Source organism: Tribolium castaneum, chromosome 7, assembly GCF_031307605.1.
Source record: "Tribolium castaneum strain GA2 chromosome 7, icTriCast1.1, whole genome shotgun sequence".
In the NCBI taxonomy this organism is placed as follows: domain Eukaryota; kingdom Metazoa; phylum Arthropoda; class Insecta; order Coleoptera; family Tenebrionidae; genus Tribolium; species Tribolium castaneum.
Window position 1 is genome coordinate 9,004,939 of NC_087400.1, and position 144,179 is coordinate 9,149,117.

The following is a 144,179-nucleotide window of genomic DNA, read 5'->3' on the forward strand; positions in this document are numbered from 1 at the left end:
AAAACCCATTTGTAAACATAACCTAAAACTTTAAAACCCCATTTAACTCCTTTAGGGGGTATTTAACCACATAGGACTGCATTGTCACGCAGATTACGTAAGTATGCAAAATTTCAATTCATTGGGACAACGGGAACCCTTTCAAATTTGGCTCCAAAAATATAAAACAGACAGACAGACAACAAAGCAAGTTAAATAAAAGTTTTTAAATAGAAAAAAAATTAGGTTTAAATTACATGAAAAAAATATGGTAACTTTCTGAGGACCTTAACAAGAATATACATAAATTTGAAAAAAAAGTTAGTGTCATTTAAAAATAAAATTTAAAAAAATATTTTTTAGTCATTCCAAAATTGGAATTTTAAAATCTAAAATTCAAGGAAAACTATAGACACGAGTAAATCTCTCTTTGGTTCAGTCAAAGATTCATAACACGAAAAATAAGTTCAACTCCTGGGCCCAAGCATTGCCAAAATTTGTCAAAATACATAGTAACTCAAAAATCGTTAAAACCATTGCCAGTGGCAAGTTGTCACTCCCATCGTCTCCGCGAAACCCCTCCGTCTAATTAGCCTAATTTCGTAAGATGTTCTCCACATTTCGGTGTAGACCCTGACACCGGTTACTCTATCATCGAGCCATGGAGGGGTAAAAATTCTCTCTCCTCCTTAGTGCCAAAGCTTTGGTTCTCGGCACCAGCTGGTTTAATAAGTGACAGTGTATACGATTGACCGACCGTACTAACCCACATCCGTGCTCTTCTCGTGAAAGAAGTATTGTACAACGCGCGGGTGGAGTGCACTGTGCAGTGCTGCAAACTGTTTTTTTTTCTTTCTTTTTCAAGTGTGCCATAGGAACTTAATAATGATTTTTAACAGGTAGGTGCCTTTACAATTTTTTTGTCTTCTTAAAATTCTGACTTGACTGAATTAATGTGGAGATACCTCGCGATTGGCGAAGGTTAACAGATGGTTTGTAGACATTTTTGCGAAGGACGGCACCTGGGGTTATTGGCCAGAGGCTGGTGGACCGTTAAAACGGTCGCAAAATATCAAATTTATTCTTAAAATTTGCAAAAATGTTAATTATGAGTAATTTTCTGACGACTCTCTTACCACTGGGAGGAAGGTATCGAGGGTCTTTGAGAAAAATATGTGTTAGTTGTTTTTTCTTTTCGAAAACTTTAATTTCTAAGTTTCTTTCAAAATGCTCCTCCCTTGCATTTACCCTTAAAACTAGTTAGATTTCAGAAAAGCAAATATTTTATAGCAATTTTTGCAAAAATATGTGAAAAATGAAAAATAAATATTTTGTGGATTTGAGAATCCAAAACAATTTTGGGAGTTTTTTCTAAGTACTAATTTTATTCCAAGTCCATACATACACGTACTATCTCGAGGGAAAATTCACTCTAAAAAATTTTTACAGCGCCTATTTGAGTATAAATACAAAGGCTTTATTAGTAATTTTAAGTACATATAATTGCGGTATCTAAAAATGATACTATACTGCTATTTATTAAATAATTTGTAATATTTCGAGCATTAAGGTTCGAAATCTCGATATTCAATATTTTACCTAATTTGCGTTTATGGTCCCAAGAGAGAGAGAGATACCATGGCTTAACTCCCACATAGTGTTTTTTGTCTGTATTTCAGGACAATTGCGATTTATTTTTTTGTTTCTTCTGTAAAATAATATTCAGTGAACTTTTTGGTTTTGCTTCTGAACTATCGATTTGTAGACATTAACCAATTGCCCTCCCTATTTACTTTGATTTTAACAAATTTGACTGTAGGTATTTAATATAATTTAACTGCTATTTATATTAGCCAATTAATATAACTAATAATCTAATATTTTTAACGTCGAAAGAAAGTTGCAGAGTAACGTTGATATTTTTTTCTGATAATATTTATTAATTATTATTATAGGTACTAATTGTTTTCATAACACCAAAAAAGTTTAATACAAAAAGGCTGCTCAATTTTATTTTTATAAATGACTTTTTATAACTAACTAAACCAACAATTTTTTTACTGTTTTTTTTACTGTTTTACTTTCTGATAGATCTAAAAATAAATAAAACAATTATAAAATAAAATAAGTTGACCACAGCTTTTATAGTTTTCGTTTCTTGATTTATTTTATAAGAACTGATTAGTTCATATATTTTCCTAAAACTAGTGATTAGCATGACACGTAAGAAACTTTAAACACAAGAAATAATGAAAAACAATCACCCCCAATAAAATAAGAAGTGTAAACTTTGATAACATTTTCTTCTTCTTATAATATAATATTATATATTTTAATACACAGGCTGATTCAAAAGTGGCGGACAATCTATCGTATGGTGATAAAATACCTTCAGTTAAAGACAAAAGTCAGATTTTTTTCAAGCTACTTTTTTATATATTTTTTATTTTATTTGCCTTAGCAACGGTATCGATTGTTGCTCTTTTGTTTCCTAGAATGTCGAATTTGATTTATTGTTGAATTTGCAAGTTTTTTAATTGTTTTGTAGATCATAAGACATTATGTCTTATTATGTCCTTTATCAGCACCCGAGAGATTGTACGGCATTTTTGAATCACCCTGCATTTTAATAACGTCAAAAAAATTTAATCAAAAGAGGCTACTAGTATCAATGCCAAAAAATTTTGCTTATTATATTTTCCTATTGTTTTATAATTTTTTTAATGGTGTGTTAAGATCCCAAGTCTGAATATTTTTTGTTTAAATTTTAATAGTTTTGTAACAGATTAATTGATTTTGTTATAAATACTACATCTTGACACTATTCCAAAATTTATGTCGTCAGTTTTAATTTTTTTAAATGCTAAAATGCTGCTAAATATAAAAATAAATAAAACAATTATAAAATAAAATAAAATAATGTGACCATAGCTTTAAGTTTTCATTTCTTCCCTCATTTTATAAAAAATAATTATTTAATATATTTTCTTAATACCAATAATTAGCATGACACGTAACATAAAATTTAAACACAAAGAAATAATGAAAAATAATCACCTCTTATAAAATAAGAAGTGTAAACTTCGATAACATTTGTATTTTTTACTTTATTTTTATATTTGTTGTAAATACACCGGGTCGCTAAAAAATTAAGGCTACAGCTAAATATTTTCAAAATAGTTTAACATAGCACTTTAAAATTTATTCGAAAATACAACTTGATTTTTAATGGCACAAAATGGGCAGGCTTAGTAATTTTTCAAACAGCATTTTTTTCCGATTTCTTCTGAATTCGAATTAAATTCTAAAAATGTAATAGATTTTTAGAAAAGTAAAATTAAGTTAGGTTTGAAAATACTGTTTTAACGGATCTGTCACTTGTATATTAGCCAAAAATTAAACTTGTGTGCAATAATTAGTTTTACATGTTTTTTTGGGCAAAGTTCAAGCGGCAAAGTACTAACAATAGATAAAGACAACATTTCCAAGACTTTACATTTTGCAAAATTTTAATAATTCAATTTTTTTATTTTGATGAAAATAAGGTCTGCATGTGTTAACACCATAGAACTCATAAAAAACGGTAAAAAATTAAGTTAGCCTTGTATCCTAAGAACAAAAGAACATAGAAATTTGATAAACATATGAAACGATAGAACTTATATACTCTTAAGCACATACCAAAATTCAATAAGTTTTGATAAATAGTTTTTATAATATTTAACTGTATCCATACTTTTAATCCAGCCTGTATAATAATTAAAGAAACGCTCCTAATGTGATCAAATAAAAGCAATATAAAAATGTTAGTTGTTATTAAAAAAGAATTGGTAACTGATAATAAAATCACGTTATTACTCAAAAACCAATAACAGTATGAATTTTTGAATATTGTGCATGATGTAGATTTTTTGAAAAATGAGGAGAATGTGATTTTTCTGTGTCTCTTTAAACACGCTCTGTATAGGAACTACGATTTTTCTTTTTGTTTTTATTAAATATGACGGTAAGTGAGCAAATTATATACAGGGTGATTGCTTGTAACATTTGAAATTAGTTTACTGTTACTGTAATACATTCGTTTTTATCTAAATGAGACCATAAAATAAATCATAGTGATAAGCGTATTTCACAGCTGTTAACTTTTATCCAAGTGTCACTTTTGATCCCATCGAAAGTGTGTAATACGTCTAGGTATCAGAATTGCCGACAGGTCCTGATTGATGACATTTAATAACACTCACTACTTTCGCCAGAGGCTCTCTTCGACATCACAATCTGATATTTTTGTCATCACCTCCTGGCAAAATACAGACTCCTTGAGCAATAACTCAATAAAATTACTAGTTTAATTACTCTTTTGAAATAGATCTAATTGATCAGAAACATTCACTGGATTCCTTTTATGGTTCCAAAGAGATCATCACCGTTTGATTAAGATCAAGATCTCGACATTGCTTGGTCTAATTATCTCTTGCCCAATCGTCGACCCAGTGACACTTCTTTTGTACGCTCTGAATGTCAAAGTGTCAGCTTTACACTCTTGTGCTCACGAACAATTTGAGGAGTTTTAACTGTTAGGTGCATCTCTTCTATTGTTAGGCAGTTCCTGCGCTTCTTTCACCGATCATTTGAACAATTCACCTTTCGATTTGATTATGCATTTTACGGCGAAAGTCAGCGGAATTCAATCATTTGAAGGAGGTTTCGAGTTTGTGAAAAACTCATACTTTAGGCCCATAAATAACTAAGCACTGTCACAAGGCCCAATTAAAGACAGTCTTATTTATACTTTAATTAATATTCAAGACAAATCACCGATAATAGGTGTTTTCCAATAGATTAAGCCTCATAATTGGCACTTGTGCATATGTATACATACATCTAATTTTGTAATTTATCACTGCATGCGAAAACAATATGGGAGTAGTAAACCAGAGTTAAAATGTTTGCTTAATTTTGCTCTTTTTGTTGGCAATTATGAACAGTTTGCATATGTAGAAGCAGATTTATTCCCCGATAGTATAATAATAATGGTTATGTAAGGCAAATAAATTTACATTTTCTATAATTTAGAGTAATATTGTAGTCGTTTTTATGTTTTTAATTTATTTAATGAAAGTAGAACTAAGATAAAAGTTGCGCTTTTATTTGAATTTTATTACGAACTGGATGGATTGACCTTTATGGCGCTTTGAAGATGCCGACCACTAAGGCACTTGACTCTAGTAGGTATTTTATCCCGTGGTTCCATTTTATTGCTAATATTTTTTATTTATACAGCGTGTCTCAAAATTGGCGTTGTAGTGAATAGTGAATCGCTTTACTGGTCCAAATATAGAAACAAAAAAAAATTCGGGACTTCTCAAAAAATATACATTGGTTGGAAGATGCACTTTGAACTGCGTTTTCTTCAAATGCGAGCAAAAAATATTGTGTAGATGATGGTGGAAAATAATACTGTAAAAGAATTTCTCAAAAAATGAGCTTTATTTTGAAGTAATTTTTTTTGAAACTGTCGTAATTTCTTAAAAATCAGTCGGAAGTAATCAAAATTTAAAATTAACAAGATTTAAGATCTACACTATAAATCACAATAAACTGTGAAACTTTTAGCTTGCATTTGAAGAAAACACAATTCAAAGTTTGATCTTTAAATCAGTGTATCTTTGTGGGGAAGCCCCTAATCTTAATTTTTTTTTCTAAATTTTTTCTACTGAAGTGATTCTCTATAATGCTCAAACTCGCCAAGTTTGAGACACCCTGTATAGTTATAAAACTTAGTTATTTGGAATGATATTTAACCAAAATTTATAATTTTGTATCTTTTTATAATGTCGTTATTAATGGATTTAGTTTTCGTAAAACATTGTTAAAAATTGTTTTGTAAAACAGAAAAAAAAAGGCAGAATATTTGCAAGCACTACTGATGGAAACTCAAAAATGAAAATAAAGAGAAGTATATTCTGAAAATTTCATAGTTAATTACTGCATCAATATTCGTAATAATAAAAAAATCCTTTCTGGAAAGGAAAAACTACAAAGCTTTTTTAATTCTATTATTTATTATTATAATTACTGATGTCACAAAAAGGTTGCTACGTGTAGAAGATGAGTCAAATAACTATATCGAAAATGTAGTTAAATTTGCAAAAAAAATCTTTTCGTTTAAATATTAAGCCCCGACATTAACATTAACATTCCTAAATTTTTAGGTAGCGTTGCAAAATTATACTTAATTTTTCTAACCATTTCTGAGAACTGTGAAGATTAAACTTTTTTAAAACACAATTTATAGTTTGACAATCTTATTATTTCGTTTTTCTATTTAATTTATAAAATTTAGTTTTTTTGTAAAACAATTAAGACTATGAAAATCACTTCTCGACAAAGGTTCCCAATTAGTTTACTACTTTTTGTAACTTTACCATTTTTTTCAATTATAAAACTTTTGGAATGACTGATTCGCACTCAACTGAATTAAATTAAAGAAAAATAATATTTATTTCTATTTTATGGTAAAGATTTTTATTATTTTATTAAAATTAAGAATATACATCTTGATTATGTCCTGTATTGCCTCAGAGAACAAAGAATAAACTCCATACTTGTCAGAAAAAAAAAGCAACTTCAGTACAGTCATGATCAAAAACAATGACACCCCTAGGTCTTTTTCATGTGATGTATACGTTTGGCTAGTTTATAAACCAGCTTGATATCATGTAAACTACTAGGATAGTTTGTTGAATTTATGACTTAATCTGCTATCCAGACCGTTTGGTAAAGGTGTCATGCTTTTTGATCGTGACTGTACCTTATTAGTACAATATAACTCGAGAATTTTTAAAGATTAGACAATCGAAATTAATTTGCTAAGTGTTCTTATTTTACTTATTTTATATTTTAATAATTATTTTTGCTGTTTGTCTGCTTTTTTTAGTGTTACATTTACACAAAAGGTGTCTCTTTTTTAAACTATTGTTCACACAAAAATCAGTGTTTCCCTAATACCCATAGTCATAATCTTTCGTAGTTTCGATTAATTAATATTTTTATTTTATGTATTTATATTATCTAAGTAAATATTATTATTATTATAACAAGCAAATGTAGAAAAAAATCTGTGATTATTAATTTTTTAAATATCTATAGTTAAAATAATTTTTTACAGAACTTCTTTTCACAGGATGTCGGTTATGTGGTTATTACTAAGATGCATGTTCATAATTCTCGGGTGATTTGAGTTTTTGTGTGGTCTCTAAGAATTTTTCAAAAATAAACCACATTTTTTTCTCTTTTTTAAATTTTGTCTTGATTTATAAAAATTTCATTTTGCAATTTAAAACAAGTCAAAAGACATTAATGGCATGTAAAAATATTCTTTTTGTACTTCTGGGACTAAAATAGATACTTTAGTCTACATTAGACCCACTTTAATGCCTGTAGACAGAAACTAAAGTATCTATTTTTATCTTAAAAATGCAAAAAATAAATACTTTGGAAGTGAAAAAATAGCGTATATACTCCGGAATCAAATTGCCTAAATTCCTTGAGTGGTTACTGCCCTCAAATTTTGTCTTCGAGGCAACAAACTCCATTCATGGGATTAAATGCTGCACTTTAAATTCTCTATATACAGACTGTCCGTTTTTTTGAGCCCCACCATAGGGATCTCGGTTATTATAAGAGATTCGAGGTCGGTTAAATTAGGGCAAAGTTGCGCATGTTTATGCTGAAAAATTATTTAAAAGAAAATTTTATGTGTCATTTTTAGTTTTTGAATTAATGAATTGTAATTTTCGTTTTTATTTTTTTAAGCGAAAACCAAAAGAACTAGACTTTTTTAAGTTGGCACTTTTTGGAAGATATCTAAATCTGTCATCGCTTTTTCCAAGGCGTTCTTGATGTTAGAGTTGCAACACTCAACTTTGGTTTTTCCTATGGACACCATGTTCGAAACTTGTATTTTTGAAAAGTCTTTTTGTTCCTGATTACAGTGATGTTATCACATTATATGATTGAATCTTACATGCTGATTAAAATAAAAAAAACGTTTTTGCAAAGTGTGTTTTAGAAAAAACGTCAAAAATATTGTTTAAGAAACGAAATTTTGATAGTTCTGTTAAATATGCAAGCATAATTTTTATAACTTTGTCTTGTCTTGTTTTGTGAAAAATAAAATTCCAGCTTATTATGTATTATGTCGTTTACTTGTTAAATTAGTGACCCTTCAAGATCCAAATTCAATTAAACCTCTTTAATCTAGTTTGTTGAAAAACAAAATTGTTGACGCTTTTTCCAAAGCACTCTTCGCAGAAATGCTTTTTTCTTCATTTTGATCAGCATGTAAAATTCGATCATATAATGTAATATATCGTTGTAATCAGGAATAAAAACAGATTTCAAAAATACAAAAAGAAAGAACGGCTTCCATAAGAAAAACCAAAGTTGAGTGTTGTAACTTTGACATCACGAACGCCTTGGAAAATATAATGACAGATTTAGATTCCTTGTAAAAAAAACTTGAAGAACGTCTTAGCTAAAAACTTCTAGTTCTTTTAATTTTCGCTTAAAAATATACAAATAGCGGCTTTTTTCCATAATTTTTGCATTGATTATTTCTTCAACATTTTTTTACTATAGCAATTTTGTACATGCTTTTTTATTTTTTTCTTATTACCCTTTTAGGCTTCTGACATTTTAATCACCCAAATCCAGTTACACTTTCAGCGTATAGCATTCGCATTCCTAATCGTTATGACACGCGTGACTCCCATACACCCAAAGGGGTCAATAATATGGCACAAAATCCATTAGGTATTCTGTATACAGTTTTAATTTGACCGACGAAAACAAACTATTAATTTGCTTTCACATTTTTATTATAACGGACGGACAGACGGAAAAATACTTTCACACAAATGTGTGTACGTCAATGCTTGACTTATGGTCTTTAGGAAAAAAAATAATTTCTGTGACAGTCTTGCAACTTTCTGTCTCCGGTCGAGTTCTTCTTCGCACGCCCACAGTAAGCCATGACACGGTCAGTTTATTACAAAATTCATAAATCCGCAGTCGGTCAAAGAAACACAGCAGATGAGTCCCCCGGAGTGAAAGTCTTCCTTTCGCTCTTCTATCGGTCAACGGGCTGGGCAATCAGCTAGTATCTAATAAATATTTATGTTTCTGCGGAAATGTCCACTGCCATCATGCTCTAACCTTGCAATGATGCAAAAAAGACTCGCAAATGAGCTAAATGTCACTTAAGTGTAATTATGCGTAAGATTCCGGAAGATTTTATCGTTTTAATTCTAGACTCTACATTCTTCAATTATTTTTATTTATGTGTTTATTTTCACCTGATCGTATCGTAGCTTTGTTGTCATGACAGGTAAAAGATTTTATTTTTGGCACTTGAAAGGAGAAAGATAACATGATTGATATTGTTCGAAATGTCAAAATAGAAGTGATCGGTCATCGGAATGTCGAAAATGCTTCCCGTTGACATTTTTCTTTTGGGTCATTTCCTGTTCACCTCATTTTTTTTCACTCGTAGTGTAGTGCGTTTTTTAACACACTTTTGTTAAAATTATAACGTTATAAATTCATTTATTTCACGGACAGGTGTTTGGGAATTATTTAGCATACTATTCGGACTAAGGTTGTAATTAATGTATCATTTTTAGTTTTTGAATTATTGGAAAAAAAAACGAAAATTTGTAATTTTTATGTTTATATTTTTTCAAGCGAAAACCAAAAGAACTAGACGTTTTAACTAGGACATTTTTCGCACTTTTTACAAGAAATCTAAATCTGTCATCGGTTTTTCCAAAGCGTTCTTGACATCAGAGTTACAACACTTAACTTTGTTTTTTCTCATGGACGCCATATTTGACATTTGTATTTTTGAAAAGTGTTTTTCTTCCTTATTACAACGATGTATCTCATGATATGATCGAATTTTAAATGCTGATCAAAATGAAGAAAAAAGCACTATTGCGAAGAGTGCTTTGAAAAAACGCCAACTATTTTGTTTTAAAACAAACTAGACTTTAGAGGTTTAATTGAATATGGATTTAGTATATTTAGTAGAACTGTCAAACTTTAATTGGTTAAATTACATTTTTGACGTTTTTTCCAAAGCACTCTTTGCAAAAACGCTTTTTTTTAATTTTGTTCAGCACGTTAGATTCGATTATATCATGTGATATATCGTTCTAATTAGGAACAAAAAGACTTTTCAAAAATATAAATGCCACATATGGCGTCTGTAAGAAAAAACAAAGTTAAGTGTTGTAACTCTGACATCAAGAACGCTTTGGAAAAGGCGATGACAGATTTAGATTTCTTGGAAAAAAGTGCGTGAAAAATGCCCTTGTTAAAAGCGTCTAGTTCTTTTAGTTTTCCCTTAAAAAATAAAAACAAAAGTAACAGTTTTTTAATTTTTCTCAATAATTCAAAAACTAAAAATGACACATCAAATTTTTTGCAGATAATTTTTCAGCATAAAATTGCACAACTTTGTCTTAATTTAACCGACCGCGTATCTCTTAAATAACTGAGATCCCCCAAGGTGGAGCTCGAAAAACAGACACTTTGTGTCTGTCTTAAAAAATTGATAATTTTTCTAAAATTACCATCGTTACGTAACTAGTTTGAAACTTCAAATGAAACACATCTCAGAAATAAATTCAAAAAATTTGTGAAAAAATCATGACAATAAGCTGGCGTTGGAGAAAATTGCAAGTAGCGCGTTTGACACTTCAACAGAATAAAAGGATAATCTGTCAAAGACAATAAAAATCTGTCAATCTAGATTCCACAGCAAGCGTTGATCTAAAGACTTTTTGAACGCACCGTACTTACCTATTGGATGCTATTTTGTTTAAAAATTATCTAAATTTAAGGCTAGATAATGATTACCTATCTGCTTACATAAAAACTAAAACTTAAGTTCAATACAAATTTTGATGAGGTTTCTAATTAATTTGCCAGTGATTTAATGCATTTTTACTGTAAAAACGAAAACGAAAATCGTTTTCTGAGAGAGTCGGCCCTAAATCGGTTTAATAATGTCTCATTTATCGCTGAAATAAGTAATTTGACCAATAAAAATTACCTTCTATCTTACTTATCTAGCGCACGAAAATTTTTAATGTGTTTGTCATTGAATTTCCAACTGTAAAACCAACCAATTACAAGTCGTTTTAAAAATTTTCCAACAAAAATTTAAAAATTTCTGTTACAGTTACAAAGCTTAGAAAACATGTAAAGATATAAATTGTAAATTGATTTGTTATTAATAAAGATTTATTCACGCAATTAATTTATGTTCCAACTCACCTTTCCTACTTTTTATGATGCACTTTCAGCACGTTAATCAACAAGATTCTCCACAAAAAGTCGAAAAACTGCAAAAATAAAACAAAAATTTGGAGTCACTCGAATTTTTGAACACAATTTTTTGCGTGATTTTGTTAAAAGTAGATCGAAAAACCTACACATGACGTCAAAAATTTCACGATTGTTTCATATTTAACAAAATCTGAAACTCGATACTTGTAGTATGTTGTGTTTGAGTTTTTGGGCTTTCAAGGTTATTTTCATAGTTGTACAATTTTTTTTAAGAAATGGGCGTTTTTAGTCTTTATTAGAAGTTTATTGAAATAAGTGATGCCTTAGCTCTGTAATTTTGAAAGTCAAAAAAATGACGTGAAAACAATTTTTAACAATAATTAAAGGAGGTTTTTTGATTTGCGATTATTAATTATCTCGAAATCGACCAAAAAAAGTTTAAAGTAAAAAATGTCAGTTTTTGTAGTGTAAAGTTTAATAAATCTAAAAAAGAAAATAAATTATTTGATTTCTAGGCACGGTTTAAGTGTTTGGAATTAAAAAAACACTATTTTCATTTTATTTAATATATTTTCTGGACTCTGGCTATTTTTTGATAAAATTTTACAAAATAATAACGCACCTATGTTTCGGAAAAACGTATTTAAATAACACTTAAATTAGTATGCTGATTTTGACAGAAATTGTAGTTAGCTTTCAGACTGTAACACTTGATAAAGGCAAACATTTCTACCCTTTTTCCAAAATTTCGCAAAATAATTTCATTACTAAATGAACATTTTGATTTTGTAACCTTTGTATGTACTTATTTTTGTTAACGTTTTTGTTTGTGTATGAGAATGGTAATAATAAAAAAGGCAAAAATTAGACCATTGTTAATACAACTAAAAAAGTGGAACATTTTCAACTAATGTGTTCAAAAATGGTTGCTGATCAAGTTGACTATGGAATTCAAAATCAATTAGTACAAATGACTATCGCAATTTTTCTGTCAACTTTTTGAATTAGCTTTTTACTCAGTTTTTGGTAAAGTTTTTTCAATTATAGTATTTGTTTTAATTTGTGTTTTATATTTCTATGATTTTTGTGGTGTATATTTTTGTTATTGAATTCGAAGCATTTTTGCATTATTTTGACAGATCAGTCACTTAATTTAAATTAAGCGGCACATTACGTTCAAAATGCAAAGGTGACTTGATGAACAACCATTTTTGAACACATTATATTATTTACTTAAAGAGACATAAGTATTTATTTGCGAAGAAATATAAAATGTAAAGTATATTTTTTCTAAGTAATTCAAAATTGTGAATTTTTTGCATTTTTTTTATTTTTCATGTAATAAGTTAGTGTTATTTTATCTTTGTTAATACACACGCCAAAAATAATTTTGCTACGTTAAAACAAAATTGTGGAGATTCTAAAACATGTGATAAATTAAAAGAAGAAAAAATGAGAAACTCCAGCTAAGCAAAATCTTGTTTATTTAGTCATAGCCCAATTTTTGCTCACAAACTGTGGTATTTGTTCTTCTAATTGAAAGAGAAACTATAGGAAAATTGCCTCATTTTGCCTAAAATGATGAAATTAGAAGACAACCGATTTTCAGTGTCAATTTTTCCAATATTTTATCATCTTTATTAACACTACAATTGTTTTTTTCGTGTATTCCCATTTATTTCTTAGTCTTTCAAGCATAGCATCAACATTACCTAAACCATTCTGTTATTCTTTTTGATAAGTGATACTAAATTTGAAAATGTTTTTATGTAAATTACATAATTCTTTTTCCCATTTTACATTGTATTCTTATTTAATGTGGGTTAAATACACAATTATGTTATAATAAAGAGTAAAAGTAAAAGTCTACAATTTATTATTTATTTATTATTACAAAAATATCGCACAAAAAACAATAATTACTAGAGAATGACTACAACACTTGTATCCCCCAGTTCAACAATTTGAATTTTTGTAAATAACACTGTTATCCTCTCACATCCGCGAACTCGAAACTATTCGCAAGAAATCAAAGTTCCTGAAAAGATAAGCGACGTACTTTCAACTCTCCTCAAGACTTGATACACTTTTGTCAGAAAAGGTGAGCAATTTCGATTTCATCTAGACATTTGCGATGAATCTATTACAGTTAAAAATGCTTAGCCCACTTACACATGTTAGTGCTACCGTAATGGTACCGTTTCCGGCCGGTGTTTACCGACCTTGGCACGCCTCCTGTAACTGTAAAATAATTTCAGCGCCTGCTAACATGCTCCTTTTTCCCTAATCAGAAATCAAGGACGGTCGCTGATTAATTGCTATCTAAATGGAACGTAAATATAACTGGACTGTGCTAATTATAGAACTGTAGAAGAGGGAGTGACATAATAATAATTACATTACATGGTGGTACTGCAGGAATATTTGCTTCGCTGCTCCGAACGAGATCGCGTAAGGTTATAGGTTGTATAAAATTACCTATTATGGTGAAATGCCTTCTACTTTCTGTCTAGTCATGTGAGATGCCTCGGAAAAATCTGGTGAGGCCTTGGCGGAAGTAATAGGAGGATTACCACAGATGTAGTCACGGGATGCGGGATTACGTAAAAACAATTACAAGTGGCGAATTGTATAAGAGAAAGATGCTCTATGAGAAATGAAGCAACCAAGGCGCTGTAAAGTTTACCTGCATCGGAGCGAACTTTTACTTTCATATTATGCTAATTAGTGTGGATACAGACCGATATTTTTTAATTGATTTGTTTATTACCTCTATTTAAAAAACAAACAATAAATTAACGCAAGAATTTGAAAGGTGATCTCGGAAAAAATCATTCAAGATCAAAGTTGGTGTGCAATGTGTTACGACACACCAGGTACATCAAGTTCCTTGTTTGCCAAAAAATAGGCACTTAAGTGTTTCCTAATTATTCATTTAGCACAATAAGAGGAGTCGTCATGTGAGAGAAAGTTGATGGAATCTCACGTGGTTAGTCATTTTTAGAAAAATTGCATGAATATTAACACTGATTCTTAGCATGTTGGCTATCGGAATTCATTATTTTGGTGTTTGCTAATGCATTGAGGATGTGGCATGATTAAGAAACAAGTTAATTTTATTCTAATAATGTAAAAATGGAAAAAGCTGTTTCAAACACATTTTAAGGTACTGACAGCAGTACTAGTTGGTTCACTTTGTATTTACTGTTAATGGTATCCTAAAAATTTTGTCTTTTCTTGTCAGTTAGTTTGGTTACCTGAAATTTAATTTTTTATGTTCAATAAAATATTGCAATATGAGATCGAAAATGTACTGAATTAAAATAAGCGTTGAAAAAGATGTGTAACTTTAGACACATTTTTTTTCAAACATCGTGTTGCAAGAGACAGTAGAGTAGAAGATGTTCAGAAATACTGTTTCAATGTTAGCAAATAACTGCTTAAAAAAATTCTTAGAGATTTTTTTACCGAAATTGGTAAACAGCATTTTGGAATAATTTAAATTAAACAAGGAATCAGTTTTTGAAAAATCCTGATTTGTCAATTTTTGACATGTGGCTAAAATTTTGCAAGCACAGCCTGCTCTAATTCAAATCATTTTCGATCGCATGTTACTTTTACTGCCATTCAAGAAGATTTCAAAAAGTACTTTTTAATTCTATTTTTTTATTCTGTAAAAGCATGCAAGGTGCAAAAAACAACAAAAACTTTGGTTCCCGGAACATTTATCGGGCAATAACTCCGGAACCATTAGACGTAACCCTGTCAAGTTTATGCTACGGATGTCTAAAGGTTAGGATAGGAAACGAGGTATATGTACGTTCCCGTCTTCGATAGTTCCGTTAATGTTGCCAGAGGGTGCAGTTCCATTACCGTCTACGTTTTCAGAGCAATGAATTTAAAAAAAATTGTAGTGGTATAATAGTTTATACAAAGCAAATAAAAAATACAGGCACGTGGAGCATTAAAAACTCAATAGTAAAACATAAACATAATGCAAAAATTTTATCGTAAACTATACAGGCTGAGTCATTGATATTGAGGCATTTCATTTGCGTTCAAATGAGCAAAGCTTTTAACTACAAATGGAAACAGAATTAAGATTTTTCACAAAAAATATCGATTAAACTTCTGAATTCCTGTATGTTTCTTGGTTCGAAGCAGTAAACATCAAGAGGGTCTAAACTTGTAAACAATTTGGGCATTTATCAATTGTGATTTTTTCGGTCACAAATAATGAGAAGGTTTTATTTATACAAACTTTTTTACATTTGAAGGAAGCATTTATACAAGGTGTTCCAGCGAGTTGACCATTAAATTACTGACCATTCATTAACAATGTTTATACCAAAACTAAGAAAAATAAAAAATGTCAACTTAAAAGAAAAAACTACAAGTAATTAGCTTAAGCGCTTTATCATTTTTTTTAGAACTTAAAGTTGTTAAATAAAACGCCCTATTTTCTATTTCTACAGCTAAAATACTTTTAAATTGTCACTCTAAAGAATTAATATTTAAATATGTCTTATTGGTTGTTTAAAAGATATTTAATTTATAAACACTATATCAAACAAAAATTAAAATATTTATGTGTATTGTTATTCATGTTAGTATAGTAAGTCAAATCTTTTTTAATTGATAAAATTACTTTAGAAAAACTAATTACTAATTTTTGAAAAACACAACAAAAATTAGGGATTTCCATTTGTTTCTTGTAGTTATAAAATATTTTCACACGGATTCTCAATCTGGCAGTGTAAATTATTGAAATTTTGAAATCCAAATAGAAAACTAGAAAACGTAGCAGCTTTCTAAAAAAAGAAATTAAAAGCTTACGAAAGTCATACTGTAACAAAATTTTTATTTTTGTATATTTACTTCATTTCTTGGCCACTAGGAACTAAAAAATTTATAACAAGAGAAGCAAAGATAAGACGAAAAATAAAGAAGCAACAAAAAGAACGAAAAATTCAAAACGAATAACAAAGACTGGAAGTTCCTCAATACAAAACAATAATTTAGAAAAAATATAACAGCTTTCCAAAAAAGTATTAGAAACTTCTGAGAGATACTGATGTGTAAAAAGTCTTAATTTTATTTATGTTTTTACTGTACTTTCCAGCCGGTGTGAACTAAGAAAGACAAAAAAGCGGCAAATCAAGTAAACGAGAAGAAAAAATAAAAACAATAATAGCGAAGGCAAGACAAAAGAAAGGCAGTTACAACAGATAAGAAAGATACTAACTTTTCATTAAAAAAATATTAGAAATGAAGCTTTTGAGGGGTACTGCATAAAATTTCATGATTGTTTTTATACAGTGAGGTTTTCATTAACATCTTTTGAACTATATAGAGTGTTCCATTTTTACAGTGCAGCCTTTAACATACTTTTTAAAATGGCACTTTCTGTATATTTGTACATTTTTAGGCTTTATAAAGAAGTTTTGTTTTTGCAATTTACTTTAACCGTTCAAAAGTTATCTAATTTTTTCTAAAATTTTATCCGTCTGCAGACACATTATTAAAAAATCGCAGTGTCTTTGTTTTTCGGGATATCAATTTAGGACTTTACCTGTGTGTAAAGAACTATCTGAGGTATCTTTTGGTGACAAAATGCATTGTAGCACACTGCGATTTTATTAGAAAAAATAAATAATGTTTGAATGATTAAATTAAATTGCATAATTTATTTGATTTATAAAGCAAAAAAGTGCAAATTTAAATATGTACAAACATACCTACGATGCCATTTAAAAAAACTATGTTAAAGGTTGCACTGCGAAAGTGGAACACCCTGTATAGGGTAAAACAATTTTAGAACGTGCACTTTGACTTCCATTTACTATACCATTTGATATATAAATAAATAAAAATAGGTGTAACAAAAAATTATAATTAAAAATATATTAGAAAATTTGTAATTAGCTCGACGTAATTTTTCACCAAACTAATTTCATTTTTCAAATAGTTTTGCAGTAATTGAGAAAGTAAAAAAAACGATAAAAAAAAATTCAAGACTATTTTTTGTTAGGTATTATTATTAAGTTATTTTATTTAACTCTTCTTTATCAATGATTTGTTGTATTCATTGTTTACTACTGTTAATGTTTAAGGTCGACCACTATTTATTTTTAATTAAATTATCATTAGCTCAAATTTTCATTGAGGAATTGTCTCGTTTACTACACCCGTACTATAAAAGCAGTTATTTAAATTTTATTGTTGCTTTTACCTTGTTTGTACGATAAATAAATAAATAAATTACAAACAGTGTAAAATATGACGAAACAGTATTAATAATAGAGCGATAATAATTTATCACAAATTGGTCCAAAAACAAAGCCATTTTCTTCTTGAATCTTAATTTGAAAAGCGTGTAATTTTCGATTACGTCCATTCTGGGCGTGTAAGTGTGTCCATTATCCCACTTTCCTAATAATAACGTCATTTTGAAGATAATACAACTTGTCATAAATGCCTCCGAGCGATTCCAACTTTAAACGTTTCAATTAGCAATTATTACATGATTGATTTTTGCAACAAACAGGAACGACAAGATAAATTATGATATTTAAACAAATGCAAAAAATCCTAATTTGATTGATTATGCAATTTAGAAAAAACGAAGATTTTTAATGAACCATTAATTAAAAAATAATTAGTTTTAGAAAAATGTAATACAGGGTGACCCAGGGGTGCGTAATCGGTCTATAACTTTTTTATTATTTGAAATATTGCTATGCCGTTTTTACTGTCCGATAGAACGACTTAAAGTCCACAAACTAAAAATATTTTTATTGTATACAGGGTGCTATATATAGGCTGGTGAACCAAAGTTACATTTTTTAAATGGAACACTCTATATATTTTTCTATAATTAGATTCTACGCAAAAGAATACTGTAACTTTATATAAACTATTATAGGTCTATCTCTTTTCGTTTCGGAATTATTCAACTTTTTGTTATAAAAAAAACAATTTTGGAAAAATCACTGCGAAGTCGCCTATAAATATTTTCCGAAAAATTTGCAACAGACAAGCTCAGAATATCCCGTAGTTTTAGGTATTGCCGACTTTTACTTGAAACACGCAAATAATACACAGAGTGTGCCAAAACGCAAAAAGTTGAATAACTCATTTTTCTTAATCGAACACCATGTATTTCTTTACATGCGTCGATAGCATTTTTCATAAGCTTTCTATTGATATACGGTTTTTATAGCAAATTTACAATATTTCTTAAAGTGTTCAAAAAATAAAAAATATATTTTTTATTTATTTTATTAATAATTCTTGATGAGTGAAATTCATTTATGTATCAGATAATAATTAGATTACTTGTGTAATTAGTCACATTAGTACATATCAAAAAATTAATTACCAGTTGACTATCATATTTTAGGGTAACATATTGACTTGTAATAAAATATATTTTTTTGAAAAATCTCGAAAAATATTTTAAATTTGCTGTGGAAATTCCATACCTTTAGAAAGCCTATCAAAAATGTTTTCGATACATTTAATAAAATACAGGGTGTTCCATTTGAAAAAAATGAGTTATTCAACTTTTTGCGTTTTGGTACACCCTGTATATTATCTGCGTGTTTTAACTAAAAGTCAACTATTAACTAAAACTACAAAGTATTCTAAGTTTTTCTGTTGCAAATTTTTCGGAAAATATTCATAGGTGACTTTGCAGTGATTTTTCAAAAATAGGGTTTTTTTATAACGGAAAGTTGAATAATTCCAAAACGAAAAAAGATAGACCCATAATAGTTTTTATAAAGTTACATTATTTTTTTGCGTACAATCTAATTATGCAAAAATATATTGAGTGTTCCATTTAAAAAAATATAACTTTGATGCACCACCCTGTATACAACACCCTGTGCATAATAAAAACATTTTTAGTTTGTGGGCTTTAAGTCGATCGATCGCATAATAAAAACAGAATGGTAATATTTCAAATAGTAGAAAAGTTATAGACCGATTACACACCCCTGGGTCACCCTGTATATAAAATATATAAAAATAGTGTTCTATTAAAAAAATAAAACTTTGGTTCACCACCCTGTATACAACACCCTGGCTCACCCTGTATTGATTTCACGGTCCATTGGTCACACCTGTCGTAATAATTATGACAAAATTTAAGTCTTGTTATTTAACCAATTCAGGCCGAAAAAAGTGGGCGTCTTAATATTGGCAATAGTATCGTAAAACTATTTAAAAAGGAATTAATCTCAATTTGCCTCATAAATCTTGTTTCTTCACATTTCTTATAAACCGTTTCATAGTCTACTGGGTGGTCAATTGAGCGTTTCTGGAGCGGTTTAGCTAGACTATGATTTAATTTTAGATGATTGGAGAGTAAAAGAAAAGTATTTCAAAGTATAGCTTAATAACAGTAATAAGAAACGTTATGTAATAGCGATACACTTTTATTACTTCAATTGATCTCAGCTTATATAATCGCACTTGTGAAGAAATTAGAGCATTTTTCTCCCATTTGATGATGATTAAAAATTAATAACCAACTTTCATCAATAATTAATTACCAATAATGAGATTACTTTACTCAACAAGTGACTCAGCTAAAACTATCTTACTCTTATCCTTTATCTTAGCTGCACCATTAACTTTTCAGTCATAAAAGTTTTTCCAATAAAAAAAAATGATATGAGCAAGAAAAAGATTTAATAATAAAATAACTCACATAGGTAAAGCTTGCTGAATAATTATAATAATCACGTCCATAACAGGCAAGTCCTTGACCGCCGCTGAAGTTAAGCGCAAATGCAATTAATTAATTTTTTTCCATTCCAACTATTTAGGGCAAGAATTGGCATAAATCAAACTTTTCAAGTAAAAAATTTATAACGATCGGTTTATTTATGGACTTGGCACTAATCCTTTCGTGAAAAAATCCAAAACATAAATCTCTGCCTTTCCGAAAAATGATAAATTCCCATTTGGAGAATTGCGTATTTTTCCTCCAACAGCAAGTCGAAAAGTAAAAGGAGTGTCTACGGCATTGCCCCATTTACTTACCATACGTGTAAGAGTATTGTGTAATTCCTGCAGCATACCAATATGTCGAGCCGGTTTGCAGAAATTGCAGCTCTTGTTGTTGTATTCGCGCCGATTGACTCGGATCTCGACGTGATAATAGTTATTGCAAAAGTTTGATTATTTAACGCTGAGGCTTGTTGACACAAATCGCGATTGAGTGGCGGTTTCTTCCGCTGATTGCGGATTGAAGTAGGTACAGTCAACCAAAATGAAAATGACGCATCCATAACGCCTAACCTACGATCATCTACTGAAATGTTTGAGATTTTTTTTTAACTGGTTGGTTGGGACAAATGACAAATGCAATTAAATATATAATAAACAAACACAGTAAAAATAATAAAAACAATAATAATAATAATAATAATAATAATAATAATAATAATAAGAAGAAGAAGAAGAAGAAGAAGAAGAAGAAAAAGAAGAAGAAGAAGAAGAAGAATAGTGTTTTTTCTTGAGTTTTAGTTTTTGTGGTTTTTCAGCTCGGTTTTCTTAGGTAATAAATTCAAAAACGTGTTTAAAAGCCCAGAAAAAGTATAAATAACTCTTTTTTCGACTGAATTTTGACATTAAATTTCGCCCAGAAACAAACGAAATCGTTAAAACACCACTAATTTTGACTTATCTTGAAGATTTTATATGTTTTTGATCAAATCTTGTAAAATAAATGAGTACCTGATTTAAAAATGCACGATAGGCGTTTGTTTATAGACGCGTCATTTTCATTATGGGTGACTGTATAATTTTTCAACAAGTAAATCAAATAGAAGAACGAATTATTAAAACAATCCAGATTTTTAAATCTGGTTTATGATTGAAAACTGAAAAATGCTTCGAAACACTAATGCATAAGTTTTGTTTTTCGTTTAAAAATATATTTTTTTGTTATATCTTCTATCTCAAATTGCTGTTGACATAGTAATGTTACTATTAAAACTTTTCGGAAGAATTCATTTAAATCGTCATTACACAATGTGACTGACTGTAACCCGCCGTATTTTAAGCTTTAAGATTATATAAAATTTATTGAAAAAAAAACACATCTTCATTCTGTTATATGTAAAACCAAAATGCAAATGAAGAAACAGAGTGAGAGTTTACTAACAAGTTTGTAAATATTTTTATATATAGTATTTGAATATTAAATTATTAATATTTAAAAATTCATACGGTTTTATTTGAGGGCTGATTGATTTCAACAAATTTTCAATAATGTTATGCTTTTTTTTGTTAAACATTCCAAAAACAGTCTTCCCAGGTTTCTCTTTCAACAGGTTTTTCAAAACTTTTTGTTTCGTGCTTTTTTCAGGATTAATTTTTATGTCCATCAGTTCACGATAAAGTCCGTAACATTTTTTGTCATTCATTTCAGGTTTTTTGATTTCGACATGTTTGTCAAAACGTTAGGTAATAAATAAATAAATAGTAAAAAATGTAAAACTGATTTTAATGTACATTTATAATTTATTTTTTGACATTTTCAGAATTTTTTCTCAATGTCTTTTTTCAAGATTTACTTTTTTGCTTTTTTTTTGTTATTCTTACCTACATTTTGTGGTTTTATTCAAACTAAATCAATCGTCACTGCCACCTAAAATAAATAGTATTTTGTTTTTTAGAAAATTTGTTCTAGTTTTTTTGACAGGTTAAATTAGAATAAATGAGAAAAAATGTTAGACAGATATTTTAAACATAATATTGGGACTTTATTTTTTTTTGACTCACTCTCTCCATACTTGTGAAAATTCACATAAAAATCATTTTTCTTTGTTCTGAAATTAAGTTAAAAAAAACATTTTTACTGTGAACCGCGAAACGTTTCGTGATTTGGAACACATTCTATGTACATTAAGCTTTTTCATTATCATGGCTTTAGAATTTTTTCTTTTACTTCATTTTAATAAAATTTGAAATTTGTTAGAAAATTTGTTAAGCATGTAAAAAGCGTCTAGCTAGAAATGAATGACATCGTAGTGTGTCTTGAGTACGGATATGGAAAGGTTAGGATATGAAACGACGTACAAATAAAATGTTCTTGTCTTCGATAGTTACGTTAAGGTCGCCAGAGAGCGCGGTTTCATTACCATCTAAATTTTCAAAGCAATGAATTTGAAAAAAATGGTTGTATTTGTTAACACATAGCAAACAAAAAATTACAAGCAGATGAGCATTAAATTCCTAATAGTAGGAAGACATAAACAAAATGCAAAAATAAAATAGGCATACACTGTTTTATGACGTAGGTACATACGTACTCTACGGTGTTACTAAGCAAAGAAATGACACAAAGTGAGTGACATGACAATGTTAAAAATAGCGCCACATTTGCGCCATAGGGTCTGATTTCAAGTTTGGTCGCAAAGTTGCGTCGGTCGCAGTTGCATAGCAGCAACCAATAACATTGCTAGATTTGCGCCGTTGCTATAACAAAACCGACTTGCGTCGGTTGTAACTCAACATGAAATCAGCAATTATAGCAACGGCGCAAATCTAGCAATGTCATTCGTTGCTGCAATGCAACTGCGATTCGCGCAACTTTGCGACTAAACTTGAAATCAGGCCCTAATAGGCTGATTTCAAGTTTCCTTACGACCGACGATGCAAACTGGTATTGTTTTAAAAACGACGCAAATCTAGCAATATTATTTGTTGCTGCTATGCAACTGCGACCCACGCAACTTTGCGACCAAATTTGAAATCAAGGAGCTGATTTCAAGTTTGGTCGCAAAGTTGCGCGGGTCGCTGTTGCATAGTAGCAACGTATGGCATTGCTAGATTTGCGCCGTTGCTATAACAATACCGATTTGCGCCGGTCGTAAGTCATAAGCCACATTTGCGCCGCAGGCAAAACACCGAGTCGCATGCGGCACATTTGCGCCGCGGGCAAAATACCAAACGCGGGCGCCACATATGCGCCATAGCTAGCCATAGATGTAGGTATATAGGTGCTCTACGGTGTTGCTAAACAACGAAATGATACCAACGAAGTAAGCGACACGAGCCCTTAGGCACTTTCGCAATTTAGATTAAACAACCAACTTGATAATTTTTAATACCTAAAAATTTAGCAAGTTCCGAAAAATACTGTTAAAAAAATCATGGCCCCCGCAAATTTGGTAGGATTAGTAGTAGTATAGTAGCACTAGTACTATACCTAATATAGAATTTATAACGTCTTAGGTTTGCAAAAGTTTATCGTAAACTATACAGGGTGACCCATTGATATGGGCGTGCTTGATTGCACCTGCATTGTCAAAAATATCGAAATGAACCAAATGGCATTGCAAATGGCAGGTCAAGATGTTCCTTTTCACAATGCAGATTTTAACACAGTTTTTTTTAAATAGGACCCCCTGTGTATTTATACATATTTAAATTTGCACTTTATTAAGCTTTATAATCAGTTTACTTTTTGCAATGTACATTCACCGTTCAGAAGTTAATTATTTTTTTCTAGTGCGTCTACAGGCACATATTAAAAAAATGCCGTTGTTTGGTTTTTGGGATATCAAGTTGAGACTTGATAAAGTCACACATTTGAAACAAAGACATTAAAGGCACTTTTCTACACAGAATTTAATAATGTTCTCTGCAATTTTTTATCTTTTCGTTTAGCTGTAATAACATAAAGTTGTATTTTTTTAAATAGAAATCATAGTTGTATATGACATTTTCGAAAAGCTTGTTTTTTCATAAGCTGAAAACAATATAAATACAGTTTGATGTTTTTATATACTTTTGATAAAAAATATATTTAAAATATTTGAAAGTAGTTGGCCATGGAAAAATTATTGTTTTTATTCTTCATTTTGAATTTTTTTACCGCAGATGGGTTTTGATTTTGGTGTTTGGATTGACATTTTTTTGTAAAATAAAATTTTATTAACATTATACAATTAATAAGATTGTACTTTTTACATTTCATATTTAATTATAAAATAGAATGACAATGTAAGCTTGCCATTTTAAATCTAAAAACAAATAATTATTATTAATCGCAAAAATTTGATGCAATAATAATTTGTTATGCTGGTTTTGAATTAATTAGTATTTAAAAAATCATTAAATTATAAATACTTCTTGGGTAATACATTTTTCATAGTTTTAATTGAAAATCCAAAATTTTTTCATGGCCTGCTATAAAGAAAAAGCGAAATGTTTTTTTAATATTTAAAAATAATGTTTTACGCAAACAGACATATCAATTCAGAAAAAATTAAGATTTTCAAAAATATACAGCTGCCTATGATTCTTATGTAAAAAAATAAATCTTTACGTTATTACAGCTAAACGCATGATTAAAAAAATTGCTGATAGCATTATTAAATTCTCTGTAAAAAAGTGCCTTTACAATGTTTTTGTTTCAAATGTGTATCTTTTATAATAAGGAAGATATGAATTTTTTAAGAGTTCGCTAAAATGTCAACTTTTGTTTATAAATTGAAAACAAAAGACAAAAGCGGGAAGCGGTTTTGATCAAAATTATTTTCTCAAAAAATGAACCTGCGAATATGTCACTCGTCTTTCTCTAAACCTCTTAGTTTCGGAGATCCCCTATTCGGAGATCCATCCTGTACTCTAATGAATTTAGGGATATTTAGTTTTCAAGAGTTTCATCGGTAAGGTGTGGAATACACGTACGATGGATTGAATCATCATTTCTACTTTATTTATTATTTATTACCGATACCAACTGACACAAAATTCCCTAGACGACAAAAAAACTAATTGAAAAAATCAAATTTAATTAAAAAATTCAAGTTATAGTCCTTTTAACCGCATGGTTTAATTAAACCTTGTTCATTTAAATTTCTCTAACCGTGCCTTACAAAAAAGTGCATTTTTTTCCTGGAAAAACCGCAAAATGAGTGAATTAAATTTAGCACTATTAGCACCTGCCGTCCACTCAACCAAGAGAAATTCCATCTAATAAATGTAAATCAAATCGTCGTCTCCGACCTTCCGAAGATGGACAAATCGCTCCGTTCAGTGAGAAAGTTTCCAAGAAATTCCTCGGTTTTGTTTCGTAAGCGATTGCACTATGTGTACGTACTACCGGCCTATCGTTTGTAATTTCCGGGTCCCGTGATAATCCGGGCGCTATCTCTTCTTGCAGCTGACCTGTCCTTCCTACAGCGAAACCTGAATACCATCTGCCTTCACTTTCTTCACAAAAATGGATTACCCATATCGCTTTGTTGCAAGCTTTACAATTAAATCATCAGTCACGACTCAAACAGGGAAACGCAATTAGTAAAACGCCGCTTCACTTTGTTTAACAAAATTGTTGAAAATGTTTGTTTGTCTGCCTTTTTCCAAACGATGTGATTTAGAGTGACGGCGTTTCTAATTGATCACTTGATCAGTTTTCCAACTTTCTTTAATTATTAAATTATTAATGAAGGAAAACTACGACCCGTTACGAAACAAAACCACTGTCACAATAAAAATTTAATTTACGGTCACGGCTCGAAAATCTCGAATAAAAATTGTAACTGTGTGAATCATAAAGGTCAAAAATGTGCAAGTGCAATAAAAATTTATCCGAAAATTTGGTGAATCATGTCACATGAGCGAGAAAGTAACGCAATAAAGTTTACGACGTCTGTGCACGAATTTCGGCAACTTGTGCTCTTATCTTTTAAATTATTTTTACGATTAAAGTCAGCTCTCTCACATTCGAATCTGCACTTTACGACGTGAAAATCTCGGAAGAAAACCCGATAATTAAGCACTTGTGTTACGTGTACGTTGAGAAATCTCGTTTCAAAACGCTTGAAATTAAGTCTTATATGTTTGGTAATTGCGGAGTCTCTTCATCTAGGTTTGTGGATCAAGTTTCTGGCACTTTTTGCATAACAAGGTGCTAGACACAGTGGACAGATAAGGAGCATAAATCTGCGGAAAACGTGAATAAATTGATAAATTAAATATTATGTTTATGTTTGAGTTGAAATTCTGTTATTAATAGTTTCATAATTTATCCGCCTTAAATCTGCACATTTGACATTGACTAGACGCGAGAAAGTAGATCTAGATTCTGGCTTGAACACGACTCAATCAACTTAATCATAGATCAGGTGGGAATATAATCGATTATTAAGTTGTGGCGCAATGTTGGGTCTTTAAAATAATTGACAGTGGGAGAGATAAGGAGGTGTCAAGGTGGCAAGGCCATTAACTGGGGTTTGGAGGAGAGTTGACTTGCAAGAAAAACACAAAGTGGAACGAATTTAATAACCACTAATACAAAGAAAAATGAAGAGTTAACAAACTCTGCAAAATACAGGGTGTCCTCCACTATGGGGATCCCAGTTATTATAAAAGATAAGAGGTCGGTTATAAAGTAGGCAAAGTTGCGCATTTTCAAGCTGAACAATTATTATTTTTTGAATTATTGAGTAAAATAATAAAATTGTAACTTTGGTTTTTATTTTTTCAAGCGAAAACCAAAAGAACTAGATGTTTTCACGGCGTTCTTGATGTCAGAGTTAGAACACTCAATTTTGTTTTTTTATGAACGCCATATCATATAAAAATTAATAAAAACAGCGTGTTTGCAAAGAGTGCTTTGAAAAAAAAAACGCCAAAAATTTTGTTTAACAATCTAGATTTTGACAGTACTATTAAATATGCGAGCAGACTTTTTATAAATTTGTCTTGTTTTGTTTTTCGAAAAATGTTATCATGTCATTTAGTTTTTAGATAAGTAAGCTTGAAGGAAAAGTGAACCTTTCAGATTCAAATTCATTTAAACCTCCAAAATCTAGTTTGTTTAAAAACAAAATTGTTGGCGTTTTTTTTCAAAGCACTCTTCGCAAAAATACTTTTTTCTTTTTTTCAATCAGCGTGTAAGAATCGATCATATCATGTGATACATCATTGTAATCAGGAATAAAAACACTTCTCACAAATACTAAAAGGGAATATGGCTTCCATAAGAAAAACCAAAGTTGAATATGCAACTTTGAGATCAAGAACGCCGTGGAAAATTAAAACGATGACAAATTTTGATTTCTTGTTAAAAAGTACCCAAACAAAGTTCTATTTAATATTTAATAACGTGTAATTCTTTTGGTTTTTTGGTTTTTGCTTGAAAAAATAAGAACGATAATTACAAATTTTAATTTTTTCCCAATAATTTAAAAACTAAAAATGACTCATCAAATCATCAAATTTTCTTTCAGATAACTGTGCAACATAAAAATGCGCAATCTTGTTTTATTTAATCGACCCCTTATAATAATTAGGACCCCCTGGGGGTGCTCGACAAACAGACATTCTCTATATGAACTATAAAAACAGGATGTTTTTATTATTATCTAGTAATTATTTATTAACAACTGTACACATATTTAACTATATTTTTGTTATACGTTTTCAAGTTTTCTATTTTTTCTATTCGAAAGGCTTTGGTTTTAGAGTGTAAAAAATATTTAAACTATTTAAATTTGATTTCTGATGTTATTCTAAAATAACGATGCTTCAGCGATATTTTGAGCAAAAAATTCTTAATAAAATTGTTGCTATTACCGAAATTACGTTTACTTGATTATTTACTTTTTACTTAATTAAATGTTTTAGGAGTTAGTATTTTTTTAACAATTTTTAGCTTAGAGCAATATTCAAATCGTACAAAAATTCTAAAAAAAATCACATTCACATAGTAAAAAAAGTTTAGTTGCAAATACTGAATTGTGTATAATTATTACTTTTAAATAAAGATCATCAAATGATGATTTTTAGTGTTATTCTAACACAACTATGCTTAAATGGATTTTTGAGCAAAAATTTCTTAAGAAAATTGTAGTAAGCACCAAAAATCAGGACGTCAATTTGCATTTTTAATTTTTGTCTAATAATTTTTTGCGACTAATGACTTTTTTACGAATTTTTTGTTTCATAAAAATTCTGAAAAAATACATGCATAGAGAAAAATAAATAAAGTATTTAGTAGCAAATGCTGAATTCTATGTAATTATACATAAAAGAAACGAAAAAAAACATTAATAACAATAATAATATATACTTTATTATTATTCAAAGAAGAAATATAATGTAATAAATAAAAAGTGAATACAAAACAAGAAAAAGACAAAGAGAAAAGTAAGTAAAAAAACAGCAAATTCTTGATGATGATTTTTTTTAATTAATCTTTTCAAAGTTGTAGGAGAAAAATAAAATTGTTGCTAGCACCAAAAATTAGGACGTATATTTGCATTTATAATAATTATAATAAGAAAAAAAGGAATACTATAATGTAATAAATAAAAAATGATAACAAAACACAAAAAAAAAGAAAAAAAGAAGGTAAGTAAAAAACAACAACAAATAACAATTTGTGATTATAGATTTTATTAATAAAATTTTATGTAATTATATAATGTGTTCCAAAATGTTTCAAATTAACTATGAAAATCAAATTTAATATACCGCTTTGTCCAAATGGCTATTATATTTTCAGATTACAATGTAATCCCTCTCAAATCCTTTTTTTGCATTTTTTGTTTGTTTGTTCCAATTGTAAGGTTTGTCTTTATTTGTGTTTTATATTTTCATGATTTTTGTTGTTGTGTATTCTTTCGTTTTTAGATTCGAAGCTTTTTTGCATTATTTTGCGGAATCTATCACTTTTACGGCATTCACAATTTAAATGAAGCGGCACATTACGGTTCTAATTTCATAGGTGGCTTGGCGAACAACCATTTCTGAACAGTGTGTACTATGTTGTATGCCAACTAAAAATTGTGAATGAAAACAACTGTAATTTCTCTACGAAATCTACTTTCTTATTAAAGTAATAGCAATTTGAACTGTGCATTTAATTTAGTGTAAACCGAAATTGCATTATTATAAAACAAAGAAATGTAATGAGGTAAAGGCAATGAGTTGGTAAATCTTAAGTTTCAGTTATAGACATTAAATTTCTATATAAGTTTTTTACAAAAATATCAGTATTTTATAAACAAAAACAAAACAAATCTCCATTTGTTCTTCGGATACAAGGCTAACTTGATTTTTTTTAAATAGCAACAAGGGTCAAATTTAATATATTTGAGAAGAGCATTTTTTTTAGTTCTATGGTATATTACATGCATATCTTAACTTAACCGAGACTTAAAAAAGAAATCAAAAATTTTGAAGAATGTAAAATTTTAGTAGTCTTAAAAATGTTGTCTTATCTATCGTTAGCTCATTAACCAAAAAATAAGTGAAAGTTAAAAATAATTGTTAAAATAAGACTTTTAACTGAAAAAGAACACATTTTAATTAAGAAATTTTAAACACGGACAACTTGATTTTTATGCTACAAACAATGTTCAAACTGATTTCCACTAACTTCTTGGGTTTCTGTCTCCATGATAAACCAACATGAGAATTTTTTTCGCTCAGTTTTACTTAAATGTACTATTATTAAACTAATTATTGCACCCAAGTTTAATTTTTGGCTAAAATACAAGTGACAGATATCGCCAATAACAGTATTTTCAAAGCTAACTTGAATTTGTATTTTCAAAATAAATGACGATAAAAATTTGAAAAAGCTCCCAGATGATGGAATTTAAACACTTTTAGCTGTTCCCCAAATTTCAAAGTTTGCTGTTAAACCGTTCTGAAAATATTTAATTGTATCCATACTTTTTAGCAACTCTGTATATAATTTAGAAGAAATGTGACCATATTTTTTTCAACTATTTTACTATTTTTTGTAATAAAAATATAAATAATAAAAGTGACTTTTCTTTACCAGATGTACTACAAGTTCGAAGATTTTCGTCCAGTTTTGACTGCATTATTTATTAAAATTTAAAAATATTTTATCACTTACTTTCTCACATTTTTTGGCATTAATTTTCAGAAAGGAAATCACAAACACAACAAAGCACAGTGTTTAAATATTCTCACGGACTTGATGTCACGCCTCTTAATCGTAATTGGTAATTAATGGTATTCCTTTCAATTGTGAATTAGAAATATACAAGCAATTACAGTCAGTCTTTCCCAACTTGTTAATAATCCCGACTAATTGCACTAATTGGTAATTTTTGTTGCCGAAAATTCACACGGATTTCAGGTGTTTTGTAACAGAGTCAGGATATGTTATAAGAAACGTGAGCTGTTTACGAGCTGTTAAAGTTCAGACCATTTCGCCTAATTAAGTGGCAAGTTTTAAATGAAAATTGTAATTTATTTGGCTGTAGTTACAATTTGTTATCAGTTTCATGAATTTTGAATTAAAGAGACTAGTCCTTGACTAATTGCTACAAAAATTGCTAAATCGTATCAAATTCACAAGGAAATAGGAAATGTCAGTATCACATGGTTCAAATATTTTTCAACAGTCTTGTCGACCTCAACCATCCGATGTGAATGCAAAAATAATTTATATTTTTCATGCTCTGTCTAGCACAATGTGCAACATAATCGTGATTCAAACACGTGATTTTAGCAAAATCGGAACAAAAAGATCATTTGCACTTGCGACAACTTTTACTCAATTGCTCAAATTTTGAATAAATCCGGGAAAATCGTCCGAAATTCCGCTAATTGAAGAAAGCGCATCTCACGATAATAGGAAGAGCAGTCGATTTCTAAAACAAATACATCCACAACATTACAAATTATTATTATGACGGTTTGTTATTTCCTTCAACGCACTTTCTAAATTTTCGGTCTCTCTCTCGTGGTGGATTTTTCCAAGTTGTAAAGCAGCGACCTTGAAGCTTTCGGCATTGCCGAAAGCTTGAAAGTGAACGTGAATGAAGTCCGGAGTAATCCGGAGGTGGTGTAGAAAAATGCATTGTTTGCTAATTTGTTTTTTTTACGTCTGGTTTATGAGCTGTTTTGCAAGGCGATTAAGCAACAAGTGGCTAAGATTCGCCCGTAATGGTAATCAGAATGCTAAAGTGATATAGACCTTGAAGATCAATTAAAATGTTTGTTAATATCGCGCTTAAGAAATTACGCTGGAGGGGCTCCGGACTACCGAATCTACATTCCATGAGTGGTTTGCAACATGCATGAAACACTCCCAAGTTAGTGGCTTAAAAGGGACCGATTTTTTTAACAATTTGAAGTATTAACATTGTAAATGAAACATGTGGCCCACTAAATTTTTTTAGTAATTTAGTATTTTTTTTCTTATTTTTTACTTTTGTTTTTATTTTTTTTATTTTTGGTTTATTATTTTTAGATACACAGTTTGAATTCTGTAGGTATTTTAACAACAAGGGCGAATACAGGGGGGCTAATGAATAACTGTTTTTTTAAATAATCACATGAAAATCTTTTTAATGCACATTTATAAATAAATTAATATATAAATTATTTATTTCTGTCCACTTTAGTTTCAGTATAAGTAAAGGTGTTTGAAGTTTTTTATTACTAAAAAAATACAATTTTCTGGCAACGTTTCGATTTTAATTGAATATTCTTCAACCCGTTCATAAAAAACAATTGACTGAAGAAGTTTAAATTAAAATCGAAACGTCGCCAGAAAATCGTATTCTTTTGAGTGATAGACTAAACAAAAACGAAGTACCTTTCCTTATAATGAAAATAAATTATTGTCAAAAAAAATATATAGATATATATAATATAATTTAAAAAATATATTAATAATAAAATTAATAATAATAATAATAAAATTAACAATAAAAATATTAATATAAAGAATATTCAAAAATTAAAAAAATAAAAAATATACTTTTTTTGGATAAAAGGTTTTTTTAAGCTTAAATTTTGTACAATTTTTTTTAACATACCACCATTAAAAGTTTTATTTAATAGTGTCACTATTATAAAAATTTTTGGAAGCCCCCCCACATTAATTTTTGGATTTTGGATTTGAAGTGCCTAAAATTTTATGTTTTTGTAAATCATATTTATGGCTTTTGGACTTTAATAAAAATAACAAAAAAACACAAATACGGATTCATATTTCATTTTGTTTGGAATATCAGCTCGAATTAATGACCAATATTGAAGGTTAATTGAATTAATTTTTCGCCGATTTTTTGGCTTATTTTTCACAATTTTCGCAAAATAATGTAGTTTCAACTTTAAAAAAGCCACAAGTTTCAATTTTGACCAAATTGGCTAATTTTTCAGCTTAATATATTTAGATAAGAAACTCAGAACTTATTAAAAAGCTTGATAAAAATAGGAATAACTGCTTTTTTGACCAAATTTTCAAATTTTTCTGCTTATTCTGACAAACTTTCGCTCGAAAACAAACAAGAACAACTGAAACAGGCAACGTAACATCAGTTTGATTTTATTTTTGTGATTTTAAGACGTGTCTTGGCAGGATCTTGCAAAATACAAGTAAATGAGTTTCAGGTTCAAAAACGTACCAAATTAACTGAAATAAGGTAAAATTAATAACAGATTTTTTAGCCAGTTTTGTTAAAATTTTTCGATAGAAACATCATAGTGTCGAAAATAGCAAAAATTACAATTAATTTTGACCTAATTTTGTTGAATATTCAGTTTGGTTTGAATAAAATTTTGCGGAATATTTCCCGTTCTGGCTGAAAAACGTGTTAAACATTTAAACAAGACAAACGCAAACATTATTAATTTTTGATGTAATTTGGTGATTTTTCGGTTTGTTTTGCAACATATTTAAACTTAAAATTTTAGCTTAAAAGCAGAACATGGTTTTTCTGATACTTTGACAAATTTTGCTCAAAAACAAGCTAAATTGAGAGAAACTAACATCAATGTTCGTTTATTTTATGTTTTTAAGTTTACATTGACAAGTTTTTGGAAAAAATTTTTTGTGATTTAAAACTTCGTTCCATTTTCGTGATTTTTTTCATATAATTTTGAAAAAACTTTTTGAAAATAAAAACTCGAAAAAAACTTAATTTTTTCTTCAACTTCATTTTAGTATCAGTGAACCAATTTTTTGTCTGTTTTTAACAAAATTTTCCTATATACTTGCGTTTCTAGCTGAAAAACGTACAGAAAAAAAGCAAAAATAAGATAATTTTGGAATAAAATTTATGATTTTTCGGTCATTTTTAGTGAAATCTAGAAAAGGAATTTTATGATTTTGTTTTTTAAAACCTGCATAAATGCTTACAAAAAAGCTTTTCCAATAAGTTCTGGTTGAAAAAATCGAATTTTTAAATTTTTAATTATTAATATTAATATTATTATTATTATTATTATTATTATTATTATTAGCATTTCGAAAAAAAAATTTTTTTTTCAATTCAAATCACGCAGAATTCACAATTTTCGGCGTACCTTGGTAAACTTTCGGTTTGCATTTTACAAAATTTTGAGAGGCTATGAACCGTATCAATGCATTTGAAAAAAAAATTCGAAAAAGGTGAATTTTCACTCTGTTTCTGTCAAAAAATTGAAAAATGCGTGTTTTATTAGGTTGAAAAAGATAAAAATAATACAATTTTATAGTTTTGAGTTTACTTAAAATAAGTTAAAATAATATCAATTTGTATCAAGTTTCGTGGCTTTAAGCTAGTGTTGGCAAAACCAGATTAAAAATTTTAGTTTGATCTCAAAAGCTGTACTTAACTTTCGAAAAAACAAAAATAATACCATATTCGTCCTAGTTTGATAATTTTACAGTTTGCTATTTACAAAATTTGCTGAAATAATTAGGTTTCTACCAGGAAAATGTACTTAAGATAATTTTGGATTTAAATTGGTGATTTTTCGTTTTTTTTTTATCGAAATCTCGGAAAAAATCTTAAAGTTGTGATTTTAAAACGTGGTCAAATGGCTAAATGAAAGGAAGAAATAACATTACATTTGACCAATATAGGTTGCTTTAAAGAGTACTATACAATAAATAAATCTCTGGTGGTAAACTGGTTGAAATAATAAATTTTCGACCAAAATTTATATTTTTCGGTTTACTTAAAATAAGTTAAAACAATATCAATTTGTATCAGACTTTGTGGCTTTAAGCTAGTGTTAGCAAAACTAGTTTAAAAATATAGTTTGATCTCAAAACATGTGCTTAAACTTTAAATACCATATTCGTCCTAGTTTGGTAATTTTACAGCTTACTCTTAACAAAATTTGCCGAAATAATTAGGTTCTAACTGGAAAATCTTCTCAAAGAAAACAAAAATAGGATAATTTTGGTGAAAACTGTTAATTATTAAATGTTACTAGCAAAATTGTTCGAAAAAAAATCAATTTTTTTCTGGTAAAATCACGCAAAAAGCACACAATTTTCGGCTTAACTAGGTAAAATTTCGGTCTGCATTTTACAAAATTATAAGAGGCTGTAAATCGTATCAAAACATTTGAAAAAAGAAATTTTTGTAAAAGGTAATTTTTTACTCTGTTTCTCAAAAAAGGTGAAAAATTAGCTTCAAATGCGTATTTTATTTGGTTGAAAAAAGTTGAAAATAACACAATTTTCGATCAAACTTTATAATTTTTCGGTTTACTTAAAATAAGTTTAAATAAAATTAATTTGCATCAGTTTCGTGGCATTAAGCTAGTGTTAGCAAAAATTGTTGAAAATTTTCGTTTGATTTAAAAAAATGTGCTTAAACTTTAAATACCATATTCGTCCTAGTTTGGTAATTTTACAGCTTACTCTTAACAAAATTTGCCGAAATAATTCGGTTCTAACTGGAAAATCTTCTCAAAGAAAACAAAAATAGGATAATTTTGGTGAAAAATGTTAATTATTAAATGTTACTAGCAAAATTGTTCGAAAAAAAATCAATTTTTTTCTGGTAAAATCACGCAAAAAGCACACAATTTTCGGCTTAACTAGGTAAAATTTTGGTCTGCATTTTACAAAATTTTAAGAGGCTGTAAATCGTATCAAAACATTTTAAAAAAGAAATTTTCGTAAAAGGTAATTTTTTACTCTGTTTCTCACAAAAAGCTGAGAAATTAACTTCAAATGCGTATTTTATTTGGTTGAAAAAAGTTGAAAATAACAAAATTTTCGATCAAACTTTATAATTTTTCGGTTTACTTAAAATAAGTTTAAATAAAATTAATTTGCATCAGTTTCGTGGCATTAAGCTAGTGTTAGCAAAAATAGTAGAAAATTTTGGTTTGATTTAAAAAAATGTGCTTAAACTTTCGAAAAAGACAAAAATAATAATTATAAAAAAATATTTTTTTTAAACATTTGGAAAAAAAAATTTTCGAAAAAAGTGATTTTTCACTGTTTCTCACAAAGCTTTAAATGTGTATTTTAGTTGGTTGAAAAGTATAAAAATAACACAATACTTGACTAAATCTTATAGTTTTTCGGTTTACTTTTAAAGAAATTTTGCTCAAAAACAAGGTCAATCAAATGAAAAAAATTAAAGTCGTTAAAAATAAATTATAAAAACGCCAATTTGTAATAAATTTCGTGGTTTTAAGGCAGTGTTAGCAAAACTTGTTGAAAAATTTTGGTTTGATCTCAAAAAATGTGCGGAAAATCTAGAAAATAACAAAAATCATACATATTTTGGTAATTTTACAAAATTTGGTGAAATAATTAGGATGCTTGTAGGAAAACGTACTAAAACACTCAGAAAACAAGAACTATGGACTACATAGCAGACTTAACAAAAGTGTTAACCAAAATATGTTTTGAAAAATAAGTTTCTTGTTCAAAATAAAATATGCTAAATTAAATCAATTTCGTCAGAATTTTGTAAAGTACTTGTTGGTGTGTTAAACTATTAATTGGATTTATTCTGAATTAATCTGAATTAATAGCTTAATAAATATATCGCTCATTTTAAAACAAAAATTAGTCAAAAAATTGACATTATTTAATATAACAATACTAACAGTTTGTCTTCAATTATCACAGCACTCATTAAGTAAACGTAATAATAAAGTAATAACCCGTTGAGTGACATAAGCAGCGTGATAATAACCTTTGAGAACAAGATTAACATTTTGCAACCAGCAATGGAAGTCGACGCAAAATGCAAATTTTTTTCTCTCGCGAAACAATCTACGGAATCTCATTAAAACCACTTGCTCTCGTTATTATGCAATTGTCGCTCCAATTTGGACAATGATCGTTATATAATCGTGTGTGTTATCATGCGTGGCGAAATATGCCAAAGATTTACACCAGAATCCAACCGGAAATATTAAACTTATTCACATTATTTTTCTACGACAGAAGAAAAAGGCGACCTTCACATAAACCTGGACACTTCTTGGAAGCTAAGATTTAGTGTTGTGCATATGTTTAGTTTATCAGTTTAGCGATCTACATTGTATACGTCTTGACTAACAGGTCGGAATTTCTTTCACTCGATTTTTGACAAATTACCGTTGTTCTTGTCCTAATATTTATGGTTGTTGCGCCATCACAATCAAGATATTGGTTCATATGACGCACCCTTGTTACGCCTCCAGCAATTCGTGTTGAAAAATGCATTTTATTTGGGTGGTGTTGGTTGGTGGTGCGGAAAAGTGAACTTTCTTGTCTAGACGAGGAGAGGAAAGTCCTCGTAATTACCCTAGAGAAAACCAGATCAAATAGAGGTCACTTAGGCCTTAAACAACGAAAGGAAAAGGCGTGCTCTTATTAACGACAAGAATAACAATTAAGATGCAGGAGACGAAAAGTGATTTTTTAAATTGCTCCCGCTTTCTCTACCTCTTCCTGACTTGAACCGTTCAATACTCATCTATCATATTCTCAAATGAGCTTAGTAAAAATCACGAAGAATAATTGATTTTAGAAACATAAAAAAGTTAGAAAGCAAACAAGCTGAAATACTTATTTATTGTACTGAACACTAGTAACAAAAAACAATGTAAAGCAAATAAATACGAAACAATCTCCAGTTAGAGTTTTCCCGGATTATTTTTTTTCCAGAATTATCTTGAGATTCTTAAATAAATTCTTCTCCGCAGGTGCTTCTCAATAATTATTTTTTAGATTCTACTAAACATTTTTTTAATAAATTCTTCTACATTCTACAGTTTCGTTTGCAGTTTTTTCAGTTATTTTTTAGCATTGTTTTTGTATTTTGCTCTAAATTTTTCGTAGGATTATTTTTTGATCCTTTTCTAAAGCCATTTGTTGATCATAAATCTAAACTTTTTTTATAGTGATTTATAAATCCATAGATATATAGATATATATATATTAATAATAAAATTAATAATAATAATAATAAAATTAACAATAAAAATATTAATATAAAGAATATTCAAAAATTAAAAAAATTAAAAATATACTTTTTTTGAATAAAAAGTTTTTTTAAGCTTATATTTTGTACAATTTTTTTTAACATACCACCATTAAAAGTTTTATTTAATAGTGTCACTGTTATAAAAATTTTTGGAAGCTCCCCCACATTAATTTTTGGATTTTAGATTTGAAGTGCCTAAAATTTTATGTTTTTGTAAATCATATTTATGGCTTTTGGACTTTAATAAAAATAACAAAGAAACACAAATACGGATTCATATTTCATTTTGTTTGGAATATCAGCTCGAATTAATGAACAATATTGAAGGTTAATTGAATTAATTTTTCGCCGATTTTTTGGCTTATTTTTCACAATTTTCGCAAAATAATGTAGTTTCAACTTTAAAAAAGCCACAATTTTCAATTTTGACCAAATTGGCAAATTTTTCAGCTTAATATATTTAGATAAGAAACTCAGAACTTATTAAAAAGCTTGATAAAATTAGGAATAACTGCTTTTTTGACCAAATTTTCTAATTTTTGCGCTTATTCTGACAAACTTTCGCTCGAAAACAAACAAGAACAACTGAAACAGGCAACGTAACATCAGTTTGATTTTATTTTTGTGATTTTAAGACGTGTCTTGGCAGGATCTTGCAAAATACAAGTAAATGAGTTTCAGGTTCAAAAACGTACCAAATTAACTGAAATAAAATAAAATTAATAACAGATTTTTTAGCCAGTTTTGTTAAAATTTTTCGATAGAAACATCATAGTGTCGAAAATAGCAAAAATTACAATTAATTTTGACCTAATTTTGTTGAATATTCAGTTTGGTTTGAATAAAATTTTGCGGAATATTTCCGGTTCTAGCTGAAAAACGTGTTAAACATTTAAACAAGACAAACGCAAACATTATTAATTTTTGATGTAATTTGGTGATTTTTCGGTTTGTTTTGCAACATATTTAAACTTAAAATTTTAGCTTAAAAGCAGAACATAGTTTTTCTGATATTTTGACAAATTTTGCTCAAAATCAAGCTAAATTGAGAGAAACTAACATCAATGTTCGTATATTTTATGTTTTTAAGTTTATATTGACAAGTTTTTGGAAAAAATCATTTGTGATTTAAAACTTCGTTCCATTTTCGTGATTTTTTTCATATAATTTTGGAAAAACTTTTTGAAAATAAAAACTCAAAAAAAACTTAATTTTTTCTTCAACTGAATCCTACAAAAGCCTAAAGCAACATTCATTTTAGTATCAGTGAACCAATTTTTTGTCTGTTTTTAACAAAATTTTCCTATATACTTGCGTTTCTAGCTGAAAAACGTACAGAAAAAAAACAAAAATAAGATAATTTTGGAATAAAATTTATGATTTTTCGGTCATTTTTAGTGAAATCTAGAAAAGGAGTTTTATGATTATAAATGCCTACAAAAAAGATTTTCCAATAATTATTTTTTAGATTCTACTAAACATTTTTTTAATAAATTCTTCTTCATTCTACAGTTTCGTTTGCAGTTTTTTCAGTTATTTTTTAGCATTGTTTTTGTATTTTGCTCTAAATTTTTCGTAGGATTATTTTTTGATCCTTTTCTAAAGCCATTTGTTGATCATAAATCTAAACTTTTTTTATAGTGATTTATAAATCCATTAATTGATCTTTTACAACTTTTTTTATATGTTTTATTTATAAACACTTTTCAATTTTCACTCTGCGACTTTTCCACTCTTGGATAGTTTCGTTAAGAAATTTTCCAATAATTGTTTAAATACTCTGCTCTTAATTAATTGATTTTTTTACAACTTTTTTTATATGTTTTTTTATTTATAAACGTTTATTTATAAACACTTTTCAATTTTTACTCTGCTTTTTTTCCAAACTCTTGGTTAGTTTCTTTAAGAAATTTTCCAGTTATTGTTTAAATACTCTGCTCTTACATAGATTAAAAAAATCTTTTCTGATGCTTTTCATCAGCTGCATTTTTACAGTTATTTTCCAGATTCTATTAAACATTCTTTTATAAACACACTTTTACAGTTTTCAAATTTTCCTTTAAATGGCACTCTTCATCTTTTGCAAATTCTTCGATAGTTTCCTATTTTCTGGCATTGTTTCTATTCTCTACTCTACTCTGATTTTTTTCTAAAGCAGTTTTTAAATAAAAAATCTAGATTTTTTTCAGATTATTTTACAAAACCATTTTTTAATCAAATATTCAATTAAATATTAATTATATAAATTCTTCTCCATTTGCTATAATTATTTTCTTAATTCTACTAAACGTTCTTTTATAAATTATTTTTTAACATTTTCCAAACTCTCCTTTATAAATTGTATTCTGCGTTTTTTCCTAATTTTTTGATACTTCAGAATTTATCATTTTCCCTAGTACTTTTTTGCATTGTTTCTTTTTTTTTAAATTTATGATTATTTTTAAGCCGTGTTTAGAACAAAAACCTTAACTCTTCTTTAGATTATTTTCTAAACCCATCTTTTGATTTTTTATAACTTCTTTTCCAAATGCTTCTTTACTAATATTTTCTACTGTTAAAATTTTGATCTACTTCTACATTTTTTCTTCATTTTCTAAATTTTCTATTAGATTCATTTTTCATCTTTCAAAATTCTTCATTAATTTCGTTTAGAATTATTGTTCATGCCGATTATTTTTGCACTTTGTTCTCTTTTTTGCTTATATATTTTTCTATGTTTATATACATATTTTTCTTGACTTATGAATAAAATTTACATTTTTGTCACCAATAAACATATTATTATTATTATTATAAACACTTTCAAATTTTCACTCTGCGTCTTTTCCAAACTCTTCGATAGTTTTGTTAACTACTTTTCCTGTTATTATTTAAATACTCTCCTTTTATTTAGATTTAAGGAAAAATTCTGATTTTTTTCTAAAAACGTTTCTAAATCAAACATCTAAACTCTTCTTTAATTTTTTTGATAAAAGCATCCTTGATTATTTTATAAACTTTTTTCCAGATGCAATTATTTTCTAGCTTCTACTAAATATTGTTTTTTAAACTCTTCTTATAACTACTCTATATTTTCCAAATTTTTCTTTAAATTTCACTCTGCGTCTTTTCCAAATTCTTTGATAGTTTCTCTCAGAGTTTTTCGGTTATTTTTTGGCATTGTTTTTGGGTTGTGCTCTAAAATTTTCTTAAGATTTTTTTCTGATTCTTTTCTAAAATCGTTTCTAAAACACAAATTTATATGATTTTTTTATATATTCTTCTCCAGATGAGCTTCTTTACAATCATTTTCTATATTCCGCTAAACATTCTTTTATAAACACTTAGAAACCTCCTTTAGATTCCTCTCTGCGTCATTTTCAAATTCTTCGATGGTTTCTTTCAGAAGTCTACAATTATTTTTTGGCCTAGTTTCTGTACTCTTCACTAAATTTTTCTTATAATTTTTCTGATTCTTTCCTAAAGCAGTTTCTAAATTAAAAATCTACATTCTTTTTCACATTATTTTACAAAACCATTTTTTGATTAATTGTTTTATAAATTCTTCTCCATATGCTTTTTTATATTTATTTTCTACATTCTACTAAACAATCTTTTATATACTCTTATTTTACATTCTTCGAACTCACCTGTACAGATTTTACTCTACGTCTCTTCCTAACTTTTCATTGATTTAAAATAGTTTCTATATTCTTCCTAAATTTTTCTAAATTTAGATCTTTCTTTAGATAATTTTTTTAAATCCGTCTTTAAATTTTTCTATAATTAGTTCCCCAAATGCTTTTTTACCATCACTTTTTAGAACCTTCTAAACAAACTTTTATAAATACTTTGTTTCACATTTTCCGAACTCTCTTTTAGATTCCACTCTGCTTTTTTTCAAATACTTCGATAGTTTCCTTTAAAATGTTTCCAGTTATTTTCTGAGATTGTATGTGTACTTTCCTCTAGATTATTTTTAACATTTTTTTCTGATTTTATTTTAAAGCCGTTCCTAATACAGAAATCTACTCTCTTTTTTAAATTATTTTGTAAAACCATCTTTTGATTAATTAATTGTTTTATAATTTCTTCTCCAAATGTTTCTTTACAATTATTTTCTAGATTCTACTAAACATTTTTTCAAAATACTCTTCTTTTACATTCTCCGAACTCTCTTTTATAGATTCTACTCTGCCTCCCTTCCTAACTTTTCAATAGTTTAGAATTTACAATTTTGATTGTTATTTTTTGCATTCTTTCTGTATTCTTTTCTAAATTTTTCTTAAAATTCTTTTCTAAAAAAAATCTGGACCTTTCTTTAGATTCTTCTAATTTTCCTAACTCTTTTTTAGGTTCCACTCTTATCTTTTTCAAATTTTTCAGTTATTTTATGGGATTGTTTGTATACTGTGCTTTAGATTTTTCTTAGTATTTTTTTCTGCGTTTGTAAAAAAAAATTTTTCCAGATTATTTTGTAAAACTATCTTTTGATTAATTATTTTATAAATTCTCCATATGCGACTTTACAATTATTATCTAAATTCAACTAAACATTCTTTTATAAAATTTTATATTCACCGAACTTTCCTTTATAGATTTTACTCTGCGCCTTTTCCTAACTTTTCGAGAGTATAGATTATAATTTTTTCTGAATTTTTTTAGCATTGTTTCTGTATTCTCTTGAAGATTTTTCTTAAAATTCATTTTAGATTCTTTTCTAAAGCCGTTTTTAATTAAAAAAGCTAGACTCTTCTTTAGATTATTTTTTAAACCTATCTTTAGATTTTTTTCTAACTTCTCCAGATGCATTTTTACTTTATTTTTAGATTTTTATATACTTATGTTTTACATTTTTATCTACTTCTAAATTTTTCTTCATTTTCTAAATATTTTTTTAGATTCATTTTGCGTCTTTTCAAAGTTCTTCTTTAATTTCGTTTAGAATTATTGTTCCCGATTATTTTTAGCACTGCCTGTCTCTCTTCTAAATTTTTCTTAAAAGTTTTTCTGATTATTTTCAAAGTTTCTAGGTTTCTAGGTTAAAAATTTGGATCTTGATTTTTTTTTGCATTCTTAAAATTATCTTTTTGATTCTACTTTGCGTGTTTTCTACATTTTTCTCCAGTTTTGTTTTGATTTTTTTAAATATTTTCTAAATTGTGTCTGTACTTTTCTCTAGATTTTTATTGAGCGATTCTTCTCTCATTTTTTTCCAAACTTGTTTGTAGATGTGAAATCTACACACTTCTTTAGATCATTATTATGTTACGTTATCTTATAAACTCTTATAACTCTGTTTAGATTTTACTCTTTTTCCAAATTTTTTTACAGTTTTGTTGTTACAAATTACAACATTTGAACAAATATTCTTTAATAATTCTTTCCCTAGTATTGCTCTAAAAGTTCTTTACTGTTTTCCCAATTAAAACACAGGTTAGAGAGCAACTTTCCTTTAAGTTTTCTTTGGAATTTTCTTTTTAATTGGTTGTAACACCTTGACACACTGCAATTTAAACGAATGAGCGTTATTTTTGGATTTTGTCCATTTAAATGCAAGACAAAGGTGAAATCCAATTTTAGAATGCAATTGCAGTCGTGCAAGATCTATCATGTGATTCAGTGATGTCATCTGGTTGGGTAATAGCCGTCCAATAATAGTGCTGAATCAGATACGATCTGCTTCACGTGGTAAATATTTATTAACGCAATGAATGGACTCACGACCTAAACGATGTCTAAACGGATAACAAAGACCAGAACGGAGAAATCAAATTTTTACACCAATTTTTTTTCCAGGGGGATTCCCCTGAGTTGGTGGCTCACAATACTCCAAATCAACCTAGGCTTAACTATACAATACACTCCAGTGGACCTCACGGGAAATGGAGATGGGGAATGTGCCCTTCTTCTAAGTGGTCCTCCTAGAAGTAGTCACTTTGACTACTCCCTCAACTTACTCAGAGGAAGTCCGTTGTAAGTACAGTCACGGTAAAAAAGAATGACACCTCAACCAACGGGCCGTATACAGGGTGTCTCAGCTAAGATTTTCGAGCCTGATATCTCAGATAATTGTCAACGGATTTTTATGAAATTTAAAATGCAGATATTTTAGTAGATAAAGATTAAAATCAAATTAATGTAACAACTCAAGTCTTTAAAACGTAATTTCAACATGACTTTTTAAAATGTTAGGCTTTTTAAGACTTATATTGAAAAAATTATCGTCAGTGAAAAATGCTGTCAGAAAAAACTCGTTCGTGGAAGACGTCTGTTTCGCGAGAAAAATGAGAAACAAACTGTTAAACGTGAGTACAGATGCAAAAGCGTAGATCTCTATGAGACAAATGAGCACTACCATTGAATTTTGGTCACTCCTACTCACAGAAACGTAACTGTCACGCAAGGGACATTTCACAATTATCTCTCACCCATACAAAGTTAAAAAACAATATTTTTGACTTACTTTTGGTACTGGATGCTTTAATTTTTTCAAAAAGGACTAAAAGACTGAACAACAACTGAAAAATTCTAGAGGCTTGAACATTCTGGACTTTGGAAATGTTTCGTACACTGCTGATTGGATTGTCTTCAAAAGCTTAAATTACAGCCCCAACTATTGCTTCGTTTCCAGTGACGTGTTTTGTCCTCATTCGATTTAGTTCAGGTACGCTTCCTGTGTCTTCAAATTATTGACGATTCTTTGAATTTTAAATTTCATAAATAACATTTCACAAAAAGTCCAACGACACTTTCCATGGGCGAATATTAATTCCTTTTTCAACAACACAAAAATTTTTGCCACTGTTGTTGGTTTTTAAAGTAATTTCACCAAATTAAAACCATTTTACTTTTCTGACAGCATACACACTTTTGACAGTTTTTTTCAGTGGTACACAAAATGCCGCATAGAAATGTTTCATCAATTGTTTCAAAAGGTGACTGCCCAAATTACTATCAAAATTTGGATTAAGTTTTTAACAACAAAATTTAATTTTTTTTCTTGGATCAGCCGAGCAATTTGGTTAATTTTTTGTGTGGCCATTTATTTTTCGGGGTTTAATGATCCAACGGTAATTTGGCTTTATTTTAAATAAAAAAAATCTGTTTTAAAATTTCATTTTTTAACTTGAGGTCATTTTTTTGCTCCTAATTGAAAGACTACCTCCTAAAATATGTGCATTATAAATTTCCTAACAATCCGTTGACAAATAATAATAATAATAATAATAATAATTTATTTCTATCAATTTATAGAGATGTAGTAACAAAATTGATACGAAAAACGTCAGTATTATACACAGAAATAACAATAACATAAAAATAATTTTAAGACATAAGTCAAAAAACCTGTCTGTGATAGAATTCGTTTAAAGTATATGGTTCGAGATCCAAAATGTAGTCAAATATTTTCTTTTTAAATAAATTACAAGGTGTGCACAGGTAAACTATTGTATAGTTTTATTCCTGCATAATGAGAATTTTTTTCCGTCAGCGTAAGTTTATGTCTTGGATACTCTAAGTCTACTTTGCGAGTGTTGTACTTATGGCCGTTAGTGACATTAAATAGTAGATTCTGTTTAAAGAAAAATAAAAGTAATCTATATATGTATAAACCAGTTACTGTCACAAAGTTATTGCTTTTAAAGATGTTTCATTATATTTTAAGTTAAACATAGTTCTCATGACTTTTTTTGAGCAACAAATACTTTTGATATCTTTCCACTTTGCCCCCAAAATATTATACCGTAGCTTAGTAATGATTGAAAATTTGCGAAGTATATTATTCTTAGTTGTTCAATGTTAATGTATTTTTTTAAAACACGTATTGTAAAATGTACTGAGTTTAATTTTTTTAATAAATTATCTATATGATTAGTCCAGCTTAACTTATGGTCAATGCATATTCCCAGAAAATTAGTTTTCTCTATTAATTCAATTTCTTTAGATGATATTACAATTTTATTCGGTTTCTCTGTATTCTTGTGATTACATATTACAAAATGAATGCCGTTGGTTTTTTCAAAATTTAACACTAATTTATTTTCTTTAGTCCAGTTTATTACCTTATTCATGCATATCTTTGCTTCTTTCATTGTATCTGTCATATTTTCACCCCAAATTAATATGTTTGTGTCATCAGCAAAGTTAACTGCACTATTGTTGTCTGAGGCTGTTAAAATGTTTAATAGGTCGTTTATATAAATTACGAAAAATAAAGGCCCTAGTATACTACCTTGAGGTACACCTTGTTTAATTAGAAGTTTATTTGATATATATACGGTACTGTTCTTTGTTATTATGACCTGCTGATACCTATTATTAAGATAAGATCTGATCAAATTTAACATAATTCTTTAATATAGTTATTAGGATATTATGATATTGGCAATCGAAGGCTTTGGAGAAATCTAAGAAAATTCCAAGAACCACCATTTTTTCTTCTAATTTATCTAACAGAGCATTAGTGAAGCTAAATATAGCTGAGTCAACAGATTTCCCTTTAATGTACTGTTGGGATGAATTCATTAAATAGTTAGTAATTCTGGAAGATATAACAGTTTCAAAAATTTTAGAAAACGATGGCAGCAGACTTATTGGCCTATAATTTGATATTAATGTTGGGTCACCTTTTTTGTATATATCGTTTTAATTGTTCTGGGAAAATTCCATAATCTAAAAGTTTTGAATAACAAAAGACAAAGGTGCGCTAATTTCTTCATTACAGGATTTAATTATGTTATTAGATATTTCGTCAAAGCCTGTGCTTTTCTTATTTTTTAAATTTTGAATTATAGTAATAATTTCTTGACTAGTAACTGGGTATACGTAGATAGTTTTAGCATTGGATGAGATCGTATTATTATTTGACTTACTTCGAACAAAGGGCCCTGAATTAATGAAATACTGGTTAATGTCATTAATAATGTGCTTAGGATCACCTCCGATTTGAATTTCACAACATTTTTTACTTCTGCCACAAATTTTGTTAACAATATTCCAAGCACATTTTGATTTATTGTCTGCATTTTGCATCCGTTGTCCATAGTAATTTTTACGTGCCGCTCGTAGAGCCATGTCGTATTTTTTTTTTCAAATACTTATAAAAAATAACATATTTATCGTCACACTTACTTATCACAGATAACAAATCTAGATAATATTTATAATATTTTACTTTAGGATCATTTTTATAAATATTTTCTTGTTTTTTTACTTTTAACATTGAAAATATTTATAAAATTGCTCCATTGAGCATTGATATCATTGCGATTACATGCATATACTTTTTCCCAACACGTTTTAGCTATAACATGTTTCAATTTTATTTCGTTTTGTTCACTTAAAATTCTAATGTTTTTTACTGCATCAGTATTATTAGTATTATTTTTATTCTCGTAGTTAGCTGAGACATTAACTCGAAAGTCTTAGCTGAAACACCCTGTAGTCATAAATTTCAACAAACAGGTTCATTTACAAACGGTCCACAATATCAAGCAGGTTTGTGGCTGCGATTTTAGGGGTGTCATTCTTTTTGGTGGTGACTGTACCGCCAATAATTTTTTTTCCCAAAAATAGAGAATATAATGGTCCACACACTTGCATCACCTACGACGCTGTCAATGCTGCGTATCTTGATGCCCGCAAAAGGATACGTAAGTGTTACCAACTCGAAAAAAAATTTTTTTTGAAAAAAAATTTCAGACATTGCTCAACCACATGGCGACTGGAAGCCTGAAGATGTGGCAACTGTTGGTGAACTTCTTCTGGACATTTCGATAAATCTGGCACGAACGTGAGTCCTAGATTTTTTTTTGAAATATTTTTTTATTATTATTTTTAGGTACGGTTTGAGTTATGAAGACATCGAGAAAGGTCTCCCTCTGATTGACACTAGCAAGACTTTGATCCGTGAGGTGTGCCCCCCTTATTTGTCCAATGTGGAATGTCGTGCTGGCAAATACCGACGATTTGATGGCCTTTGTAACAATTTGGAGCACCCGACTTGGGGGGCCACCAACACTCCGTTTACAAGGTAAAACCATCTTTACCCACAAAAAATCCTATTAAGTTATCTAAAGGAAAGGCTAATTAAGGCAGAATTTCACTCTTGGGCAAAAAAATAATGTATTCAAATAATTTCGTGGCTATTAATTCAACAGTTTATAACAGGATTTACAGGTATTTACATTGAAAAGCCGCTGTAAAAATTCACAATTAATTTGAATAATGATCCCGTGTAAATTTAAATGTGATTAAAATTAGTACGGAGTTTCTTCAATAAATGCCACTTGTGTGAAGAAAGTTCACATAAATTAATTGATTGATGTGATAAAGGATACGATATATCCTAGTCAAGTGATAATAATAGCTTAGTCTGCAGCTAGTCACGACTTTATTGATTGTGAATTAGATATGTGCGAAAATTCTTAGCCTTGAATGGAGAAAGAAATTCGGTTTTTTAATTGGAACCGCAATTATGAATGGCACATGTGTATTACGTTAGAGTACGCTTGTGTTAATTATGGGTAGTCAGTGGCGTGGAAATTTATGATGCAAATTAATCAAATCTCTTAGAAATGTTTTTTGCTAAATGAATACCTTGTTCTTAATTACTACTAAACAGTAATGGATCCAGACTGTTTTGTGCCACTTTCGAGAAATCTTTGAACAAGTCAAAAAAAATTAAAAATGATGTGTCGATCATTCTGTGATTAGAATCCTTGACTCTACATCTGGCAGCTAATTATTAATTGTGAGTTCTATCTAAATAACTTAGGTGGATATTTAGTAATTTATTAGCAAAGGTTTTCAAATGTTCCTAAGTAATGTTTTTGTCAAAAACTAACAGTAATTTGCCATGACACTTGAGCAGAGCTTTCTTTGTTGTGAAACCAAAAGTAGTTTCACAAAAACTTTGGTGCAACTCCTTTTAGTAAATTTTTAGGAGTTGTATTGGCAGTATTGGGCTAGGTGTCATCAGTCATCACTGTAATTTAGTGTGTGATCTGTCAACAGCGTCAAGTCGTTTATTGATATAGCCCGAATAATTAACAAAATTAGGAAGAAATTGTTTGAACAGATTTTGATAAGTTAAACTAAACAAACAAAAATAAAAAATAGAAAAAATAGTATATTACAACATTTGTTTTATAAGACTTATTTGTGGCACTCATTCGATTGAAGCACTCCTTTGTCGTGCTCCAAAATTATTCGTGTCACAATAGAACGTTTTATAAAACTCGTATAATGACTACCAATGTGCAAATATTGATTAAGAAAATAAGCATATTTTGCTTTAGAATGATATAATAAATCATATTTCGATTATATAACGTTTTAATATATATTTATTAATTTAATCAATATTATTATTTTTAATTAACTTATATTTATTATAAGAAAGCTAAGAAACGATTATTAGTTTTTGTGTTATAGTAAAAAGTACTAAAAGATGTTTTACCTTTAATTTGTTTTATAGTTGTAATGTGGATTCACCTTTTGGTAATCTTTTTAAAAACGATAAAAAGTTTGAGTTAAATTTAAAGAAAAATACAAACTTTCTGTTCTTTTTTCATAAAATGTTTCATAAAAATTCTTAATTAGTTGTTATGTTAATCTTGTCATGCAAATAATATCTCTTCATTTAATTAATTTTTAATTGTTAATCTGAAAATGAATAATTTAACTGCAAAAACAACTTTATTGCCAAATTTACAGACTGAAAGAAAAGTAACGATCAAAATTTTTATCTTTTTTTTTTAATAATCCTCGAAAAGGACGATTTTATATTTTCAAATGCCACATAGTGTCATTTATGATGTCATTAGTTTTTGAGTTGTGATGTCATTCCTAATTTTTTTAAATGACAACCGACACTTTTGTTAACTATTTACTGTTTTAAAAAGTACACGTCTATCTTTCTGGTAATAAGAAAAAAATTTAATTTAAAATAAAAACTATTGATTGTTAAACACAATTATCTTTTTGTACTTGAGTTATTTTAGAAGCGGCAATTTTTTTATATATTTTTTTAAATTAGCATGAAAACATTTAATGTGACACCTAAACACAAAAAAAAATAAACAGAAAATAAAAACAAAAAAAAATTACCTTTCATAGAAAAAAGCTAGAACAAAAACAAAACTCTTTGTATAATTTATAACTATTCTTCTTCTTTTGACTTTTTTTATATTTATTTTTATTTTTTAATGTGTGCTATGTCAGTAACCATTTAAAAAAATAAAATCGACCTGATCGAGGTTTTTTTAATGATATATTAGAGATATGTAAATTTTGTGCGTTACTTTTGGTTCAGTCTGTAAATAAAAAAAGTAATAAAAAAATTAAAGAAGTAAAGAGACATTTACAAAACGGTCGTGAGTTGTAATTATATTGTATTCTCTTATTGATTTTATTATTATTATTAGTATAATATCGATAGTCCGTTCTTCCAACTTTCTAGCACTGTGATGGAAGCGTTCATGAGATTTAAAAAAAAGTCTTAAAAATAACTTTCTTGGTCAAAATTCTCGAACCATATGTTCCTCGCCGTTTCGAAAGCCCAAAAATCCATATTAGACTTATTTTTTTATTAAAAAAATGCAATAGTTCTTGTTTCTTATAATAAATAACAATTACAAATACATAAAATAAAAAAGTTTCAAAATAAGAAGTGTAACGTGGAAAAAGTCACATAAAAAGGCAAAGTTGTCATCAAAAATTTACTACCTTTATAGTTCAAGGTTCGAGTATACTGCAGCGTTTCCATTATTTCTTGCCATTTCTTAGACTGATCGGCCCCTTATATGCCGACGGCATGACAGCCCCCCGCATCAGCGTAACCGGAAGAAACCTTCCTCTATCCCGTGTCGTCTCCCGCACTATGCATCCAGATGAAGGTTTCCACGATCACGCCGGTACCGTCATGGTCATTGCATGGGGACAATTTATCGACCATGACTACACTCTCACTGCAACTCCATTAGGTAACTTATTCCTCCACATTACTTTACAAAAATTCGATGAAAACAAAATTTTTTTGATATACAGTGTGACCCAGAAGTGTGTGTAATCGGTCTATAACTTTTTTGTTACTTGAAATATTACTATGCCGTTTTAATTATTTAATAGATCTACTTAAATAACACAAACTGAAAATATTTTTATTATACACTGAGTGTTGTATACAGGGTGGTGAACCAAAGTTATAAAAATCAAATGGAACATTCTATATATTTTTGCATTTTATGATTTAATTTTATATTAACTATTACGGATCTATCTCTTTTCCTTTCGGAATTATTCAACTTTTCGTTATAAAAAAGACCTTTTTTTAAATCATTGCGAAGTCGCCTATGAAGATTTTCCGATAAATTTGCAACAGGAAAGCTCAGAATATCCTAGTTTTAGCAATAATCGACTTTTACTTGAAACACATAGGTAATGTACAAGTGTGCCAAAATGCAAAAAAATGAATACCAAATTTTTTTTCAAGTGGAACACCATGTACTTTTTTACATGTATCGATAGCATTTTTTATAAGTTTTCTAACGATTTGCGGTTTATATAGCAAATTAGAAATATTTCTTCAAGTATTCAAAAAAAATCCTTTTTTTATTTATTTTATCATTACTTCTTGATGAGTAAAATTCATTTATGTATTAAGTAATAATTAAATTACTAATGTAATTAGACACTTTAGTACTCATCAAAAAATTAATTATCATCTGACTTATCAGATTTTGGGATAACAAAGTTTCTTGTAATAAAATATTTTTGTTGAAAAATTTCGAAAAATGTTTTAAATTTGTTATACAAAGCCTATACCATCAGAAAGCTTATGCAAAATGCTGTCGATACGTATAAAAAATACATGGTGTTCCATTTTCCATTTATTTAACTTTTTCTGTTTTGTGTGACACATTTTCATGTCCGTTTTTTTAGAAAATAATTTTGGTCAAAACCACATCCCGGTATCGTCTTTTGTTTTCGGATTATAAAAAAAAGTTGGCATTTTAGCGAAACCTTAGAAAAATCATATCTTTCCTATTATAAAAGATACACATTTGAAACAAAGACATTATGCAGGTACTTTTTCACAGAGAATTTAATAATGTTATCAGCAATTTATTGAAATTATTTATTACATTTATAATTTCATATTAAATTTAAATATATTTTTTTTTGTTTTGATATGTTTATTTCGCATTTTCTTTATAGTAGACCATGAGAAAATTTTGAATTTTCAATTAAAACTGTGAAAAACATATCTCAACAAGTATTTATAATTTGATGATTTTTTAAACACTAATTAATTTAAAAACAGCATAATATATTATTATTAGATCAAATTTCTGCGATCAATAAAAATTATTTGTTTTTAGAGTTAAAATGGCAAGCTTGCATTGTCATTCTATTTTCTAATTAAACATGAAATGTCGGAAAAAGAAAATTTTATTAATTGTATGTATGATTGCCTATCATTAATTAATCATTTTACAAAAAATATCAATACAAACACCAAAATTAAATCCCATCTGCGGTAAAAAATACATCACATTATCAACGTCACCTCCACTACATTTCACTAAATCATAAAAAAAGTGTTGTCAAATGGTAGTGACACACCGTTTTCAATTTTCTGCACATTTTTGATATAATTAAAATCTGCGACGATCATATATTTGTTCAAATTAAAATACCATTAACATGAATCTGGGAAATATACGCACAGGAAATATGGGCACCAGAAAAAAGCGCACAAGGAAAAAAACGCACAAAGAAAAAAGCGCACATGGAAAAAAGCGCACATGGAATAAATCGCACCTGTGTACCGGGTAAAAGTACATACTATAATGTATAAAAAGTCTAAAATAGCAAAGATACAAAAGTCACAAAACACTACATAAAAAATACACATTTAATACAACTAACACTTACTTTGCTGTTTTATTTACTTAGATTTTAAATACCAAAAATAAAAACCATCTAATTTTAACCCATATTTTTAGAATTATGTAACGCAAACTTGAGTGGTTTCAGAATTTTATGTAGTTTAATTATTAATCTGTAAATCTAAAAATATCTTTATCTATCTTACAGGTGCAGTTTTTTAGGTACATTATACCACTGTTTTCGGTGAGAGAAAAAGCTGTTTTTCTACTCACAAGTCAGTATATCTGACAGCTTTATCTCTCTTGTGATAGAAATTTGATTTTTCTCACCGAAAACAATGGTATAATGTACAATGGTATAAGATAAAATAAGATAAGATAAGATAAAATGTTGTATATCACACGTAATCGAAATGCCATTATAAAGCTCGTGACAAGTGTCCCACTAAATTAAAGAAAGCACTGATCACAATTTAAACTTTAGACTTTGTAGAAGAATATATAGCCTATAAATAAGTTTCAAAAATGTTACTTAAAACAGTTGTAAAAAACACTGAAAAAAATGGCTGAAATTCGACACTTTAGCTCCCTAAATCGTAGTCATAAAAATATTTTTTTGCAACCCATTGTTTTGAATATTATACAGACTGATCCATAAAATCTGCGTCTGTTGGCAACATAATTCACCAATCTTGTGGGGTTGTTCGTGAAATAATTTATTGTCAAGGAAAACTGTACCAGGTTGCAGTGTGTCAAATTATGAACAAAAATATTTTCAGATCTGTTGCCAACAGACTCAGTTTCTCTGGATCAATCTATATTTGATAAAAAATAAGTTTCATTCCGTAAGCAGATTAATTATGGTACAAGTACGTTATAAATAAAGAAAATAAATCACGAGAAAAAATTAAAACTGCTTAGAACCTTGAGTTTTTATTATCAATCATTTTAAAATAAGATGTTTTAGTTTTTAGCATTATTAATGTGTGTACTTTTCCGTGTGATTTTTTTGTGTGCTTTTTTCTTTGTGCGCTTTTTTCCTTGTGCGCTTTATTCCTTGTGCGCGTTATTCCTTGTGCGCTTTTTTCCTTGTGCGCTTTTTTCTGTGCGCTTATTTCCGGTGCGCTTATTTCCTGGGCGCATATTTCCGGTCACCCATTAACATAGCTTATTTTTATAATTTCACATTTTCTACATTAATAACCGTTCACAAAATTTCTTGATTATTGACACCTTTTATGTGAAATAATTTTGCCATGGCCAACTACTTTCAAATATTTTTAATATATTTTTTATCAAAAGTATATAAAAATATGAAGCTGTATTTGTATTGCTTTCAGTTCAGAAAATAATAAGCTTTTCAAAAATGTCATAGCCAACTATGATTCCTATTTAAAAAATACAACTTTATAGCATTACAGCTAAAAGAATGATTAAAAAAAGTCACGTATAACATTATTAGATTCTCTGTAAAAATATATAGACTGTTCCACTTAAAAAAATCTAACTTTGGTTCACCACCCTGTATACAACACCCTGTATATAATAAAAATATTTTTAGTTTCTGTACTATAAGGTCGATCTATTGTATAATAAAAACATTTTAAAAGCAAAAAAGTTGTGGACGGAGTACACACCCCTGGGTCACCTTGTATTTAATTCTTCTTTACTTGCTCATTTCTAGACCCTCTAAATCGAAACGACCCCGAAGAGTGCTGCCACAGACCGCCCCACCTTAAACACCCCTACTGTAACGAAATAATCATCCCCGAAGACGATTACTTCTACCGATTATTCAACGTAAAATGCTTGGACTTTGTTCGTGCTTTCCCGGCCGCTAGACCTGGTTGTAGACTCGGTTCCCGAGTTCCATACAACACTTTAACTGGTGTTCTCGACGGTAACACCGTATACGGAGTTACGGAAAAATTCGCACGGAAATTAAGAACCGGATACGGTGGTCTTCTCCGAATGAACCCAGCCTTTGAAGAGTACGGACTTAAAGACTTGCTCCCTCTCAAGCTAGACATCCCTGATGAAGGGTGCACTAGACCCAATAGCACCATGTACTGCTTTGAAGCCGGTGAAATTCGAGTGAACGAGCAGTTGGTGCTCACTTGTATGCACACTCTGATGGCTCGTGAGCACAACCGAATTGCCAAAGGTTTGGCTCAGGTTAATCCTCACTGGGATGACGAAACGCTGTTCCAAGTAATGAGCAATTAAAGAAATTATCGATTAGTTGTTATTTAATGTTGTTTTTTCAGGAAGCTCGTCGCATTAACATTGCCGAAATTCAACACATTACTTACAACGAGTTTCTTCCGATTCTTTTGGGCAAAGATGTGATGGCTAAGTTTGGTTTGCTGTTGCAGAAAGACGGTTATTGGGATGGTTATGATCATAATGTTAATCCGAATGTGATTGATGCGTTCGCAGCTGCGGCTTACAGATTTGGGCACTCGCTTCTTCCAACGGCTGTGGAAAGGTGGAGCAAGGCACACAAATTTATTGGTGAGTCGATTTTCTAAGAAATACCACCAATCACTATTTTCTGTCTTTTAAAATACCCATCCATTTTTTTACAATGTGATTCCAAAGAAAACGAAATTAAGCGAAAGACTTTTTAACCGCAGATCCCTAGATTATTTATAATGCAGTGAATCGATTTTTGGTTCTGAGATACAATGTGTTCAAAAATGGTTGTTCATCAAGTCACCTATGAAAGTGGAATGTAATGTGTAGCTTAATTTCAATTATAAATGCTATAAAGTGACAGATCCGTCAAAATAATGGAAAACGGCTTGGAATCCAAGAACGAAAAAAACAAAAATTACGGAAATATAAAACAGAAATCAAGAGAAATTCTACACTTGACACAACTTTGCTGGAAAATGCACAATAATAAGTAAAAAGCTAGTTCAAAGATTTGACAGAAATAACAGTACTCAGTAACAACAATAGTCATTTGGATGAAGCAGAACATTGAATTTGATTTCCATAGTCGACTTGATGAACAATCATTTTTGAACACAAATCCGCAAAAATTCAAAATAATTTTTGTGGCAAAATCCATGTTACTTGTACAAGTTATTTTGACAGAAATATCGTGAGAAAATAACCACTATCTACTTTCCACTAAAAGACATTACTTCTTTTTGAAAAATAGTTTCCTCTATTCATAAATTATTTAGACATTTTTTCCGCTGCATTTCAAAATTTGTTTTTTTGAATTTTCTTTCGAAAAATTATTTTCTACAGTGTAACTTGAGATTCAATTTTGATAATTTTTACACAAAATACAATCACTGGAAAGATTTTTTGACTGTTAAAAAATTATAGAAAAAACAAACACTTCTTTTGGTGCTATATTTTTTTTTCAGAAAAATACTTTTCAGTGTGATTCATAAAAAATAAAATTAACGCGAAATTAACCCAAAGACTTTTTAAACAGCAAAACAATCCTGAAAAACAAATACTCGTTCTGGTCCTAGATTTTCTTTTATAGCCGAAGAAGTCCAAATTTTTTTTATGCTTCCAGTGAATTGATTTTGGGAAAACTTAATTTTTGTTCTTGAGACACTAATGTCTTTATTCTTTATGCCAAGAAATTATGAGAAAACAATGGACCTTATAAATAAAATTGTGTAAATGCTTTTATGTATGAGTATTGAGTAATAATGGAAGTACATACTTCGATGCGTTCAAAAAGTCTTTAGATCAACTCTTGCTGTGGAATTTAGATTGACAGATTTTTATTATCTTTGATAGATTATCGTTTATTCTGTTGAATTGTCAAACGCGCTACTTGCGATTTTCTACAACGCCAGTATTTTTGTATGTAGTAATTGGAAGATTTCAACATACGTTCAAAATTTCACAGCAAGCGATGCATTTGCTTTATTTTATTCACTTTATTTTCAGAATACTCTCGGCGTTAAAGCAAACAATCGCTAAAAATGCTTTTACTTTTAGTAAAAGCTTATATGTACCATTTTTACTCATACATTTTAGAGCACTTACTTGAAGTAAAAGCATTTACTCAATTTTATTCATACAGCCTATTGGCTTGTGGCTCTAATCATTGTTACTTTTTTAACTTAAAAAAAATTGAAAAAACTAGTCGATCAAGGTGGTAATTTAAAATATAGTTAAAATATCCTGGAAAAGCAAAGACTTTTGTCCTAGGTTCTTTTTTCTTTAAATATCCATCGCTTAGTTTTTGATAATTCTCACAGAAAATAGAAAGTTCAATAAAAGCTTAAAACTCAATGTTGTTATTTTTAGTCAGACAAAAGGCATTTCATTTTTTAAAGAATCTATTTTATTTTTCAGACACAGTCAAAGGCACAACATTTTTAGTGATGCTAATAAATTATAAGAAAACAATCAATTTTTTTCGAAAAATATCCGTTACAGCTGGGTTACAGCTAACAATTTCTTTGTGATTACTAATGATTAGTAATTAGGTTATTTTGATTATTTTGTTATTGTGTTTCTTATTCATATTATCGACATGCTAGTCTTAAAATTTTGCGAAAGTTTCTGCTTAAAAAAATTTTCTCGCGTTATTTGCGCATCCAGAACAGGAATACAGAAAAGGAATAGCAATGCGTTGAATAGGGAATGTAATAGGTTCATATTAAAAACATTTAAAAAGGGCTGGTTTATAGAAAGCTCTGTTAAAATTTAATTCGTTGTTAAATGTTAACAACGCGAATGGACCAATCAAATTTGTTCAATTTGATCATATGATCTGTTAATGACGCATTTAGTTGCGGATTAATTTAATTGACGCTTCTATAAACCGACCCGCGACAAAATAACCCTGACCAAAATAGCCCACCTACAAAATAGCTCATTCCAACCACCGTTGAACGATGCGTAAAATTGTATGCAATTAATAAATCGACTAAAAAAATGTTCTTAATTTTATATGGTGAAAACAAATTAATTAAAAATTTTAAAAATTAGACAAGAATTTGTAGTTCTTGGTAAGTTAAAATAAAAATTTACACTTTTGATAATGACGCTTAACATTGTTCATTGATAATTTTAAAACCTTTAAACAGTTATGAAGTATGATTAATAAAAATGTCTTAATATATCTAAAAAGTTTAATTCAAATGATAAACAAAAGACTATTACTGTTGGGCAGATTATAAGTATTTTAATATTTTTTTAAATTTTGATCTAGCTATCCATGATAGTTTCACCAGCAGTAAAACGAATTGCATAAATAACTTCGAAATCGCTTTATCTTTCAATATGTACAAAATGTTCATGGAAGAACATAAAAAATGTATGTTGGAATCTTATTTCCGTAATAGACTTCGGGTTAATGTAACTGTCAATACTGTCATGGATAACTAGATCAAAATATTAGAAAATCACATGGTACATCCTTGGTGGACATTTATTATTTTATTATTTTTTATATTGATTTATATTTATTTTTTATTATTTTCTAGTGTTTTTATAATTATGTACTATTTTGTATGTACCTTACTATATAATTTGTGGACATTTATAATTTTATTTTTTTTTTTATTGTTTTATTAGTCCATACTATTACTTTCATACATATTTTGCATTCCTTTTTAACACACTGTATTTCAGTGGTGGGCTATTTTGTCAGGGCTACGTTAAAATTTTGTCACACAAAAATAGTAAATTTTTCCTTCATACTGTGATTTTCGTTCTCGTTTCCTCTACTTGAAATTGTAAGTCAAGTTTTTCGTCTATTCCAGCCTCCAAACGTCTCTCTGATTTAATCCGTCGCCCCTACGACTTATACCGTGCCGGCGTCTTCGACGAGTACCTCATGGGTCTGATGAACCAAGTGGCCCAAGCCATGGACGACTCCATCACCCAAGAGGTGACCAACCATCTGTTCAAAAAAGTCGGCGCTCGGTTCGGTATGGACTTGGTCAGTCTCAACATGCAAAGAGGCCGCGAATTCGGCATTCCGGGCTACATGGAATTCCGGAAATTCTGCGGCCTGCCCGGAGCCAGCAACTTTGACGAATTGTTCGGTTCCATGCCCAACGAAACTGTCCGGAAATACTCGACCATTTTTGAGTAAGTTGCACACTATACAGGGTGGCCCAGCTCAGCTCCCATCTTCTGTAGTTCTGTCATTAGTAAAGTTGGATTTTTGATATTTTGTAGACGTTATTTATACTCTAGAACGTATTTTAGGAATATATTTTTGATTATACAAAGTGTCTCAAAAAAGTATGACGTCATAATAATGTTTTTTAATGTCATGCTATTATTTTTTAGTGCTCATTAAGACGTCTTGCTTCTTACATGACTACCGCACTTGAATTGTTTAGCGAAAGAAATAAAATAATTAATTTATTAGTTGGAAAGTCTCATAGAATATACAGTTTAAAACATTAAAAACAAAAGTTGGCTTGATTCTGGGTTTTTGTCCAAAGTCAACAGTTTACAAAATACAACGTTTATTAATTTATTTATTAATAGACGTAGAAGTTAAGAGTTGATGAAAATTTTTTCAAAAAATGAGTACAGGTTATTCAGAATTAAATTAATCGTAAATTAAAAATTCATTGCGTTTAAATCGGATTTTGAGAGTAAGTCATTGCTTTAATTTCAAACAAATAAAAGAAGATAAATGTAAAATGGAAAGACTCTTGCACATTACAATGCAGGGTGTTTCGAGTAAAAAACTAACAAGTCGAGGGTGTATTTGATAAAAACATCGTTTATTATAAAACAATGTAATAATAAATAATAAAATTAATTGTAAAAGTTTAAATAATGAAATTATTATTCTTTTTCATATTAACGGTCGGTTTACAGAAAGCGGAATTAAAGTTTAATTTAGAATTAAACTAATTCCACATTAAGTTGCCATTTAAATTGCATTGACAAATGTCAAGTTGATCTCGAAATTAGTCACGAAATGATTAAGAAATGCCTCGGAAGTACTGGTTATTGTCGTTCCCAAAAGAAATGAATTTTCTTTGCAAATATAATCAAAATTTAATAGTTTATGACCACTTCAAGAGGTACCAATCGTTTGGGGAATCCACAAGGGACTTTCTATTTTACCTACAGTTCTTCACTTATTTGCTTCATTTTAAAAACCATCAAATTCAAATATACACATAGTTGTTAATTGTTTAAAGTATGACAAACTACTGTTTAATTTTTTAAACTATATAAGAATTATCATAAAAATTGAGGTAGTGTTGTTTTTACTGTTTACTTAATTTATTTTATTTACTCCTGAACTACGTGTTTCATTTTCAAATTTCCTCAAAGGGATGAATATTTATTGGAATCAAAAAAACTAATGCAAAATCGGTGGGTAGACAAGTTTGGGATGAGTCATGGGGTCCTAATATTACCAGTGTTAATTCTGAGCACCCTAAGGCGGTGCCATAAAATTTTGGTATATTGTAAACGAATCTTTTTTTCATCACATTAAAACCAGGTTCAATTCCGAATAAGGCCTGTAAAACAATTTTAATCTAGGGTGGATTTTACAATTGTCAGATAAACTCCGAATAAGTTATTCCTTGTATAATTACTATGGTTACAATTGTTACAACAATCTATTTTTCAAAATTTATCCCCAGGATAAAGTTATTCGTCGATTGTAAAATCCGCCTTTAATAGAAAATTCTATAAAAATTGCCATCATAGGGCGTAATTCTAACTTTATTAATTTCGCTAACAAGTTGTTTTCAATAGAATAAACTTTATAATAAATTATAATTATAGTAAAATTAATACATATCTATGATACCATAACATTGACAAACACGTGATGAACACGCAAGAGTTTCTCCGTTTTATACTTTTTTTCTATTTTACCTACTATTCTTCTCTCATTTGCTTCATATTAAAAACCATCAAATCCAAATATACAAATAGTTGTTAATTGTTTAAAATACTACAAACTACTGTATGATTTTTTAAATTAAAGTTACCATAAAAATTGAGGTAGCATTGTCTTTACTATTTACTTATTATTCGAGAGCTTTATTTACTAGTAAACAGCCCTTAGATAAAGGATTCAATAGAATTTGGTAAGATTTTTCTCAGAAAACGTTGATAGGTTCAACCATGTCCCCAGGCCACTTGTTTCCATTCAGGAATAAAAGTTTCCATTCAATAGTCAGATAGATCATGCATTTTAAATGACAACTTAATGTGGAGTTAGTTTAATTCTGAATTAAACTTTAATTTTACATTTGGTAAACCGACCGTTAATATTGAAAAAAATAATAATTTCATTATTTTGTAAATTTCTACAATTAATTTTATTATTTATTATTACATTACGTCTTGAAAAGGTCAGACTTATAAATTAAGTTTGTTTGATTTAAATTACTACAGGGTGCTTACAATTTATTTTCAAACTCTTAAAACTTTAGAGCCTTTTTCTATTTCAAATGGCAACCCTGTTTATTTTTATACCATTTGATGGGAAATTAAAATAGGAACATTTTTTTGAATTACAACTCCAACATAAATCCGAGAGTTATTAGAATTATTTGCCAACAACTTTGTTTGGGACACTGTGTATAATCGAAAATATTTTCTTGAAATACGTCCTAGAGTATAAATAACGTCTACAAAATATCAAAAGTCCAACTTAACTAATAACTGAGCAACAGAAGACGGAAGCTGAGCTGGGCCACCCTGTACTTTCGAGTCAGTTTGAGCTAAATGTCGGTTTAGGCACCCGAGTGATGTCGATTTGTGGTCGGGCGGAGTCTCCGAACGCCCCCTTCCTGGAAGCATGTTAGGGCCCACTTTTGCCTGCATTATCGCCACCCAGTTTAGTTACTCGAGGCGAGGTGACCGCTTCTGGTTAGTATTTTTGGCTTAGTTTGAATTATTCATTGTTTAAAAAATCATTTTCAGGTATGAACTTCCAAACCAACCCTCATCTTTCACCCCTGAACAACTCCACGAAGTCAGGAAAGCCAGATTGGCTCGTATTATATGTGACAACACCGATTTGATTGACACCATACAGTTGTACCCAATGGTGTTGCCGGACCATGAAATGTAATGTTTTTTTCTTTTTTAAAGATTTTATTAATCACTTGTTTGAATGTTTCTACTTTATGAATTAAATTTGAGAGGGTTACGGTTACCCAAATGAATTGAAATTTTACATATGTATGCAAAAACATGTTTTTGTAATTTTTTTTCAAACGTCGCAACAAATTTTGCAACATTACCATTTTATTGAATAAAGTAGCAACTTTTGCCACAAAAATTACCTAAAAAAAATCAATTAAGTATTACATTAATTTCATTTTTGATGTTTATTGTAAAGGCACAAGTATTTTTTTTATATTTACTAACACTTTCATGACGTATTTGAGTGGTAACTCTTACTAAATTATTATTTTTTGCAAACCTTTGCATATAAAGCCTAATTATCGCTCCTAATAATACAGGGTGATTATTTTAGGATCTGTACATTATAAACTTTTTAACTATTAATGAAACTAGAGATTTAAAATTTTGTACATAACCCAAATCCGCAATTCTGAGTTCAACTAAATTATTCTCAAGATGGCTGAACGTCAGAATAACTATGAAAAATTGGCGCCAACTTTGGAATTTTAAAAGTTAACCACTTATTTTTATTGCATTTTTGGTCTCTTCACACTGCGCAAAATGTATGCTAGTTGTTAGTACAGTCACAATCAAAAAGAATGGCACCCCTAAAAGCGCAGCCGCAAATTATTTCGATGACATACGGCTAATGTGTATGTTTTACTTTCTTATAAACTAGCAGGACAGTTTGTAAACTAACCTGTTTGTTGAAATTAATTACCTTAAGTATTTTAATCGGATTTTTGAAATCTAGCCCGGATGGTTGGGGTCTCATTCTTTTTGATCGTAAATGTACATCTAACATAGTTTTTGACATGTATAAATTTTTTGCCGGAGTTTTCATTTGCATTCAAAACAGCACAGCTCTTGAACTCTTTACAATAAGTAAATAATTTATTTTGCATTAGATAACCGAAGTTTCGAACATCCTTCTGAAATTTTAAAAATTGTTCACTGACAATTTTCAAGGCTACTAGGATTTTTTTTAAATGATGTTCGAAAAATGATTATAACACTTCTCCTAATGAAGCGATATTGTCTTTTCAATGTTTCAACATATTCTATATCCAATATCTATCACTTACAGCTTTTGAATTAATCGCAAAAAACGAAATTTTAGCTCATTATTTCTATTTTTAATAGAGTAAACTTTCGAAAAATACGATAAAGTTGTGTTATTCATTAAAAAAAATGTTTGATTTGCCTATTACTTTCATCCAAGAAGTTTAAAATATGATAGTTGACTGATTGGATTAAGTTAATTCACTAAATTATAATAAACCGTAGTTAAATATCATTGTAAAACTGCTTATTCGATAATAAATCAGCTAAAAACTACATGAAGTGTTGACATTTGACAGTTGTTGACTATTTTGCAAAGCCTGCTTGATTAACGATGAAATGTACGAAGTAAAATCCGTTTTTTGTGATTATTTTAAAAATTGAGTAAGAGACGCATACATATAGGACGTATTAATAAAAGTCACCATAAATGTCGATGTTCTTTCGATTACCGTTAAGAAAATAAGGTCATACCTTTTGGAAAAACTAAGTTATACCATCATTTAAAAAAATCATACTAGCCTTGAATTTTAACAGTTGGCAATTTTGAAAATTTTGGAAGGCTCCACAACCATTTATTTATCAAATACAGAAAAAAAAAAGATATTTTAAATAAACCTCAGCAAATAAAAATTTTGACAAAATAGTGACATATGTCAGTCACTATGATAGGCAAGTACCAACAACTTGGGGGAATTTTACTCAGCTTGAGAAGGTGAATTCAAATATGCAATAAAAATGTTTAGTTACTATTTTAAATTTCAAACTTGGCGCCAATTTCTTGTACTTACAAAAATTCAGCCATTTTGAAAATAATTTAATTAAACTCGGAATGGTCGATTTAAGTTATGTACAAAATTTCAAAGCCGTAATTACATTGGAAGTTGAAAAGTTTTTAATGTAGGCTCTAAATGAACCAACCTGTATAGTCCACTATTATTTAAACAAAAAAATACGAAAAAATAAGAAATGTGTTAATTACTCTCTTTTTTAATTTTTACTTTTTGTCATTTTTTTAAATATTAATTAATTCTTAATTTTTTTAGTAACCCGAGGGTCCCGTGCCGAAGTGGAGTGATCCCGAGCATAGATTTCAGCAAATGGGCCGAATTCCCGCACGCAGGCTTCAATTCTTTTGACCACGTGTTAGGAAAAAAATAATTAATTGAAATTAACTTTATGTACAGATGCCATTGTATTATTTATTTTAAAATATGCCAAGTGATAATCTTGAAAGCAAATCCACGAACTCACAATCCGACAAGTTGCATTAAAATTCGTGAAACTGATGGCTAAATAATTTTGCAACTTGTTAGAACGGTTCTTATAAATTATTGAAATTTGCTTCTGAGATTGTCGGTAGATAAGGAACCATTTTTCAGTCAAAACTTACATCAAAACATTTTATTTGTAAATAGGTCGTTTGCTAGGTCATGCTATTGTTTCGTTGTATTGTGACACCCATTATATTTATATACGAGTATTTTTTGTATAAATAATTAATTGCATGAGTATTCTCACTTAATTTTCTACCTCCAAAACCGACTCAACCTATTCTATTTTTCTTCTTTTTGTAACAGATGATGTGGAATGTATACCATAGGATTAATGCGCGGATTTATTTAGTCAGACAAACTTATCTAGTACTTAACACTGTCAACAAAGTACACGCACACTATACTTAAAAGAAAAAACATTAAAATTGATTTTTGTACATATTGTTGTAGTAATTTATTGAAAACTCATGTGTATATGTGTCTATATATTAATATATTTTTAGATAAACCACTTATGCTTTATTTATACCAAACGTGTTATTTAAACAAACCAATGCTCAAGATGCTGATAGTGTAGTGATTACCGGATAACCGAGGTTTCACTGTACCAATTATTTTTAATGACTCACGTAATATAATTTAAAAATGGAAAAATTTTACTTTAAATAATGAAATAACCCTTATGAACCACAACTATGCATTGCGATTGTTCATGTTCGTTTATTTATTTGATTTAAAACGGTAATTTTTGAATTTGCCGCGTTTATGTCATCAAAACGTCATCATTACAGGTTATAAACGTCAAAACTGTCACGGTCACCACAATGCGACTTTCATCGCTTTTCTACAGCTCGAGTGAAAATGAAAGTAATGATAACATTTCCTTGATAATGATCACCTTGGCCAAAGCTTCGCCGAGCGTTTTAAGGTGAACAACACACATGTCATGTTAATTAAATCAAAAAATCGTGTGAGAAAGCAACCGCCAACATGAGTAGCTATTTTTTACGACTCCTCGACGAGATTTGCAAGTTATTAGAGACGTACAAAGGCAGAGATAAGGTAATTGTTAGTTACATGTTGCGTTGGGTTTTAATTTTGTGTAGGTTTTACGCACCTTATGTTACACAACGAAATTAATTGGGGGCCTTCATGGCAACAAAGCGCTTGCCGACAAGTTCCTGCTGTTCAGCAAACACATGTCGGGCACGAGAGCCACTCTGAGGCTTTTGGACGACTTGCCAATGTTGAAGTACAATCTAGAATACGGATTTGGCAAAGAGGTTAGGCTGAAAAATTCCATTTCGCTAGTTCATTTATTTATTTATTTAGGAGCCCGATAAACTAATGGCAGCATTAGGAGTTACTACGAATGTGATCGATCAAGTTTATTATCCTGTTGAGAAAATTGCATGGTTAGCTGAGCATAAATTAATCACAGGAGTGGATAATAATAAGTGGGACACCATCAGTTCGATTTTTTGGGTGTCTTCCATTTATTTAACTTTAATGAGGCGAGTATTTATTAATTAATAATTAAGTTAATTATGTTGTAAAAATTGCAGGAGTTTACGCTTTGTCAGTATTTTACAAAAGCACAGATACTGTGGGGCTGTTAAAAATGACGAAAGGTTGGTATCACTGCAGTGTAAATAAATTTTATAAATGAGGTTGATTAATCATTACGGTATTATTTTTTATCTATTTAGTATTCTAAAATAAACACAAATTACTTTACAGCGTGAAGTGTTTTAAGCTCGACGCGAAGCTAAGAGCTTTAATGAAAATATACAGGGTCACTAAAAAATATGGATACGGTTAAATATTTTCAGAACGGTTTAACAGAAAACTTTGAAATTTGGAAAACAGTTAAAAGTGTTTAAATTCTATGATCTGAGAGCTTTTTCAAATTTTTATCGTTATTTATTTTGAAAATACAAGGCTAACCTGATTGTTTTAAATGGCATTCTAAATTCAGTGATATAACATAATGCCCACCTTTACTTTTATTAAAATGTAAAAAAAATAAAAATTTTCTGGAATTGTAAAGCTAAGTTAGCTTTGAAAATACTGCTATTAGCGATATCTGTCACTTGTACCTATATTAGCCAAAAATTAAACGTAGAAAAAAATCTCATGTTGGTTATCATAGAGACAGAAAGCCAAGAAGTTAGTGGAAATCAGTTTGAATATCTTTTGTGGCATAAAAATCAAGTATTCCGTGTTTAAAGTTTCGTAATTAAAACGTGTTCTTTTGTAATTAAAAGTGTTATTTTAACATTTATTTTTAACTTTTACTTTGATCCTTTTAAGGCCTACATTACAAATTTTTTAACTTCCGGAATTACAAAAAATTGGCGCCAAGTTTGAAATTTTAAATAGTAACCACTCATTTTTATTGCATTTTTCATTCACCTTCTCAAGCTGAGTAAAATTTACCCTAGTTGTGGGTATTCATCTCTCATAGTTTTGATAAATGTCAATTTTTTCGTGAAATTTTCATTTGCAAGAGTTTATCTAGATATCACAGGCCTTGAACCCTTTGCAATAAGTTAATAATTTTTTTTGAATTCGCTAACCGAAGGTTTAAGATTCTTCTAGAATTTTCAAAATTGTCAACTGTCAAAATTCATGGCTAGTATGATTTTTTTCAAAATGATTATCAAAAAAACTGCTATAACTCTGTTTCTTCAAATGGAACGACCTTATTTACTTAACGGCAATCGAAGGAACATTAATATTTATGATGCTTTTTTATCAAATCGCCCTAGACCTCTCTTTCAGTTTTTGAAAAAAATCACAACATTCTTTTAATTAGTAGCACAATTTTATCGTATTTTTAGAAAGTTTTATGAAAATAAAAATAAAATTCTGTTTTTTGCGATTATTTCAAAAACTGTAAGAGACAGATATAGAAAATGTTAATAAAAGTCTGCATAAAAATTGATGTTCTTTTGATTGACATTAAAAAAACATCCATTTGAAGAAGCTGTTTTATAATCATTTTTTAATCATAATTTTAAAAAAATCATTGTAGCTTTGCAATTTGATTATTAACAATCCTGAATATTTTAGAAGACAGTTCGAACTTTTGACTAAAAAAAAATATTCACTTATTTTAAAGGGTTTACGAACTGTAATATTTTAAATGAACCTCTGCAAATGAAAATTTGTATAAAAAAAATTGACGTACATCAAAAATTAAGACAGATAAGTACTAACAACTAGGATATATTTTCCAAGAGGCGAATTCAAAAATGCAATAAAAATAAATGGTTACTATTTAAAATTTCAAAGTTGGCGCCAATTTCTCGTAGTTCCGGAAAATCAGCCATATTGGAGATAATTTAGTTAAACTCAGAATTGTCGATTTGGATTTTATACAAAATTTTAAAGCTCTACCTATATTAAAAGTTAAAAAGTTTCTAATATAGGTCCTAAAAGAATCACCCTGTTCAAATATTAAAAAAACACTAAGGCTATGTTTTTTCAAATGAAACATTGTTTTATTGCATTTTTGGACGTAGCTTTTAATACTGATGATTTTAATCTCAACTTGTATTGATCGATTCTGCTGAGTTTTTGAAATAATTTGAATTTTTCGACAAACACGTTTTATTTAATTAATCTATTACACAAAAACGGAGAATTGTAGAAAAGTAAGACTTTCACCACTTTAAAGGGAAAAGTTCAAACTTAAATTTGTTCCAATTGTTTAGCGTATTATAATTAGAAACATAGAAAAATTAAGTTTGTTAAAAGTTGAAGAACCTGAAAAACTTAAATGGAACACCCTATTTTTTGTTCTTGCTTCTCAAAGATTATTAAATTGTCTATGTAAAAACATATTTCACTTTAAAAGTTAATATTAACAACAATGCACACTTTTTGACTACTGAAAGAATAGTTAATAAATTTTTTTAATGTTTAATATTAAATATCTTTTGAATAATCAGCAAAAGACACTTAACTGTTAATGTTTTTAGAGAAACAATTTAAAGGTCTTTTAGATGCAAAAATAAAAAATTGGGTGTTCCATTTAAAATTTTTAAGTTATTCAATTTGCAACAACTTTCTTCATTTTTTATCTTCTTGACTGCAGTAAGCTAATAAAAATAAAACATCCTTGAAGTTCGAAGTTTCTTCTTTAAAGTCGTGAAAGTTCTACTTTTTGAGATTTTTAGTTTTTTTATGTAATGATTTTTTTAAAAGCCTGTTTTTGTCAAAAAAATCAAATTAATTCAAAAACAAAGCAAAATCGACCATAATAATTTAGATTAAAAACATCTGTGTTAAAAGCTACATCCAAAAATGCAAAAAATATAGGTTGATCCATTTTAAACATAAGTTTGTGTTGTAACTAATTTTAGAAACAGCCTGTATACTTAAAAATAATTTTAAGTGAGTCAGGGGGTTAGTATGTACGCTTTCGTAAAAAAAAGATTAATTTCCTAACATTAAAGGCCGGTTTACAGAAAGTGAAATTAAAGTTTAATTTAGAATTAAACTAATTCCACATTAAGTTGCCATTTAAAATGCATTGACAAATGTCAAGTTAATCGCGATTAAAATTTAATTGCAATTAAAATCTTCTGTAAATCGGCTCTAAGGGCCGGTTTACAGAAAGCGAAATTAAAATTTAATTCAGAATTAAACTAATTCGAATTAAGTTGCCATTTAAAATGCATTGACAAATGTCAAGTTAATCGCGATTAAAATTTAATTGCAATTAAAATGTTCTGTAAACCGGCTCTAAGAGCTTTAAGAGCCGGTTTACAGTACATTTTAATTGCAATTAAATTTTAATCACGTTTAACATGACATTAATGTCATTTTAATGTTAATTTAACATGTCAATGCATTTTAAGTGGCAACTTAATTCGAATTAGAATTTTAGTCGAGATTAAATTTTAATTTCCCTTTCTGTAAACCGACTTTTATTAGGGCCGGTTTACAGAAAGCTAAATTAAGATTTAATTCAAAATTAAACAAATTCGAAATTAAGCAAAATTAAGTTGGCATTTAAAATGTATTGACAAATACCAAGTTAATAGCGATTAAAATTTAACTGCAAATTAAGAGCCGGTTTACAGAACATTTTAATTGCAATTACATTTTAAACGCGATTAATTTGACATTTGTCAATGCATTTTAAATGGCAACGTAATTTGAATTAATTCAATTTTGAATTAAGTCTTAATTTCGCTTTCTGTAAACCGGCCCTAAATGTTCTGTAAATCGGCTTCTAAAGGTCAATAATGGACTTTTCACATCGCTGAGATATCCTGTATAATTTTTAAACATTGGCTTGTTTTCAGTGTTTCGTTGGAAAAATTGCTACTTCGGAGAAACTACGAAGTGGTGACATGTGTTCGTCTGTGTTTGGACTTCGTCCACGCTGTTAACACCTTACCTAAGGGATTTTTATGGTCGTCTAAGTTGAACACTTGGCAGGTTGGTCTAATCGCTACAACATCTTCAGTACTCGGAATATATCAAATATACGCTAAAAGAGATTTGTAACACAACAATAAAACAATACTTGAAACAAATTTTTGTTTATTGGGAAACTTGGAATACATTGGGACTAGACGAGAACACAAAGGAAAAATAAAACGAGTTGTGACAAACACCCACCAATTCACATAAAACTGTTGAAACACATAAAACATAGATGGTATTAAAATATGGCAGTTGAATTATTCGGAGCGTTAAAATGTAACCGAGTTACTTTAAAATTTAAAAAATGCTACATCTATATTTCATTGTGCGCCACTGTAATTGGTGGTTAAAAATGTTACTAAAAATTAAAATGCGCAAGGCAGTAAAAACAAGACGAAATCGCCGTCAGCTTAAATTAGGGCGATTTCAGTCTCTGGATTAGTAATGTTAGTAACACCCTTGGAGGAACGTCAAGTTGGTAAAATTTATCAGGTAATTATTAACAATTAAAAAAATCTTACCAACTCAATTAAAAAAGTCTTACATGCTACGATCACAAACAAACACTGGTAACAAGAACAAAAAACAAAAAATTGTATTCTGAGGCGTGAAAAAAAGTCGAATGAGTTATGCATGATATTTAATAACTGTAATGGAAACAATAGCTTAAAAAACTGATAAGTACTGAAATATATCGGTAGCCAAAAATCGTATCCAAAAAACGTCGCATTTCCTAATACCGAATCAGTCCAATTTACAGTTTTAGCACTGTAATAATCTTACCCAACTACCCACCTAAATTTAGAGTTAAATTAGCACAATTATGATTTAAAATTATTTATCAAACGCTTAAAACTATTAGTTTAAACACTGAACAAGAATTCAAATCTATTATAAAACACTGGTGTTAGCTACTTGGATTTTTTTTCGATAATACTGTAAAATCTGTCTCCAAATGCCATCATTAAAATGAGTTAGCTTTCATAGTGTTAAGTTTCACATTTTGCGTTAAAACGAAATCAGAAATAAGAAGCTGTATAAAACTAGTAACAGATAATTTTGCAGAGTTACGTAACTCTCGCGGGCTACCAATATTATCATTTTTTTGTTTTCTTTTTAAATAGCCAAATCTTTAAAGAACCTACACTAAAAACAACAACAATGTAACATTTCCTACATCTAAGATTATATAATGGAAAAGGCAATTTTAAGACGCCGTGTACGACTGGCATTTCCTTACACAACTATATCAGAATAAAATCGAAGGTGAATAGTCGTTTAATTTGGATTGGTCATTCCCAATCCAGGACTGTTTTTTGAATTCCTCGTCAACGGCTTGTGGTGGCGTAATCCGTTATTGTGCTGCCACTGCCAGCAGGTGCGGCAAAAGTAACGGAAGCATAAGATGTCGCGACAGAAGTAAGGCCCTTGCTGGACGCCACACACCGAACACAGGGAGTCTTCCAAGTACGGATCCACTTGCACCTAACATTTACAAATATCTTACAAACCGGATAAAATAATTAATTAAAAAAATGTTCCAGCGTATTCTACGGTTCATTTTTCGCAAGGTTCGATTTTAAAGGGTTTGATTTTTCTCATTTTTGTCAAGGTTTTGGTCGATTTGCGATCATTGTTCCCCTGCTAATAGTTTTCGAGTAAATTGCAAACAATAGCAAAAATAGGTACAATACAAAATATTCATAAATTCAAAATAACTACGATTTTGGCAATTTTATTGACGCCAATCGATTTCCCGGATCATTATGACATAGGTTTATTTTAAAATAGTTCCACTTTTTCAAATAGTTCTGCCGTAACCATGGCCGTAACTAAGAAAATAAAAAAAAGTGAAAAACTTAGCTTTTCAATAAAAAATTAAAAAACTAGAAGTCTTAGAAGAAAATGGTTTGTTCCAGCGCATTCTACTGTTCATTTTACGTGTAGTCGATTTTTTTATAATCAACTGTCTAAGAGCCATCAGGTTGGCATTATCATAAATAGTAATTTTTTTGAATTAAGGTTAATTTTTTACTTGGAAAATTCAATTTCCAAATTTTTCAAGTTGTCTCCAGTTTAAAACAACAACAACACATCTAGTTATTTTAGACCATTAGACTAACAAATTAATGATTAACACTAACGTCCAATTTTCAAAAATGTCAAATCTGGTGGTCAAAATGTCAAATACAGAATACAGCCAGTTTCAAAAGTAGTTGAACATGAATTTCTAGGGTGATACAGTCTGGTTTTTAACTGAATTTTGACACTGCCAGTTGATTATTTAAAAAAAAATGAACTACATTATACTGTATTTTTACAAAATTTATTTATTGTCCTGAGCCTACTCATAAGAGAAAATTGCTGACAAAAGTAAAAGTAGGTAAAATGAAAAAAATCATAACTAAAAAAGAATTTGCTCGATGTCAATTGAATTAAATTAAAATAGTTCCATTTTTTCAAATAGTTTTGTCGAAATTAACAAAATAAAAAAGTGAAAAATTTAGAGTCGGTTTACAGAACATTTTAATTGCAATCAAACTTTAATCGCAATTAACTTGACATTTCTCAGTGTACTTTAAATGGCATTTTAATTATTTTAATTCGAATTAGTTCAATTTTGAATTAAATCTTAATTTAGCTTTCTGTAACCAGCCCTTAGTGTTTTACTGAAAAAACCGTAATCAAAAACTGAAAGTCTTAAAAGAAAACAGTTTGTTCAAGCGTATTTTACGCTTCATTTTACATATTATACTGTTTTTTTTACAAAATGTATCTACTGTCGTGAGTCTAAGAGAAAATTGTCAATAAAAGTAAGCATAATGAAAAAAAAATCATAACTGAAAAACTACTGAGAATTTTGCATTTTGCTCGATGCTAACTGATTTCTTGGATCATTTTACATAAGTTTAATTTAAAATAGTTCCACTTTTTCAAATAGTTTTGCCCTAATTAAGAAAATAAGAGTTCAAAATTTAGCTTTTCACTAAAAAAATCATAATCAAAAAACTAAGTCTTAAAAGAAAAGGCTTGTTCCAGCGTATTCTACGGCCCATTTTACATGTTACGCTGTTTTTTCACAAAATGTATCTATCGTCGTGAGAATAAGAGAAAATTGTCAATAAAAGTAAGAGTAGGTAAAATGACAAAAAGAAATAATATCTACAAAATTATTGACAATTTTGCAATTTGCTCGACGCCAGTCGATTTCTCGGATCATTTTACAGAGGTTTAAATCAAAACAGTTCCACTTTTTCAAATAGTTTTGCCGAAATTAAGAAAATAAACAATCACTGGAACGGTTTGTTCCAGTGCATTCTATGGTTTATTTTACGTATTATACTGGTTTTGGACAAAATTTATCTATAAAAAAAATTGTCAATAAAAGTAGCTAGAGTGAAAAAAAACTTTACTAAAAAAACCACAATTAAAACACATTTCTTTAGAAGAAAATAGTTTGTTTCAGCGTATTCTACGGTTCGTTTTACGTATTATGCTGTTTTGTCACACAGCATGTCTCTTGTCGTGAGACTAAGAGAAAATTGCCAATAAAAGTAAAAGTAGGTAAAATGAAAAAAAAACAACTAAAACTATTGAGAGTTTTGGAATTTTCTCGACGCTAATCGATTCCTCGAATGATTTTACTTAGGTTTGCAGTAAAATAGTTTCACTTTTTTAAACAGATTTGCCGTAATAAGAAAATTGAAATAAGAAATAAGAATAAGAAAATTTGAAAATTTAGTGTTTTACCAAAAAACACTGTAATTTAAAAAGTAAAAGAAAACTGTTCCAGCGTATTTTACGGTTCATTTTACATATTATACTGTTTTTTCACAAAATGTATCTATTGTCGTGAGACTAAGAAAATTGTCAATTTGCAGTACCACTTTTTCAAATAGTTTTGCCCAAATTTAAAAAATTATAAAGGGAAAAACTTAGTGATTTACTAAAAAAAAATTAAAAAACAAAGTCGTAGAAGAAAACGGTTTGTTCCAGCGTATTCTACGGTTTATTTTACACATGTTACGCTGTTTTTTCACAAAATGTATCTCTTGTCGTGAGACGAAAACAAAATTGCCAATTAAAGTAAAAGTAGGTAGAGTGAAAAAAAATCGTAACTAAAAAACTATTACAAATTTTGTAATTTTCTTAGGTTTTAATCAAAATAGTTTCATTTTTTCAAAGAGTTTTGCCGAAATTGAGAAAATAAAAACGTTAAAAGTTTAGTTTTTTACTGAAAATAAAAAAATTCATAATTAAAAAACTATTGAGAATTTTGCAATTTGCTCGACACTAATTGATTTCTTGAATCATTTTACATAGGGTTACATCAAAATAGTTCCACCTCTTCGAATAGTTTTGTCGTAATAGGGGAAAATAAAAAAAGTTGAAAATTTCCAAAACGACCAATTATGGTATATAAAACATTTAAAAACTAGCACATTCAATAACATCGTAAACAAAAGAGCAAACAATTAACAATTAACACTCACCTTTTTGCTGAATTTCGATGTCTTAATCTCAATAAAAGCCGCAGCGACAGCTTTCATATACGACCGAGGATTGTTAAAAGTAACTCGTCCGGATCCGATCGGATACTTGTATTTGTCAGTATCTATTCCGGTGTAAACAACACCGTCAAACAAATCATTCATTATTTTCGCCAAACCTTCAGCATTCAACATTCCATGTAAAGCTCCAACGAACACAGTCTTGCTCGGGTCCAACTTTTGAGTTGTCGATTTGGTACAGTTTGAATCGTTGAGGATCCACGGAATTACTTGCACCTGAAACAAAACAATTATAACAAAATATAACAATTGAAAAAAAATCACACTCACCTCTTTAGCCTTCATACGCTTCGAACTAATCTTGTAATACCAATTACCAGAATTGGCATAGTCGCTTGTACAAGCTTGTAGTAAAGCTCGGACGTTCTTCTCCGACTCGAAAATAATATAAACGTATCCTTTTGGCTGAGAGATTTGCTTCTCCTTGCCTGGCCATTCGACACGAATCGGTCCAAATTGTTTGAATGCTTGGATGAGAGACTGTTCGGAAATATCCCATGGAACTCCACCCAAAAATACTTTGCTGGAATAACCAGAAGGTTTTGAAGTACGTGGAGGTAAGACACCGCTCCAAGTGCATGTGGCATCACACACAGCTAAAAAAAAATAATGTCAGGGAAAATTTTCTCCTTGCTATTTTTATTAATTCACCAGCTGCCGAACGATGAAAACGAGCGGCTCTGTCAAGCTGGAATGTTTCAGGTATGGTGGCCAAAGGGGAAGTTTGGTTCCACTTATCCAACACATGCTGAAATAAATTTTTAATAGAAGAAACTGTGGATGCAAAACTAAAAACTGATAAATCAGCGTTTTGTTAATCTAAGACACCTTTACATAACCTATTGGAGAATGAGAACCAAATTTTGGGAGTGATAATTTAGTGGTCTTTGTTGTTCGAGAAATACTGATGTATTCATAAAAAATATATAAAACGGAAATATCACAATGTTAAAGTTTTTCTTAAAAATTCAGGTGGAGCTAGAAGCTAGACTTATACTTTTTAGTTTAATTTTAATCTAATTTACACTTATTTATAATTTTTGTCAAATGGTCAAATTTAAACAGTGTATAAGAAAAAATAGTTTGTTGTACTGGATTTTAATAACAAATTTAGTGCCAAGACAACTCACCATTACTAGAGAAAAATATTAATGAAAATTTTTGTTAAAAAAAAAGAAGAAAAGTGAAGAACAAAGTGGCTATGTAAATGTTTGAAGACATTCTTTCCCGGCGCATCCACCAAAGTGAAAAAACTTTAAGGTCAAATAACTCATTTAGTTTTTTGATTATGGATCAACAAATTATTTTCCTTATGTGATTACTACAGCCCCAGCCTACAACCAAAACTATTGTTACTTTTAAATTAAAATTTATTTACTGTAATGGGAGTCAAAGTAAATTTTCCCAACATTTTCCTTTTTTTTGGTTATTACCTGATTCAAATACAGTGGCGAGCAAAAAATTTCAGACACATTTGATATTTGACTTGACATTCATTAAAATTCATTATCTTAATTCACTTAAAAGTGTCATTTAATGACGGAATTAAGATAGTCCTAGAAGATTTATTTGTATGTTTAAGCAATAATTAACAAAATAAGTTAAAACTAGCTATCATTTTTTATTGTTAACTTAAAAAATAAATATTAAAAATAAAATTCGTTGCATTCAGACTACTGTTTTACCAAACAATCGGGGGTTGACATCAGACTGATATATCACAAAAAAATCCGATTGATAAGTTGGAATGATACACCAATTGTAGTGCTTTCCTAAATGATTAACTATAATTTTAAAAACCGGTTTATAACCTACAACAAAATAAAATTTTGTGCTTTATTACTTATGGTTGCGTCTGTATAAATAGGGAAATAATACATTTAAAAAAAAACGGCTCTTCTTTTAATTTGTTTTTCATATAACTACAAGTTTAATTAGACAATTTACACAAGATAGTACCATAATAAATTCTTCAAACTGTAGTTTCTTTCTTGAAAAACTGCTCGGAAAGATTGCTTTGTTTTTCATTAAAAAATAAAATCAGAGTATAACCGACTTTCTGTCACTTTGTCATTACTGAAAGATTTTTTTTAAATACTTGAACAGGGATGTTAATTTGAAAAATAAATCCGCAATAATTCTGAAACTGTTATCAATTCGAAAATCAACTGTTTTATGAGAACGCACGTCACAAAAAATCTAAATTTCAATTCTTGGGCTTAATATCCACTGGCAATTTACAAATTAAATGAATTAAATATTTGGCTAACTTTCATAATTATACATTTTTCAATTAAATAAGATTACCTACTGTCCTATTTATCTTGAAATTAACTTACCGGAGCAGCATGAGAGCAAGCAGGTGGTAAAAGAGACCCCAAAACATTAGAAGGACGCAAGTACTTCAAAGCTTGAAGACTGCACAATTGAAGGGTCTGCAAATCCACATCGGTATTCTTGTACAAATTTTTGGCCAAAGGGTCATTCAAAGTTAAGGTGTTCTACAAAAATAAAAAACAATCTATCCAGTGTTTTTTTCTTTTAGAGCCTACACTACACTTCTTAACTTCTAATATAGCTACTTAAGCTTTAAAATTTTGTACATGACACAAGTCGACTATTCTGAGTTCAACTAAATTATTTTCAAGATGGCTGAGCTTCCGGAAGTACGAGAAATTGACGCCAACTTTAAAATTTTAAATAGTAATCACCTATTTTTATTACAGTTTTGAATTCGCCCTTTGGAAAATGTATCCTAATGGTTAGTACTAACTTATTTGTCATAGTTTTTGACGTATGTCAATTTTTTAAACAAATTTTCCTTTGCAGGGGTCATTAAAAATATCACAGCTCGTAAACTTTTTACAATAAGTGAATAATTCTTTGTGTTTGATAGCCTAAGGTTCGAAGGGTCTTCTCAAATCTTCAAGATTATCAACTGTTAAATTGCAAGGCTACTATGACTTTTTTTAAATGTTTAAAAAATTATTATAAAACAGTTTTTTCAAATGGGATGACTCTGTTTTTTTAATGGCAATCAAAAGAACATAAATTTTTATGCAAGCTTTTAGTAGCATCTTCTATATCTGTCTCTTACAGTTTTTTAAATAATCACAAAAAACAGAATTTTAGCCCATTATTTTCATTGTTAATCAAATAAACTTTGAAAAAATACGATAGGATAAATTGTACTATTAATTAAAAAAAATGTTCAATTTGTTCACCATTTTTATTTAAGAAGTTCAAAATGGAAGATTGACTGAGTTACGTAACATAATTCACTAAGGCCTAACTGCATCGGTGTGGCTTAAAATTTAGGCTCTGCTTAAGCCTGTCAAGTAAACTGCACCGAAAATAAGTGCAACTTAAAATTGTATAAAGCTTGGTTTAAACTAAACCTTAACTTGGGTACCACTTAAATAGTGCTTAACACCAAAAAAGTACTGTTTGTAAACGGATCAATAAGAAATTGAGTTATACCTGATTTGTATGTTGAAAAAATTTATTCGACTGTTTCAAAAAACATTTTCAGTGGAATAAAATTCAATACATACCTTCGGTATAAGTAAACAGATTTCTCGTTCTTGCTGTCGCTTAAAAATTAAGAATTAAGATTTGGTAGTAATTGTTACAGCAGCTATTCTGTACTACAATATTGCCAAAAATAGAGACGAAGGCGGAAGGAAAACCTTGATTAGATGATGGCATGAGCGATGAAGAAGAGATAAATAGACAGAAAATGGTCAAATTGGTCAAATTTTAGTCATATAACAATAAAGTTATTGATTTTTGAAATAATAATTATCGCGCTAAATTATGAAACTTTTTGTAATAGTTTTTTATTATTTTATTAAATAACATCGCTGAACATAAATTCAAGATTTAACAATTAATTAAAAAAACCTCTATAGCAGCACTGAACTGATTTTTTTTTAATTTCAATTCTTTTAACTGAATATGTAATTCCACAGACTTTTTCATCAATTTGAGTTCATCCAACATTAGCTCGAATTCTTTTTTTTCCTTCTCGAATTCCAAATAATTGCTTTTTGAAAGTTGTAATTAGAATCGATTCTAATTACTTCTAATTACAACTTTAAAAAAGCAATTAAGATCTTACTTTAAACTGGTATAAACTTTTAGGCGTCTTCTATATTATACTTTTTTCCCAAATAATTTTGAATTAGCAGACTGATTCAAATTTGTTGAAATTGTTGTGATGTAGATGGTTGTTCCAAGATGAAAATACTAGGACAATGCATTTGCGTCTTCGAAATCAAAATTTCTTGTTTTTTAATTATTAGTAGAATAAGCTTTTTTGTTACTGGGTTCCATTTTGAGAATAAGTCCATATTCAAGGTGAAGGTTAAGTTACGAAATGGTTAGAATCCTGACTTTCTTCAAATTTTTAATGTTTCATTCAACTAGTTTTCCCTGTTACGGCATTATCAAAAATTATTTTGGTCGGGAATGTGTCTAATATCAAGACATAGGGGAAAAATAATTCTTGAAAGTGACGTAACAGGCGAAACTAGTCGACTGACGAACTAGCTAAAAACTAAATAAAATATTGAAGTTTGACAATTGTTCACCATTTTGCAAGGTCTAATTAACTATAAAAATTACAAAGTAAAATCCGTTTTTGTAATTTTTTTCAAAAACTGTAAGAGATAAGAGTCACCATGAATATTATTGTTCTTTCGATTGACATTAAGAAAATGTGGTCGTTCCATTTGAAAAAACTGAATTATAGCAGTTTTTTAATAACCATTTTGAAAAATTCATACCAGCCATGAATTTTGACATTTGACAATTTTGAAAATTCTGGAAGACTCTTCAAACCTTCGATTATCGAATACTTATCGAAGGGTTTAAGGGCTGTGTTATCTTAGATAAACCCTCGCAAATGAAAATTTTAACAGAAAAATTGACATATGTCAAAAACTATGACAGATAGGTACCAGCAATTGCATAAATTTTACTCAGCTTGAGAAGGTGAATCCAAATATTCAATAAAAATGTGTGGTTACTATTTAAAATTTCAAACTTGGCGCCAATTTTTTATAGTTCCGGAAGCTCTGCCATTTTGAAAATGATTTAGTTAAACTCAGAATGGCCGACTTGGAGACTATACAAAATTTTAAACCTCTAGTTATATTAAAAGATGAAAACTTTCTAATGTAGGCCCTAAAAGAATCACCCTGTATAAAACCAAAACAAACCAATAAGTCGGACAGCTTCCCCTCAACATTTGAAACAGTACTCGAATCCGAATCCGGCGAATCAGATCGTGAATTGGACGAATTGAAAATGGAGCGTTCGATAACCCCAGGACTGCTATTACCACAAAAATCACTCCTGTAGAGATAATTAAATTTATAATAAATATACAAAAATTAAATAAAACCCTCACCCAGGTGAAGTACTGGCCAAAGAAGCCCCGGAATAATACCCGGAGGAAGTCGGCGATGAGCTATCCAATGACAGGTTCATGGCGTACTTGCTGGGCGTACTTATCGGTGCGAACTTTGAAGTTTCGTCAAAATTCAACTACGGCAAAAAATTTGAATTTGGCGCCGCTTCGCACACAGCCAATCGGAACAAACCGCTTGACAAAACATTTAAATTATGCCGCACGCCCCAAGTTGGGCCATATTTATGCAAAATGGGCTCATTTGTTGCGTCCCCAATCAAAATCTACTGGAAAATGCGCATTTACGCGGAATTTATTAGCCAATTATGAACATGTGCCAACGAAACTTGATGCAAGTCTGGCCATTTTACAACAATAAGACACTCAAAAATGGGGCCACTGACGATTTAAATCGTGACTGAGTTCACAAATATGAGGAATGAGTGACTACTTACCTGCAAATTTGAGGCGTTGACTGGTGGCGTGCAGAGTCCATTATTTGTCGATGAATTTGCAAAATCCAACAAGCCCCTCGGGGAATCTAAGCCGAATAGGTCGCTGATAGACATCGTGTCATCTAATTGAAACGAAATCTTGTTATTTAATCACAAAATTACTTGTTAAAACAATTATTAACGCGTTTCAAACTTCAAAACAAGTGATCGTTTGCTTGTTAAAAACCGACTTATCTGAAAGCAAAGCCACCTGAATGCGTTTTTCTGTGGGCAAGAAAGGCGAAAAAAATTATCAAGGGATAATGTGCATCGAACATGGCAGGAAATAACACGAAATGTTTATTCACATTTTCAAACGGAATGTAAAAATTATTAGCAAAATGGAACGGAACGCTACTGATTAATTTTAAACGTGCAGTCAGATTTGTTGCAATTAAATTTAAGTTGGCAAAATTTATGCAATCAATGCTGCCAATATATAATTCACGCAATTGGAATTTAATCGGAAATGCTTGGAAGTATTATTGAAATTATCTAGTGAATTTTTTCCGGGAATTATGGTAGAATAATTACAAAAATTATTTTGGAATTTCCCCGATTTCGGGAGAACTTTTACGGAAATTGAATTAGTTGTGTTGTATAGATTTTTACGGGCTCCTTTGTACCATCTACAGCAAATCGAAGTAACTGATAAAAATCACCAAATTTCGTCGAAAATTGATTATTTTGCGCTAAAAATTCAAAATTTTGTTTTGGAAATTTCCTTAGAAAACGGCGCACAATTTCTAATTGAGTACGCAAATGATGGTATTTTAATCTACGTCGTAAAATTTAGTCCATTTTATAATAAATCACTACTTCGTTCGCGTAAATTTTAATTCAGACTGATTATAAATGGTTTTTTTTCATCTAGTTGATGATGGAATTCCTTGTTCCAAATCTTATTGTAGTTTCTGAATGTTGTAATTAATTATGAAACCTTTCTCTCTTTTTTGTATAAATGGGTAAAATTGTTTTTATTTTTTTTAAAACTACAGGAACACCAAACAACTGTGACATTTGGGCAAAGCGGATCAGCGCATTAGAATGACAGAGTTCATGAACGTCTAAATATTTTTAAGTAAAAAGAGTATTTAAAATTATCATACAATGATTTTTCGTTTTAACACATTATTTTTGCTATTTTTTTTAATAATTTTTTAGTTGTTTTTAAATTTAAAACTTTTTAGCGTTATTTGGATGGAATTGTCACTTATACCTAATAGAATTCACCAACGGCGTTTACAGAGAAACCTTTCTGAACAGTTTAGAAAGTTTGATTTTCATTGGAGATGGTGAATTTATGCTCTTTATCAATAACTTTTATTATTTCGTTAACTCAAACCAATGCGGAACCTTTTTTTAAATGTAAATAAATAATCAACTTTTTCTCAGAAAGACACATTTCCGCAAAATTCAGAAATACTTATTAACAAAAACTTTTGTAAGTTTTATAAGTGTTGAAATAGATTGTTACCAAACAATTATGGAATCTGCAGTCCATTTCTGTATATCTGCCCCTTTAAGATTTGCGCTATAAAAAAACTATCTTCATTGTTACTTTTATTCTTATATCGAATATAGCAACATACCTGTAAGCTTCTTACTACTGCAATTAAATGCAACTGTGGCAGGTTTTTTGATCAACACCTATGATTTTTTTCTGTAATTTGCAAATTTAATAAAGGTCGGTTTCAATAATTAAAAAAAATAATTATCGACGTATCTTCTTTATCATCAACATTTTATTGAATTGTTTGACGTTAAAAGTTCTAAGAACAATGCAAAACATTACATGTTAAAAGTAATGTCTTAACTTGGCGAATACCCTATATACTCGTATAATTTAAAAAATTAAAAAATTTTATACACACTTTTATCCCCTACTTAGCCCCATTCGGATCGAATTTCCAAAATCATTAGAAATACCAATTTACACAAATATTTTTTTATTTAACAATACTATAACAATTTTTTCATGGATATTATCTTTACAAATAATGAATTTTCATAAAAATCCTGAAAACAAATGTTTCTTCTATTTTAACTAAAAGCCCAAATACCAGTTCTCATAATATATAGTATATATAAATCAAATAAACTTCTAATTAATCAAGGTGTACCTCAAGGTAGTATATTAATGCCTTTATTTTTTGTAATTTTTATAAACGACCTATTAAACATTTTAAGAGCCTTCAGACAACAATAGTGCAGTTAACTTTGCTGATGACACAAACATATTAATTTGGGGTGAAAATATGACAGATACAATGAAAGAAGCAAAGATATGCATGAATAAGGTAATAAACTGGACAAAAGAAAATAAATTAGTGTTAAATTTTGAAAAAACCAAAGGCATTCATTTTGCAATATGTAATCACAAGAATACAGAGAAACCGAATAAAATTGTAATACCATCTAAAGAAATTGAATTAATAGAGAAAACTAATTTTCTGGGAATATGCATTGACCATAAGTTAAGCTGGACTAATCATATAGATAATTTATTTAAAAAATCAAACTCAGTACATTTTACAATACGTGTTTTAAAAAAATACATTAACATTGAACAACTAAGAATAATATACTTCGCAAATTTTCAATCATTACTAAGCTACGGTATAATATTTTGGGGGCAAAGTGGAAAGATGTCAAAAGTATTTGTTGCTCAAAAACAAGTCATGAGAACTATGTTTAACTTAAAATATAATGAAACATCTTTAAAAGCAATAACTTCTTGACAGTAACTGGTTTATACATAGATTATATAATTGTAACACTCGCAAAGTAGACTTAGAGTATCCAAGACACAAACTTACGCTGACGGAAAAAATAGTTATTATGTAGGAATAAAACTATACAATAGTTTACCTGTGCATCTACGCACACCTTGTAATTTAAATTTATCTAAAAAGAAAATATTTGACTACATTTTGGATCTCGAACCATATACTTTAAACGAATTCTATCACAGACAAGTTTTTTGACTTATGTCTTAAAATTATTTTTATGTTATTGTTATTTCTATATATAATACTGACGTTTTTCGTATCAATTTTGTTACTACATCTGTATAAAGTGATAGAAATAAATTATTATTATTATTATTATTAAAAAATATAACTTCAAAAGTGACGAATTTTTGTTAAATACCCACATGGGAGTGGAAGATCTAAAAATCCTACACTACACGTTTCTTCAATAAAGGATATTTACATTTAACCCCTTTAGGGGTGGAATTGCTAAGACTTAAAACATGCGTTTTTTATCTTTAACTGAAATCCCAAGTACCAATTTGCATGGATATAATTTTTAAAATTACGGATTTCAAAATGAATTTAACACCCCCTTTTAACACCACCTTTAACCCCCTTAGGAGTTGATTTTTCGAAAATTCTGAAACAAGTGTTTTTTCATTCTTAACTTAAAGCCTAAATACCAATTTTCATGAATATAACATTAATATCTCTTTTAAAATGACGGATTTTTATTCAAATTTTAACACCTCATTTCACCCCTTTACAAAAATCCCTTTTTAATATAACTCTATACACCTTCTAAGGAACGTATCTTTCAAATTTCATTTTTCTAGGTTCAATGGTTTAGGCTGTGCTTTGTCTGTCAATCGGACATAAACAAAAGTTTTTTCTACTTTAGTTTCACAAAAAGAACTTTTGTGCAACTCCTTTTAGTAAATTTGTAGGAGTTGTATTGGCAGTTCTGACCTGGGTGTCATCACTGTAATTTAGTGTGTGATCACTGATCTGTCAACAGCGTCAAGTCCTTTATTGATAAAGTCCGAATAATTAACAAAATTAAGAGGAAGTAGTTTGAACAGATTTTGATAAGGTAAACTAAACAAAAACAAACAAAAATAGAAAGTATAAAAAATAGTATATTACACTCGTTTTGTAAAACTTAATTGTGGCACACATTCTATTAGTGCACTCCTTCGTCGTGCTCGAAAACCATTTGTGCCACAATAGAACATCTTATAAAACTCGTATAATAATATACTACTGTGAAATTTCTCCAAATACAAGAAAAAAACACTTTGGTAATAAGTATTATAAATACTTGAACACATTTCGAAAAATTAAGAAAATTACATTATTTTGTCCGTCTTGTTAGAGTAGTGGTTCCCAACCTTTAAAATTCAGTGAACCACCTAAACAAAAGTATGATGTGTCCTGGACCCCTTTACAAAAAATATATCCAAATGTCGATAATTCGTTTATTAGTGGTTTACAAAATTAACTGTTGTTATTATAATTTTAATTAAACTGATTAATTAAAATTAATTAGATCTTTGTGCTTGCAATTTATTTACTACCTAAATCTGAAATTCTAGCAATGATACTGTTTGTTTCAGTTTGTTCTTGGGAACAAGTAGATTTGAAAATCTAATATTTAGGCTCGTTTTTTAATTAGGCATTTATGATGATGAATTTGCAGACCACATTCATGTTAGAGGGTCTGTTTTGGGGCAAAAAAAATTTGTCAAAAATTTATGTGCTTATAAAAAGGCGAGAACTTTTCAACAAAAATGTGCAATTTTTTTTTGGCGAAATTGCCCCACTGAACAAGTCATTGTTTTCTGTTTTTCAAAAGGCTAAGCACATTTTTCAGTTAAAAATTCACTGTCCAGTGACCAACAGTTTACCAGTGAAGGCAGAAAATTGTAAGTTTTGTCAAAAAATTTGATCAAAATCGAAGTTTTTTTGACCTGTTTATACAGGGTGCTCAACAACTGGCGCACCAACTCAGTGGTACATTATTGAGAAGCAAGTGCAGATTACGGGAAAAATGTTGAAAAAAGTCATATTTTAAAAAATCTGGAGCTACAAACTTATTTTGTTAACTTCTTCAGTTTTCATTATTTTTTTATGTTTTCATGTATCATACCAGGTAATCGTTCCGTAACAAAACGATGAATAATTATTTTTAAATTTACTATCAGATTTTAGCAGTTTTTTTAACTTAAAAAAATTAAAATTCATCCAAAAAATCACAATTTGTAGATGTGGCAACACAGGGAATTATTTCCTAGGAAACCGTTTCAAAAATAATTTATTTTTATTGTTGCTCAAATTCTATTGCGATCATGACTGTTAGACAACGTTGCCACATATCATTTATCTAAAATCCGTTATTTATCAATAACTGTAATACAATGAATTTTTTTACTATTTTTAGCTTTATGTTTAACCAGTTCTCTACCACACACCATTGAGTTGGTGCGCCATTTTTTGAGCACGCTGTAGTGAATTTACCAAATGAGGCCGAAAATGACATGATTTTTGCCCTTTTTGTTAGATTTATCTTTTCTCTAATCGAAAAAACGGACTAACTTTGTGGAATTTCGCTAAAAAAAAACAACTAAACTACATTGATATTGACATTCTTTTGGGCTGTTTAGTGTGACTAAGTTTTTTTTTTTCAAAAAGAAACTCGTTAAAACACTGAATTTTAGTCCATTAAAGTATAGCTTTCCAAAAAATGCTTAAATACATTTTTAATGTTAAACTCAAATACCAAACTAAACCTACTGGAAAGATTTCGTTAAAACACCATCTAATTCTGTTGAAAATAAACAATGTTGAAAAAACATTTTTCTTGCCAAATTTTGTTAAAATTTATTAATGATGGTAGAAATTGGCGTTTTAAAAATCACAAATTAAGGTCGCAAATTAATGTTTTTTCACTTTAGAATTTTGTAAAAACTGGTTCTTGTTGCATTCCATACTCACCCATAAAATTATTGTACATTTGTTTGTTTTTATTAGCGATGTCTAATAAAATATCATGTTGATCCAACAAAGAATTAATAGAATGGCGTTGTAAAATATCACTTCCGACAACTGGTCCATTTGTAAGTAATGATGAAGCCACCTGAAGCAAAAAATACAAATACTTATTATAAGAAAAGTAAGTAAGTGAGTAATTCAAAAATATTGTTTTGTGTAGAATTAAAACAAGGATAGCTAATGAGAGTTGCAATAATTTGCATTGAAATGATGTTAAGATCTCGCTCCGAAATGAGGGCTTTTCCAAAATAATGAATGTGTATTACAAATACAATAGATGACATCAATCGAGTCAAATGGTTTTGTCCTCTTGCCAGAACTGGGATATTAAGCAATATTACTGTATTACGTGTTCAATGTAATGCAAAATTATTGTCAAGAGTATCGTAGAAAATAATTGCGAAAATATTTAATTCATACAATGCGTCCCATTGACACGTAAATTAAACGAACCATTTTGGGAGAAGTGGAATGAAACTTTTCGGTAACAGTGAGTGCATAACGTTTGGCGATAAATCACTGAGAAATGAGGAAAACCAGTAAAATCGCTTTCGACATAACTCAGGAAGAACATAAATATTGTTACGTCTATTGTTCAAAATTTTTAATCTTTTCCGCATTATTTTTAAGTTTCAAGTTACGAATAAAGAAGTAATTGTAATAATTTGTATAATTTTCCTTTAATTAATCATCTTTTGTTATCTGCATATAGAGCTGTTCGGGGTTTCCTTTTTTAATTTTTAACTGGATTTTTTTATGAAAAACCGATTCTCAGTAAACGATTTTTTATACAGGGTAATCCAGGGGTGTGTCATCGGTCTATAACTTTTTTGCTATTTAAAATATTGCTAAGCCGTTTTCAATATCGGATAGACTTTAAGTACACCAATTTTTGAAAAATCGCTGCCAAGTTACTTATGAATACTTTCCGATAAATTTTCAACAGAAATACTCAGAATATCCTCTTATTTTAGCAATAGTCTACTTTTACGCGAAACACGCGGTAATGTACAGGGTGCGGCATTTTGGATGTCCGAATAGGAAAAACGAGTGACAGATTCCCAGGACCGTTTTTTGAGATAATAATTTTGGTCAAAAGCGGATCTTGATATCGTCTTTTGTTTTCGACTTATATACAAAAGTTGACATTTTAGAGAAATATTAAAAAAACCATACCTTTTTTTATAATAAAAGATACATACTTGAAACAAAAACTTTTTTACAGAGAGTCTAATAATGTTATCAGCGATTTTTTTCAACCATTCGTTTAATTGTAATAACATTTTGTATTGTCTTAAATAGGAATCATAGGGGGCCGTGATATTTTGAAAAGTTAATTTTTTTCTGATTGGATATGTCTATTTGTGTACTACATTATTTTTAAATATTTAAAAAAAACATAACATTTCGCTTTTTCTTTATAGTAGGCCATGAAAAAATTTTGGATTTTCAATTAAAAATATGAAAAATACATTACCTAACACTAATTAATTTAAAACCGCATAATAAATTATTATTAAATATTTTAAATATATTTTTTTATCAAAAGTATATAAAAATATCAAACTGTATTTATATTGTTTCCAGATCAGAAAAAATAAGCTTTTCGAAAATGTCATAGCCAACCATGAGTCCTATTTAAAAAAAATAAAACTAAGTTATTACAGTTAAACGAATGGTTGAAAAAAATGATAACATTATTAGATTTTCTGTAAAAAAAGGGTCTGTATAATGTCTTTGTTTCAAATGTGTATCTTGTAAAATAAGAAAGATATGAATTTTTTAAGATTTCGCTAAAATGTAAACTTTTGTTTATAAGTCGAAAATAAAAAACGACAGCGGGATGTGGTTTTGATCAAAATTATTTTCTCAAAAAACGGACCAAAGAATGTGTCATTCGTTTTTCTCTAAACTTCTTAGTTTCGAAGATTCCCTATTGGTCTTTTTTATAACGAAAAGTTGAATAAAAACGAAAAGAGATAAAACTATAACAATAATTTATACGAAGTTACATTTTTTGTGTAGAATCTAATTATGCAAAAATGTTCCATTAAAAAAATATAACTTTGGTTCACCACCCTGTATACAACACCCTGTGTATAATAAAAATATTTTTAGGTTGTGTACTTTAAGTCGATATATCGCATAATAAATACGGCATGGCAATATTTTACATACAGAGTCACCCTGTATTTGGGATATCCTAGAATATCCTAATATAGACTGTTTATAAGAGTGTAGGATCCCAGGTGGTTCTGGAATTTGAATTTGCCGCATTTAATTATTTTATTTCTAAGAAATTTCTGAAAAATACTAATTTTTATATATTCAGGCAACCAGTAAAACCAAATTTTTCATATACTCAAATTGTTTTAATACCTACTACGATCCTACATTCAGTTATACACAGATTGTGCTTGTTACTAAGAAATAAAGTTATTGCAAAAAAATACCCAAAAATATTGCTGTTTACTCAGAACAGGTATAACTTTTTCATTCAACTTCTGTACCAATATTATTATAACAGGATAAGTTAAAAAACGGTCAGAAAATTCGAAAATGATTTATCATTTTTATTGGTATGTACTTATTTATTCAATGTTTCAAAAGTCCGAGATTATTATCAATTTCCTTTAATTTTGGAAACAGCTATGTCAAATTTTCAATTTATTACCCATTTGTCCTTAATTAAAATTTTGATTTAAAATTTATTGCAAGGTCACATAAGACAGTGAAATTCCTACCTACAATCAGTCTGATAGTTTTCAGTAAAAAATCAAATTCACTAATTGTTTTAATAAAATCCCTCAAATGTGTATGTACCTTATTCCGTTTATGTGTTTGATTTTCACAGACACTAATATTGAAGACAACCGTAAAACTAACTGATCTTTGATCAGTTATGTTGCAGAGTATATCATTAATAATTAGTTGTGTGATTAGAAACGTTCTAATAAGTTTTAAACGAAATGAGCTACCACTACTCTTCTTTAATCTGTACATTGTTATATGGTCACTTACATCAGCCGTGTCGAAATTGGAATAATTTTTCATGGTTTAATTTTTTAATTAGTGCACACTTGGCGAAACCAACATTCGCTTACATAAAACTGAAATAAATATGTAAGAATGAAAGTCTGGCGTTACTTAAAAAATACTTCATGTTTATTTGCTGTGACGTCTTCAGTTTAGAGAAAAAAAAACGTTTTACAATAAAATTGTGATTTCGTTCGGTTTAAACAAAAAATATTTCTACAGGGTTGTCCAGCCCAACTCCAGTCTTCTGTTGCAGATATTGTTTATATTCTGGGACGCATTTCAGGAAAATATTTTAGATTATACAGTGTGTCCCAAATAAAGTATTTTTTGACATGCTATTATTATTTTTAACTCATTAGGATACCCTCTTAGCTTCTTATTCTATCCCTAAAAAAATCAGATTAGTTTAGGGTTTAAAGTTAAAAAAAATTAAATTCAAAAAATTGTTTTACATCTTTAGTTTAAAAAATTAATAAAAAATACAAAAACAGCTTTTTTGATAATTATAATAATATTACTAGGTACGTGTTGAACAAATAAGAGACTTAAGACAGGTTCATATAAGCGCCATTAATTTAATTCGCAATTAAATCCGTGACTAACTGATCACGTGACCAAATCGAGACAACTTGATTCGATGATATTCGCGTTGTTAACTTTTAACAACGAATTAAAATTTAATGAAGCTTTCTATAAACCGGCCATTATAAATTAAGTTTGATTGTTCTGAATATCTACAGGTGTTCACGATTTGCTTCCAAATTTTTTTAACTTTACAGCTTTTTATTTTGTTTATTTCACACGGTAACCCCTGTTTACTTTTACATCGATCATTAAATTTGTTATTAAAATAGTTGACAAAACGAGTTTTCAGAAAATAACTCCAAATGTATTAGGATTTACGTTAGGGTTGTAAATAAGAAAAAATTTTCGTTTTCTAATTCTGCATTGAATGAAAAAAAAAACTCTAAAATTTAAAAAGTTTGGAAGTAAACTGTGAACACCTGTAGTAATTCAGATCCATTAAATTTAATTAATAAGGGCCGGTTTATAAAAAACTTCATTAAATTTACAATGAACAATGCGAATGGACCAATGAAATTGGTTTAATTTGGTCACGTGATTTGTTAATCAAGCATTTAATTGCGTAATAAATTAATGACGCCTCTATTCTATAAACCGGTACTAAGTCTGTTAGACCTTGTCCAACAGTTATGTACCTAGTTTAGTTATAATATTATCAAAAAACACACTTATATTTTTTTAATTTTTGAAACTGAAAATGTAAAACCGATTTATTATTATTTAATTTTTTTTTAACAGTAATCCTAGAATAAATTATAAAAAAACTTTGGGGACATGTTAAGAAGCTAAAAAGGCATCCTAATGAGCACTAAAAAAAAGAGCACGCAATTAAAAAAAATTTTTTATCGAGGTCGTACTTTTTTTAGGACATTCTGTATAAACAATTACCACGTCGAATAAAATCAAGATAACGTACCATAAAACAATGAATTCAAAAATAAAAGGGAAAAAAATGCCGCGATTTTCTCTTCAAGAACAGTAACTTAACAATAAATAAATTATCGCATCTAGAAAATTTCACTACACAAATAAACCCGTTAGAAGAAAACTGTAATTTTCCCAATTTTCTTTTGTTATTAACATTGATTGAAGAATCTATTGCAAAAAGATGAAGTTTCCAACCTCACCTAGAAGGACGATATGAGGAAGTATAGATAAAATTTTCTCAATTTAATTCTGTATTTTTTGAAGTTGTAAATATCATTACTTTATTTTTAGGTAGGGGTAACCAAACGTCCTATTTTTTCCGGACGTGTCCTCTTTTTCAAGGTCTTTGTCCGTGTTCGGTATTTATTTTTGAATTAATAAAATGCCCTCTCTTTCACAAATTTTACAATTTCATCGCACATCGGTATCATTTTTTAATAAATAAAAGGTTTTTTCGAAATTGAAATTAATAAAAGCTATTTTTGGTTTAGGCATTTCATAATGTACATGTTTCGAGATAAAATTAAGAAGATTGAAAGAGAAAGTGGCTTAACAGATAGATTGTCAGATTTTTTTTTACCAATAGAAGTGTAAAAAATATTCCAAAATTGTGAAAATGTAACCGAAGTTAATATAATAATGCAAAAATAATTTTATAGTAGGACAGTTCAAGAGTTTTATGTTTATTTGTTGTCTAATAAAACATTATTGAAAGTAATTTCTCACCAGAATAATCTTTTAAAATTTAATTTGTATGATGTGCTACTTTACTGTGTAGTTACATTTGGACAAGCATTTGTTCGAGATTTTTATTTTATCACCTAAAGTCTGGTTTAGATTTTACGATTTGTTACTTTAAAATAAAGAGTTATTGATTAACAAAAAATACGTTACATTTGTTATTTAGAAAAATTTAATTCCAGACCCTTTTTTTTCTTGCAGTTTCTGTGTCCTCTTTTTGTTATTTTCAAATACGGAGGTGACACAGGGGTGTGTAATCGGTCTATAAGTTTTGTGCTATTTAAAATATTGCTATGCCGTTTTTATTATGCGATAGATCGGTGTTGTATACAGGGGACCAAAGTTATATTTTTTAAATAGAACACCCTATATATTTTTGCATAATTTGATTCTACAGAAAAAATAATGTATCGTTGTAGAAATTATTGTCTTTTCGTTTCGGAATTATTCAACTTTTCGTTATAAAAAAGACCAATTTTTGAAAAATCATTACGTAGTTGCCTATGAAAATTTTCCGTTAAGTTTGCAAAAAAAAACTCAGAATACCTTGCAGTTTTAGCAAATAGTAAACTTTTACTTGATACACGCAGATAATGTACAGGGTGTGCCAAAACGCAAAAAAAGTTGAATAACTCATTTTCTTAAATGGAACACCATCTACAGCGTGCTCAAAAACTGGCGCACCAAATCAATGGTGTGTGGTAGAGAACTGGTTACATATAAAGGTAAAAATAGTAAAAAAATTATTTGTATTAAAGTTATTGATAAATAACGGATTTTAGATAAATGATATGTGGCAACGTTGTCTAACAGTCATGATCGCAGTAGAATTGGATCAATAATAAAAATAAATCATTTTTGAAACGGTTTCCGAGGAAACAATTCCCAGTGTTGGCACATCTACACATTGTGATTTTTTGAACAAATTTTAATTTTTTTAAATTAAAAAAACTGTTAAAGTCTGATGTGAAATTTAAAAATAGTTATTCATCGTTGTGTTAGGGAACGATTACTTAGTGTAAAACATAAAAACATAAAAAAAATAATGAAAACTAAAGAAATTAACACAATAGTTTGCAGCTCCAGATTTTTTAAAATATGACTTTAGGAATTTTTTCAACATTTTTTCCGTAATCTGCACTTGCTTCTCAATAACGTACCACTGAGTTGGTGCGCCAGTTTTTGAGCACCCTGTATATTACACGTATCGATAGCATTTTGCATATGCTTTCTAATGATACAGGGTTTGCATAGCAAATTTAAAGCATTTTTTTGACTTTTCAAAAAAAAATATTACAAGAAAATTTGTTATATTAAAATTCGATAAGTCAAATGGTAATCTTTTTATATGTACTAATGTGCCTAATTACATTAGCAATTTAATTATTAATTGATACATAAGTGAATTTTACTCATCAAGAATAACAAAATAAATAAAAAAAAATTCAGAACACTAAAAATATTTCTAATTTGCTATACAAACCGGATATTGTTAGAAAGTTTATAAAAAATGCTATCGATACGTGTAAAGAAATATATGGTGTTCCATTAAAAAAATGAGTTATTCAATTTTTTGCGTTTTGGCATACACTGTAAATTACCTGCGTCCTGCGTGAAGTAAAAGTCGACTATTGCTTAAACTACAGTATTTTCTGAGTTTTTCTGTTAGAAATTTATTGGAAAATATTCCTAGGCGACAGTGATTTTTCAAAAATTGGTCTTTTTTATAACGAAAAGTTGAATAATTCCGAAACGACAAGAAATAGACCCACAAAAGTTTACATGATTTTTTGCGTAGAATCTACGCAAAAATATTTAGGGTGTTCCATTTAAAAAAATGTAACTTTGGTTCACCAGCCTGTATACAACGCCATGGGTATAATAAAAATATTTTTAATTTATGTACTTTAAATCAATCTATGGGATAATAAAAACGACATGGTAATATTTTAAATAGCAAAAAAGTTATAGATTGATTACTCCCCCCTGGGTCACCCTGTATAGTCACCGTACTTTTCTATCTTCTAACCACCCTAACTCAATTAATTTTAGTAATACTAAAAAACGGCAATTTTATGCAAAATTTTATGCTTTACTGTTTTTATTTACAACTACACGTATCTTGAGTGAAAAAACACTCGGAAGACCCTTTTAAAGGGGTTGAAAAAAATTCTGTTTTCTGTGGTCACAAAATTTAAGACAAAAGACTGCACAAGCTGTAAAAAAAACGTTAAAAGTGACCGTACTTTAACCATACGTCCAATTAACACTAACAAGTTATTATTCAACAAAACTATTGCCCTGTTTTAATTAACTTTTAAAGCAAGAAGTGAGCGCTAAAAATACGTTTTTATACTCGGATGCGTTTCCTTCTTTTTATTTATATTTTATGTTTAATTAGAAATGTGATTTAATTAAATTACTCCAGCAATAACACTAATAATCGCAGATACTGACCCCGAAATTTTGTGCAAAACACCCTGTGTTAACAATTACATGCTTATAAAATTAGTGAGCAAACTTATGTGAAAGTAAGGAATTTGACAATTTCCAGCCCTATAATTTGTCATAAAAGTCCGGAAAATAGTTAGGTCTTGTTACACAACATTAATAATTAATTAAATAATTAGATGTAATTGCTAATGAGCATCTCGTATTATAAGTGGACGTTCATCCAGCGTAACGGTTGCTTTTGTGTCCCACTTGCACAAAAACTAAAGACTTTTTCTTTGTAGAGAGATAACACTTTTTTGTCGCTAAAATCCGGTTTGATTTTGATTAATTTGCATAATTTTACCTCCATCCTGTCGAGCACCGGCATTATCCCGGTATAGCAAACAACCACGTGTTGCAAATACACCGCAGATCGACCACCTTATCACCCACCAGAGCACCCTTAACACTTCACATCACTTCGAGACAACTGCTAATTTAGCGATGTAAGTCAACAGCAGAGTGAGTTTCCTGGAATTGAAGCGATTAAAGAGAGTTTCGTATGCTTCGATTGGTCCGTTGTAAAGAGAAAGGGTAATGTTTACATTGTGCACGTGCTCGCACAAAAAATTCAATCAGATTGACTTGACTCACTTCGCACCCCGTAACAAAACAATTCCTTGAATTTGAAATATTTGGAGTGCAGTTTTTATAACAAAGCTCAGTTTACACAACAAAACGCAATTAAATGAAAAGATCATTTTCTTAAAGGGGCCGCCCCCGACCGGCCACCTTTCGCAAAATCAAAATTAAAATAAAAGGAAAAAATAAAAATGATTATAGAGAAATGGTCCAGCTGTCCAGCGTCTTTTTTACAGTTGTAAACATATTTGACCATTGAAAGTTTTTTTTTCTAAGAAACATTCAACATTAATTATTTCTTGTGACACAATTTATTTCACGAATGCGTTCTTGTTCATGAGATTAAGGGCCTGAATGCAATCAGAGGGATTAATGAATATAGAAGACCTTCTTTTCATTGGGTGCACAAAATTTATAAAGTTTCAATAATCAGAATAATCTCCATTATGTGAACTAAAAAAAAACAGAGGTTTTCATAGAATGGAGATAGTTCACTTTTTTGTTAAACTGTTTATTACGTAATTAATACAACAAAGCAATAATAATATACTATGAACAATGGACTATTTGGTAACAGGAAAAAAAAAGTTCAATCTTTTCCTTTAAAGAATTTAGAGCAAAATCTCTGATTTTTCTCAGAATTAATTTTTTTCGAACGCTTTTAAACGGCTTCAGCTTCGTTCTCCTATAGTTAAATTTATGTCAAATTTATGTCAGAACTTTTCGTTTTGTAAATTTATTTATGACGAAAAATGGAGTAAAATGAATATTAATTATCACTAATCGCCATATTTGTTCTCAACACATTGAAGGAATAAATGTGTGCGAATACAAAAGTTTTAAATCGCTAACAAAATCAGAAAAATTAATTGAACACAGAAAAAAAGACCCATGTGTAGTTTTTTTCGTGGCTCATTCAACTGTAGTTACAAATTTGTATCTCCAATAGTTTTTTGGTCTACCATTCGATTTCTTAAGTTAAAGTAAGTTTTGGTAAAATGTCCAACCATAAACATAACAACTTGTTTAGACCTTTGACAAATTTAAGTAAAAACGTACTTTAAACATTCAGTTAATCGACAAAATTGTGAAGCCGAGAAAAAAAGCAATTTGGAAATAAGAACAAACTAGTAGCAGATTCTAAAAGTTATTTTAAAATTCACGTTTTTTATTTAGTATATCAGATCTCAATCAGTATCAGCATTTTCCACTATGTATTATTATTATTACTGTTGCTCTTAAAGTTCTCTTGATATTAACACTTCCTGCTTGTGGAGAGAGGACGTTTTTAGAAAAACTATCAAAAATTATCTAAGACGATGTACCAAAATCGATTTAATAATTTTCCTAACTTCCTGCTTTCCTGCAGTGGAAAAAGAAATACCCAATGGACTAGATAAACTATATTTTAGAAAAAGAATCTGCCTAGAGTAAAGTAAGGTGAATTTATTGAGTAAATTGTGTAAATATTAGATATGTAAATACCCAACAGCTGGTGTACATGCACAAAATTTAAAATTATTCTTGTTACGAATAGTTTTATTTTTATATAAATATACTATTTCAAGTATTTTAAAAGTAAACAGTTGCTTTCATTTATTTAACTTAGTAATTTTTAACTACTATTTTAATTAGGGGCGCAATATTTGGGACCTGTACACGGGCGGCCAATTGGCTAGGCTTGGCTCTTATATTTTACTCTGATGGAATTTCACTCTGAAAAAATAACGAAACTAAAGCACTTATGCCTCGTTAAACACCTCCTAATCAGAGTTTAAAACCGTAAATCAGGATTTAAAACGAATTCATTTTTTGAAAATCTGAACGATTCTCGCATCTTAAAAAAACATAAAACGACTTTTTATAATGTAGTTATGACTGCGAAATATTTTGAAACGTTTTTTCCAAATTTTTGGTGTTAATTATGTATTTCACGACATTTGAAAGTGCATTGATTTTAAAGATATGTAAGTAAAGAACTATTTTTGTTGTTTTTGTTCACAAAATGTGACGCTAACTGGGGGTGGACGATATTAAGATTTAAATAACGATAATCGATACTTTAAAATTATCGATAAACATCGATATATAAAAATATCGAAAATTGATACTTATCGATAAATCAAAAAAAAATATGGGTATTTATAGATAAAATGATAGTACCTATTAAATGTTACTGTAAATTTTAAAAAGTTGAAATGGTAAAATACTTTTTTTGTCAAATATATGTCTCAATTATACAGAGAGATCATAAAATTTTGTACTTACCTATAGATATGTACCTAAGGCTGTTGCAAAAAATGGTCGATTTTTTGTTTTAAATCGCCATCTTTACATAAAAAAGTTTGTTAGCGGCTTCATATGTTTTTGAACTGTCATCCTCAATTTTTTGAATTGGCAATCCTCAACTGTTTTTGATGTTCAGTATATTTTTCAGTTCTCTATTCAACACTTGTACTTAGAAAAAATAAAAACTTGTACGATATTTTTTTCTGAGAATATTAGACTGAAATCAGATGTCTATTTCAACACATTTTTTCTATTAAAAGAAAGAATGTTAATTTAAAAACAATCGGCGTAATTGGTCGTTCTTTACAAAAAAAGCAAAGAGTGCTTTGGAAAAAACGACAGCAATTTTATATTTAAACAAACTATAGATTTTGGAGGTTTAATTGCTTACTTATTTAAAAACAAAACATCATAAGCTAGAATTTTATTCTTCGCAAAACCAAAAACAAAACAGAGTTGTAGAAAATTCTGTTCGCATATTTAATAGAACTCTCAAAATTTAGTTTGTTTTTCAGCGTTTTTTCCAAAGCATTGTAGGCAAAAATGCATTTTTCTTAATTTTAAACAGTTTGTAAGTTTCGACCTTATCACGTGATACATAGTTGTAATCAGGAATAAAAAGACTTCAAAAATACAAGTATCAAAGTTGAGTGTTGTAACTCTGATATCAAGAACGCCTTGGAAAAGGCAATGACAGATTTAGATTTCTTGTAAAAAAGTGCCTGAAGAATGGCCTACTTAAAATCGTTTAGTTCTTTTAGTTTTCGCTTAAAAAAATAAAAACAAAAATTACTAATTTTTATTTTTCCCAATAATTCAGAAACTAAAAATGACATATCAAATTTTCAGATTACTGTTCAGCATACAAATGCCCAACTTTGCCCTAATTTAACCGACCTCGTATCATGTAAAACATCATTGTAATCAAGAACAAAAGACTTTTCAAAAACACAAATCTCAAATATGGCGTCCATAAGAGTGTTATCACATACATCTTGGAAAATGCGATGAGATTTAGATTTCTTGTAAAAAAGTACCTGATGAAGAAGATTCTAGTTAAAAACGTCCAGTTCTTTTGGTTTTAACTTGAAAAAATAAAAACGAAAACTAGAAATTACCGTTTTTTCCAATAATTCAAAATGACGTACACATCATTTTTTTTTTCAAATAATTGTTCAGCATTAAAATATTCACTTTCTGAAAAACAACCTTGTACCTCTTATAACTGAGATCCTCGTGGTGGGAGTCGAAAAACGGACTTCCTGTATACCTTTACTGTGCCTTTACAACGTTTGACCGAGTCTGAACTGATTTTTGTATTTTTGAACAAAAAATCATACAAGAACAAATAAAAAAACGCAATAAAACTCAAAAAGTCTCTTTATTTATCTATAATAAATTACATTCTTCACTTGACAATATTTTTTAGCTTGCTTTCTAGATACTGGACTCGATGCACCAACTTGTCCGTGATTTTAAATTCCGTGTAAGGAATAGCTAGTACCTTATAACCACAAGCTTCAAGTAGTCGAGAATTGAGGACATTAGCACCAGTAGGTTCCACTTTGCCTATACACATATTATGGTAATCGTATGCTATTAAAGCAATCCTGAAAATTCACAATTTAATTAAGACAAACAGCAGAAAAATTGTAACATACTTGGTGAAATCAGTTTTGTTGGAATTTTCTTTAGTGATTGGAAGTGGATTGCATTTTTTGTCAAGTAAACACTCAACATCTAAAAACAATATTCCATTGAAATTTTAAATTTAAACAAAGTAGCCTATGACTTTGATTCAAAGTCACAGCTCACTTTATTTGAAAATTTTCGTACCTATGGAAAACCCCAGTCCTGTGTTCACATCAAAATTTAAGTTGTCTGACTGAATCAAGTTCTTCAAAGTGTCTAAAACACACTCAGCCATTTCTCCGTTTTCCTTCGTCCTAACAATATTCACGTTGTGGATTTCTGACAAAGGCGACAATGTCTCACCGGTAAAACCTTCCATCAAATATTTAGCGGCACCGTTTATATTTAACAGTTTTACTTTCCCAAACACACTCGCATCTACTAAATTATGAAAAAAAAAATAACTATTAAATCAGTCCAAGTTCAAAATCACAGGTCACTTTGATCAGAGGTTTAGGTGAACAAATAATATACCTTCAATTTTTTCAACAAAATCCGGCGCTAGGACGCTAGAAATATGACTCTGAGAGGCCTGATTTAAAATAACGAGTGACCAAACAAAGTCCAACCACACCAGAGGTTTCCTTGCTTCTGAAATTGTTAATTGTGGCACCAACACCTAGAAGAAGCATTTCAGAAAAAAATGAAAACAATGGACAAAAATTTACTTTGAACAGTTCCTCAGAATTGGTTGGCAAATAGTTGACTGTAGCCAAAGTCACAAATAAGCTGAAAACATCCTGAGGTCGGCAAATCAAATGGTTTTGCAAAATCCATTCACTCAGTGAATCCAAAACTTCTAAAAAATAAATAAATAATTTGTGAAAATATTCAAGGAGAAAGACAAAACCCGATAGATCCAACAGAAATATGTCAACACTGCTTAAAAAATACAATAAAATAAAACCAAATTTTGAGTTTATTCTTTCGTAACAATACAGGGTGATTAAAAAGTTCCGGACAATCTCTCGAGTGCCGATAAAGGACATCAAACTGAATTAAAGTTCCTATGACAAAAAATTGTTTGAGTCTTTTTTCACAAGATATTGCTCTTCATAGTTAAATTTTTAAGTTAAGTTTTTATTGCTTCAGATCACATTTTTTTGACTTTAGTTAGCGAAAAAAAAAGTTCTTGGAACATTAACAAATACCTGTTAATTTTTTAATTGTTGTTTTTTAACAACAATTAATGTCTTATTACGTAAAAAACAATTAAAAAACTTGCTTGCAAATTTGACAATAAATTAAATTCGACACTATAGGAAACAAAAGAACAAAAATCGATACCGTTGCTAACGAAACAAATTAAAAAATAAGCCAAAATTAAGTTGCTTGATAAAAACCCTCAATTCATTTTTGTGTTTGACACCATACAAAAGTTTGTTCGTAACTTTTGAATCAGCCTGTATAACAGATATAGTGCAGTAGAATATGATTTAAAAAGCATTATACGAAAACCATATTTTTTTCAACAACAAACTAATTTGATGTTACAAAATACCCTGCAAAAATAGAAAGTAGAAAGTAGAAAGTATGCAATTTTATTGACGAAAAACATAACAAAAATTAGGTTTACTCGTTCCAACTAAACATTTTTCTAATTTTCAAATTATTAATGATCTAAAGTTTCGATCAATTAGTTCAACATACAAAAAAATCATTAAATCAAATACTTTTTTGGAGAAATTTATAATAAAATGGTAAAAGTCCTTCTTTTTTTACGTTGGAGCGGCAAGAAAAAAATTCGTAATAAATATGATTGTCTAATACAAATTGTAAAATAGTATATTATTATAAGACGTTCTATTGGCACGAATAGTTTTGGAGCACCACGAAGGAGTGCCACAACTAAGTCGCGAGTGTTATATACAATTTTTTCTACTTTCTATTTTTGTTGTTTCTTGAAACTACATTCGGTTTCACAATGAGCAATTTGTGGAACCAAAGTAGAAAAAAAATGTGGAACTAAAGATTCCCATATAAAAAAATCTGTTTTTTTTTTTTGTAAAGAAACTGTGATATTACGAATGTATTAATTATAATCATCAATTAACATGTTACCGAAAAATTAATATTTTAGCATACCTAACCTTTGTTTATGCTATTAATGTTTTTTTTTTTGAACAACTAGAAATATATATTTTTGCTCGGGCCAAACTACTTGGATTTCAGTGTATATTAAAGAATAAACAAATATTTTATAACAACTTAAAAAATCATAAAAAGAAGAGAACAAGAGTTAATTCAAGTTCCAAAACTGATCTTATTGGAAATAAAAAAAAATTAGAGGAATAATAATGTAATAAACTTATGAAACGAGAAACAATAATTAATTTTAGATCTGGAGGTTATTGGTAGACGTAAATTTTTATTAGAAAGGACAAATTGATAAAATAATTTTTCAAATGAAAGTTTTTAGCAGATGTAGCTCACTATCAAATTCGTAAAAAGCTACTACTTTTGACGATAAACTTCAGAAAAAAAATACTACAAAAAAATAAAATTTAATATTTCTTAAAACACTGCCAACAAATACAGTCCAAATCCGTGCGCCAGGATCCAGTCTGGAAGGGAAACTGGGTTGGAGGCGAGCAAATAAGCGTCTTTCAAGAAATTCCAAAACAAATTTTCACTTTTCTGCGTTTTTTTTATTTGATTGCATCTTTGGACAACTAAATACTAGGAGGCGAATTGCTCGATTTTCTGTACGCAAAAAATTATTTTAAATTCTACCAGTTCACTGAAGAAATTGAGAAGTTTTTACGTAAAAAAATAATTTTATATTTGAGTTCAACATTCAAGAAAAATATGAGAAAAAAAATTGTAGACGAATATTTATCATTATTTAAACAACAATTAAAAATACAAAAAATGTAAAAAACAGAGGTGTAAAGAAAGCTTGTTTCACTCGATCTAATACATCAGAGAACAAATGTTCTGAAATAAAAAAATAAACACCAGCATTTGCGTTTTTTTTTCAAAAAATCTCTCTAAATTATTCTCTTCATTAATCGTCTAACCATTGTATTTTTTAAAGTGCTAAATATCTTAGAAAAAGTCGTAACTTTGGAAGTATTTTTTTCTCATATATTTTGTTTGTCTTCGTAACAACCACACATCATCAAGAGACATTTATTTTACAAGATTTGGTCAAAAAACGTCTAAAAGTCACAAAAGTAAAGCAAAATTAATGGCATTTTAATAATTATTGTTTGTTTTTTTTTAAGGAATTTCTTGCATAAGAATTTTCAAAACAAATGTTGGTCAAACATGTTATAAAACTCAGTTTTTTTAGAAGATTTCGCCGAAGTAGACCGAAAAAAACAAAGTTAAGACTAACACAACATAATTCTTGTTTTTTCAAGTGTTTAAGCACATTTTTCAGCCTATTTTGAAAAATTTCATGATAAGGAAGCCGCAAAATTACAGAAATACACCAAAAAGGGGACTATTTTTGTTTTTTTTTTTCGAAAGTTTAAAAGTATATTTTTCGATTTGTTCCGCTAAAATTAGATGAAAAATAAAATTTAGTGCTTTTTCACATTTTTTTTTTAGTTTTTAGAACCATCATGTTTCCTTCTCCTAATATTTACAGCCAATAAATGAATTATATTTCAAACTTTTCAAAACAAGTTGTATTAATTCTGCGGTTTTCGAATTTTTAAACAAATTTTTTTGCTTTCAGTGACGCATTTATTGCAAGCGAATTTTTTATAACAACTTATTTCAGTCGAACGTATAATGTTATTTCTACCTTTCTGGCTACTTAAACACGTTTTAGAGCTAAAATTTTTCAACATTTCGCTAGAAAAAACCGAAAAATCACCAATTTTAATCTAAAATTATATTACCTTTGTTTTTTTAGCACGTTTTTCAGCCAGAAACGTAATTATTTCGCAAAAGTTCGTCAAAAACAGACCAAAAAGTCACTCAAATGGGTACTGCTTTAGCCTTGTTGAAGTAAAAACTATACATTTGTATAGTTTTATATGTAGGAAAAAATGGTTGTAGAAAAAATTAGAATTAAACGTTTGGAGATATTTTTTTTTCAACCGTATTCAGAGCGTTGTGAAAATTATGGCAACTGTGCAAAAGCTAAGTTTGAATTATTTTAAAATAATACTGTTTGGATAAAAAGTTTACAATACTATTAAGAATTTAATGTTTTTTTCTCGCTGTAATTTTGTTGTTTTAAATAAAGTTATTAAATCAGGCTAGCTGGGAACAACTGCGCCATCTGGCGACGTTAATGGGACTACCGAAAACGTGGACTTTCTTGTACGTCATGTCACATCCAACTATTTAATTATCCGTAATAATTAAAAATAAAAATATTTTTTGGAGTCATCGGGTTTTGCCTTAGTAACAGAAATACAAACCGTTGTTTTTATATTTCAGTAGACCAATGCTGGTAACGATTGATCCCACGACTGAGCTTTTCTTAAAATCCTTCTTAATCTCAATCGTCACATCTTCGCAAATTTTTGCAAGTAAATTATCATCAATAAAGTTCAAGTTGCACATGCTGTATAATAAGTCTGCGCTCTGTTTTAAATTAAGTGTCTCCCCACTGGCTGCTATATTATAGGCAAGCGTGCGTAACAAAAGCACTGATCGACGTTTTCTCATCGTGAGTGTTGACATCACCTATTACAAAAATGAAGACAAAAAAAAACAAGAAAAAACACCTCACCTTGATCATTTGCGGCAACGTTAAATTATTTATAAGCCTTGCGGCCTCATCATCAGCTGTGACACTAAGCACAGTCGACAAATCTTCACTCCTTGACACCATAGCTCTGTTGACTTTGGCCCCCTTGCTCAAAATTCGACACAGTTTGATAAAGCGATGATCATTTTCAAACTCCGATAACTGAGTTTTTCCTGATGATGACCATTCGGCCAGGGTCGAAACGACCTTCAGGGCATGTTTTCGCGAGACTCCGCTACCCTCTGATATTGAAAGCAGTTCGTTAATGTCACTGGCTTTGCTTATTTTATCATCGGTCAGTGGAGTTTTGACTTCGTTTTGAAGGGACGCAAACACAGCCGCAACCATGTTATTTTGCGACCTCTCATATTTTTTTGGCTTTGGTTCTTCCTGGATTTCGCTCACTTTTGCCTCTGCTATGGTTGATTTTAGCAATCGGGACACGTTCAGGTTTTTGCCGGTTTTGAGGTTGTTTAGTACGGTTTGGCCTATTTTAAGCATTTTGCCTCTTTATTACCAAAAATATGACTGTTTTTAGACGGTCCCTCTTATGACATAATAGGTATGTGATGTCCTAACCTCACTTCATTCCATGGGGTTACACGGGGTTATCAACAAGAAACAGCACTTTAATTATCTTCCAGGATTTGTAATTGTTATGTTTTCACTCAAAACTTTGCGGTAAAATGCACTATTAATTAAAAAACACCCCTAAATCTTAAAATCTCTAACCTCACTTTTTAGTAACTTTTGCACAAATTTTGACAAGGAAAGAAATTCCCCATCTTGGGGAGTCCAAATGTACAGTAAAAGCGAAATTATTTATCATTTTAGTCATTAAAACTACACGCAATTGCCTCGCTATAGACTAGCATTATATGTGTGATAGTAAGAAATATTTTGTATTGCACTTTTGTATAATTACCCAAGTTTTCGCTACTGACATATTTCGTCAATGCTGGACACATATTTGTGTGAAGACAGCTCCCCAAACCAGCTCCTCGAAATTCCGAAGAAACCCGAACATGAAGCCAGTTTCACACTAGCAAAATACGTTTCAATTTGCGTAGATGTATGTTTGGTTGTCAGCTTTGAAACCGTTTAATAAAATAAAAATCCGAAAAAACACTAAACACCCTCTTAAAAATGACATTTTAAGAAAGTCACTTTGCTAATAGCGAAAAACTCAATTATTTACCACAAATTGCTTCTTAATTTTTCCCACTTTTTCACCTAATTTCAATATTTATAGCTCCGCAAATGCACTATTGCAGTTTTCGCCCCATTTCACCCCGAAATCGGTTTTGTCACACAATGCCCTTTTGACCACCAATTCAACAATAAAAAAGACGTTTTAAAAAAAAAAATTATGGCCTTTTAGTTGTCGGAACAATGTTAAAAAAATTTATCTTGTCCAGCTCCGCAAATGCATTATTGCAGTTTTCGCCCCATTTTTTATTTCACAGAATTTTTTGATAGTTGATAGCGATCGTCAGGATGGACCCATATGCAACTATACATTAAAAAATATATCCGAAATTGAATTAAAATCGGAAATAAATCAGGCTGAATTACCAGGCCTGCTAACAGATTATCATTTATACTCAATTTATTAGAGCTTTACATGAACAGTCAGACTACAATCAACTTGGTACTATCACTGTTTTCATTAATTATAATTACACAACTGTGTGATAAGTGAAAAGAATTTTCGGTAGAATCGTTTACTACGAGTTCCATATGTCCCAATTTTAAATAATTTTTCATGAACGAAATGTACGTACCCCTCATTTAGTTTATGATCCCTAGCTCTCCTTTTCTCCACCGACAACAAACGGTTTAAAGCTATTTTGCGCATCAGGCGGCGTTTGCTTAAAAGGACCGTAAACCATAAACCATAAACCGCCCATCTGGGAATCTCCCATGTGTTTTGTTAAAATGTTTTTCACAAGAATTCTGTGAAGGGTGTCCAGTAAATTATCATTTATTGCATCTTTATTTTCTATTTCCCAAAATCGGACAATATTATCAGCAAAACAGGCGAGTTATGATAACAGGCGTGCATAAATTGGGCACTATTGAATCCCCAAATACCGGGCACCCTCTCTTTACGTGTTCGAGTCCTAGAAATTCGGCACCGCATCTTATCAGGTCAAAACGGATTATTACCTGATCATCCCTTTTCGGACATCACAGAAAAAATAGGCGAAAAAGACAACTTTACCAAAAAAATTTATTAAAGGTGTGCACATCTAAAAACAAGTTATTTTGTTTTCTTGTAATACAAATTTACGTAGTTTGTGCCATTCTGATACAATATACCTAGATGGCATTGCCACATCAGCGACCCCACTTGGTGCCTATTTCCAAGTCCCTGTACCACTTATCACTGATTTTTTTCCCTAATCGGGACAACAAAGCACATTTGTTGGATATTATCGCAAATTACGTAATCCTACCAGCTGTTCGATAAACTTGCGGAAAGTGCGCCAGGGCACAACCCGGCAACGCCGCCCTACAGTGTGGCCAAGTTGCGTTTTTGAAAATTGGTCCCAAAATCGAATCAAATTATACAAACCAGGCGTTCTTCGCCCGATAACGAGGGGCAACAGCTGGGCGAGCACGTCTTTTTCCAGTCCCCGACCTTAGGGTTAGGGTCGTACTGCAAGCGCCTAACTTCGACTTTGGGTTTTTCATTTTTAACGTCCGAATCTCGTACTTTGGGGTACCCGAACTTCTTCTCCTCACTTTTGGTTAGAGGATTTTCCATCTTATGAGAAAACGAACCGATCTTTAGCACTTATTTTCTCGCATTGTGACTATGACATTTGTTTTGGAAAAAAAGACAAGTACGAAACGTTACTTGATTTATTGTTGCCAAGTTCCGGTTGTTTTTCCCGGAAATTTTCATTTCCCCGGATTTGGGACAGGTTAAGGGTTTTTGCGTGCGACCGTTGGCAGCGGTTTGAACTAACCCTTGTCACAGATTAGAGAGATCTGTGCCCTTCTCTGGTGCCCTTGTTCTGTGGTTGACAGTTGACACCTTGTAGCAGCGTGTGAGCGTCGTGAGCGTGTTGTGCATCGATTAACAGGTAAGTCTTGATTGTCTTGATATTTATTAAATGTTATAAGTAAAATGTAATTCGTCTGACATTATGTTTATTTTCAACGATTGTGTCTAAAATTAAAGTAAATCAAATAACTGAATCCTGACCCACGACCACGTGGTTTTTATATTGTAATTGTTTTCGCGTCCAAAACATGGCAGTAATTACATAATAACTAGAATAATTATATTTATTATACTGTTATCACTAGGAAGTTGTAACACGTGTTGTACGGTAGGCAAAATTGCTTATCTGAATTTGTGTTTTTGTAAAGGTTTTTAAATATCGCAGAGAAAATGTCTGCTTAACGCTGACTCGTACTGTAAGTTGTTTCTATTGTTGTAATGTACAACTTTCACTTTCCTGTTAAATATGCAATTCTCAATCCTTAACCGCTCGTGACGCCCCCCTTCTGGGAGCAGGTAGTTTTTCCTTCTTAAAAAGGACCGTCACAAAAATGAGGGAAGGAGACGCGATGTAGAGCTAAAAGTAAATTGTTGTAACGTTGTAAGTTGTTGGAAGTTTGTAGAGAATAAATCTGTTGAATTTTACACCGAGTATATTAATATTTCCCCTTTCTGAAGTATCACGAAATCGTGGATACAACACTATTCTTAGGTCCAAATCGCACAATAGGTATTTTTTTTATACTTGGAAGTAAGTGAATAATCTCATTTATCGGAAGAAAGGCATACCTATATTCAGAATACCAATTATTCATTAAACTCAACTAGTTTGTTAAAGTTAACTAATTGCCTTTCGCAGTTACTTTATAATAGCATACTTTACAGGCAAATAAGCTTGACCATTATTATTAAATAAAATGTCTGTTAATGAAGTTGATACGAATTTTTGATAACGGTGCATTGTATTGAGAATTTAAAAAAAAACATTTTTTGGAAATTTAAAAATACAGACCTGAGATATTTTAGATTTTTGTTAACTGTTCTTAATTGTTAGATATAAAGCAAAAATTAAATTGTAAGTAGGCAACTTTTAATGCATCCTTCTTCGAATGCGTAGCTAGCTGGAAGAAGATTTATGACGGGTTTAGGACGCACCGCTGGAGGTAACCACCATTGGGGTGACCCACAAGATAATAATTTTATTGCATTTGTTCAAGACAGAGAAATGTATCGGCACAAATAGGAATTTTAGCGATTTCTCTAATAGTGGTATAAAATTAAAGCACATGATTTCGGAATTAATTTTTTTAACAAAATAATTAGGTACCTATAGATTTGCATTACGTTTTTTTGTAGACACTGCTATCAACGTATCTTATGAGATTTTGAAATACGAGTAATCACGCTCGCTATTTTTTTGAATACTTTTAACAATAAAATTATTCCTGTTTTAAAAAAAGTATAAAAAAAGATGATTAAAACTTTGGTTGTACTTAGCTTCGTTCTGCACAGGTTTTGTGATAGAACTACTGAGCTCCCTCACCACGACAAGGTGTCAACCCACTGAGGAAGTTTTTTTTTACTTTTATTGTTCAAATTAAAAATTATAATTACTATTAAAATGCTTATCATCATATTATGTATTTATGTAAAAATCTCTAAAACTAAACTTGAAATATTGTTTACAAATCCTTTTTTATTATGCTGCGTAATGGTAAATTGCGACTATGACTTGAATCAATTATTTCTGGTAACATGGCATTCATATAAAAATTTTCAAGACAATCTATCATTCTTCCGTTCCAATATTTACTATCGTCTTTCTCAATAATACAATATTTTAAATCTGTAGAGGTGTATACTATAAAATAACAAGTTTGGCGATTAGTAATGTGGAGCTGACCTTGTACTTGATACATGTAATTATCTTTTTCTTTTAAAACTATTTTACTATCATCTTGAGAATCTATTTCTAAGTATTTAATCAATTTTTGTTCTATGGCAGTTTTAATATTTGTGTTTCTTGCGCTAAGTGGACATTTAATTTCAACAATAGCATTTAAACCCACTAACCCATCTGGTGTTACACCTAAAAAATTTTTTTCTTTATCAACAAAAAAGCCGCATGAATCTACCTTTATACCTGTGGTCTGTTCAAACTTCTCCTTTGCTTTCTCTTCATTATCAATTTCCCACTGTAGTGGTTCGGGTAATTTTTTAAATTTAGATAATCCCACACGATACAAGATATCTTTTACAGCATTCGCTGTATTGGTCGTACATTTCATATTAATATGCTCATTATTACGTTGACCAATTGTTAACAAAGGAATTTTTAAAATATCGCAAGCAGCCAAATCATTCAAGAACTCATTTTTTATTTTGTCATATGTTTCTGTTGGCATGTCTATTATGTCATTAGTCGCACCATAATCCGAATCTGCACTTTGAATACGAATTTTTCTTTTATTTAATTTTGTAGCTTGAAGTTCTTTGGTTTTTAATAAGCGATTTGAAAATTTTGTGGTGTAAATGCCACTATTCCCTGATATTTTCTCCATAATTTTAAATACAAATTTGTTTTTGTTATTTACATTTACGACTGCCGCAAAGCATCTGCCATGATAAGAACCGCGTTCTGAAAAATTTATTCTTTTACCCCCAACAAGTTTGTTAACTACTGAATTAAATGACTCAACAGAATTATTATCGACATCATACAATAGACTTGAAGATAAATTTGCAACTGGTTTTAATGCCTGCATGAACAACTCAAACAAGTAACTATTTTTAAAGTCAGAATATGCAACTGCATTTGTTATTTGACCAACTGTTTTACAAAAATACGTAGCGCACTTTGAATGATTACCAAAAATATGTGCAGGTCCATTTAAAATATCATTTTTCAGGTTTTCTGCTTTTTGATCGAAAGTACAGTTTTCGTTTTTTCTGTATTTTATCGCTGAAACAATTGCGGTTCTAAATTTCAAATAATTGTTGCGCAAAAAAGTTTTTATATTTATGTCAGAACGAGGAGTTTTAGCGATTTCTCTAATTTTAGTACAAAAATTTCGTAGTATATGATATCTTCGCAAGCTAGTTATAGAAAAATTGTATAAATTTAATAAAAAAACGAGAAATAATTCCCAAATTCTAAAATAACACATAATTATAAAAGTATCATTTATTTTACTATGCGTAACGTAAACAAATTATATCCGTAAGACTGGATCTTACAATCTCTCGATACGTTATTTGTACTATAATTATTACTGAAGCTGTATTAGATTTATCGAAATTGTTAATGTATAACTTCCATTACAATGTAATTAAAAAAGAATTTAATGAAAACGTAAAACTTCTTTATGGAGACACTGATAGCTTTATATATGAGATTAAAAATTCCGATTTCTATGAATTTATGAAAAACAATCCCGACTATTTTGATACAGCTGATTATCCAAAGGATCATCCATTATATTCGGATAAAAATAAGAAAGTAATAGGGAAGTTCAAAGATGAATTGAATGGTATTAAGATATTAGAATGCATAGGTTTAAGGTCAAAAATGTACAGTTACAGAACTGAAACGTCTGTTTCGAAAAAATTAAAAGGTATCAAAAAAGCAGTATTGAAGAAAGAAATAAGTTTTGAAGATTACAAAAATTGTTTGTTTAATCAAAAAGAATACTTTCATAGGCAGAAAGTGATCAGGAGTCATAAACATGATATATTTACTGAAGAAGTAAAGAAAAAGTCTCTAAGTTGGAAAAATGATAAAAGATACCTTTTACCTAATTCTACAGATACATTAGCTTATGGACACGTATTAGTATCATCATAATATAACATAACATAATCGCTATTTTTTATTAGTGTTGAAGTAATAAATTAAGAAAACAATAATTACAATTACGATAATAAACATAAGAACAAAAATAATAATTTTTAATTTATTAACTTGTTGAATGAGACTTGAAAACTTTTTTCGGAATTTTGGATATTCTTCATTGAATATATTTAAATTCTTGAATACAGTACTTTCCATTTAATTTACAATTTTTGAATCTTTTCATTTATTGCTCTCATATTTTTAGTATGTCTTTCAAATATTTTCAAAGTTCTTTTCTTTACATCATCGATGTTTGATGGTATTACTACTGTTTTGCTTCTTAATTCTGCTAGTTTTTTAGGATCGTAATTATTGTAGTTATCTAATTTATATTCCAATTCATCTATTTTATTATTAGCGGACTCTAGCTCACAATCAGTCATAATTAATTGTTCAAGGAATAAATTAGCTGCTTTTCTTGCAATATATTTATCTACAACTTCTTGTTTGAAACCAACTATTTTTGCTCCATCTTCTAATCTGTCTATTTCAGTAATAATAGGTTTTAAATCTTTTTTCCATTTTTCTTTCTCATCGTTGGGAATGTATGAAACTAGTTTGTCCATTTATGACTGAAAAGTTTCTAAAGATTTACTAATTAATTCGTCTGCTTCTTCATCTAAACTTGTATTTTTACGACTACCTGCTTTATGTTCTACATTATCGAATATTTTTTTATTTTTTATTTTACTTTTTCTCTCTTTTGTTCCCAATTGTTCCGATTTGTTCTCTTTTGTTCCGGATTGCTCTGGTTTGTTCCCGTTTGTTCTCGTTTTACATGCAATCTTAATTCCAACTGAATTTAGTCCTATATTAAGGGAATTTCTGGAAATACTTTTAGATTTGCAAAAATCTGTCTTTGTTAGTTTTTTATTTACGGTCGAATTGAGATATTCTATAGCAAAATTACGATTTCTCATTTTGAGTTACTTCTTTGATATTTTTTTGGTATATTTAGTTTTTTATCTTGAGTAAAAGATTTGTAACTATTTTTAAATTGCTGGAGGTCAGATTGTTGTCTTATTTTTAATGGTGTATAATATTCTGCTACAATTTTACTTTCTTTAGTATTTGCCATTTTTTAATTTATTTTAGAAAATTTATCTGATTATTAATTAGGTACATGACAACAAAAAAATGCTTGTTTTTTACACCTGCTAGAGTATAAGCCACCAAACTCACACCATTTGTGGAGGTCAATTTTTTCGAGACTAATTTTATACTCACAAAGAAAGTATAAGACATCTATTCAGAGTTTGGGTAAAGATTAACTTATAAAGGTTAACTTACAAGGGTATACCTGTTTATTTTTTTCTGTTCCGTATAAAAGATTTAAAACTGTTTTTGAATTGTTGGTGTGCTTGTTAACAGTGTGTAGTTAATACTATGGGTCAATCTTGCTTGCTTTATTTTTTACAATTTAGTAATGAAAAACAGGTATTTTGATATGTCATTGGAGTTGTCAAACGCCTTTCATTTTATCACTAGTGTTAAAAAATAACATTATTTTATAATTATTGTTTAAAAGTACAGTGGAAAAAAATGATTTTCATCTAGTTGCTTGTGAGATTTTTTCTCATGGAATGTTTCCTGTGCCGCTTCATTGGGATTTCTGTCAATAAATGTCATCAATCAATAAAATTGACAATTACAAATTATTACAATTTTCGGAACTGTAGTAACACGCACTTTCCATGTACAGTTTATAAGAAAATACCTACTGTCCTACATTTTAGAGGCGTACATCCGACCTGGACACATAAGGTAAATCGAGAATGGCAATATTCAATTCTTTTTGGTTAGAGTACTGCCGTCCTTATTTGCGTATAGCGGGACTACGTATTTTTACATCAGTAATCCAAACGAGACTTGATGAAAATCATTTTTTTTCCACTCTGTAGAATATCATTAATATATTCAAGGAATCAAATTTATTATATCCTCTTGGAGAAACATCCGTTTTTATAAGCAGACTCGTATAATTTCTTTGATTTTAAGAATCTTCAAAATCACTCATATCAAAATGGTTGCTTTTCGTGACTGATTCGTAAAAAATACTAGTATGCAATACGTTGCAAAATGCCTTTGTTTTTTGCAGCTTATTGCATAAAGAGCTTAGAGCTATTACAAATTCTATTTTGAATTTTGTCATTAATCCATTGACTTACAATGTCCGTAAAAGGTGCATATTGTACATACTCAAACTTACGTAATTATTGCATAAATTATAAGTTAAAGGGTTAATTCAAAATTCAACGTTTGTTAAACTCACTCAAGGTTTGTCTATCATGCTTCCCATTTCTTTGTAGTATTTTTCGATTTATTGTGCAAACATTAATTCGTGGTTTTCATTCATTGTTACAGGCAGTTTGTTTATTATGGAGGATAATCCGGCGAAACGTTTAAAATCTACCCTTTCACCGGTTTTTGAAGATGTCTTGAAATCCGATACTTTTGTTGATAAAAGTGCGTTGATGTCAGCAGTTTTTGAAACGGACGATCGACCTATGGTATTGTGTACCGCACCGCGCCGATTTGGCAAAACTGTAAACTTATCCATGATGCAACGATTCTTGGAGTTGGAAGTAGATGAAAATGGAGAGGAGAAAACAACGGTTTTGGAAGAAAAAGACAATTACAAACTGTTCAGTTCAGCAAGGTTCAAAAGTCAGTTAAAAGTCATGGAGAATAAGAAGTTTGTAAAAACTCATTTCGGACAATATCCGATAATCAAAATAAATTTTCTCTGTTGTGATGACGTGACAAGCAAATCTGATGCAGTGAATGTGTGTAGAAGCGCTATATCGGAAGCTTTTAGGCAATACAGATACCTTTACGAATCCAAATTGTCACCGTTGGAAGACTATGAAAAAAAGCATTGCGAACAATGGTGTAACAAATTTACATACACAGGAATTCCAGATGACAAAGTAATCGAGGGGTTGGGATGCTTGGCAGCTTATCTGAATAAGTTTCATAAAAGAATGGTTTTTCTACTCGTTGACGAGTACGACTCGATCATTTCAAATGCGTTGTATAATGTGAATAATGCTGATCCAGAGACTGAGCTTGAAGAGCTAGAGAAAGCTGCCTCATTCCCAATTCAAGTAATTGGATATGCTCTAAAAAAATTTCCTGAGATCTTTAAGGGAGCGTATATTACAGGAATTTTGGATGTGGGTGGGGTAGCGATTTCCACCCTATTGGGTAATGTATTGCGATGGCAATTCGGAACCAACAATCCGTGCCAAGATTTCTATGGATTCACTGAAGATGAAGTTTGTACTCTATTTAATCGGTTTGCAGTAAAGGAGGAATTGAGAGAAAAAGCGAAGGCTAAATATAATGGGTATTTAAATGGCTCGAAACAATGCCTATATAATCCTCAAACGATTGTGCAGTTTTTGGGAAATTTATCTCTGGGAGAAGGTGCTTTAAAAAATTATTGGCAACAATCTGGTTACATTCACAATATGTATAAACTACTTGAAGAGGGTAGCGTGAGAAGGTTGTTGTATGAACTTCTACAAGGTGTTAAAGAAGATTTTCAATTTACGTTAAAACCGTTAGACTTAAGTGATCTGAAATCTTTGCATAACATATTAGCTAAACAAAGTTTGACTTGTCGCGAAGAAATAGTTGTTCGATTTCTTGTATCTCTAGGATACTTAACATATTCATTTGATGATCACAAACTCCAAATACCTATCCCTGAGCTAATTGATGAATTTATGAAGCTGCTACGAGCTTATTTTTTTGAAAGATTTGGTATTAACAGTGAATTGGCTAACGCTTGTTCAGCATCATTTTCTAAGCTAACCATTCTCTGTGATGAAGGTGATTCATTAGCAAAGTTCAAAGAAGAATTAGCAAATTTTCAAAATAGTATAACCTGCCTACTTCAACGTTCAACACTTATCGATCCATTGAATGAGGCAACTTTACAGAGTATAATTACATTGACATGTAGTAAAGCAGGATTTCTCTTCGGAAACGAAATAACAATTCCAATTCATAACACCAAAGTTGATATAGTACTGTTTAATGATAAATCTGGGATAATAATGGAATTAAAATGTGGTCCAAATACTGTACAAGACGCATTTAAACAAATCTTTCAAAATCGGTACTACAATGTTTTCACAAATAAGAAGTATTTTGATGAACGTAAGAAATCTCCTTCTCTTTCTTTTGTTATCGCAATGCATGTGGATTCTGACAAGAAAGGATCTGTGATGTGCCTGCGACGCGAGGATGTTATTCACGTTCTGGATGATCTGCAACTTGACGCTAGAGAGTCATCGCTAGAAGGTCGCATTGAGATAGCTGTTAATTCTATGGGTGAACCTTTCATTAACACTTGTTGCGAAAGTGCAATTCTTGTCTCTTAACATACCAGAGAAACCAAAAGCTGCGGTTCAGTTTTTGTTTGAATTTAAAGTAGCTATTTTTAAGTTCAACGCGGCATGTTAATTTCAGTTTCGATCAACTAAATCTGTTCCATTTCATATTTATATATAGTTATAATAAAACATGAATTACAAAGTTTATATTGTTTTAGTAGAAATGCAAAGACTCCTTTTTGATATTGGACTTTAATAATTGGAAGCCGGTCTGATGGGTTTTAACGGTTCAGTTACCCAAACCAGCTTGATCAGGAAATGAAATCCACAATATTTCGGGGTATTCAGGATTGATGGTCGTGCCGATGATTCTCCTCGATAGACACATACCTATAAACGGTATAAGCTGTCGTGAAAGAGGAGATGCTGTAAGAATAGATCGGATTGTAGTCGGAATGAAAACGGGGAATGTTTTTCGTACGACTGTCCGATTGTTTCTAGAGTGACAGTGTCGGGGTAGTCTTTAGCCAGTTGGGCCAAATAAGCATTAATCTTTAAAACAATAACTAAAAACGGGAGTTATTTTTTCCAAGTGTTACCTCAGCGTGGCGTAAATATTGGTCAAAAGTAATTTTTCCCAAACCTAAAGCTTGTCTCGATTTGTGGTAGTGTTTTTCAGCCTGAATGGCGGTTCCAACATTTTCGATTTCAATGCTAAACTCAAGATTGTTGAGCCCTCGTATTTGGCACTAGACAAGCCCACGAGGGCTAGTCCTATCAGTACTGGCACTTTCATTGCGATATCTACTGAGGTATCGAGAGCAGAATCTCTTTTATAAACGTGGTGGATAAACAACAGTCTAATCTGCTGATTCTTCGATAAAATTGAATTGAATTTGTCCTAATTCTCTTTTAATCCAGTGTTTTAACGGATTACGTCTTCAAATATTTGTTTAGTGGTTAAAAATCCAGCTTCAATAGTTTAATCCCGTGATATTTCATCCTTGAGTGATACAAGACTTTTGTCTATTATTATTAGTTGTGACAAAAGAGCTAACAAAAGTGAAAACGAATAAAAAATTAATCCTCGATAAAAATTAGTTTCATCAATAATTTTTTTAGAAATGTGTAAAAAGTGCCATAAATTGCGACTTCATAATTAATTACCCGATTTTAACAAATTACTGAATAAAAAATTTCTCAATTATTTTATATCGTACATATTTTTGAATTAATGGTCCGACTAATGCCATTCAAATACTTTCGTGTTAATTATTATTTATTACTTCTTGTTAGTGTGATTATTTAATATAACGTTTGGGGCCCGTTTATAAAATGGTTTGTTAAAATTTAATTCGTTGTTAAAAGTTAACAACGCAAATCAAATCAAATTTGCTAATTTGTTAGTTGCAAATTAACTTAATGGCCCTTAGATATATATATATATATATATATATATATATATATATATATATATATATATATATATATATATATATATATATATATATATATATATATATATATATATATATATATATATATATATATATATATATATATATATATATATAAATAAAAGTGTCTCAGATCAATGCAAAGCGCAAACAACATTCTTTTTATCAAAACTAAATTACTTACATAATGAAATTTGTAAATGGTTTCTAATAATCTTAAACAAAAAAATGTGGTAGAGAACTGGTTACATATAAAGGTAAAAATAGTAAAAAAATTCTTTGAATTAAAGTTATTGATAAATAACTAATTTTAGATAAATGATATGTGGCAACGTTGTCTAACAGTCATTATCGCAATAGAATTTGATCAACAATAAAAATAAATTATTTTTGAAACGGTTTCCTAGGAAATAATTCCCAGTGTTGGCACATCTACACATTGTGATTTTTTGGATGAATTTTAATTTTTTTTAATTAAAAAAACTGCTAAAATCTGATAGTAAATTTAAAAATAATTATTCATCGTTTTGTTACGGAACGATTACCTGGTATGAAACATAGAAATATAAAAAAATAATGATAACTAAAGAAGTTAACACAATAAGTTTGTAGCTCAAGATTTTTTAAAATATGACTTTAGGAATTTTTTTAACATTTTTCCCGTGATCTACACGTGCCTCTCAACAACGTACCACTGCGTTGGTGCGCCAGTTTTTGAGCAGCCTGTAGATAAATCTAGATAATTCTTTTGTTCTACACACATTCACTGAAACTTGGTTAGATAATAACTTGATAATATCGGGTGATTCAAAAATGTGTGGCATAATTTTAACCACGAATACCCCTCTACAATTAAGAATAGATAGGATAGTATTTACTGACCCACCACAAAAAATTGGAAAATTACAATTTTTCAAAAATTGGTATGGAAAAATGGTTTTTTGAAAATATTTTTGTTACCGTTCATGCGATTATTATGAAATTTTGCATGCCAAGAGACACAAAGACGCCCTTTGATATGGTGTAAATGGAAATCTTGTAAAAGCTATACATTTCCGGTGACAAGGGGGCCCTTCCAGTTTTTAGGTGATAACTCAATTTTTCGGCCTATAAACACGTATTTTTGATGTCAAAAATCAAAAGCCCAATTATTTTTTAATAAAAAAGGTACTCTTGCTTCATGTCGTCAAACTGTACCGTTCTCGAGTTATTTGGGATTAAACTAAACTCTAAAAAAAACGTCTTTTTTATTGTTGAATTGGTGGTCAAAAGGGCATTGTGTGACAAAACCGATTTCGGGGTGAAATGGGGCGAAAACTGCAATAGTGCATTTGCGGAGCTGGACAAGATAAATTTTTTTAGCATTGTTCCGACAACTAAAAGGTCATAATTTTATTTTTAAAAATCGTCTTTTTTATTGTTGAATTGGTGGTCAAAAGGGCATTGTGTGACAAAACCGATTTCGGGGTGAAATGGGGCGAAAACTGCAATAGTGCATTTGCGGAGCTGGGCAACATAACAATTTTTAACATTGTTCCAACAACTAAAAGGTCATAATTTTATTTTTAAAAATCGTCTTTTTTATTGTTGAATTGGTGGTCAAAAGGGCATTGTGTGACAAAACCGATTTCGGGGTGAAATGGGGCGAAAACTGCAATAGTGCATTTGCGGAGCTATAAATATTGAAATTAGGTGAAAAAGTGGGAAAAATTAAGAAGCAATTTGTGGTAAATAATTGAGTTTTTCGCTATTAGCAAAGTGACTTTCTTAAAATGTCATTTTTAAGAGGGTGTTTAGTGTTTTTTCGGATTTTTATTTTATTAAACGGTTTCAAAGCTGACAACCAAACATACATCTACGCAAATTGAAACGTATTGTGCTAGTGTGAAACTGGCTTCATGTTCGGGTTTCTTCGGAATTTCGAGGAGCTGGTTTGGGGAGCTGTCTTCACACAAATTGGACACATCAAAATTTTTAAACTTCTAACCTCACAAATGTAATTAGTTTTAAGTGAAAATAATAGAAATGTGGCTCCAGTAAAGCAAAATGAGTGGTATCGTGGCCGTCCACTGCGGTAGGTCACACCCCTGTGTTACCCACAATTGCTAAAAGTGCTACTTTAGGTGCCGGCACCCACAGCAGTTCCCACTACGTACAATACAATAAACTATCAAAAAAAGCTTGTAGAAAAGGCATTGAGGTGTTGCAAAGCGGCGGAACAGCGTTAGAGGCTGTAAAGGTGGTAATTGCGGTTTTAGAAAACGATCCATTGACAAACTGTGGTTATGGTTCTAATCTTACAAATGAAGGAACTGTTGAGACTGATGCGTCAATAATGGATGGAAAAACTCTCCTTTATGGGGGCTGTGGTGCGCTGAAAAATGTTAAAAACCCGATAGAGTTGGCTTACGATATATGTGTGAAGCAAGTCGAGCCTTTGCCTTTTGGGTTAATTCCACCGTCGTTTCTTGTTGGGAGAGGGGCTCTCCAATTTGCCAGAAGTTCCGGTTTGAAAATAGTTAGTCAGAAGGCGTTGGTGAGTGCAAAGGCCTTGAAACAGTACAGGAAGTACCAAAAATTGCTGGACAGTAGAAACAACGAGTTGTTGGATACTGTGGGGGCTGTGTGTGTTGATAACAGTGGACATGTAGCGGCCGGTTGTAGTTCAGGTAATAATTAATTTTTTTTAAAATATCGCGAATTTTTTCAGAATTTTTTTAACAAAATTATTAATTATGTGAATAATGTTTTTTTTATTTATTATTTTTATCTTTTTTAGAATGCAACTGTAAATAATTTATGTTTGCCTGAAAAAAGTAACGAATTTTTTTTGCTGTGTAGTTCATATTTAATTGTAGTTAAATTTTAATTCGCGGTTAATTTGATTTTTGCCACAACTTAATTAGAATTATTTTATTAGTTATTAATTAATCATTTGTTGTGTAGTTGATATTTAATTGTAGTTAAGTTATAATTCTCGGTTAATTTTACTTTTGCCACAAGTTAATTCAAACTATTTTATTAATTATTAATTAATTCAATTACTTTACAAGTCAAAATTAAGAATACGAATTAGAATTTAATTGCAATTTTTGCCAAAATAATACTTGAGATGACTTAAGTAACATTTTTTATTAGAAATAATAAAACAAATTTTTAGCGATTTAATAATAATTAATTTTAATTATCAAGAACTGACAAATTCCGAAAAATATTGAATTTTTTACCGATTTTGTTGTTTAAAAAATAAACTATTTTTTTGCAGTCATTAGAGTTTTGTCTAGCCCATATTTTAATAATTATTTTCTTATAATGTTAGAAATTCGTGTGTGAAGGTTTTTTGACTGAAAAAACACTTTCAAATGTAGGAGCTTTGATTTTGTTCAAAAGTTCAAATTGTTACTACACACAGCGGTTGGCTAGCTCCTAAGATTAGTAAAATATCTTGTTTTTTTTAAACCGACTACTAAAAATTTTGTTCTATTTTTTACTTGTAAAATTTTATTCTTTCTAAAGACTCGATAAAAACCACAAAATAGCATAAAATTGTTTGTTTTTTATATGAAGTCAATTAAAATAAATTTTTTGTACATATTGGTGTTAAAGTGAAAGTGTCTACAGGTGTCCGTTTTTCGAGTTCCACCATGGGGATCTCAATTGTTATAACGTTATAACAGATACGAAGTCGGTTAAATTAGGGCAAAGTTGCGCATTTTTATGCTATTCAGCATTATTATTCAATTATCTGAACGAAAACTTGATGTGGCATTTTTAGTTTTTGAATAATTGAAAAAAAAACGGAAATTTGAAATTTTTGTTCTTATTTTTTTAAGCGAAAACCAAAACAACTAGACGTTTTTAAGTAGGACATCTAGGACGTTTTTCAGACACTTTTTTCCAAGGAATCTAAATCTCTTATCGTATTTTTCAAGGCGTTCTTGATGCCAGAGTTACAACAATTTACTTTGTTTTTTTTTATGAAAGCCATTATTCCTTTTTGTATTTTTGAAAAGTGTTTTTATTCCTGATTACAACGATGTATCACATGATGTGATTGAATCTTATATGCTGATCAAAATGAAGAAAAAAAAAGCGCGCTTTGGAAAAAACGGCAACAATTTTTAAACAAACTAGATTTTGGGAGTTTAATTGAATTTGGATCCAGAACGTTGACATTTCCGTCAAATTTACTTACCTAAAAAATTATAAAAATTGTAAATTATAAAAATTCTGCTTGCCTATTTATTAGAACTGTCAAAATTTAATTAATTTTGTTAAACAAAATTTTTGGCGTTTTTTTCCAAACCACTCTTTGCAAAAACACTATTTTCTCAATTTTAATCAGCATGTAATGGCGTTCATAAAAAAAACAAAGTTGAGTGTTGTAACTCTGACATCAAGAACGCCTTGAAAAAAGCGATGACAGATTTAGGTTTCTTGGGAAAAAATGCCTGAAGAATGTTCTATTTAAAAAAGACTAGTTCTTTTCGTTTTCGCTTAAAAAACAAAAACGAAAATTACAATTTTTTATTTTTTTTAATAATTTAAAAATTAAAAATGATACATTATTTTTTTTGCAAATAATTGTTCAGTATAAAAATGCGCAACTTTGTTCTAATTTAACAACAGACACCTTGGATACGAATGTTTTTTACCACAGAAACCTTAGAACTTAAATTTGGCGAATTTTTTCTAACTCGAATTTGACTTTCTGTTCCTTAAATACTCGAAAGTATTTTGTAGTGAACTCAAATAAAATTAATAATCACAAACATTTGGTCTCTCAGCAATTACTTGAAAAAATATTACTGTAATTTCCTTTCTCATGTATAAATTTTTAAGAGCCTTTTTGGTCGAATTTTCGAAGTAAACCAATTAAAGTATTTTGGAAATTGTGTCAAGAAATTGATTAATTTATTTATATAAAATTGACCTAAAAACAGAAAAGTAAAGAAATGGGAAATATTAAATATTTACTGTAATTGTTTTATTTTGACTTCAAAAATATTGTTTTTTTGTTGGTAACATTTTAAGCTTTCTTTTTAATATCTAAATCCTAGATTATAAACACTATTTTAAAACACGTTTCCGATAACAAAGTATTTTCATTTCTTTAAAACACGCTTCCCGTAGCAACGTGTTTTAAATTAATGTTTTCACTATCTTAAAACACGCTTCCCACAGCAACGTGTTTTAAATTAAAATGTTTTAACAAAAATAATTTGTATTCGGAAATAAAATTAACTAGACGCCCTCTGGTGATGACTTTTGAACTATGTCGAAAACAGTAAAGAAATTTTCGTAATGCCACATTTAACTGACATTTAATGAATTGTTCAACAATTTTGCGTGTATAGTGTTAATTACTTACAATAGAAAGAATTACTTTAAAAGTACGTGGTGGTAAATACTAGCGTTGACTTTGGTTCTGTAGTTTTTCGTGGTATAAAGTGTTTATTGTTAGGACTTGAAAGTGGATAAAAAGTGAAAAATATTTAAATTTTGATTACAAAGTGTTATCAAACAGTTGTCTAATTAAAGATCATAAGTAATGGATCACAGCGAACACAAAGTTTGGCTCAAGAAACCAATAAATTAGTGAAGTGTTATGAATTTTAGGTTAGAATTTTCCACTGAAAAAATCATGAAATGCTGCGGTAAATCTACAAAACTACAATAAAGATTAACAACTGCTGATACATTTAAACGTAAATTATGCCAAAAGGTAGGCTTTTCAATGTCTTTGTAATAATTTTTCAATAAAGAAAGTGAACCAAACAGTCATTCGTTATTCGTGTTTTCCTCGTCATCTCTTATTTGTCAACATAAGTTTCTTGCATCAAAGATGCAATAATCATTCCGCATAGGCAATGTAATAATTGTGAAGCCCCAAAATTCGTACAACGCTCAAAATATCCGAATAAACATTTTCCCGCCATTTATGGTTACTGTTTTCGACCTAGCTCAGTGGCGCCCCCAACGGTAATTTTACTTCCGAATAACACTTGCGAAAATGCTTAAAGTTCTTGGGTGTCTAGATTTGCAACTCGTATACGCTTGTTGTATAACGACATCTCTCGAACTTTAAGTTTGTGTTTGCGCACTTGTATTATTAATAACTACTATGGACAAGGTTTTTAAATATTTTACTTTAAAAAAGATTGATAAAAAAGATTTTCAAATAAAAATTACTTTGTATAACGGTGTGATTTTACTCATGGAAAGTTTGCCCATGGTTGTTTCAAATATTGAAAAACCTTCCAGGTGGTATACTTTTAAAGCGTCCTGGCAGAGTCGGCCAAGCCGCCGTTTATGCAAGTGGAGCCTGGGCTGATAGTTTCAGTCCAGAAACGGAAAATTCAGTGGCTGTTTGTACGTCAGGATGTGGAGAACATTTAATGCGAACTCAGCTAGCCAAAGAAATTGCTGAAGACGTGAAAAGTAGTGCGTGTCCTACTATAGGTCTTAGCCAGTCGATAACTGACAAGTTTTTAAGTAAGGATAATAATTGTTATTAATTTTTTGGAACTATTAACCTGAATTTAGATTCACGATTTTTGAAAAATGTTTCTACCAAGCTCTGTGGGGCTTTAGTGTTGCATATAGATAATAAAACAGGTGATTCGGCTGTTCTTTGGGCACACACGACCGAGTCGATGAGCATTGGTTTTATGAAATGTGGTGATGAAAATCCAAAGGTATTAATTATTCTAAACTGTGAAAAAAGACTAGTTGGTGTTTATTTTTAGGCTTTAATTTCCGAATTACCTACCGGTGTCTCAGTAGGGACGAAGGTAAATGTCAGTGGCATATACAACTACAGGAAAAAATCTGAATAAGAGACTGAATAATTTTAGGTATATTTGTATATTTTTACTCAACGCACAATAAAACATGACAAAGCTACAATTATTTTTTACTTGCCGTATCTAAAATACTTTTAAAGTCAGTACTGAAGCTTTCACTTGAGTTTGTCTTCACCAGAGCGACGTTTTCAGCACCTCGAGACGTCCCAGGAGCTCTGAAAATTTCCTCGCCACTGTCGTCGTCTTCATCCTCAGAAGGCACTGAAAATACAGTTTTATTTTTAGTATATACAGGAGGTTCCATCTAAACCCCATTTTAGAAGTATTGAAGGTTCTAACCAAGATATTTATCTGAAACTTGGTACTTAGCCATAATTCGTTAAGTTCTGCCCAATAAAAATATGTTTAACATGGCGGCACTTCCGGTTATACCGGAAGTCGCTATCAACTTTCTTATCTTAAATGGAAAGTTGTTTTTTACTACGTTTTTGGATAAGTTGAGTTATTTTAAGGGAGTTTTTATAAGCTTTTCCTATTTAACCGTTTTTGAGATATTTTGGATTTTTTGGAAATTTTTGGATTTGCTCCTGTCACTTAAAAAATCGGTAACTCTCATAGTTTTAAACATTTCAAAATCATATTTGGAGAGTTAAAAGAGAAAGCCTATATCTGTTCTTTAGTGTGTTTAAAATTGGAAAAAAATAAACCCAAAACTTTTAAGTTTGGTCAACTTCAAATACCCTTAACTTAATTTTTTCAAATGGGATGTCCCAATTTTTATTTTACTAGATGGAGGAGGATTATTTTCTCCATCTATCTGTATTAGAATTCCCTATACCTATCAGTGATAATGTGTTTTTTTGACATTGTACATGAAATTCCTTACTAACTACAGCTATTTTTGCATAGTTTGCCATAGAAATTTTTATTAAACAAACTACAAACTCTGTTTAAAATTTGTGTTGTCCGTCCTGTGAAAACAAAATAAATTCATTGAATTTTGGTTTGAAAAACTTAATTTCTCACATTTTCTCTGCCGTTTCCATGGAATCGTATGAGACAAACCTATGGCTAACGAATTTCTCAATCCCAACAATAGTACATTGTTTAACAAATAAAGAAAACTCACTTTTCTTATGCGTTGAACACGCACTTTTTTCGTGTACTTCACTTCACGAAAATTATGATTTTAAAACAGAAATTGTCTTGTTCCTACTTGCAAAGTTATCCGTATCAAGCATTTGTTTCCTTAGTGATAAAACATCACAAGTCACAACCAAGTAAACAAATTATTCAGATTTACTACCTATAAAGACTAAGGCTAAATACGAAAAAAAATTACCAATAATTTTGTAAATGGAGAAATGAAAAGAATGTGGAAGGAATAAAAAAAAGTGTTGTTAACAAGAAAAGTGTTACTAATAAGAAAAGTGATGCTAACAAGAAAAGTCTCACTTTTCTTAATAATTCTGGGTTAAACAATGTTATCAATTTCTATTAAGTACCGAAAAAAAGTTATTATAACTTGGATACTATTAAACATAAGTATAGGGAATCTGATGATGCCTTATTTTTGAAAAAAAATGTCCAAGTCTATTGTCAGTTTTTAATTATACTTCATACATTTTTCTTTACGACATGATGTAAAAGAAAATATTTCATCGACTTTTTTCGAAAAAAAAAATAAAGTTTTAGTTTGGATTAAGTTGAAATCGCCAATAGAAGTTTTCGTAAAGTGAGTGAAAAAAACACTCAAAAAACATATTTTATAAAACAAAAACAGTTTACATATTTACATCAAAACTGGTGGAAACGTATAATAGTTAGAAACGAAAAAAGAAAATGGATAATAGATAAAGTCTGTACCTACACGTTTAGACTGTACTTATTCCAAAGTTACTGAAAAATCGGGTCTCTTTGAAAAGTTAATTTTAAAATTTTTTTTAGGAAAAAATCTGCTGCTTGCCTTATCAGGAATTTAAAGTGGTTGTCTCAACTCGTATTAGAAAATTATTCCTTGATAATTTGTCATATTTTTAGTTTTGTGCTTCATTAAAAAAATTAGGCTTTTCAGAAAGCTTTACGATTTTTAATTTTTGTCTGCATAGGTATCATAGAATAATAAATGAAACATTCATTTATAAATTTTATAATCAGCAAATCTTTTTCTTATTTAATTTTTTCTTTTGAGAGGTCTACCAAATTTTTATCCACGAGGTCAGAATTTTTGTAAATTTAATGAAGAATTTCTGCACCAAATCTCAAAAATTTTGCCACATTTTCTGGGCATTAACATTTGACATATGCATGCTATTACCAAATTTGGCATATTGTAAGAATTTGTGAAAAAATTCTGGATTTGTTTCGGCTAATTTATAATTCTAAACTTTTTTCTAAACCTGAATTCACATATTAACAAAATTAATAAAATACTGCATTAATTTTAGATGTTATGCTTATTTTGAGTTGAAGAGTGTAAGAAAATCTTTCTTAAATTGTTGATCAGATTTTTTAAAATTGATGTTTAAATTGTAATTAAAACAAAACTTATAACTGATAACGGATTTGAATGTACTTAACCATTGAACAAATTGTATGTTTACATCTATATGTTTTATGTTTGTTATGTAAATTAATTTTAGTTTAGAAAGCTGCAACCAACAACCAACATTTGTTTTCGTTCTATTGAAGCCTTTTTTTCGTTTTTCCCGTTCGATTTACTAAATTGCTATTTTTTTCAATTTAAAAATTAAGTCAACCTAAGTCTCAATTTTTTTCGAAAAACTTCGATGAAATACTTTCTTTTATATTTTGTGGTAAAACGAAAGCTATGACATATAATTAAAAACTAAGATTAGACTTCGACATTTTTTTAAATATAAGACATCTTCAGACCAACCGTGGAATGCAGAATTAAATTCTCTACCATTTACTATTTAGTGAAATAAAACTTGGTGGCATTTCATTTAAAAAAAAGAGTTATAGGTGCTTAAAGTTCTACAAACTTAACTTTAAAAGCTGAAAGAACCAGGGAAAGATCTAGGCTTCGTCTTTCAAATGAGCTAAAGAATATTGTAAAAATTAAAAAAATGGTAGACTTTAAATTTAAAAACCCTAAATATTTCGTAAACGGCTAAATTTAGGTACAGGGAGAGCTTATGAAAACTATCTTAAAATAACTCTAACCCAAAAACGCATTACAAAATATAGCCTTCCATTAAAAATAAGGAAGTTGATAGCGACTTCCGGTATAATCGGAAGTGTCGCCATGTTGAAAATATTTTCATTGGGCAGAATCTAAGAGGTTATGGTCGTATACAAATTTTCAGATAACTATCATTACTACAACTCCCAATACTTCTAATGTATTATAATGTATAGCTTCACCCAATACAATACCAATACAAAATAAAATACAATATGTTTTTAAATGATTCTCATCTAGTTAACTTTGAAATTGGTTTACGTTTAATAAAAATTGTGCCGCTCTACTTAATTGAATGCTTTGTCAATAAATGTCAAAACTGTCAATTGTGAAATTCACAAATTGTCAATTAATTAATTTTTTAAAAATTTTGTTTAAATGCACCTAAATTGTTATACTGTGCAAGAAAACACTTTTACTGTCGAAGCTTATTTCCGAATTGGAAACTTAATAAATAGATTAATTCTATAAAGCGGCATTTCTGATATTACATGGGAAATTCACAGACGACTAGATGAAAATCATTTAAAAATACATTGTACAAGAAAAATAACTTAATAATATTTAAATAGGAGAAGAAGAAATGTAATAAACGAAAATCAAAAGAAGAGGAAGGTAAGTAAAAAGTTAAGAATACATTTTTAATTGATTTGTTTATGTGCTTACTTAAAATTGAGCGAGAAAAAAAAGCCTTTTAAGAAGCTTTTCATTCTCCTCGAAATTATTTACCTAAGTAAGTGGGATGTCTGAACCTGTTCTTCCATATTTTATAACCAGCGTATCCCACCCCTGACAAGACCATAAGTGTGCCCAAAACAACCACCACTCTGTAAACGTTGACCTGGAAAAAAGATAATTACTTAATTAAGCAAAAAAATTTTTCGGATCATGCCCACCTTAATGTTTAGTTTTTTGAACGGACAATTAACTTTGTCAAACTCTTTGATTTCATTGCGTTTCTCTTTAATTTTTCGAAAGATTTTCGACAGATTTGGCACAACGAAGCCGAAAAGAGCGCCAGAAAAGCGCTCTTTTAAATATGCGAATTTGCCGGTTTCGGTTTGTTCCGTTTCATCAACACAGGAATCCTGCCGTGTAACTAAATGTTTGCCTTGTCACTATTAGCATTATTTATCTATTGCATACCTCTCTCGTTATCACTACTAAGCTCAATTTCGTGTAATTTTCGTTCAACGTAATAGTTTTTCTCTCTGAGAAAGTGGCAGTTTTCTTCTAAAACCTTATTTTTGAATTCTAACAGTTTGATGGTTTGTTCCATTTCGGCATTTTCCAGCTCCAGATCAGTGATAATTTTCATAAAGTCTATTTTTGTGGGTTTGTTTTTGCTAAAGGAGTCTCTTAAATATTTACTGTACCTTAATCGAACTTTTGGTTGGTTGTTTTTATTTAAAATAAAATTGTTACAACCGATCTTTCTGTCCATATTTTATTATTTGGTTGAGAAATTTATTTGTTGAATCGAAACGAAACGTAACTACTGGTTTGTTTCAACCATGATTGAAGGTAACTGAGTTACGCAATAAGTGGCCTTGCACTCATGGTTGCATGGTCTAGTTGTAGTATTTTATTTTTTAAATTGTGTCGGATAAAAATCACAACTTCAATCGGCGCAAAACTTGTTGATTTAAGAGTGTGTTCACCTTTACGGGAATTAGGACGGACTGCTTTGATTTTATTTTAAATCCGGGCTTTTTTAAGACGAATGATTTTTTAATAACTTGAATCAACATTGAAACAAATTCTAGAGTCATAAAGAAAAGACCAAAATATGGTGTTATTAAACGAAACTGTTTAAAGCACGAACAAGCGAGAGCGAGTGAGTGCTTTAAATAGTTGAGTTTATTAATTGTCCATTAACAAATAAGTTTACTACAATATTTTTTCGTTGACCGTAAACTTTTTTTGTGTTAAAATTAGAAATTAATAACAAATCAAAACCAGTTTCATCGTTTTCATCCCATCGATAAAGATGAGATCTTATAAAATACCTTCATCCTTTGTTTGTCTTCGAGGTAGACCATTTTTAAATTTTTCATTCTCTTTTCCACAAAAACTTCATACATTTTCCATACAATTTCTCGTAAAAATCACGTTACCATTGAGAAATATGACATGTGATTTATAACAAAAAAGGTCACAAAAATTGTAAAAAATACTTGTAATTAATTAATACAATGTGTTCAAAAATGGTTGTTCATCAAGTTGACTATGGAATTCAAATTCATTGTGCCGTTTCTTCCAAATGACTATTTTAGTTTCTCTGTCAAATCTTTAAATTAGCTTTTTACTCACTTTTTGCATTTTTCGACAAAGTTTGTTTTGATTTATGTTTTATATTTCCGTGATTTTTGATGTTTTGTATTCTTTCGTTTTTGGATTCGAAGCCTTTTTGCATTATTTTGACGGATCTGTCACTTAGACGGCAATCACAATTTAAATTAAGCGGCACATTACGTTAAAATTTCATAGGCGACTTGATGAACAACCATTTTTGAACACATTATATGATGAAAACGCCAAAATCCCAAAAACAGTTACTTCATGAAGAAGACTATTAATGACGTCTATTAATACATTCTTTTTTAAATAAAATAATAAACGGTCAACGAAAAATTAAATTTTGTGTTTTCAGAAATTTCTAGAATTTTTTTTATTGCGCTAAGAAAATATTCTCTTTTCTGTTGCAGTTTCAATGATTACGTCCCAAAAACTGTATAATTGAATTTGATCAAAAAATTAAAACAAAGAGAACAACAAACCATTTGAAAGAAAAACCGATCTACAGATTCCTCCAGTTGTACTTTTTTGTAATTCTATATTTATTTTAATTTTATAACTTGGATCTCCTTCAGATGCGAGTTATAAATACGCCACTGCTTGCAAACAAGATGCTTGCTATTAGCATTGAAAATGTGAAAATTGTATGCGCAGTATTTGTACATAAAATTAAAGAAAAATGAGAATGTAAGAAAAAAATATCAGTAGTGAAGACGACCTACTTAAAAATATAGGGAGAAACACACTTTTCAGTAAGAAGAGTTATACCAAAAATACATTGACTATACGGGGTGATTTTTAATTCATATACTCGTATTTATTAGAACAGCTCGATTTTATATTTTTTTAATGAGTAATGAACTTATGACATTTCTGACGTTATTTGTTTTAAGTAATGACGCCATTTTTATTTTTTTTAAACGCCAACTGACAATGTGACTGATGTTTTAGCTAGTATTAGCTGCTTCAAAACTATGAAAAAGCCAACATCGCATAGCTAATGTAATTTATACTTTCAATGAGAGATCTAATCAATAATAACAGCTATTTTACTATTTTTCTAATCTTATTTTAAAAAATAATTCGGTAAAATGCGACGTTGGCCGTTGGAGTTTTTATAGTTTTGAAACAACTAATACACATTCTTATCTTTCTGGTGATTATAAAAAAATTAAAAAAGCAAAGCAAAAAATCAAAAGAAGAAAAATTAAAATTAAAAAGTTATCAAAGTATTGCGATTATTACACAGAAAGCTTTTTTGTTCTTGCTTTATTTTATAAGCGGTGATAGCTCTTTGTTTATTTTTTTGTTAGTATTAAGTATTTTCATGCTAATTATAGAAAAAAAAATATAAAAACTATTGCCGCTTATAAAATAAGTGTAGAACAAAAAGAGCAAACCCATTAATTCTCAATATTTTTCTAATTTTATACAATAATTTGCTTGAAATTTATTCCAGAAAGATAAAAATGGGTACTGTTTAAAAAATTATCAAAAATGTTCGTTGTTATTAAAAAAATATACAAATAAAAATGACTTCACGAATGAAATCATAAATGTCATTTTGATGTCATAATGTTGCATTTAAAGAAATAAAATAGACCCGTCCGAGGAATTCAGTCTGTGTAAGCCGATATTTTTTAAAATTTTACTAAATACAGCCTGTATCAGAACTCACTCCCCACCGGAAATGTGCGTATACTTTAGGCAATTCTGAAGGTAAAGTTCCTTTACAAAAAAATTCTAACTCTGCGTTTGGGAGATAAGAACGTTTGAAAATACCCAATCACAAAAGGCCTTGCTCTGGAGGATTAGGGGAATAAAACACGTTGCTAGGAAAACAAAAATAGGTAGAACGGACAATAAAAGTGGGCACTTGAATTATTTTTTTATTCCTTAGTAACGCATCTACTTATGCAGTACACCTGGTAGAGAGCTTCTGGGATTGGTCATCTTGAGACCTCTCTATCTCGCAAACTAAGAATAAAAGACCTACAGTTTTTTGCATTTTTGTCATCTCTACTGCTGTTACCACTAGCACCTCTCCGGTGGGGAGTGAGTTCTGATACACCCCGTATAATACGATTTTTTGGGCTATATTTAACTTTCTTATTTTTTTGGAATTTACAAGTTTATTTTTCTTTTCATTATTTACAATAAAGGATGATTTTGTTTGGATCTACATTAGAAACTTTTTAACTTCTAATATAGCTAGAGCTTTAAAATTTACCCAAATTGTTGGTACGTATCTGTCATAGTTTTTGACATGTCATTTTTTTTAATTCTTATTTGCAAGGGTTTTTTTAATATATTCCAGCCCTTGAACCTTTTGCTATGAGTGATTTATTTTTTGCATTCGATAATCGAAGGCTCGAAGAGTCTTCTAGAATTTTCAAAATTATCAAGTCAACTGTCAAAATTCATGGCTGGTATGATTTTTTTCAAAATGGTTATCAAAAAACTGCTACAGCTCAGTTTTTTAAATGAAACGACTTTATTTTCTTAACGGCAATCGAAAGAACATCGATATTTCTGGTGACTTTTATCAATACGTTCTAAACCTATTTTCTACAGTTTTTGAAAAAAAAAAGACAAAAAACCGATTTTACTTTGTAATTTTCATAGTTAATCAAGTAGAGCTTGCAAAATGGTCAACAATTGTCAAACTTGAATATTTTATTTAGTTTTTAGCTGGTTCATTATCAAATAGCAGTACAACAATTATATTTAATTATGGTTTATTTTAACTTAGTGAATTATGTAAAGTAACACAGTCAATCTGGCATCGAATTTTAAAATTCTTGAATAAAAATGGTGAAAACATTGAACGTTTTTTTTTAATTAATAGCACAATTTTATAGTATTTTTTCAAAATTTACTTGATTAAAAATAAAAGTAGTAGAATAGTTTTTTGCGATATTTTCAAAATCTCTAAGAGATATATACAGCGTGCTCAAAAACTGACGCACCAACTCAATGGTGTGTGGTAGAGAACTGGTTTCATATAAAGGTAAAAATAGTAAAAAAATTCTTAGTATTAAAGTGATTGATTAAAAACGAATTTTAGATAAATGATATGTGGCAACGTTGTCTAACAGTCGTGATCGCAATAGAATTTGATCAACAATTCGGAAATAAAATTAACTAGACGCCCTCTGGTGATGACTTTTGAACAATGTCGAAAACAGTAAAGAAATTTTCGTAATGCCACATTTAACTGACATTTAATGAATTGTTCAACAATTTTGCGTGTATAGTGTTAATTACTTACAATAGAAAGAATTACTTTAAAAGTACGTGGTGGTAAATACTAGCGTTGACTTTGGTTCTGTAGTTTTTCGTGGTATAAAGTGTTTATTGTTGGAACTTGAAAGTGGATAAAAAGTGAAAAAGATTTAAATTTTTATTACAAAGTGTTATCAAACAGTTGTCTAATTAAAGACTATAAGTAATGGGTCACAGCGAACATAAAGTTGGGCTCAAGAAACCAATAAATTAGTGAAGTTTGTGAATTTTAGGTTAGAATTTTTCCACTGATAAAATCATGAAATACTTTGATAAATCAACAAAACTACAATTAAGATTAACAACTGCTAATACACTTAAACATAAATTATGCAACAAGGTAGGCTTTTCAATGCCTTTGTAATAATTTTCCAATAAAGAAAGTGAACCAAAAAGTCATCGTTATTCGTGTTTTCCTCGTCATCTCTAATTTGTCAATATTCGTTTCTTCCACTAAAGATACAATAGTCATTCCGCATAGGCAATGCAATAATTGTGAAGGCTCAAAATTCGTACAACGCTCAAAATATCCGAATAAACATTTTCCCGTCATTTATGGTTACTGTTTTCGACCTAGCTCAGTGGCGCCCCCAACGGTAACATTACTTCCGAATAAAAATAAATTATTTTTGAAACGGTTTCCTAGGAAATAATTCCCATCTACACATTGTGATTTTTTAAATGAATTTTAATTTTTTAATTTAAAGAAACTGCTAAAGTCTGATAGAAAATTTAAAAATAATTAATCATCGTTTTGTTAGGGAACGATTACCTAGTGTGAAGCATAAAAACATTAAAAAAATTATGAAAACTAAAGAAGTTAACACAATAAGTTTGTAGCTTCAGATTTTTTAAAATATGACTTTAGGAATTTTTTCAACATTTTTCCCGTAATCTGCACTTGCTTCTCAATAACGTACCACTGAGTTGGTGCGACAGTTTTTGAGCACCCTGTATATATGTTAATAAAAGCCTGCATGAAAATTGATGTTCTTTTGATCTCCATTGAAAAAACGGGGTCATTCTATGATCATTTTATGATCATCATTCTCAAAAAATCATAGTAGTTTTGCAATTTGACAATTGACAATCGTGAAGATTTGAGAAGACTCTTCGCACCTTTGGCTCTCAAGTGCAAAAAGAATTTTTGACTTATTTTAATATAACATAATGTAATATATTGTAATAATATGTATTTTTATTGCAATAACAATATTTGATTCTGATTACTATTTAAAATTTCAAAGTTGACCCCAATTTTTTTGTAGTTATTTTGAAAGTAATTTAGTTGAACTCAGAATGGTATAAAAAATCTTAAAGTTCTAGCTATATTAGAAGTTAAAAAGTGTCTAATATAGGCCCTAAAAGAAACAGCCTCTATGCTCTACTTCTATACAGAGTGTCTCAAAATTGACGCCCGTGCGTTAGGAATTTGACTCAGGAGGTTAATACAAATCGAAAGTTAAAAGTAAAAAAAATCCAATTGTCTTTAGTTTTCGAGTTATTGATAAAAAATGTAAATAATAAGCTTCATGCTGTCTTTCCAATTATTTATGGAACATAATTCATTAGTTGATGTTAGCGATGTTAAAATTCTTTAGATCTTTCTGTCTAGTGAGGAGTATTATTAATTTTCTTCGGATTTGTATATTTAAAATAATACGATATTACTACATTATTACATTCGAGATTTTCTCGATTGTTAAAAGTTCGGTTATAAGTTAGAGGTGTTTATGATGGCAATGCCTCTACAAGGGCTAGGGCATATGCGGAAAAGTTTCTAAATCGCATTGTAGCGTATTTTGTGACAACAAATTTGGTAAATTTGCTTTTAATAAAATTTAATGTTTAAATTCTAAATTTTAGTTTCGTATCAATAACTCGATAATGAAGGACAATCGGAACAGTTTCTCCTATCAATTTTTATCTTTTTACTTAAATTAAAGCTGATAAAATTTCCTACAAAATAGTTATTTGCATTTTTCATGTAGGACTAACCATAAGCGAGAGAGTCCTACAAAATAGTTATTTGCATTTTTCATGTAGGACTAACCATAAGCGAGTTATAGAGTTGGATATAAATAATCTTTAACAAAAATTTGCTTTAAAATAAAATGTTTGAAAAACTGAAATTAAACTAAATTAATTGAGTCTAACACTTTAGTAGAGGAAAAAGGAGGAGACATAACAGTCACTAAAGTCTTCAGAATCGTCTTTAGTCGTCATGTTAATAACAATAACATTAATAATAATAATACTAATAGTACTAAATTTGCTTATATGCAAGCGCTTAATTAAGGTAACAGTTTTTTTGTTTTTTGCTTATATCTCGAAAACAGTTACTCCTATCAATTTTTACCTTTTCACCAAAATTAAAGCTGATACAATTTCCTACAAAATAGTTATTTGCATTTTTCATGTAGGACTAACCATAAGCGAGATATAAGTTTAAAAATAATTAATATTTAAAAAAAAAATTGCTTTAACAGAAAACGTCTTGTGATTTAAAATACACTTGATTTATTGGGTCCAATACTTTTTTAGAAAAAAAAGGAGGTGACATAAAGGTCACTGAAGTCTTCAGAGTCGTTTTCAAATGCTGCATTTTCGTCTTCGTCTCAAACATTGAAAACTGAATTACATTTTTGTTCAGTAACAGTTACAGTTTTCACTTTGGTGATAAAATTTCCTACAAAATATTTATTTGCATTTTTCTTGTAGGACCAACCATAAGCGAGTTATAGAGTTGGATATAAATGATCTTTAACAAAATTTAAAAAACTTTCGATTTGTTTCAGTCTTCTGAAGCAAACCCTAAAAGCACGGGCGACAATTTTGAGACAGCCTGTATAAAAATTAACAAAATTCGTGTCGTATCAAATAAATGAGTGAAGTCAAAATGTACCAAATAAAAAAATGTTATAAAAAACTACTTACATTCGGATCATGCTCGTAAACATCTTCCCAGTCCGCGTTAACAATCATGCGAACAGACCGAATATTAATTGATTCTTTTGAAACCCCTCTTGAAACACAGTTGTAGACACCTTCCTCATCTTTCGAAACGGCCTTAAAAATAAAAAAATTGTGAAAATGTTCATTTCTGACGCCCCCAAGCCAATGCACCTTGAACTCACCTTTACTGTTAAATTTCCTGACAGTACTTCATACTTAAATTTCGCATTGTCGTATTGATAAGACGGCCCAACGTAAATATTTTTCTCGTCGACAAACCAAAAGAAAAACGAATGGTCCTCATCATTACTATCGCACACCAAAGTAACAGTTTCACCGAAAGGTACTTGAAGTGTCACTTGCTTCGTCGGACTGGCTTTAATTTTATGTAACAAATTTAAAATAAGAGTCATAAATAAAACTGTTGTGCTTTTATTTATCATCCACATGGTTTAATTACACTCGAGTGAATTGTGAGAGGAAGTCAATTCGATCCCGTGAAGTCTTACGACGACTAATTTATTTTGAAAATGTTGTGAGCGAAAATTATCTCGTGATATTTAAACGCCTATAGACGGGCGTCCCGACGTCACTGCACTGTCACATTTATAAATTTAGATGAAAACGTCAACGTGTCTCACTTTAGCCAAGACGAGCCTCTTTTTCCACGTAACGAATGTTTGAGAGCTGGATAATTTATTATTTTGTGATGAAATGTTAACACAGGGTTACGTTCATCAAACGCTTTTACGGAAAAAATTCCGCTGAGAAAATTCACTTCTGTTTTGAGATTTTTTTTTTACAAGGTTACACGAAATCTTATCGAAAATCGCTACATTATGCTAAACGATCAGGGGAATTTGCTTGTGCAATCTCCGGCTTAACTTAGAATCGATGGTTTTCGAGTCATGATTTTTTTTAGTGTGAAATTGTAAAAGGGTACTGTAATGTAATGGCAGGAATTGTTGCATTTGATAAATAGTAAAAAGTATGAAACCGAGCGTTTTTTTTTGTGCAAATTACAATATTTTCCTTCAGAAATTAATAATCAATGAAAGATAAACTGATAAGTGATAAAGTGAGAATGGAATTTTGTTTTGTTTTGTTTTATGCCATTTTTACTTTAAATGTCAATCAAACTAGTAAATATTTTCTTATGAAAATTTTATTCATTTTATTCGTTAATTACCTTTTTCAAAAGCTAAATACCTATTAGCTGTTTTAAAATTACAAAAACGCCAACCTCGCATTTTCTCTCAAAATTAGCTGTAATAAAAAATGCCACAAAGAACTGTAAAAAACAATTCCTTGATCAGGTAGAACAAAATATTATAACTAACAGTAGAGCATTTTGGTCATATGTTAAATCTAAAAATACTGTACAGGGTTATCCTAAAAAAATGTCGCTAAATGAAAATTCATGTGATTCTCCTAATGGTATTGTAAACCTTTTTGCCCATCATTTTGAATCTGTTTATCTTCATCAACCAAAGTTATCAGATTTAAATTTTTCTAAAAATGATCAAAATGCTGTATTTTTAAATAGCGTTGAAATTTCTGCTGATGTTATTTTTTCGAAATTGATACATCTAGATGACAACTATACAACCGGCCCTGATGGTATATTTCAAATGTTTTTAAAAAATTGTGCTTATGAATTAACATTGCCATTACAAATGCTGTTCAATAAATCTCTTGATCAGTCTCAATTTCCGGATATTTGGAAAATCTCATATATCAGACCTGTCTTTAAAAATGGTAGTCGTGTAAATATTTCCAACTATAGACCGATATGTACCCCATCGTATATATCAAAAGTTTTTGACTCCATTATGGCTGACATTATATCATTTTCTGTAAAACAATCTGTTATTGAAGAACAACATGGTTTTTTCAAGGGTCGCTCTACGATGACCAATCTTTTTCTGTTTACTGAATATATAACGTCAAATCTTGAAAATGGATTCCAAACTGATTGTATATATACTGATATGTCAAAAGCTTTTGATCGCATTTCCATTGAGTTATTAATATTAAAATTAGATAATTTAGGTTTTGGGGATCCAGTCCTTAGTTGGATTTATTCTTTTTTATCTAATCGTGTACAGTATGTAACTATAAATGGTGTTAAGTCTCGCGCAATTCACCCATCCACAGGTGTGCCCCAGGGGTCACATCTAGGCCCTATTCTTTTTTCTCTATATATAAATGATGTCAAAACAGCGATCGAAAGCTCTGAAATCCTTCTTTTTGCCGACGATGTAAAGATTTTTAAAGTTATTATAAATCCAAACGACTGTGATATATTACAACGTGATTTAAATAGTTTTTGTATGTGGTGTAAAAAAATTTTTTTAGAACTGAACATAAATAAATGTAAATCACTAAGATTTTCTAGAAAATTATATTACAATTTACCATCTTACTTTATATCAGGCAATCAACTTGAATGTGTCACTCATATTCGCGATTTAGGAGTTATTGTAGACAGCCAGTTAAGTTTTGACTATCACGTTAACCACATTTTGTCGAAAGCAAACAAAACATTAGGATTTATAAAAAGACAGTGCTCTGATTTTTCAAGTTTGCGTGTTGTAATGTTATTATATAATTGTTATGTTCGTCCAATTTTGGAATACTGCACAATTATTTGGCAACCTTGTTATAATGTTCATATTAATCGAATTGAAAATGTTCAGAAAAAATTTGTTAAATTTGTATGTTACAAATTTAACATATTTCATGACAAAAATAATTATATAAACATTTTAAGTTATTTAGGACTATCCTTACTATCTTCTCGTAGAATATTTTATGACGCGTCGTTCGTATATCGTATATTGTCTGGTAATGTAAATTGTAATCTTATTCTTCCGCTATTTTCAATAAATATACCCGTTTGTAACGTTAGAGAGCCTAGAATGCTTGTAGTGCCTTACCACCGTACCAATTATGGGAAAAATTCTGTATCTTCTAGGCTGTCTAAAACATGCAACGTACTTTCTGGTAATTTAGATTTTATAGGTTTATAGTGGCGGTCAGCTCGATTTGCGTGTGCGTCATCAATTTCATTTTTTCATTACCAACACAAAGCTATAAAAAATTATCAAAAACAATGCAAATTTAAACATCTAAGGGCTATCTAAGGGTGGTATCCTTGAACATTAATTTACATGTGCACTTCGACAACACCGTCAAGTGTCACGAATTTGTCAACCTGACATTGACAGTAAATTATAGACGTCGTCGCATGGTTGTCGAAAGTGTTATCGGTGTTAATCGCAAGTATTTTCCGTTCGTTTATTGTGTTTTGTGATTTGCGTTTTGTTAGGTTTTTGATTCTGCGTTTATTAGTTCTTGCTTTGTGAATCTGTATTTTTTGTAACAACTCATAATTTAAACACTTCGTAACCTCAAAAAATATTTGATAGTTTGTCACCGCTATGACCCTGTTATGTAAACGTAGTGACAGAAATGTCAGATGACGCACACGCAAACGGAGCTGAGCGCTACCATACCTAAGAATAGATTTCTAAAAGATTTAAAAACTGTTATTGAACATAGTGAACTTAGCTCTTTTAATAATTAACACTTTATTTTATATTAACTGTATTGTACCTATCTGTGTTTGTATTTTATATATCAATTTATCTTTGTATTTTATATATCACTTGTACTTGGCGTGGCCGTTAATAAACATAAACATTATAAAAAAAGTCGAACCAAGCCAATTGGCCGCCTATGTGCAGGTCCCAAATATTGTGCCCCTGATTAAAATCGTAGTTAAAAATTACTAAGTTAAATAAATGAAAGCAACTGTTTATTTTTAAAATATTTTGAAATAGTAAATTTATACAAAAATAAAACTATTCGTAACAAAAATAATTTTAAATTTTCTGCAGGTTCATCAGTTGTTGAGTAATGTACATACTTAATATTTACATAATTTACTCAATAAATTCACCTTACTTTACTCTAGGCAAATTCTTTTTCTAAAATATAATTTATCTAGTCTATTGGGTATTTTTCTTTCCACCGTAGGAGTAGAAAGTTAGGAAAATTATTAAATCAATTTTGAGACATCCTTGTTCTTAGATAATTTTTGATATTTTTTTCTGAAAAGGTCCTCTTTCCACAAGCAGAAAGTGTTAATATCAAGAGACTTCTAAGAGCAACAGTAATAACACATATTGGAAAATGCTGATACTGATTGAATCCTGATAACACTAAATAAAAAACGTGAATTTTAAAATAATTTTTAGAATCTGCTACTGGTTTGTTTTTATTTCCATAACCAAATTGTCTTTTTTTTCTTGGCTTCACAATTTTGTCAATTAACTGAATGTTTGAAAAACGTTTTTACTTAATTTTGTAAAAGGTTTAAACAAGTTGTTATGTTTATGGGTGGACATTTTACTAAAACTTACTTTAAATAAAGAAATAGAATGGCATACTACAAAACTATTGGAGATACAAATTTGTAACTACAGTTGAATGAGCCACGAAAAAATTACACATGGATCTTTTTTTCTGTGCTCTCTTAATTTTTCTGATTTTTTTGCAATCTAAAACTTTTGTATTCGCATACATTTATTCCTTCAATGTGTGGAGAAGAAATTTGGCGATTAGTGATAATTAGTATTCATTTTACTCCATTTTTCGTCATAAATAAATTTACAAAACGAAAAGTTCTGACAATAATTGAGAATGAAATTATATGAAGCTTAGAAGAGGGAACAGACGCAGAGGTTGACATAAATTTAACTATGACAGAACTTAAAACGTACATACAGCTGAAGCCATTTAAAAGCGCTCAAAAAAATAGTTCTGAAAAAATCAGAGTTTTTGCTCTAAATTCTTTAAAGGAAAAGATTGAACTGACTAAATATTTTCCAGTTACCAATTAGTTCATTGTTCATAGTATATTATTATTGCTTTGTTGTATTAATTACGTAATAAACATTTTAACAAATATTAAATTCGAATGAATGAACTATCTCCATTTTATGAAAACCTCTGTTTTTTTTAGTTCACATAATGGAGATTATTCTGATTATTTATACTTTATTAATTTTGTACTCCCAAAGAAAAGAAGGTCGGCTGTTTTCATTAATCCCTTTGATTGTATTCAGGCGCTTAATCTCAAGAACAAGAACACATTCGTGAAATAAATTGTGTCACAAGAAATAATTATTGTTAAATGTTTTTCAGAAAAAAACTTTTAATGGTTAAATATGTTTACAGCAGTAAAAAAACGCTAGAACAGCTAGACTATTTCTTTAAAATTATTTTTATTCTTTTCTTTTATTTTAATTTTGATAAAGGTGGCAGATCGGCGGCCGCATACCAGTTTGGCTCGGCCCTGGTAATACATTTAAATTATTTATGCACTTCAAAATAATAAAAGCTAATATAAATTTGTCTTTTCAATGAGAGATTTAATCATTAATTTTACAATTTTATCAATTTTATTTTAAAAAATTATTTGGTAAAAAGCTACGTTGGCGTTTTTATGGTTTTGAAACAGTTAATACGTATTTAGTTTGAGGAAAAAACGTTAATAATAAGTATGTGAATGCAAACAAGGAAACCAAGCGTTTTTTTGTTTACACTACATATTTACTTTTTGAAAGAACTCCAAATCAGTAAATAATATACAGTAAAAAAGTAGGTCAACAAAATGTTAAAAAAAATTGTAGATACTAAAGGCAAAAATATATGCCATTTCAGTTCATAGTAGAGTTTTGCAATAGTGCATTTGAATTTTTTGAATGGAATGGAGTACAAATTGACAGTTTCTCGTGGGTTTCTTAGCTCAATTTGTGCTTTATTTTTCACTCCAAAAAAATTTAAATGCGCCGTTGCAATTCTACTATGAACTGAAATGGGATATAGTGTTTTTTTGTTTTTCATAATTAAAGTAATTAGTGTCATTGTATAGTAATGAAAAGACAGCTAATTCATTTTCTCAAACTGAGTAAAATTTACCCAAGTTGTTGGTACTTATCTCTCATAATTTTTGACATATGTCAATTTTTTTGTTAAAATTTTTATTTGCAAGGGTTTATTTAAAATATCGAAGAGCCTTATGGAATTTTCAAAATTGTCAACTGTTAAAATTCAAGGCTAATATGATTTCTTCAAAAAGGTTATCAAAAATGGGCTATAACTCAGATTTTTCAAATGGTTAGTTAGGCCCTTTTTGTTAACGTCAATCGAAAGAAGAACAATAATATTTATGGTGATTTTTATCAACACGTCCTATACCTACCTCTTACAGTTTTTGAAAAAATCACAAAAAGCGAATTTTACTTCGTAATTTTTATAGTTAAAGGCATTGGCAACTTTTTTACGTATTTTATGTTTTAACGGAAACTGAAAATATTGTTATTTCTATTTCAGTGGTTCCCAATCTTTTCACCTTGCAAACTCCTTCTAATATCCGACAAAAATTGGCGAACCCCTTGTACACCTTTAAAATGACAATAAAATTTGATAGGACATTTATTTTTTTTTGTTGCACATTTTAAACTAAATGAATGTTAATGAATACGAATTTTAAAAAAAACGAATAATTTAATATCTATTTTTTTTATTTTAAAAGTTGGAACAGATGACAGTAAGAGATATTCTTTAATAGTAATTTTTGTATTAAGTGCGCGAAATGAGTGTTTTTTTAATGGCGCCTGAGAATGTTATTTTAGTCGAGACCGCCAGGTCGAGACCTAAAAGACATTCGAAGGCGCCATTAAAACATGAATTTCGCCACGAAATACAAACAACGTTTTTTCTACAGCCTCCAGATGAAGAAAAAAGTAACAGAAATTAGTTGGAACAAAATGGTCTGATAAATCGAGTTGCTTGCATGGTTACGATGATAAATAAAAGTGATAGTTGCGAAAAATTTGTCACAATAGGTATTTTTGTTGAAGAAGTGTGATGGATTTTAGCAGCGAAAACGAAATAGATGCAATTGCAAGCGCGGCAGTGTCGAATCTTTTGCCTGCTAAATCAAGACCGCAGTACGAAAAAACGTATCTTCAGTTTCGGCAGTGGTGTTCTATGAAAAAGATTGATCAAGTAACGGAAAATGTTTTGTTGGCGTATTTGGAAGAAAAGTCTACCACCTTAAAGCCACCAACACTCTGGGCCCTTTATGCGATGTTGAAAGCCACCTTAAACGTTAAAGAGAATATCGATACACGTAAGTTTCCGAAGTTAGTGCCCTACCTGAAAAGCAAAAGCGTAGGTTACAGAAGCAAGAAGTCGCAAATTTTAGACAAAGAAGACATTAGCAAGTTTATTAATGAAGCAGATGACAAGATATATTTACTGATGAAGGTAAACTTATCATATTAGTGTAATACAAATCAAAACAACTCGTTTTATTTATAGACTGTGCTAATTTTGGGTATATCGGGAGCCCTTCGACGTGAAGAATTAGTTAAAATGAAGCTAACTGACATAGAAGATAAACAGTCTGTCTTAATTGTGAAGGTGCCTGATACAAAAACCCACTGCGAACGAATATTTACTGTTTCAAATTTAGAAAATATAGAAATTGTCAGAAAATATAGAGCTTTGCGGCCTCCACGGGCGACTAGTGACCGTTTATTTTTAAAGTATACCAACGGAAAATGTGTGAATCAAAATGTTGGAATTAACAAAATCGGAGAGATACCAAGTTTGATTGCAAAGTGGCTTAACAAAGACGAACCTAAAAAATATACTGGTCACTGCTTCAGAAGAAGCTCTGCCACTCTTTTGGCGAATGCTGGAGGTGATCTAATTTCAATTAAACGTCATGGGGGCTGGAGAAGCAGCACAGTGGCAGAAAGTTACATCGAGGACTCTTTGAATAATAAAATTGAAATTGCCAATAAAATTCAACCTTCTTCCTCCACAGAAGAAAACAAAATCACTCAACCTTCTACATCGGCTTCTTTTAATGGCGAAAATAACTTTCATTTACAAGCGTCTTCACTCAGGCCTCTGGGGATAAACGGGGGCACGTTTTCGTCATGCACATTTAATTTTCATATGTCAAAGTAAATATCTATTATTATTGTTTTGTAATATTGTTCTGTATAATTATAAAACCTTTAAAACTACCTCTCATTATCGATCCGTCTCTTCATTTCGGTTGCTGTTGATGTCTTTTCGTGTTACTAAAATTGTAACAGAAATAAGTTGGAACAAAATGATCTGAAAAATCGAGTTGCCTGCACAGTTAAAAAATATTATTTTTTCACTGTGAAACCGTGAAAAAATAATATTTTTTCACAGTGAAAAAACGTCAAACTTCGCGCATAGGTAACCATGCATAAATGTCACGATTTTTTGACGGCTGTAGAAAAAAATAGTTTTAACGTTGGCACAAAAGTCATTCGGAGGAATTTTAGTAAAAAAAGTTGGGTTCAGTGTTTAATTTATTTTGAAAAAATATCATTAATGTTAAATCCAAGATGAATATGTAGATACGAAAACATAGAAACAGGGTTAAATTCCGTCTCAGAAAACAGTTTTTGATGTAAATGTGACAAAAAGTTCGTAATTAACTCTGCAATTTCTAATTTTTAAGAAGAAAGTAACGAAAATGCAAAATAATCATGTGACAGACAATTAAATGATATGAAAGAATAAAAAAAGTGCCACAAGTAACGCAGTCAGTCTGCCATCGAATTTTGAACTTCTTGAGTAAAAATGGTGAACAAATCTAACTTTTCTTTTAATCAATGGCACAATTTTATTGTATGTTTGGAAGTTTTTTCGACTAAAAATGAAACTATTGAGTTAGAATTCTGTTTTTTTGCGATTATTTCAAAAACTGTAAGAGATAGATCTATGAGATGTTAATAAGAGTAATAAGTGTAGCTCTAATAAAATTTTCATGCACTTCAAAAAAATAATAGCTAATGTAATTTATATTTTCGATGATTAACAATTATTTCGATGATTAATTATTATTTTACAATTTTATCAACCTTATTAAAAAAAATTATTCGGTAAAATGCGACGTTGGTGTTTTTACAGTTTTGAAACAGCTAATACCTACTTATTTAGTGAAGTAATAAAAAGGAAATTGACAAAAATTATTAAATATAGAAAATATCTAATCAGTTTGAGTTTTGGGATTATTATTTTACACAAAACCTTAAAATGTTTACGATCTTAGTCATACCTACATTTCATCATGTATTTCCTGTGGATATTTTTTATAAAATAATAGAGCAATATCGGATTATCAATTTCATCCGAATTGCTTTAAAGTTTTTGGAAGTATTTTGTATTATTAAAATTATTTTTGGAATTTATGAAATTGCTGGAATTATTTGCGGACTTTTGGAATAATTTGTGAATGACTGGAGTTTTTTGGAATTATTCGAGATTATTTGAATTCCTTAGGACTATTTGTAATTTCAGGAATTACCCACTAGGGAATTATGAAAATTACAGGAATTAATTTGGAGTTTATACAAATTATTGATATTTCGAAGTTTTTGGTTGATTTTTTGAAATTACTAGAATTTCTGTCGATTTTTTTTGGAATTAAAGTTAGTTGTACATTTTTTTTTAAATTAAAAGCTTCCCGGTTTTTATGGAATTTTATATTGTAATAAATGTTTCTGTTTGTTAATAAAAATTAGAAAACAATAAAAAAAATACAACTGACTCCACGGTTTTTGTCACGTTAGAAAGTATCTGCCCTAAGTATGGCACCTGTGTTACCGACATGGTGACCTAACCTCTAAACGAACTTGTTTGACAGCTGTTTTCTAAATAGGTCTATTTTTTAATTTGAGTTTAATTTAACTAATAAATTTTGCAATTAATTGTAATTTGGTTAAAATGGCGACAAGTTCAGCCGCCTCTGTACGTATAAAATAACAGTTTTAAGTTTTCACAAATTAATTTTATTCTGTTCAAGCAGAAGCAATCACAGGCCCCAGCCGGTGTTAAGGAGTATACAATCAAAGTACCGAAAAACGTCCAGAAGCGATACCATGTAATGAGATTTAATGGAAATCTTGAAGTGGATTTTGCCAAGTGGACGCAGGTCAAAATGGAAAGGGAGAATAATTTGAAAGAGTACAAAAGCGTCGAAGAAGAACAACCAAAGTAATACATAACATAACGCACTTAAATGATCACTGATAACAGCCCAACAAATTGCATAATAAAAAGTATCTAAAATTTATTAACAAACGTCAAGATGTCATGTCATGTCAAGATTAACAAATGTCAAAG

The 144,179-nt window shown here is 29.6% G+C and overlaps 8 protein-coding genes and 2 long non-coding RNA genes across 19 annotated transcripts in view; 6 read left to right on the forward strand and 4 right to left on the reverse strand.

Moving 5' to 3' along the window:
• The first annotated feature begins 649 nt into the window (after nt 1-649).
• cysu (Curly Su) lies at nt 650-64,402 on the forward strand. Its single transcript, XM_008200360.3, has 12 exons — nt 650-878; nt 43,344-43,520; nt 47,124-47,200; nt 47,250-47,340; nt 47,389-47,580; nt 50,337-50,533; nt 54,126-54,652; nt 54,709-54,955; nt 58,192-58,522; nt 61,160-61,291; nt 61,346-61,492; nt 63,661-64,402. The coding sequence occupies exons 1-12, from the start codon at nt 865-867 to the stop codon at nt 63,773-63,775; spliced, it is 2,247 nt and encodes a 748-aa protein (XP_008198582.2). The 5' UTR covers nt 650-864; the 3' UTR covers nt 63,776-64,402.
• A 286-nt stretch (nt 64,403-64,688) lies between these two features.
• LOC661997 (peroxisomal membrane protein 11C) lies at nt 64,689-69,443 on the forward strand. The gene is made up of 5 exons (XM_968125.4): nt 64,689-64,953; nt 64,998-65,174; nt 65,224-65,405; nt 65,457-65,522; nt 69,210-69,443. Exons 1-5 carry the CDS (start codon nt 64,882-64,884, stop codon nt 69,412-69,414), a joined length of 702 nt encoding a protein of 233 aa, XP_973218.1. The 5' UTR covers nt 64,689-64,881; the 3' UTR covers nt 69,415-69,443.
• A 513-nt stretch (nt 69,444-69,956) lies between these two features.
• orb (oo18 RNA-binding protein) lies at nt 69,957-93,870 on the reverse strand. The gene is made up of 10 exons (XM_064357938.1): nt 93,708-93,870; nt 85,562-85,703; nt 79,773-79,894; nt 79,318-79,454; nt 79,127-79,262; nt 76,244-76,405; nt 74,556-74,652; nt 74,175-74,500; nt 73,827-74,120; nt 69,957-70,818 (listed from the first exon to the last, which is right to left on the reverse strand). The coding sequence occupies exons 1-10, from the start codon at nt 93,729-93,731 to the stop codon at nt 70,612-70,614; spliced, it is 1,647 nt and encodes a 548-aa protein (XP_064214008.1). The 5' UTR covers nt 93,732-93,870; the 3' UTR covers nt 69,957-70,611.
• A 3,766-nt stretch (nt 93,871-97,636) lies between these two features.
• LOC661915 (uncharacterized protein) lies at nt 97,637-104,633 on the reverse strand. Of its 2 annotated transcripts, XM_064357763.1 has the most exons (8): nt 104,462-104,633; nt 102,660-103,719; nt 102,346-102,613; nt 98,635-98,765; nt 98,441-98,585; nt 98,111-98,347; nt 97,936-98,014; nt 97,637-97,884 (listed from the first exon to the last, which is right to left on the reverse strand). In XM_064357763.1, exons 2-8 carry the CDS (start codon nt 103,176-103,178, stop codon nt 97,683-97,685), a joined length of 1,581 nt encoding a protein of 526 aa, XP_064213833.1. In that variant the 5' UTR covers nt 103,179-103,719; nt 104,462-104,633; the 3' UTR covers nt 97,637-97,682. The 2 variants fall into 2 exon arrangements, with proteins under 2 accessions (XP_064213833.1, XP_064213834.1); XM_064357764.1 differs by lacking the exon at nt 104,462-104,633 and having other exon boundaries at nt 98,111-98,344; nt 102,660-103,441.
• Nucleotides 104,634-105,617: 984 nt separating this feature from the next.
• Nucleotides 105,618-114,130, forward strand: LOC135266654 (uncharacterized). Its single transcript, XR_010334774.1, has 2 exons — nt 105,618-105,769; nt 111,947-114,130. It is a non-coding gene; the product is annotated as an uncharacterized LOC135266654 (long non-coding RNA).
• LOC107399031 (uncharacterized) lies at nt 114,117-115,187 on the reverse strand. The gene is made up of 2 exons (XR_010334773.1): nt 114,525-115,187; nt 114,117-114,477 (listed from the first exon to the last, which is right to left on the reverse strand). It is a non-coding gene; the product is annotated as an uncharacterized LOC107399031 (long non-coding RNA).
• Nucleotides 115,188-116,964: 1,777 nt separating this feature from the next.
• On the forward strand, nt 116,965-122,291 carry Tasp1 (Taspase 1). Of its 2 annotated transcripts, XM_064357866.1 has the most exons (6): nt 116,965-117,109; nt 117,169-117,456; nt 117,506-118,051; nt 121,647-121,877; nt 121,929-122,080; nt 122,132-122,291. In XM_064357866.1, exons 2-6 carry the CDS (start codon nt 117,429-117,431, stop codon nt 122,219-122,221), a joined length of 1,047 nt encoding a protein of 348 aa, XP_064213936.1. In that variant the 5' UTR covers nt 116,965-117,109; nt 117,169-117,428; the 3' UTR covers nt 122,222-122,291. The 2 variants fall into 2 exon arrangements, with proteins under 2 accessions (XP_064213936.1, XP_973095.1); XM_968002.4 differs by having other exon boundaries at nt 116,968-117,456.
• On the reverse strand, nt 122,231-134,697 carry LOC661827 (uncharacterized). Of its 3 annotated transcripts, XM_971305.2 has the most exons (5): nt 126,770-126,932; nt 126,540-126,716; nt 126,290-126,492; nt 126,123-126,234; nt 122,231-122,449 (listed from the first exon to the last, which is right to left on the reverse strand). In XM_971305.2, exons 2-5 carry the CDS (start codon nt 126,709-126,711, stop codon nt 122,292-122,294), a joined length of 645 nt encoding a protein of 214 aa, XP_976398.2. In that variant the 5' UTR covers nt 126,712-126,716; nt 126,770-126,932; the 3' UTR covers nt 122,231-122,291. The 3 variants fall into 3 exon arrangements, with proteins under 3 accessions (XP_976398.2, XP_008198575.1, XP_008198574.1); XM_008200353.3 differs by lacking the exons at nt 126,290-126,492; nt 126,540-126,716; nt 126,770-126,932 and adding exons at nt 133,914-134,045; nt 134,114-134,697; XM_008200352.3 differs by having other exon boundaries at nt 126,540-126,931.
• Nucleotides 134,698-140,565: 5,868 nt separating this feature from the next.
• LOC135266792 (uncharacterized) lies at nt 140,566-142,042 on the forward strand. 5 transcript variants are annotated; one of them, XR_010334944.1, is made up of 3 exons: nt 140,566-141,272; nt 141,327-141,428; nt 141,481-142,042. XR_010334944.1 is itself a non-coding variant. In XM_064358068.1 (3 exons), the coding sequence occupies exons 1-3, from the start codon at nt 140,871-140,873 to the stop codon at nt 141,981-141,983; spliced, it is 1,014 nt and encodes a 337-aa protein (XP_064214138.1). In that variant the 5' UTR covers nt 140,566-140,870; the 3' UTR covers nt 141,984-142,042. The 5 variants fall into 5 exon arrangements, 2 of the variants coding, with proteins under 2 accessions (XP_064214138.1, XP_064214137.1); XR_010334946.1 differs by having other exon boundaries at nt 140,566-141,135; nt 141,188-141,272; nt 141,327-142,042; XM_064358068.1 differs by having other exon boundaries at nt 140,566-141,135; nt 141,181-141,272; nt 141,327-142,042.
• A 1,604-nt stretch (nt 142,043-143,646) lies between these two features.
• TfIIFalpha (Transcription factor IIFalpha) overlaps nt 143,647-144,179 on the forward strand; it is an 8,620-nt gene continuing 8,087 nt past the window's right edge. The window contains exons 1-2 of one of the 2 annotated variants that reach the window (XM_008200350.3): nt 143,647-143,804; nt 143,863-144,050. In XM_008200350.3, the coding sequence (XP_008198572.1) occupies nt 143,781-143,804; nt 143,863-144,050 (212 nt within the window). In that variant the 5' untranslated portion in view covers nt 143,647-143,780. Of the gene's footprint in view, nt 143,805-143,859; nt 144,051-144,179 lie in introns of both variants that reach the window. The other variant, XM_008200349.3, reaches the window with a different exon arrangement.

Coding starts and splice junctions, on each gene's coding strand:
- cysu (XM_008200360.3), top strand. Junction 43,521..47,123: donor TTACTCAGAGGAAGTCCGTT/GTAAGTACAGTC, acceptor TCCCAAAAATAG/AGAATATAATGGTCCACACA. Junction 61,292..61,345: donor AGGCGAGGTGACCGCTTCTG/GTTAGTATTTTT, acceptor AATCATTTTCAG/GTATGAACTTCCAAACCAAC.
- LOC661997 (XM_968125.4), top strand. CDS start 64,882: ATGAGTAGCTATTTTTTACGACTCCTCGACGAGATTTGCAAGTTATTA. Junction 65,175..65,223: donor AATACGGATTTGGCAAAGAG/GTTAGGCTGAAA, acceptor TTATTTATTTAG/GAGCCCGATAAACTAATGGC. Junction 65,406..65,456: donor ATTTATTTAACTTTAATGAG/GCGAGTATTTAT, acceptor TAAAAATTGCAG/GAGTTTACGCTTTGTCAGTA.
- orb (XM_064357938.1), bottom strand. CDS start 93,731: ATGCCGGTGCTCGACAGGATGGAG. Junction 85,704..93,707: donor CGGTGCTCGACAGGATGGAG/GTAAAATTATGC, acceptor TTTTTGCTTCAG/GTGGCTTCATCATTACTTAC. Junction 70,819..73,826: donor CATCGAAATTCAGCAAAAAG/GTGAGTGTTAAT, acceptor TGTAAATGTTAG/GTGCAAGTGGATCCGTACTT.
- LOC661915 (XM_064357763.1), bottom strand. CDS start 103,178: ATGCTTAAAATAGGCCAAACCGTACTAAACAACCTCAAAACCGGCAAA. Junction 98,766..102,345: donor ACTGAAATATAAAAACAACG/GTTTGTATTTCT, acceptor TTTATTTTTTAG/AAGTTTTGGATTCACTGAGT. Junction 98,586..98,634: donor ATTCTGAGGAACTGTTCAAA/GTAAATTTTTGT, acceptor TGCTTCTTCTAG/GTGTTGGTGCCACAATTAAC.
- Tasp1 (XM_064357866.1), top strand. CDS start 117,429: ATGAGTGGTATCGTGGCCGTCCACTGCG. Junction 117,457..117,505: donor TATCGTGGCCGTCCACTGCG/GTAGGTCACACC, acceptor GTGCTACTTTAG/GTGCCGGCACCCACAGCAGT. Junction 121,878..121,928: donor GATAACTGACAAGTTTTTAA/GTAAGGATAATA, acceptor ACCTGAATTTAG/ATTCACGATTTTTGAAAAAT.
- LOC661827 (XM_008200352.3), bottom strand. CDS start 126,837: ATGGACAGAAAGATCGGTTGTAACAATTTTATTTTAAATAAAAACAAC. Junction 126,235..126,289: donor TCAAAAAACTAAACATTAAG/GTGGGCATGATC, acceptor TCTTTTTTCCAG/GTCAACGTTTACAGAGTGGT. Junction 122,450..126,122: donor CAGACATCCCACTTACTTAG/GTAAATAATTTC, acceptor CTGTATTTTCAG/TGCCTTCTGAGGATGAAGAC.
- LOC135266792 (XM_064358067.1), top strand. CDS start 140,871: ATGGATTTTAGCAGCGAAAACGAAATAGATGCAATTGCAAGCGCGGCA. Junction 141,273..141,326: donor AGATATATTTACTGATGAAG/GTAAACTTATCA, acceptor TTTTATTTATAG/ACTGTGCTAATTTTGGGTAT.